The sequence below is a fragment of the Fundulus heteroclitus genome, unplaced genomic scaffold (genome assembly GCF_011125445.2).
Source record: "Fundulus heteroclitus isolate FHET01 unplaced genomic scaffold, MU-UCD_Fhet_4.1 scaffold_91, whole genome shotgun sequence".
In the NCBI taxonomy this organism is placed as follows: Eukaryota; Metazoa; Chordata; class Actinopteri; order Cyprinodontiformes; family Fundulidae; genus Fundulus; species Fundulus heteroclitus.
In genome coordinates, this window is record NW_023397373.1 from 848,230 (window position 1) to 961,592 (window position 113,363).

A 113,363-nucleotide genomic window follows, 5' to 3' on the forward strand; every position below is an offset into this window, starting at 1 on the left:
CTTTTATTTTGAAAAGACGACAGATCCATTGAAAAACAGCGGGTAACTTCCCGTTTCAGATTTATTATTTCTATTCAAATAGGGCTTGGTCGTCATGACGTATTACTTTGTGTGGCCGCCATATTGAAAGCCTCCGCGGCTCCGCCCCCGCTACTCAGACTACTGCCCTTGACTACCGCGTACTGTACTCCCTCTCTCAGCCGTGTTTTAATTTGATTAATTTTACCGTAACTTCATTTCAACCATGGTAAACCGTTGCTGTGTTGTGGGCTGTAACAGCGCAACACATGATCGCCATGGGAAAAACATAGAAAATGGGTTAACTTTCCACCGCTTTCCTGCCTGGAGGCGCAACCACGGGAGAGACAGCAAGCGCAATGGAGTCGTCGGCTCGCTTGGATCGCGGCTTTAAGACTACCGATCATAACTTTCCACAGTATCCCGATGTCAATGAGAGTGTGTTCCCTGCATTTTCATTCTTGTAAGTTAAAGATGCACGGTTTTATTTAATAGCCTACAGTTTCTTTCCTTCAGCCGCGACACCACATACATGCACATAAATAATAAAACGGCAGCGGGAAAAGGCTCAAATACGTGAGAAACCCGGAGGGTTTAGGGAGGGCTGGCAGTTAATGTTATTAACTAAACCTTTGAAACACATAGCAGCTAGTTAAAAGTACATTACATGCGTGAGTGGTTGTTAGCGCTAACGGTTAGCAGGTGCCAAAGCCCGTCTGAGCGCAGCTTACCTTTGTGTGAATTACTGTGTTCCCACTGTTTGCTGGCTTTATGATCTGCAGCTCCTGAACCCATCCATTCGTAAACTGCACATGAGACTCCAAGGACTTGTAGCTTTGGAACTGTTCTGAAGTATAGGCGCTCACATCGCAAACAAGGTAGCCGAAGACGTCTGATATGCAAAACAGTGGCAACAAGTGGTCGTCGGCGCTCCATAATAATGCTGATTTTGTCAACATACCGGTCCCTGATTTCTCTATTTAATGTGTCCCGGTAAATTTCAGATCCTTTTCGGGATTTTAACATATTTTTTATATCTATTCTTTCTCAACTCTACTTCTACGTCTCTTCGTTCAACAACGTTATGTCAGAGGTATTTTAATGTTGCGTTGCTGTCAATATGGCCGCCACGTCCCACAATGCAACGCGGATCCCGAGCCCTATTTAAGGTGTTGCGAATGAAAATGTGAATAATTATCTTATATTAACCTATTGAGTTGATGGATTGTTGTTCTGAGTGTTAGTTCTGAGTTTAAAAAGACAAATTAACGGATCATACCATTATAGTCTGTGAAGGGTTTCCCACGCTCTCCATCCTCTTTTTGTTCGCATTCCGTGGGAGAAGCTATGAAGTTTGGTTTTCTGTCTTCAATAAGTGGATTTGAAGCATAATAAGTGACAGTTTGATGATTGTTGTTGTAAAATAATCTGCTGTGGAGCATTTAAACGTTGTTAAACAGTGATAGAAGTGTGTTAGCAGTTGTTTAGCTGCTCTTATGCTAGGTGAAAGATTGCTAATGAGAAGGCTCTATCCATGTTTAGCTGGACTCTAATCTTTCTTTCTTTCTACGCTGTAAAACATTCAGTCCTGGTTCTACGGAGATCATTTTCTCCCTGAAATCATCTGCAAGTGTTCAGCAAATGTTGCCACAGTCAGCTTCACTTTCTCCCAGCTTGGAGTCCCAGAAAAGATTGATTTCATGTGTGATTTCTGGGAATCTTCTGCTGATGTTTTTGCTGAAAGCCAAAGTGGAAGAAGATCCCAGTCAGAGCTGCAGGTCCAGTAAATTCAGTAACATATAACATTGCTAAACAGCTTGCTAGTATTTTAGCCCCCCTGGTGGGGAACACACCACACCACATAGAAAACTCCAAGGACTTTGCTAACAAAGTCAAACATTTAAAGATGGCACCAGGGGAAAGTCTGGTGTCTTTTGATGTCACTTCACTTTTCACTTGCATACCTACATCAGAGGCAGTAGAAACAGTCAGGAAACGTCTTCAACAAGATAGTGACCTTAATAACAGAACTAATTTCACTCCGGACCAGATCTGTACCCTACTGGACCTTTGTCTTTCTACTACTTATTTCAAGTTCAGCGATCATTTTTACAGACAGAAGCATGGTTGTGCCATGGGATCTCCAGTGTCACCTATTGTAGCCAATCTTTACATGGAAGAAATGGAAAAGAGAGCTTTGGGAACCTTCAGAGGAACACCACCAAGCCACTGGTTTAGATATGTGGATGACACTTTTGTCAAAATCCAGCTAAAAGAAGTGGAAGCGTTCACAAGACACATCAACTCGGTGGACAACAACATCAAGTTTACTCGAGAGGATGCCAATGACAACAAGCTACCTTTTCTCGACTGGTGAATTTGGAAGGAGATGGAAACCTCAACGTTGAAGTGTATAGGAAACCCACCCACACAGACCAATATCTTCTTTTTGACTCACACCACCCACTGGAGCACAAACTTTCTGTCATCAGAACCTTACAACACTGGGCCGAGCATGTCCCGACTAAAACAGAAGGGAAGCACAAGGAACAGGAACATATCAAAGATGCCCTCCAAACCTGTGGGTACCCTAACTGGGCTTTTGTAAAATCAGCAAGAAAATCCAAAGACCCGCTGCAGAACATAATGGTGAGAAGAATAAACGCAAAAACATCGTCATCCCATATGTTGCTGGAGTCTCTGGAAAAACTCAAGAGGATTTTCTCCAAACATAAAATCCCAGTACATTTCAAACCAAACAGGACCCTCAGACAGAGGCTGGTGCATCCCAAGGACAAAACCCCCAAACCTAAGATGAGCGGAGTGGTGTCTGCAGTTCAGTCAGTGAGGAATGTTCTGATCTTTATATTGGAGAAACCAAACAACCTCTCCACAGACGCATGGCTCAACACAGGAGAGCTACCTCCTCAGGTCAAGACTCTGCTGTCCACCTACACCTAAAGGACAAAGGCCACTCTTTTGAGGACCAAAATGTTCACATTTTGGACAAAGAAGACAGATGGTTTGAAAGGGGTGTGAAGGAAGCCATCTACGTCAAGAGAGAAAGACCAACTTTAAACAGAGGAGGAGGCCTTAGGTTCCAACTCTCAAAAACTTACAACACAGCTATAGGATTAATTCCAGCCAATCGTCAACTTAACTCTCACCCTCATTCAGGTGATCAAAACATTGTTCCTTTAAGCCAAGCCAATAACGACTCTAACGACTCCTCGTTACAGAGGAGTGGACCAGTTTCGGTCCATTCTGCTGGCTTAATGGCTTTAACGACCGCCCATTACTAAGGGGTGGTCCTGTTTCGGTTGAATTTGCATGTTATCTAAGCCATTACAGGCCTTTGTTTGGTAATGGTATAAAGCTTGTTACTCATCATTACTCCAGACTTTTTGAATTGAGAAAGCTTCGGGGAGAGGGAGCGAAACGTCTTCAACTATGGAAAACAAGTCCAGTTGCTTTGTTTTTTACTTTTTTCTATTTTTTTTTGGAAGGTCCAGTAATGTTCTGCTCAGCAGACTGGTCAGCAGCTCAGCTCAGTCTGCTGAGGATCTGGAGATGTTGAGGCTCTCAGCAGCTTTAGGTGAGTCTGATTTCAGGAGATCTCCTCTCCAAAGTGTCTCCAAGTGTCCTGTCCTCCTGAGATGTTTCAGAGCAGCATCCTAACAGCACAGCTGAGGAAACGTGTTGCTTGGAGATGTTCAGCAAGGAAGCAGAGCCTGTGTGGAGGTGACTGCTGCTGCTGCTCTCACTTCTTCTTCTTGCATCCACCTTGATGCTGCCAAGCCTCCTGTGGAGCTTGTGGCCCAGAAAGCAAAGCAACATGTTGGTTTTGCTGAATCTCCTCTAGCTGCAGCAGTTTTCCACCTTAAAGCTGCTTCAAGATAAGATAAGAAAAGATAGTCTTTATTGATCTCACAATGGAGAAATTCACTCGTCACATCGGCTCATACAAGAAGGTGCAGAGTAGGGAATGTGCATTCAGTTATATACAGTGAATCTTCATATATACAATGGATCAAAAAGAATACCAAAAAAAAAAAAAAAAAAAAGGAAATAGGAATGTAAATGTCTCATTTACATTGTTAGTGGTCTATATATATATATATATATATATATATATATATATATATATATATATATATATATATATATATATATATATATATGTATAAATAAACATATCTATATACTTAAATATATACATATATCTATGCGCCTACATACATACGTACCTACGCGTATATACGTGCATATACATTGTATACTTTTGTACATACATACATACATACATACATGTGGGCTGACTTATGTTCAGGTGGTGATAGCAGCAGAAGTCACTACATCAGGATTATTGCACGGGTTGTAGGACAGCCCGTGCAATAATCCTGATGTAGTGACAGGGCAGATATGAGGGAAAGAGGAGCTGAAGAGTTCAGCAGATGTTAAAGCTTCATGTCTCCCAGCTCAGCTTTAGGCTGCTCTTCATGTGTCCCTGCAGGTGGCGCTGCTGCTCTCCCTCTGTGGGCCATGCAGCAGCGCCACCTGCTGTCCTCACCAACTAACTGCACCCAGCAATCCTTCCTGTCTGCATCTGCCTCTTCTGTTTGGCTTTAAAGCATCATGTGTGTTGCTGCTCTGCTGGAATCAGACAGGAATCATGGTGGAACGTTCACATCTCTGCAGGAAGCAACTAAAAGATCATCTGAACTGAACGCAGGCAGAAAAAGAAAAAGATGGAAAAGCTGCAAAGATTCAGCAACTTGGCCATCAGCATTTCCCTGCTGGGACCTAGCTGACCTTTGACCTCCCAGAGCCCAGCATGACTGTGACTATTTAAAGGAGCAAATCAATCATGTGTTGCTCAAATAGAAAAGTTCCAAAAGTTTGTGTGCTGCCAGCCTGACAAAAGTCTTCAATCCCTCCTGATTGTGTTTAGTCTGAGAGAGAGAGCCAAGGCTGAGGAGCACAGAGAGCGGTAGGCAGAAAGGAAAGCTGCAGGCTTCAGTCGGGGAGTGGCTCTTGAAGGCTACCTCTAGTCAGCCACATCTAGAAGAGAACATTTCTCTGTCTGCTTAGAGCACATTGAACATCTTCCACAGACTGCTTCTGTTCTCCCTGCAAAGATCCAAGAAATGCTGATTCATCAAGACCAGCCATCTCCTCCTCCTTCATTCACAATAGTCCTTGATTTCCATCAACATGTCCATAAAGTCACGTCTTCACCTTCAAATGTCTTTCATCCTCTGACCTGGGAGCAAGCAGAGCTAAGCTTCTGGTCTGAACATCAAGTGTTGGAGGACAGAAAGCTGCTAAAAGCAGCAAAGTTCCAGCAGAAAATAAAGCCCCCATAGTGAGAAAGTTTCCTTTAGAGCTGCTCTCCACAAGCTTGTGAAGCCAAAGTGTCTTCAGATATTTAGCAGGTAGAAGCTGCAGCCGTAGAACAGGATCCTAAAGAAGCACTCTGCAGATTTTCCTGCTTTCATTTCTAATCATCAGAGGATGGAACAAGTGGCTGCTTTGCCTCTTTTTTCCTGCCTTTTTCCCTCTGCAAGGTGTGCAGCTGCAAAGTTAGTGAGAAGTGCTTTTCTAACTATTGCAGAGTCTGTTTTCTCTTCTGCTGGGGAGTCCAGAGTGCAGCGTGTGAGCAGCAGAAGCTTCCCCTCGTCTCTCATGGTGGCGCATTAATGCACATGAGCAGCAAGAGTGGAAAAAAGTGGATGAAAACTCTTCTTTCTCCCAGACTGCCATCTAAGAAGTAGCTAAAAGTAGCTGAGCTCCTGCTTCTGCTTCTGCTTTGATTCTGATGGCTTGTGGAGCCCTTCAAAGCTAAACATGATATCTGGCTTTAAAGTTCATGGCTTGAGATGGAAAATTGTGGCTGTGCTGCTCTGCTGGCCACCCGGACTCCTGCTGCTGCTGCTCTTTTCTTCTGTTCACTTTCTTTGAGCCGTAGTGGAGCTGCTCTTCTGCACTCATTGTCTTTGTGTGTTTTTGCTCCACTACGGCTTTCTGGGAACAAAGACTGATTCTTCAAACTTCTGCATGCGGCTCCAACTTTTCCACATGCAGAAGGTGACTTTCTACTTCTTGCAGAGATCACTTCTGTCCCTTGGCCCTGCAGAGCTGCCTGAAGCGCTGGAAGGACAATCATCAGGACAGGTTGGACCAAGAACAGGTAGAAGGGGAGGAGTACGGCAGCCCAGAGGGACCCCCCCCCCCCGCCCAGCGTCTTGCTGTGCAGCACACGGTGATTGTTCTTACTGCTGCTCTGTTAACTGGATCATCCATGCATTTAAATTTTAGTTGTAGTTCTCTTAGCCTTGCGCTTGTGCTCAGTTACGCACTCTATTTGCACCATACACTGTTGCCATTTAAGACACTATTTTCTCTCTGTGAAGTATTTGATAGAGTGCAGCTCAGAGAATCTGGGTGCTGTTCATAGGGAAAACTAGAGACGTGGTTACACATGCAGTGTTATTGAGGAATACTAAAATAACTGCGCTCATTCTTAGTCTGTCATCATGGTCCCAAATGCAGCTGCAATGGCAGGACGCTATGTGGAGGAATGACGCTATGTGGAGGAATGCAGGCAGATGGAAAGAATAGCAATGAGCTTCTCTGTTCATGTGAATATCTTTAAAATAATAGAAGAAAAATGGAAGCAGGACCTGTGGCAGCCTGGACAGGTTATCGTTTCATTTTCTGAACACAGTCTCAGTCAGAAACGGCTCCACATGATCTCTGCAGAGACCCAGGAAACTGTCTAAATGGAGAACTTCTGCTGTTTGACCTTTTCCTTTATTAAAGACACTATTTGGAATTATAAAAATAAAAGAAAACGTCTGTTTTGTCAACAGAAGTTTAACACAAACTGTTCAACAACATTTCAACAAAGCAGAAGAAAAACTTATTTTATTTTTAATTTTCTGAGTTTAATCAGAAAATATTCCAGCTGCCAAATCCAATGAACAAAGGCAGTGAAAAGCCATTTTTCTCCTTATTCTAGCAGTTGGTGGATCAGTGACGGTCCTCATGTCAGACCAACAGCCTCCGTGGACTAAAGAGCTCCTCTGGTCTCCAAAGTCCAACCAGCGTCTTCATCAGCTCTTCATCCACAAACTGCTGCCTGACAGCCTGGAGCTGAACAAAGATCACCGCAGCTGCTGCTTTGACTCAGAAGGAAAGAAGGGGAAGATTCTGAGCAAATGTGGACTTGGCAATAGTTCACAGCTTCATAGTCACTTCCCACATCAGTTCATAGGCCACATAGTTGCATACTTGAAGAAATGGGACAGAGGCCTTGATGGTAGCAGCATGTTTGTGAGGATGATGAAGATGGAGAAGAAGATCTGCTGTCACATGCTGATGGCTCCAAACCAACTGAAGGGAGAAAATATTGTCATATTTCTGCTGTCATTGCTGTCATTAATCCTCATTGCCTCTAAATGATGTTTCTGATAGAGAACAAACTGATTTCTGCATTCAAAGATGTTGAGTGTTGGGATCCTAAGTTTCTTTGACATAATCTGGATTTTGTTCCAGTTCTAATAGCTTGACTGACGACCTCTGTTTTCTCCATTGATCAGGACTGTAGCAACTTCAAAGCTGAAAATTTACTCTGATCCAGAACCAGCAAAGCAAACGTGACGTAACTGGTGGATCTGGAGCTGCTGCTGCCATGAAATACCATTAATGTTGTTGAACTTGTGGAGAAAGGTGCGTTCATTAATCTGGGCAGAAGTCATTACCTGTGGTTAAAGATGGAAAACCCTCAGATGCTGTCCAGAAATGCTGAATTCTCTGTTATTTTCATATTTTCTCATGTATTTATCATTTTTTTCTTCCTGAAACAGGCTTGCAGATCCAGAATGTGTCATCAGTGAGCTGCTGAAAAGATGTCAGGACAAAAACATTCATCTGCATTTCATAGACGACGCTGCGTGGGAACTTTTCTCACAGATGCATGTGAGCATCTTCCTAAATGTCTGACTCAATATTTCTGTTCATATTAATAACTCACTGTATTGTGTTGGTTAGGAAACCAGAGAAGCTCTTCCTAAAGGTTTCTCCACGGCTGTAGCTGCATTTCATGTTTACGGACATAAACTGCTGGCTCAGCTTATTTTTTATTTGCTGGGACTAAAACTATTTTGCCAAATTGTAGCAGATGTTTCATCCGAGGTACATACCTGCACATGAAGAAATTATTCACTCCATTCTTTGTGCCACAGTTTCCAACAATGTACTCCGAGCTTTTCTCTTCATCCCAGGTCATGTAGAGAACACGAAAGCTGCCTGGATCTGGCCTAACAGTTTGGATCCATTTAAGGTTCTGCTAACGTGGCTCCATAGAAAGCTGAAGCTGCTCAGCAGCGCCACCTGCTGGTTTCCTATCCTGATGGAGACAGAAATAAGGCTGGAAACCAGAGGAAAACTCCAGAAAACAAATGTTTCAGAACAAATGAACAGAGAAATGTTCCTCTAAGGTTCCCACGTTTCCATCAGAGGAATGGTCTCTAAAGCTGCTCTGACTGAACCACACTGACAGTCCAGCTTTTCATTTCCAGTCAGGGATTTTTAGTGGGAATCAAGAGAGACACCACCTGCTGATCCTTGGTTCTAATTGATGTTTTAAAGCTAGAAACTGAACCAACGGATCCAGATAACGTGTTAAACTTCTGCTTTTAAACTCAGTTCTGACTAAATCTAGTAATCCCTGTTTGATGCATGAATCATTTAATAATTCCTCATTTTAACCCAACTTTAACTTTAAAATTCAACACATCTAAAAATGATTTTCTATCTTTCTACATGTCTGCTTGGATGCCAGATGTCGTCTTTCTCAGGTGCTAAAGTTATTTATGTAACAGGGAGACGATCTGAGGATCCAGGTTCTGTGGAGCAGCTTCTGGTTCTGGTCAGTCTGAAATGTCCAGGAAACGACAAAAAAAGGAAATGATTAATGTTTGAATTTCTGATGAAAAGAGAAAATCTCTTTTCCTTCTCCAACGTCCACAGTGGACTTGATGAGGAGCTGCAGGTGAAGGTTTTACCCCCACAGTCCCTAAACAGGATTAAAATCTATGTTCTGACCTCAGTAGAGCGGAGCTGCATGATGAGCCTCAGATCCAACAGAACCAGAACCGTTCTGCAGGAAGAACAGAGAAAATCCTCCAAACAAGATCTGAAAGTCTCTGAGCTGCTGCAGAAAGTGTTTCCATGATCACCAAAGGAGAAGCTGGAGCATATCAAACTTTATCTTTACTCACTTTTAGATTTTACCTTCAGAAAGGAGGAAATGAAAATATTTGATGTAAAATCCTGAAAAAAAGCTTCATGCTCTGATTGAAGAAATCATCATTTACTCACTGAGCTGTTTGCAGCAACAGATAAAAGGACCAGAGCTGCCCAAACATTTGCAGAAAACATCTAAAATATGCTGAAAAACCTGCAGAAACTGCATCACAATGAAGCAAACATGCAGCCTGAAAACTTTAGAGTTGAGCTTTATTTCACATTTCTGGGTTACAGGCTGAAAATGAAGCAGAGAGAAAAAAGATCAACTTTGCAGTTTCATCAGATTCAGATCAAAACTCCATGAAGCCACTAAATGCAGCTTAGTTTTCATTTGATCCTCATTGGTCCACAGACACAAACAATATCAGACACTAAATGACAGACATGATCAGATAAACAGGATCAACATATCTAAGGTCAGAGTTCATCATCAGGATCCAGTCAGAGTCTCTTTAAACTCAAACTGCTGCAGCTTCAACCTCTGGATCATCAGGACAGCTCAGCTTCTCTCCTCTACTAAGATCATCTCCTCCACTTCCTGCAGAGAGGAGAAGGAGCAACACAGGAGATCAGTGAGTGTTTCTGCTTCTGGAAGCTGAACATGAACATCTCATCTGTTCCTGAAACATCTGCTGACTGAGAAACATGGAGGCTGTCCCTGAACACATCTGGATGAAACTAGTGAGAGAAGGACACATGTCCAGATGTGCTGAGTGGACTTCAGCAGAGCTTCTGCTCTGTAGAAAGACCACATGGTGACTAAATGGAATGATGGGCTGTGAAATCAGTGATTTGCAGGCTGCAGTCAGACTGATCTCAGAGCTGTGACTAAGATGAAACTCATCAGCTGTTTGCTGTTGAAATGAGAGAACAAAGAGTCTGAGATCAGATCTGATGCTCCACAGATTGATGAATGAGGACCACTGTCTCTAGACATGGTGGAAGGCTGTCAGCTGGAATCCAACTGCATTTCCTGGAGACATGAACACAACAACAACAGTCATCTTCACATGGACACAAAGATAGGAACACAACAAGCTGCTGGCTCCTCTGATTGGCTCATTGTTGTCTTTCTGTCCAATCAGGAAGCCTGTCACCATTCTCCTCCCACTGAGAAGCTGCAGCTTTACTGGAAACACTGGACCTTTGCTTTGGTACCAACTGGGTTCAGAACAGTTCTGCTGACAGCAGCTGGACTCACTCCAACCATCTACTTACAGAGTTTTCAGTTTGTAGTCTGGACTCTCTACAAGATCCTGCAGCTGCTGAAAATCTGACTCCTTCAGGTTGTTAAACCTCAGGTCCAGTTCTGTCAGATGGGACGGGTTGGACTTCAGCGCCGATACCAGATGATCACAGCTGATCTTTGACAAACTGCAGCCTATCAATCTGAATAAAGAATTAAAGATGTGAGCTGAAGCCACCAGGATGCAGGTTCTAACAGTCCAACAGAACCAGTTAAAGAACTCTCATTAATATTAATGACAACAGGCTGCTGCTTCAATAAAGACCTGCTGACTTCAGCTCTTCAACAATCAACAATATAAGAACTTTCAATAGTTAAAACTTGTTTAGCAGTTTTTACAGTCCTGGCTCTCATTTAGAAACTTTGTGTGGACTCCGTACTAAAAGTGAACGCCAAGAAAAAGAAAATGGAGGACGGTAAAAATATTTAGATGAATGAAACCATGCTCAGGCACAGCAGCCATTTTCCTTTCTAGATCCCAGCTGTAGCGATACATTTGGAACCAGGTTCTGGCTCAGGTTCTGCCCTCTACACGCCCAGATTCAAGCAGAAACGCTCGATGCAAAGCACCTCATGAATGTTAATGTGTAGAAAATGTGTCAGCTGATAATTTTTTCATCATGGTGACGTGGCAGCCACGGAGAAAAAGCAAAGAAACGTTCGGAAAATTTCCCAGAGAGGCGTTTATTAAATGTGGAAATCAGAGGTAAAAGCTCAGATATTGTCCACATAAAAGAAGTTGTTAATAAGCTGTTAAAATAAGTTGTAAAAAAGTAAACAACGCTGTGCTCCGTGTTGAAATTCCCCTGTGGCTGTGGGTTCAGATCCACATTCAGAGGAGAGAGGTTTCCCTCCCATTATTAACCCCCCCCCCCCCAAAAAAAACAAAAAACAAAACAGGTGAGCACTGCCTGGGTGTGAGCAGAAAGCCTCCTTCTCTGCTCTCTGGGGGTTGGAGAGCTGCCTTTCAGCTCCTCACAGGAAGGTGGACCCACTTTCCCCTGTGGGGAACAGCACAATGCATGCTGGGAGTCAGAAGCAGGATATTGTCCAGTCCTCATTATTGGCCAGGAAATCTTTGATCCCTGAAAGCGTGTTTCCTCAATTCTCCATCTGCACGGTCCTCCAGCAGTGCCAATGCATCCAGCCAGCAGCATTACGCACGAGTGTGTTTGACTGTTTGCAGCAATTAAAGTGATTGCTGCTCACCTGGTCACAAAAATCTGTGCAACACGTCACCCTAGTGATGATTGGAGAGAGGAATGTGAAGGTAGAAAACCCAGAGAAGATGTTAGCAGACTTTGATTTAAGATTTAAGATGGCTTATGGGCATTTAGATTTATCTGAAATGTCCCAGATGGATTTAAGAGTCACCAGCAGCAGAATGAATAATACTGAGGTTTCAATGCTTCTGATCAAGATGATCTCTGATTAAAGTCTGATATGGAGTGAAAGTGAACGTCTGAGAGGAATCCTCGTGCAGGTTGGTTGAAATTCACCACTTCACCATCTGCGTCTCCAGTTTCCCCATCTTCAAAATGAGCGTACGCCTGGGTCGGAACTGGCATGAGGACCACACATTTTCCCCTCAAGTTAATTTTTAGAGATCCTAACTTCTGGTGGAAAGTGGCATACGCACATTTCAGCTCCATTTAGTGTCAGCAAGCTTTCTAAATGACAGCCCTGCTGACTTCAGCTCTTCACCTCTGTCAGCTCCACCAGCAGCTCCATCAATACAAACTCAGCTTCTGCAGCCAAATTATTATTCACATTTCACAGAAAACAAACAAGTCAGCAGCAACTGTGGAGCAAATATGAACAAATGGAGATTAATGCAGATAAATGAACTATTTTAATGATTCCACGGCCATAAAAACATGATGTGATGGAGAATATTTCATGTAAACTGACTTTAGGAGCTGAAGCTCCCAGAAGCAGAACCTGCTACTGTGACATGTTGTGTCTGAGTGTTTTAGTCAGTAAAATCCTTGCAGAGCTTCTAAAAGTGCTGAAGCATCAATCAGGGATTATAGATTTGTTCCTGTCAGACAGATTCCAGGAGCTGAAATTCACTTTTCTAAACTGGCTTGAATCCCCTCTGAGCCAATTCACATGAGGGGCATTTATACACGCTGGGGGTCGTAATGCTGTCCGCTTCTGACCTGAGATTAGGGCTCAGACTCAGTTACACAGAGAGACATTAAAAACTGGCTCCAAGTCCAGGAATGAACTCAGCAAAGATTTATTACAATAGAAGATCTGAACTTTGGTTTTCAGCTGAATTACATCCACTTATCCAATTATTTTAAAATCATCCTGTAGAAAATGGAGAAAAACTGACCTGATGAAAGTTTAAAGAGATTAAAAACTTTCAAATAAATGAAACATCAGGATTTTATTTCTTCTCTCTTCCTTTTTCTCAGTTCTGGATAAAAGCTGCAACTCTAAACTGAAATCCAGCTCATTGTTTCATGTTTTCTGCTGATTATTTAATAAATCCTGACAGGAAGTTAGAAAAGAAAGAAACTTTAAGTGGAGCAAAGCAGAGAAGAAGAAAGCAGACTTTACCATGAAGATTCTCAGTGTGGATCAGTAGAATATCAGCCAGATGTCTGCAGTTTAGTGTCAACACAACTTTCACATAACAGATATCAGAACTAAAACATGGAGTCTGACCTCAGTGTCTGTAGTTTGCAGGGGGGAGTCTGGAGGAAACCACAGAGCACCTTCACTCCACCATCTTTCAGGTTGTTGTTGGAGCTCAGGTCCAGTTCTGTCAGAGGGGACGGGTTGGACTTCAGCGCCGATACCAGATGATCACAGCTGATCTCTGACAAATTGCAGTCACTCAATCTGAATAAAGAATGAAAGATGTGAGCTGAAGCCACCAGGATGCAGGTTAAAACTGAAACATGAACAAATAAATGATCAAATGTAGAAAATGAATGTCACTCAATGTAAAAGTCCCAGAAACATGATGAACTGATGTCTGATATGTGATCCAGTAGAACTGATTTAAAGAGTTAAAGCCAGCAGAACCAGAACATGTTATCATGATGTGTGAAGGTCCAGATCAAGGTGTGGTTCTCAGCAGTGGCGGCTGGTGATGAAGATGTTCTGGGGTTAGGGTTGGGGGAGGGCACTAGAGCTTGGATATTACCAGCCAACAATAAACTCTACTTGAACATAAATCCATCCATGATCACTTGGTGCTGCTGGAAATTTAAGTCTGAAGGCTCTGGCGATCATTTAACAGAGTTTCAGCTCACATTGTTCTGGATTCATCTTCAAGCTAAAGCAGCAGCCTGCATGGAGGCTTTTCTCTAAGGAAACATGGCGTCTGTTTAAAGTTCTGCTCCTTCAGTCCCTGATCACCGAACATTGGTCCCATATTCTGCTGCTGGGCTCACATGTTCTCCATCATACTGGCTCAGTTGTTCTCAGTGGGTCTCTGTGTGTCTTGAGGCTCATTGGGAGAACTAAAACCTACCATGAGGAGACTTTCTCCACCTGCGGCCCTCAGCTGTGGATCAGCCTTCCTGAAGACCTGAGGGCAGCTCAGAGCTTTGCCTAAATAAGAATCATCTGCATTTTTCAGCACATCTTTTGAAACCAATGAAATGTGTCCTCTGCATTTAACCCGTCCCTCAGGGAGCAGTGGGCCGCCACTGGGTGGCGCCCCGGAGTATTCTGGCTCTAAGGGTCTTGCTCAGGGACCCAGGGAAGGAGCCTGTGGGATTTGAACCAGCAAACTTGCAGTGCAAACATGGACTACAGATGTTTGCATTGTATTAGGTTTAGCACTAAACACTGCACACTGGAATAATGAGGCACAGACTGAATCACCATTTGACACAAGTTATAAAGTGTTAACACCCCCCCCCCCTTATTTGGGAAAATAAAATAAATGTACTTTAGGACCTTTAAATAAAGACAACAAGCACTTCTCTGCATACAACAGCAAAATAAAAACCTTCAGGGTGTCAATCTGAGATCCCAGTTCAATAATATTTGCCTAAATGCTTATTAATTAAAGCTAAAGGCAGTAAAAGCAAAGCTAACCCTACGCTGCAGGCCTGTTTCTATGCTTGTGAACATGGAGACCAAACTCAGTGGTGGCTTCTCTCAAAGAGCAAATAATAAACTAAAAAGGAACCTTGGTCCAGATGAATAATAATGCTAACAGAAACGCTCTGCTCCCTTTAGTCCTCCTCTCCAGTGGAAAAAACTCGCCTCCCACAGTCACGGCTCCCACTCCAATACTAGGCCACCTGCGGGGTCCACATCCATTACAAACTCCTCGATCTTGTATCCAACATCCCCAGAGGTCCTCAGAGTGCATTCTGAGCAAATCTGTGGTTGTCCCGTTGTGTAACGATATTCTCCAAGCTTCTAGGTCCATGGAGGTCCCAAAATGGCGGAGTGAGAGGTGGTGCACAGCACTGCCACCCAATGCAAATGCATGGGCAGGGCACTTCCTCCTCATTGCACATGCAAGGGCAGGGCCTATTATTATTCACCTCTAAATGGACTCTTTAGGCGCCTGCCTTGCATGTGCAATGAGGAGCATGCAAATGCATGGAGGCACCTATTACTATGCACCTCTAAACGGACTGTTTATTATTATTAGACACCTGCCTTGCATGTGCAATGAGGAGGCAGTACTGTGCTTCGCACAGCACTGCCTCCCAATGCAAATGCATGGGCAGGGCCTATTACTATTCACCTCTAAACTGACTTCTTTATTATTAATATTCTTAATTTTTGCGTTAACGCGGCCCGAACCGTAGCGTGCACCCCAACAATATAGGTATCAAAACATGCAGTTCGGTCGGCAATAGTGTGCTTTTATTTTTATTGGGGTTTCGAGTTACCATGGCAACAAAATTAACGAAAAAAACCCCCACAGGAATGAATGGAGTCGGGTAGAAAAAAAGCCTGAAATTGACCATTTTCAACGCTGTACTGTGTCGTCATGCTTTCACCTACGAACACCGTTTAACTTCCAGTGTATAGGTATATCTGTGAACTACTCAGAAGTGAAAACGGGATGTGGATATCTTTTATCGTCTTTTCACAGTTACTCCTCAAAGCTCATGTCCAAAAATCAACGAAATCATCGTTTACAATGAAAGTCAATGACAGAATTCTCCAACCGCCAGAGTGGCCCACTCTAGCTTTTTTAAAGATTTCAAAACTCCGAACAACTTGAGCTAACTCGCTCAATTTTCACTGTACGTAGACAAATTATACATCAAAACGTAGGTATTTTTGTCAGGATTCGGGAACGCTTTGGAGCTGCATTTTCCCACATCAACCACTTATTTACATTGTCGCTGTGTCTACACCGATTTTTGTACAAACATAAAAATGAGCTTCATGGTCCTCAAAAGCCTGCTGATACTCATGGTGAAAGAATTATTTTGATATCTCTTATACTTTTTGAGCTACAGCGATTTGTTCGGGACCGTTTTTAGAGGATTTCTGAAATTACATAAAAATCTCCTTTATATCATAATTTTTTACGCCTTTATTAAACTTTTTCCAGCAAAAAACGATAGCTTGTCTTCTTCCCCTAGCCGTTACGAACTAAACGCAGAAAAAATTACATCTCTACCATTTACGGATCAGGAGGTAGGTAGCGTTGTTCGAGGCAAAGTTCTCCATTATAACCCAATAGGCAGACTCTGATGGTAAGTGTCTGCACTTCTGTAGACTGGCCCGCTGCAGCTGTGTCAGTGAGTTTCCATGATGACGGAACTCTGAGGGCCAGAGGAAGAGGCTCCATTGAGATAGAATGGCAACTTTCGACGCTCACTGCAGTTGCTCTGATTAATGTAGGAATCTAAAATTCGCACAGTCACTTCCTCTTGACATTTTAAAATTTTCAAGTGACTTTCAGCGATATGTCACTTTTCTGTCCCATTTTGGATTTCACATGCTCTCCTATTGGGCCTTTGCTTCCAACAGGACCTGGCATGATGACCAGACACGACCCAATTGGCCAATACAGCACCACCCACCTGTGGGAAATGGCGCTACTGACCATTTTGGTCAAATGTTGAGTTCTGGGCCCAGATGTGGTGAGGCTGAGTTGCTAAAGGAGGCCAATCTGACCCATGAACTTTGGTCACGTTTGGTGACATTAAGTATTGGCACCCCATTTTGAGGCACTTCCCAGTACAGGATTTGGACCAAACTGACAGAGTACAATCACCCGGTGATATTGAACACAATCATGCTAGCGGCTAACGGTTAGCATGTTGCTAACCGGAAGTAGCTCTAGGAAGCTTGTACAAACTTCTGCTTGACAGATTTGGTGAATTTTAGGATTTTCTCCCTTTTTAGGCACTTCTCATTACAGGATTTCAACCAAACTAACAGAGTAACATCACCCGGTGATACTGAACACAACCATGCTAGCGGCTAACGGTTAGCATTTTGCTAACCGGAAGTAGCTTTAGGAAGGTCCTATCAACTTCTGCTTAGCCAGGGTTCTTCTGCCTTTACAGACAGAGAGGGCCACAGCTGTCAGTGAGTCTCCATGACAACGCTGCTGCAAGAGGCTCCTAGGAGGTCCATTGACTTAACATGGCACCTTTCAATGGCCGCTGCGAGGGCTGTGAAGACCGTAGGAACCTGAAATTCGCAGTGTTACTTCCTGTTAGTATTTTTGACGGTACTTTACGCACCAAGAGGCAGGCGCCTTGCTAAATTGCTTCAGAAATTTTTCTAGTTAGGCGCCTGCCATAGCATTTGCATTGAGGAGGCAGTGCTGTGCTTCGCACAGCACTGCCTCCCATGCAAATGCATGGAGGCGCCTATTACTATTCACCTCTAAACGGCTTATTTATTAGTCAATATTTGGGTTTAAAGTGCAGTTAAAATCTCCCCCGATTACATAAAATCCTTTAAGAGTAGATATAGTAAGAAACAGGTCTTCAAAAAAATGTTGGCTTATTTTCATTTGGACCATATAAACTCACTAAATTTAAAGTAAATGATAAAATGTTACGCTGTACAATTACATACCTACCAGCTGAATCTTTTATTGTTCTTACAATTTGGAATGATATGCTTTTATGGATCAAAATAATTACACCTCTTGCATAATTATCATATGATGCATATATCACCTGGCCCGGCCATCTATTTCTAACAGATTTTATCTCACTGTTTGTTAAATGTGTTTCTTGAAGAAAGATTATCTTCAATTTAAGTTGCTTATTCCTGTTTATAACCTGTTTCAGTTTAGTTTGTTTCCGAAGACCTCTCACATTCCAACTTGTAATTTTTATGTAAGAAATGTGAGTATTAACTTGTCCCATCCGTTGTTGTTTTGTTTTTTAATGTTAATAACAAAACATGATGCTGAGTTAGCGGAAAATACACACAGATTTAAAAAAAGATTTATTTTAAATTATAAAATAAGAAACTAAATAAAAGAAAAAAAAACTGAAAGTGACACATAACCCTTTATCCCCCCCCCCCCCCCCAATCAGATTGATAAATTGGGGCTTTTGCTAATCCACTAATAAGAGGAGTAGCTGAACTATGAGACCCACTTCAAAAGCAACAGTGGTGCCCATGAACCATACACCATAGTAAAAACATTAATACAGCAAACTCATAAATAGCCATAAATTCCCTCTTCTGAGAGGCGTTTAACCGAAGATATTTTGTATTAACGTGACATACATAATCAGCAAATACAAAAGCATTTATTAAAAGAACATTTAGAACTAAACCGTATAAGAGAAGGAAAAAAAAAAAAAAAAAAAAGTCACTCCGTAGCTACCTATGACTTATACATACACCAAAAAATTAACTGGATACTGTGTCAGCTGAGATAGAGAAAAACAGATATCAGTTATAAGCAGCTGATTTTGTGGTTCATTAACTGAACCGCTCACCAGTACAGTCAGTTCTCTCCAGCGTATGTGCGGAGGAAATCCCCAGCTTCCTTCGGAGATGAAAACAGCTGTATCTTCCCCTTGTGGAGGATCCTCATTTTGCATGGATTGTATTGAAACCCGCGGAACATTCCCTTTTCAGAAAAAGCCTTCCCGATGTTATCGAACTCAGCTCGCTGTCGGATGGTTTCTGCTGAAAGATCTTGAGTGAAGAAAAGTTTATTCCCATCGTATTGAATATTGCGTTGTTTTGTAGAGCGGAAAACAAATTCCAGATGTTGGAAATTTAGGAAACGAATGAGGATGGCTCTGTGCTGGTTCGGCTTCGGAGGTGCCAGGGTACAGTGGGCCTTCTCAATGATGAAGGATCTATCGATCTCCAGCCAGTGCAGCAGCATCTCCCATATAAACTCCAGTAAAGGCCGCTGACCCTCAGCGCTCTCCTGGAGTCCAAAAAGGCGCAGATTCTTCCTTCGGCCTCGGTTCTTCAGGTCGTCGGTCTTCGTCTCCAAGTATGAAATTCGCTTCAGTGCTTTGGTGAGGCTAGCCGTACTAGCTTCTAAAAGTTCCTCCACTGACACGATTCTGTTTTCAGCTTCCTCCAGTCTAGTAGCATTAGCCGCAACATTTTGCTTCACCTCTGCTATGTTTTTTTCCAGAGAAGCAATGGACTTTGTCATTTCACCCATACGGTTATCTATGCTGTCCAGTTTATTTCCAAATCCACTGAACTCGGAATGTAACGACCGAAGCTCAGCTAGTACCGTACTAAGGTCACACATGCTATCAATGCTAGCGGCACCTTCTTTTTCTTGATCTGTTCCCGAAGTATCAGTTTTAGTTGTTTTTTGGGAACCGCGTTTTCATGTGAAAATATCACAATCCTTAAGAGTGGTCGATTTTGACATCTTCAGATCCAAATTACATTTCTAATCCTGGGTTTTATCGAAGTTTTGGTGCAGGTCACACGGAGCATCCACTTTAAGCTGCTATCTTGATTCGCGGCTCCACAGCGCCCCCACAGTGCATTACATTGATGAACAGTGGGCTCTGCACTCACATGCTCTAACGGTAATGAAAACAGAGGAGAGACATTATGCTGAAACGTGCGCGGGACACTTTATTGAAGTTGCACAGCAGTGGAATGTATCAGATAAAGTCACCACACTTAGCACAGATAGTGCACGAAACATGATAGCCGCTGCGAGACATGTGCCTTTTGATCATGTTCCCTGCTTTGCACACAGTTTCCAGCGTTCCGTCACAGTATCCCTGCATAACAGTGCGTTTGACAATGTCCTGGCCAAGTGCAGAAAAGTTGTTGACCACTTTAAACACAGTCCAGCGAGTGCTGCGGAATTGGAGCAACAACAAGTTGAACATGGACAGAAGAAGGAGTCGCTTACACAAGACGTTCCAACCAGATGGAATTCAACTCTGGACATGATAAAAAGCATCGGCAGAAACGAACAGCCACTGAGGGATGTCCTCACCACAAACACCAAGATTGTCATGCCAACTACAGCTGAAATGGACAAACTGCAGAGGTTGGAAACGCTACTGGAGCCTTGCAGGTATGTTTTACATCATATTTCTGACTATTCTGGCTGAGTGTAAGAGATAAATATGTGTGTGTAAAATGCAGCATGAATATGTAGGATATGTTTGGTGTAGAAGTGAATGCAATTTATTTGGACTGAAATGATGACCCTGCCTACGTGGCCAAGTTCAAGTCTACATTCAGAAAAGACTTGGAGACACGCAAGGAAAATGCCAACATTACATATCTGAAGATTGCTACTGCATTGGACCCTAGATTCAAGGACCTCAAGTGTATAGCCAGAGGAGAGAGGAGTGAGGTGTGGGCCTCAGTCACCAACTTAGTCAAGGAACAGAGGGTTATTGCAGAGAAACCTGTGGAAGAAAGAACATCAGAGCCACCAAAGACAAGGTTAACCCTATTGGCTGCTTCATCTGAATCTGATTCTGAACAGGAAGAAGACTCAATTGAGAACAGTGTGCGTCGATACAGAGCAGAGCCCACAATCAATCCAGAGTCTTGTCCATTAAAGTGGTGGTCCAAACATGCAGGCTCACACAGCAGGCTGGTCCCCTATGCACACCTGCAACCTCTGTACCCTGTGAAAGGTTATTTTCTCTTGCTGGTCATATTGTACAGAAAAAGAGAGCTTCTTTATCATCTGAAAATGTGAATAATCTTGTGTGCCTTAGTGCACTGGCTTAGTGTAGATGAGTAAGTCACGTTTTAGGAATCTACAAACTCCACTGAAAGTGTTTTCTGTTTCTTTTTTGATTGAGACTCTCCAAAGGAAATTCAATATATTTACAGATTATTTCCCTGCACAGTAAATCCCAGCAGTGAACTTTTTTTTGTGCTTCACCTCACTCTAACAGGGACATTTGGTACTAGACTGGTTATGCTGCTCCCTGATAAAAAAATGTTTCTGCTGTTACCTCAGAAATTGCCTGTTTTAATGTTATGATTGTGACTCAGGATTTTGTGGCCGTTTTTTATTTAACTGTTACTGTATAAACAAAATGCTGATGTTAAGTGTTTGCAGAACAAATGTTATGGCACTTCCTTTCATATGGCAGAACATTTAAAATACAATTGTGCTATACACTACTTTTGAATTCATTATTGTTTTTTTGCGTATAAAAATGTGATTAATCACAATTAAGCAGGGAAATCATGAGATTAATCGCCATTAAAACTTTTAATCTTTGTCTAGCCCTAGTGTCAGTGGCAGCTGGCCCATAGGGGGTGCTCGGGCGCTGCCCTCCCTAGATGTGGAGGGGAAAAGTCAAAATATATATAGATTTTAAAAGTATTATTAATGTCAGTTTTTACTTAATAGTACATGGCTACATGTAATAAGAATTATTAAAACACTTCTACGAATTGACTCTACCAATTGACTCTAATTTAACAGTGCATTTCCACCAACAGAACGTATTATTTCTCTTCTTCTACACTTGTGGGGCTGCCGCTGAAGGAGCCCCACAAGTGTAGCGAAATAACCAATCGTATACTGTTGCTAGGGAAGATTTATAAATATTTGGCCTATCAGCATCGCTAAAATTAATGGGTTTGGGGCTCCTGGCGTCGTAGCCCTAGCTGCACAGTGATAGGTGCACTTCACGCATGACGTCACGAGCTACATCCGCGCTACATCCGGGTAACGGTGGTCTGCAAAAACAGTACTGTTTTCGCTTACCAGCGTGACAAAACGGGTGAATTGGAGCGTACTTTTAGTTTATTTTTGGAATCTAAACAATGCCTACAACTTGTTGTGCTGCCAGTTGCACACAGAGGCATTCCAAATCATCGGATGTACGTTTCTTTCGTTTACCGAAGGACAAAGAAAGAAGAAAGAAATGGATAATTTCAATGAAAAGGATCAAATCGTCTGTGGGAGCCATCATACCACGACAGAATTTGCAGTCTACACTTCATCTCCGGTAAATACAACTTAATTTTGCACTAGTCGTTGTTCTACTTAAATCATTATATAAATAAAAAATTAGGATATATATTTAAGTCAAGACGTAAACGTTCGTTTCGTAATAATATACGTACATGTACAATGTATGTAAACCCTCTGGCATGAGTCTGTGAAAAGGATTAATAAGACAAAACCACCAAAATAATAATTTTAATGCATGTACTGGGTTAGGCAGGGAAATCTATTGGCCAGCCCCAGCAAGATTTTTTTTCACCAGCCGCCACTGCCTAGTGTATATGGATATAATAATAAAGCGATGAATAGTATATTTTTTGCTGACATCGGAAAGATGATAAAACTATGGAAAACAAAATATTCCACTGATCAGGTTGTTTTAGGTGGAGATTTCAACATAACTCCAAATGGATTGATTGATCGTCTCACCTCCCAGGGTCAGCACCATATGTACAATAATATTTTTGTAAACTTAACCTCTAATACAAATTTAACAGGCTGCTGGAAGATTAGAAATCCTGATACCAGACAATCCTCCTGGTTAAATCCTTCTGGAAATGGTCAGAGCTCTAGGCTAGATTACTGTTTAATCCCTCATAATATGTTAAATAATATTTCAAGATGTGAAATTTCAGCCGCTCCTCTAACAGATCATTGTTCAGTCACCTTGTTTCTCTCTCTAAATAAATCCAAACCACCTTCATTTTTATCTTGTAAGTTTAACAGTAATCTACTGAATAATAAAACGTTTTGTGCAGAAATCCTGAACCTTATTGAGGATATTTCAGTAATGGATCTGTCACCCTTATTTAAGTGGGAATGGTTTAAATTTAATGTCAGGACTACAGCAATACAGACTGAAAAAATTGCTTAAAAACTGAGGAGACAGAAACAATCCCAACTTATTGTCAATATTAACTCTATGTTTAAAATCAGTTTAATCGTCTGAATCGTCAACTTGATGTTTTCAAATCTCTACCGGATGTTTTTCTAGATAAAGCTGGGGGGGGGGGGGGGCTTTCATTCGCTCCAGGGCTCGGTGGATTGAAGACAGGGAAAAGAACTCTTCATATGTTTTCAGTCTTGAGAAGCAGAGACAGTCCAAAAAGAAGATTCAGAAACTAATTATTAATGGTAATGTCACTGAAGACCTTGATTTAATACATGCCACAGTTAAACATTTTTATAGCAATCTTTATTGTTCTAAGTATTCAGAATCCAACTGACAGTCTTTTTTCGATGAAATTCAGGATTCTGTTGAAAAATTAATCTTGATTTTAAAAATCTTATGGAAGATGACTTAAGAATCAAAGAGCTTGACGTAGCATTACAACAAATGGCAAAGGGTAAATCTCCAGGCCTAGACGGGTTAACTACGGATTTTTATACTTTCTTTTGGAAAGAGTTACAAAAACTATTATTTCAGGCCCTGCTGAAATGCATTTCAAGCAATAATCTCTGTCCCACCATGAAACAAGGTCTGATTAATCTGATCCCCACAGCCAACAAAGATCCTTTATCTTTATCAGCAGCAGGAGCTGCAGCAGCCGGAGAGACAGTAGCTGGGGTGGACAGGCTGGTGGGCGGAGGTCTGGGTGGAGGCGGTCTGCTTAATCCATTCTGTTTCCTCCATTAGACCGGTAATCCCCAGGTGGGACAACAGTGAGAGCTGGTCCTTGTACACGTCCCACAGGCTCTCCGCTGTATTCATCCACACCCAGGGCAGGTTAACAGTGGGTAACAAGTCCAATACTTTCCTCAGGTTGAGGAACATGGGTTCCTCCATGAAGCTCAGGAGAGACGTGGCTATGGGCTCCGGGCTCTGTGTGGGTGACGGGTTCATTCTGGCCGGTTCACACTGTCAGAAAACGTACTGCTGAACCTGAATTCAGCCACACACAGAGCCACTTTAAGAGTTTTTATTGAAGGGTTGAATCATGGAATGGAGAAGCGGAGGCTGTACCAGACTGCAGCAGGTGTGTGATGATGGCTGGAGCTGGACGGCAGAGCTGAGGCTTGGCAGACTTGGAGAGCAGGCAGGCTTGGCAGGTGCAGGGAGCAGGCAGCAGACGTGAGGAAGACAAGGAGCACACCAAGGTGAAGACTGAGAGGAACTCTGGCAGTTAGATTTGGAAAACTGACTGGCAGACGAGGTTTGAGTGAAGGCAAACCGACAGGGAAGAGCTGACTGAAGGGAGCTTATATAGAGAGCCTTGCAGGTGAAGTGAGTCCCGGGTGACTAGAGGCTGACAGGTGTAGGTGATCAGAGTGGAACTGGGCTGAGTGAATGGTGGAACTGTCCATGGTGATGCAGGGCAAAAACTGAACCCTGACAGTTCTTCTTAACACCATTAATGTTCTTCATAACTGTCCATACCTCAGATAACTTGGTTTTTCCTCCAATAGAATTACAATACTGCCTCCAACATGCCTTCTTAGCTGCTCTAACAGTCTTCCTAACTATATCTTGAGCTTTCTTATATTGAATTAATGCCTCAGAAGTATGGCATCTCCTTACCATTTTAAAAGCTTTATTTCATCCCCTTATAGCAATACTACATTGCTCATTCCACCATGGAATAGACTTTTTATTTCCTCTTCCCTGTTTTAGTAATCACAGTTTCAGCTGTATTAACAATAACAGACACAATCTTTGAGTTACATAACTCCACATCAGAAAACAAGTTTTCATCTAGTTTATCCCACTGGTTATTAACTAAATAGTGAAATAATTCCCAAGTAGCCCTACTTAGTCTCCATCTTGGAATCAGTACTTCCTCTTCTTTAACTACGTCAGAACCAACTTATATTATAACAGGAAAATGATCACTACCCATATGAGAATCACTCATCACCTCCAAGATGTAATTCCAGCTATTCCATGTGACACCAATGTTAAATCTAAAACACTTTCTGAATTCCTATTACAATCATATCTAGTAGGACATCCATCATTAACACAAACCAGTGAATGTAATTCTAGAAACTCTTCAATGACCAATCCATCTGCATCTGTATTTAGACTGCCCCATAAAATATGATGTGAACTGAAATCACCACACCATAAAGTCTTTCCTTCATGCTGTTAATTTACTTCATTAAGATCTTCAATGGTCAACTTCCTGCTAGAATTATATAGATTAATCACTGAAATCTGACCATTTCATGTCCAGATCTTAAGAACTATTGATTCATAATTCTGCCCTATTGATTCTACTTTATATCTTATACCATCTTTCACAAAAGTTACCCCCCCACCTTGTCTTTCCTTTCTATCATTCCTAGTTGTTGTATATCCAGGAATTATAAAATCTAATTGGGGCTTAAGCCAAGTTTCCTGAATTTAAATCAGATGAGGCTTAATTATCAGATCAGAAATGTATTTCTTAAACTCTAGACCATTAATAATGAGACTTCTTTCATTCCACTGGAATATAACTAACATGAAGAAGGGCCACCACTGCATGATTGAGGCAGAGAAGATTGCGTCTCATTCAGTTTTTCCTTAATTGATTTCCAGCTAGCATTCTTAAAATCAATATACTTTTAGGCTGCCTTCACAATAATTAGATTTTTTCCATTTTCCTTTTAGCAGTGTAACTTTTAACCTCCACTATGAATAAACCAAATGCTCTTTCTTCATGAGTAGAGTGTCATCTTTAATCTTGTTGCATTCCAGACAATCAGAACTTCCTTCTTCTACCCCTGTCACTTTATTTGGCTGCATCATTGGTGGAATAGGCACTTTTTTAGCTGCTTCTGCATTAGTGATCCCAGTTGTGATTTTAACTTTCTGTACTTCCACAGCTCTTTTACTAGCTACACATCCCCTGAAACCTGAACTATGTCCACCTCCACCATTACAACATTTCAAAGGAGCTCCTTCCTCACATTTCCCATACTCATCATCCCCAGCACATCTCCCACACTTCTCTTTCCCCTTGCATTCTGCCGTAAACATGTCCACATCTTTGACATTTAAAGCACCACAGTGGTGGAGGAATAAATGGTTTAACATCATAACTCATATATCCCACAAACACTTTGTCTGCTAGAGTTTTCTCTTCAAACTTTAGCATGATAGAAAAACTATCACTCTTTTCTCCATTTTGTTTATTTTCAACCAATTGACTTCAACTACTTTCCCTCCTGATAAATTAGAGTTAATGTCATCAACTGGCCCGTCTGGAGAAATACCTGAAATAAAACCGCACACATATTTCCTGTTATCTAACATTCTCCCCTCACATTCTCACCTAGGACTTTTTATATTCAGAGCCCTTTCTTTTTGTTTAACATCATTACAAATGATTAGCAAAGATCCATCCCTTAACACTTTAATATTTCTCACTTTTCCAACCAGTGAGTTGAATTCTTTAGTAAGTTTGATCAGATTCCACTTACCAAAGAACACACCCTCTTTGACCGTTTAAGACTATTTTAAACTCTGTCATCACAACTGTTTCTCCTTCAGCCTCAGAAACAGACCATTCTGTTTGTTGTCTTGATTTTTTGCCTTTGTGTTTAGCTTATTGAGTTTACCATACTCCTTCAATTGATCCCCGGTAAGATGGCGATGTGGGCACATGTATTATTCTGAGCTACGCAGCCCTCAAGCAGCTACTTAAACTGGCCTTTACACATCATTTCATCCACAAGGTAAACCCCAACATCCACGCTCTACATTAAGGGGAAAAATAAGAGTTCATAAAAGATGTCGGCTGTTAATAAGAACAATTTTTGTGGAGGAACTATGAACAAATGGAGATTAATGCAGATAAATGAACTATTTTAATGATTCCACAGCCATAAAAACATGATGTCATGGAGAATATTTCATGTAAACTGACTTTAGGAGCTGAAGCTCCCAGAAGCAGAACCTGCTACTGTGACATGTTGTGTCTGAGTGTTTTAGTCAGTAAAATCCTTGCAGAGCTTCTAAAAGTGCTAAAGCATCAATCAGGGATTATAGATTGGTTCTTGTTACACAGATCCCAGGAGCTGAAATTCACTTTTCTAAACTGGCTTGAATTCCCTCTGAGCCGCTTCACATGAGGGGCATTTCTACACACCGGGGGTCCCAATGCTGTCCGCTTCTGACCTGAGATCAGGGCTCAGACTCAGTTACACAGAGAGACAACATTAAAAACTGGCTCCAAGTCGAGGAACAAACTCAGCAAATATTTATTACAATAGAAGATCTGAACTTTGCTTTTCAGCTCAATTACATCCACTTATTCAATTATTTTAAAATCATCCTGTAGAAAATGGAGAAAAACTGACCTGATGAAGGTTTAAAGAGATTAAAAACCTTCACATAAATGAAACATCAGGATTTTATTTCTTCTCTCTTCCTCTTCCTCAGTTCTGGATAAAAGCTGCAACGCTAAACTGCAATTCAGCTCATTGTTTCATGTTTTCTGCTGATTATTGAATAAATTCTGACAGGAAGTTAGAAAAAGAAAGAAACTTTAACTGGAGCAGCAAAGAAGAAAGCAGACTTTACCATGAAGATCCTCAGTGTGGATCAGTAGAATATCAGCCAGATGTCTGCAGTTTAGTGTCAACATAACTTTCACATAACAGATATAAGAACTAAAACATGGAGTCTGACCTCAGTGTCTGTAGTTTGCAGAGGGGAGTCTGGAGGAAACCACAGAGCTTCTTCACTCCACAATCTTTGAGGTCTTTGTTGGAGCTCAGGTCCAGTAATGTCAGATGGCACGGGTTGGACTTCAGCGCCGATACCAGATGATCACAGCTGATCTCTGACAAATTGCAGTCACTCAATCTGAATAAAGAATGAAAGATGTGAGCTGAAGCCACCAGGATGCAGGTTAAAACTGAAACATGAACAAATAAATGATCAAAGTCCCAGAAACATGATGAACTGATGTCTGATATGTGATCCAGTAGAACTGATTTAAAGAGTTAAAGCCAGCAGAACCAGAACATGTTATCATGACGTGTGAAGCTCCAGATCAAGGTGTGGTTCTCAGCAGTGGCGGCTGGTGATGAAGATGTTCTGGGCATAGGGTTAGGGGGGCACTAGAGCTTGGAGATTAGCAGCCAACAATAAACTCTCCTTGAACATTAATCCATCCATGATCACTTGCTGCTGCTTGATATTTAAGTCTGATGGCTCTGGCGTCTGTTTAAAATGCTGCTGTCTTCTAGTCTGGCTCAGGGTTCTGCTAGAACAGTGGTTCTCAGAGCCAGAATGTTCTAAACATGGATCATTTAACAGAGTTTCAGCTCACATTGTTCTGGATTCATCTTCAAGCTAAAGCAGCAGCCTGCATGGAGGCTTTTCTCTAAGGAAACATGGCGTCTGGTTAAAGTTCTGCACCTTCAGTCCCTGATCATTGGTCCCATGTTCGGCTGCTGGGCTCACATGTTCTCCATCATCCTGGCTCAGTTGTTCTCAGTGGGTCTCTGTGTGTCTGGTGGCTCATTGTGAGAACTAAAACCTACCATGAGGAGACTTTCTCCACCTGCGGCCCTCAGCTGTGAATCAGCCTTCCTGAAGACCTAAGGGCAGCTCAGAGCTTTGGACTAAATAAGAATCATCTGCATTTTTCAGCACATCTTTGGAAACCAATGAAATGTGTCCTCTGCATTTAACCTGTCCCTCAGGGAGCAGTGGGCTGCCACTGGGTGGCACCCCGGAGCATTCTGGCTCTAAGGGTCTTGCTCAGGGACCCAGGGCAGGAGCCTGTGGGATTTGAACCAGCAAACTTGCAGTGCAAACGTGGACTACAGATGTATGCATGGTATTAGGTTTTAGCACTAAACACTGCACACTGGAATAATGAGGCACAGACTAAATCACCATTTGACACAAGTTATAAAGTGTTAACACCCCCCCCCCTTATTTGGGAAAATAAAAAAGGTGAATAAAATAAATGTACTTTAGGACCTTTAAATAAAGACAATAAGCACTTCTCTGCATACAACAGCAAAATAAAAACCCTCAGGGTGTCAATCTGAGATCCCAGTTCAATAATATTTGCTTAAATGCTTATTAATTAAAGCTAAAGGTGGTAAAAGCCAAGCTAACCCTACGCTGCAGGCCTGTTTCTATGCTTGTGAACATGGAGACCAAACTCAGTGGTGGCTTCACTCAAGGAGCAAATAATAAACTAAAAAGGAACCTTGGTCCAGATGAATAATAATGCTAACAGAAACGCTCTGCTCCTTTTAGTCCTCCTCTCCAGTGGAAAAAACTCGCCTCCCACAGTCACGGCTCCCACTCCAATACTAGGCCACCTGCGGGGTCCACACCCATCACAAACTCCTCGTCCTTGTCTCCAACGTCCCCAGAGGTCCTCAGAGTGCATTCTGGGTAAATCTGGGGTTGTCCGGTTGGGTAACGATACTCTCCAAGCTTTTCGGTCCACAGAGGTCCCAAAATGGTGGAGTGAGAGGTGGTGTTTTTGCAGGATCTAGCGTACAGTCATTGTTTAGCCAAGATTTAACCCTATTTTTGTGCTTTAGCCCCTGTTTTAAAGTGCCTTTGGGTTTTTTGTCCCTAGTTTAACAACCTTTCGAAACCATTTCAGCCTTCCAGTTCTTTTTTTCACCGTCTGTGAATTTGTATACGGAGGCAAGGAAGGAGGAAGGTTTCTCCTTGATGGATAATTAAATAGTGGACCCTGACTAAGTACACCGCTGTGTTCCTTTACTGCCACTGGTATGGCATACTATGTCTGCATTTGTTTAAAGGGTTATTGCACTATTCCTTTTAGTTGTTATTGGCAGTTATCTCATTCCTGCTCATCGTTCCTGAGCTTAGTTTTTGCACAACTACCGTTTATTTCATGTTGTCTTTTCATTCACTCAATGCTAGGGGTTTGAAAAATAATCTCAAAAGTAAGGCTACTTTTCCTTATTGCAAAGAGCAAAAGGCAAAACAATTCTGCAGGAAACTCATTCATCCAGTGAGGAGACTAAATTCTGGAAACTTCAATGGGGTGACCAAATTCATTTCAGTCATGATACTTTGCATTCTGCTGGGGTTATGATTATGTTTCATAAATTACCAGGTTCTTTGTTGGAGCATATCAGTGATACCAATGGCCACTGGGTAACTGTAATAGTGGAGATTGATGGCAATAAGCTCAGTCTGGTGTGTGTATATTAAGGCTGGGCAAGTTAACTCGTTATTATCACGTTAAGTCATCAATCAATTAACGCCGACATTTATTTTATCTCGTATTAACGCAGTTTTTATTATTTCTTTTATTAGTGTAAAAGTCTGTTGCCCCCAGGCATTTATTTGGTAAAACTAAAAGTCTGTTGCCGAAGGCTGCTGCGCTTAGGCCTACAGGAACCGGAAAAGAAAAAAAATTGGCGGATAAACAAACCAACAAGGTTAGTACAGCACTTTTACATGGCCATTTTCATTTTAAAGTTCTTTCAGACGGCGCAGTTGACAGAAGCAAAGTTTTTTGTAATCACTGCAAAGTTGAATTGTCTTATCACCGGAGTACTTGGAGTCTAAAATATCACCTAAATGCAAAACACACAGTTGACATTTAAGGAAACAGACAGTGGTGCCAGGCAGACTATATTAGATGCAGCGTGTGGGAGGAGTATAGATAAACAAAGGCAAGAGAAGCTAACAAATGCCATAGCAAAGTGGATAGCTACAGACTGCAGGCCGATTAGTGTTGTGGAGGACGTCGGTCTTCCAAACATTCTGAGAATTGCAACAAATGACGGCAGTTATGAGATTCCCTCAGGACGCACCATCACAACAAGAATACATGACTTGTATGATAAGGAGAGGAATGCAAAAGCGACAACTTTACAAGGTGCACCCGCTGTTGCTCTCACTGGGGACTACTGGAATTACAGTGCATTATATTCTTTTTTTTAATTTATTTTTATTAAATCTTATAACATAACAGATAGAGCAAGTGACAGTGATACACTTAACACAGATTCTCATTAAATAACTTGGTCCCCAGAGCAAACAAACACAAATAAACAATAATGAACAATGAGAGAAAAAAAAACAGCAATCTCTGCACAGTTCTCTTAATGTTCTTTGTAACGTTTCAGAAACTCAGTCAACGGTGACCATGTCTTTTCAAATTTCGCTCCTTCTCCTCTGACAATATAAGTGAGTCGCTCCAGAGCCATACACGATGCCATCTCCTTTACCCACATGTGCTTTGATGGTATATCCGTTTTTTTCCAGATTAGAGATATTAATCTCCTGGCCTGCAGGAGTCCAAAGTCAATCAATTTTAACTGTCTGGAATTAAAAGCACAGTTCTCTAAATAAAACAAAACACACATTTTGGCCTCAGCAGGTACATTCACTCCAACAATCTCTGACAAAGTTTGTGTAACCAAGTTCCAATCTTGTTGTAACTTTGGACACTCCCATACACAGTGAAAGAGAGTACCCCCTCCAACCAAACATTTACAGCAGATATCCGGGATGTTAGGTGCCCAGCGATTTAATTTGACTGGAGTTATGTAAGTTCTCATTAACCACTTGTACTGAAAGAGTTTCATGCTTGTATTGATTGACTGCTTTCGGGTCTTTACGCATGCAGTATCCCAGTCCGCTACTTGTATCTCTTCTCGAATGTCAGCTCTCCATGCATCCAATTTATCTGCAGTGGATTCCTCATCGTGCCTTAGTAAAGCTCTATAAAATAAAGAAATATGACCTCTCTTCTCTAAATTTCCTAGCATAATATTCTCTATGTATGGTATGGTATGGTATGGAAGCGGTGGTTTGGATTCAATCGTTTTATGTTTTGACATAGTAAAATGTTTAATTTGTAAATACTTATAAAAGTGTTTCTGTCACACTCCAGGCCTGGGTGCAGGGCCGGGTTTTCTCTCTCTCTCTCTTCTCTGCAGGGTGTGACGGGCAGGTGCTTCTCATCACAGCTAATTGGAGCCCTTCTTAAGGAGCAGAGGCCAGGAGGAGGGCGTCAGTTCTTTCTCGCTTCCAGCGTGGTACATGACCGAACTTACCCTGTTCCGAGTTCTCTGCAAACAAAACCTAATATTTGTGTCTCCGTTGTTTTTCCTTCAGAACCTTTCGCCTACGCCACAGAAACCTCAAGCCTGGAACCCTAGGGCAACTGAATGTTCCCTGATCGTCTGCCAGTGCAAGCCCTCCTCCTAGAGCTCACCTGCCTGTCCACCCTCAAGCCATCTGCACAAGTGAGCATCTCAGGATTTTCACCCAGGACATCACCTCTCCTGGTCCTTGGCAAGCCTCCGACTCAGTGAGTTTAGCAACCTCCACATCCTCAGCAGCCACAGGCTGTTTCTCACAGTTTTCTCTCACCTCTCCAAGCAGACCAGAAGACTGTCAAACCAGACACCACCAACACCTGAGACCCTGCACTCTAAACAATAACCAGATCAATAAACCAGATTCAACTAAACTGTTTGTCTCCGTGGTTGCCCTGATTCTGAGTCGTTCTATTCTAACATGACAGAAAGAACTGACCAGTCTGACTCAGGGGCGCAACTGCGGAGCGCAGTTTCCCATCAGGGGTTATTGCTAGGACAGCATGAGGCTCTATTACAAACCATGAGCCAACAGCAGACGCAGCTTGTTCAAGCCGTGAGCTCACTAACTCACGAGATTCAGGACCTAAGAGGACAGTTAAGCAGGAATCAACCTACCTCTTCTTCTCTCCCAGTTGTCCAACCTCCCGCTGATATCGCGCCGGCTCCGATCCCTGGTATCGGGGTGTCCGCTCCTACTCCAGAACTCTTCTTTGGTGAGCTGAATAAATCCAGGGGTTTCTTATTGCAGTGCTCCTTAGTTTTCTGTCGCTCCCCTCAGTCCTTTCCAGATGACGCTGGAAAGATTTCTTATATTGTCGGTCTCCTCAGAGATAGAGCCCTGAGTTGGGCGGAGTCATTTATCGACGAAACAAGCATTCTCAGTCTTAGTTATGCCGACTTCTTAGCACAGTTTAAAAGAACTTTCTCCTCCTCGTTAAGCGAGGAGGAAACTGCTAAGAGACTGTGGTCCCTGAAACAGGGAGGTCGCTCGGTAGCTGACTTCGCGGTCGAGTTTCGAACCCTGGCTACTCAGGCAGGTTGGGACGCCCTGGCTCTTAAAGCGGCATTCCTTAACGGACTCACCGAAAAATTAAAAGATGAACTAGCCACTCGAGACAAACCCCGAGACCTAGAGGAGCTTATCGCTCTAGCTATTCGGGTGGATGACCGGCTCCGTGAAAGAGCCCGTGAGAGACAGGGACAGGACCCTCCTCCGGCGCGACGCCTCACCCCTCCCGCCTTAGTCACGCATCCCAGTTTCCGTCCAGCCCTCTCAGAGAGCCAACCATTGGAAGAGCCCATGCAACTAGGTAGAGCTCACCTATCCCCGGAAGAGAGAGATAGGCGTATGAGGGCTAAACAGTGCCTCTACTGTGGCACCTCCGGGCATTTTCGTTTTGACTGCCCCATTCGCCCAAAAGATCCGGCCCGCCAGTAGTCCAGGGGATACTGGCGGGCGCATGTTCTGAGACCCCCGCTCCCCGATTACTTTTACAATCCGTTATCTGTCTTCAAGACTCTCAACATCCGGTCTCAGCTCTTATTGATTCAGGCTCTGAGCAAAGCCTTATTGATCCAGTCTTAGTTAATAGACTCCACATACCTGTTCGTTTGTTACCATCCCCAGTCTCAGTTGTTGCTTTGGATGGCAGTCCCCTAGCCACCATTACCCATCAGACACTTCCACTTAAATTTATCTCTTCCGGTAATCATCACCAGAACCTTTCTTTTTTTGTTTTTCCCACTAAACACTCTCCTGTTGTTTTGGGTTACTCATGGTTGGCGTCCCACAACCCTCACATTAATTGGAGGGAGTCACGAATAGAAACATGGAGCTCCAGTTGTCTGGCGTTGTGTCTCCAGTCAGCCCTTCCCCGTTGTTCGATTGGTCCTGTCTCCCTTGAGGTTCCTCCCGATCTGTCCTTAGTTCCACCCGAGTATCTTCATCTCAGACATGATTTTAGCAAAGACTTAGCTCTAAGCCTTCCACCTCATCGTCCCTATGACTGTTCCATAGATATCCTTCCAGGGGCCCCCCTGCCGTCAGCCCGTCTTTATAAACTGTCTCAGTCGGAACAGGGAGCCATGGAGAAATATATAGCTGAGTCATTGAAAGCGGGCATTATTCGCCCATCGTCCTCTCCGGTTGGGGCAGGTTTTTTCTTTGTTCAAAAAAAGGATAAAACACTTTGTCCTTGCATAGATTACAAAGGCCTTAATCAGATAACCATTAAAAACAAATACTCCTTACCCCTTCTGGCTTCAGCCTTTGAAACTGTACCATCTTCACCAAGTTGGACCTCCGCAACGCTTACCATTTGGTCCGTATAAGGGAGGGGGATGAATGGAAGACGGCTTTCAAGACACCGATCGGCCACTTCGAGTACCTGGTCATGCCTTTCGGTTTAACAAACGCCCCAGCCGTCTTCCAAGCCCTCATAAACGATGTACTCAGAGACTTCATTAATCATTTTGTGTTTGTTTATTTAGACAACATCCTCATTTTCTCCAAAGACCCCAAGCAACATCAGCAGCACGTACGCCAGGTCCTCCAGCGGCTCCTAGAGAACCATTTATTTGTTAAGGCAGAGAAATGTGAGTTCCACCGTGAGTCCATAAGTTTCCTTGGCTTCATCTTTGAGGGTGGACAGGTGAAGACCGATCCAGCCAAAGTCAAGGCTGTGGAGGACTGGCCCACACCCAAGACCCGAAGAGACCTCCAACGTTTCCTTGGTTTCGCCAATTTTTATAGAGTGTTTATCAAGGACTTTAGTGTCATTGCCTCACCCCTTTCGGCCCTCACTTCCACCAAGACAACCTTCACTTGGACCCCTGCAGCTGATCAGGCTTTTCGTTTCCTCAAGGAGAGGTTCACACAAGCCCCCATCCTGACATACCCAGATCCGTCAGCCCAGTTCACTATGGAGGTTGATGCTTCTGATACAGGAGTTGGGGCCATCCTCTCCCAGATGTCTGCCTCTGATGGCAAACTCCATCCCTGCGCTTTCTTTTCTAGGCGTTTCTCTCCAGCCGAGAGAAACTACGGCGTGGGAGATCGTGAGCTGCTGGCCATAAAACTGGCTCCAGAGGAGTGGCGCCACTGGCTGGAGGGGACGGAGTTGCCAATTATTATCTGGACAGATCATAAAAACCTTTCCTACATCCAGTCTGCTAAACGCCTTAACTCTCGTCAGAGCCGTTGGGCACTGTTTTTTTCACGTTTTAATTTTACCATTACCTACCGCCCAGGCTCAAAGAACGTTAAACCAGACGCACTGTCCCGACAGTTCCCGGCCACTCCTGACTCCACTGACCCAGAGACCATCATCCCAAAACCCTGCATCATCGGGGCTGTCACCTGGGAATTGGAGAGGCAGATTCAACGGGCGCTGGAGAACGAACCTGACCCTGGAGGCGGTCCTCCCCATCGACTCTATGTTCCATCAGCTGTCCGTTCCCAGGTAATTCGCTGGGGGCATTCCTCCAGGTTCTCTGGTCACCCTGGCTCCTCTCGCACAATCGCCCTCATTAGACGATATTTTTGGTGGCCATCCCTAAACAAGGACGTTTATGAGTTTGTTTCTGCATGTCCTGTTTGTGCCCGCAACAAAGGTTCCAGCAGACCGCCTACGGGCCTTCTGCAGCCTCTACCCACACCTAGCCGTCCCTGGTCACACATAGCCTTGGATTTTGTCACCGGTCTACCTCCATCCAATCACAAGACAGTCATCCTCACCATCATTGATAGGTTCTCTAAGGCATGCCATCTGATACCTCTGACCAAACTTCCATCTGCTCACCAGACCGCCAGACTGTTGTTCAACCATGTGTTCAGAATCCATGGCCTGCCAGTAGAAATTGTCTCCGACCGCGGCCCGCAATTTACTTCCCAAGTCTGGCGTAACTTCTGTCAATGCCTGGGGGCTAAGGTTTCTCTTACATCCGGATTCCATCCCCAGTCTAATGGCCAGTGCGAAAGGCTCAATCAGGAGTTGGAGAATACCCTCCGCTGTGTCTGCTCCCACAGCCCCACCTCCTGGAGCCAGCTCCTTGCATGGGTGGAGTATGCACATAACTCGCACATTTCTGCAGCTACTGGTTTGTCCCCTTTTGAGGCATCCCTGGGCTATCAGCCCTCACTCCTTCCCTGACTCTACCATTCCATCCGTCAGGTCGTACCTTTCAGCAGTGCTGAAAGTCTGGGATCGGACCAAGGCCGCCCTTGAGCGCACCTCCGTTCGCAACAAAAGGTTTGCGGACCGCAAACGACTCCCGGCACCCACCTACTCCCCGGGACAAGAAGTGTGGTTGTCTTCTAAAGACTTTCCACTAAAGGCAGTGTCCAAGAAACTGGGCCCTAGGTTTCTTGGTCCCTTTAAGATCCTTCGCATTGTCAGTCCTACAGCTGTTCGGCTCAAACTTCCTCCTCACCTTCGTGTACACCCCACATTTCATGTGTCTCAAATTAAACCCGTCACCTCTAGCCCGTTGTGCCCGCCTGCCAGACCCCCTCCACCCACCCGGATTGTGGATGGTCACCCCGCCTTCACGGTTCGTCGGATAGTGGCTTCCAGACGTCGTGGTTGTGGCTTCCAGTATCTGGTGGATTGGGCAGGGTACGGTCCTGAGGAACGATCCTGGGTGCCTCGGTCATTAATTTTAGATCCAGACCTCATCTCAGCCTTCGAGGCCTCCTCCACTGGACAGCCGCCAGGGGGCGTCCGTTAAAGGGGGGGTGCTGTCACACTCCAGGCCTGGGTGCAGGGCCGGGTTTTCTCTCTCTCTCTCTTCTCTGCAGGGTGTGACGGGCAGGTGCTTCTTATCACAGCTAATTGGAGCCCTTCTTAAGGAGCAGAGGCCAGGAGGAGGGCGTCAGTTCTTTCTCGCTTCCAGCGTGGTACATGACCGAACTTACCCTGTTTCGAGTTCTCTGCAAACAAAACCTAATATTTGTGTCTCCGTTGTTTTTCCTTCAGAACCTTTCGCCTACGCCACAGAAACCTCAAGCCTGGAACCCTAGGGCAACTGAATGTTCCCTGATCGTCTGCCAGTGCAAGCCCTCCTCCTAGAGCTCACCTGCCTGTCCACCCTCAAGCCATCTGCACAAGAGAGCATCTCAGGATTTTCACCCGGACCCAGGACATCACCCCTCCTGGTCCTTGGCAAGCCTCCGACTCAGTGAGTTTAGCAACCTCCACATCCTCAGCAGCCACAGGCTGTTTCTCACAGTTTTCTCTCACCTCTCCAAGCAGACCAGCAGACTGTCAAACCGGACACCACCAACACCTGAGACCCTGCACTCTAAACAATAACCAGATCAATAAACCAGATTCAACTAAACTGTTTGTCTTCGTGGTTGCCCTGATTCTGAGTCGTTCTATTCTAACATGACAGTTTCTTTGAAATGCTATATATTTAGCATAACTGCCCAAATGTAAGAAGCCTGTCCTCCATATAAAGATCTGACCGGTTTCTGTACGCCTTTATTTGCCCAGATTTTGAAACCTCCATCAGCTGCCCCTGTCTTAAAATATCTGTTCCCCCAGATGGGTGAGAAAGAGGAAATGGGAGGGGTATCTCCAATACATTGATGGGTTGTAATGCCAGTTCAAACGTGACGAGACTGCATTAATCCGGGACATGATGGACTGCGTTTCCCATGATGCAATGTGATCAAAATGGCCACCAACTCCCATCATGCAACGCGGCCCAAAATGGCCGCCGCCCTAACAACGGAGCAGAGAGATAACGTTGCTAGGCAAAGTTGATAAAACTTGTTCACGCATGAAAATCTGCCTTCTTTCTCTGGCACACCACCAACCTGAGAAGACACACAGCTGTACTCCGTGGATTAATTACCCACACGCCACGTGCTCGAGTTTCTCGCTGGACCGAGATTTTTCGAAGCAAGCTTATCCCTGCATTAATTATAGCAGGAGGTCGACTCTAAAAGGTACTTTTAATTCCCTCTAATCAAATACTGGAAGCCGCCTTATCTCCCAGTGATCGAAAGAGGACTACGCTTTTGCTGGGCCGAGCAAAGCGACTGTGAGCCCGGAGGAAGAAACGAAAGAGCCTCCTCGCCCGTCCCTGCTGCTGCCCACTCCGGTGCATTCAGGATGCCGCGTGATCCGGAGCGCTCACGGATCCAACCGGGACTTCACTCGGAATCACCTCAAAGTAACGGGGTTCTCCCTTTTTATTTCTTTTTCATCCACAAGGTGTTTAGAAGTGCCTGGGCAGATGTAGGAACTTTGTAGGTGTAGGTTAATGCTTTTGTTACTCCAAGACGGAGTTTGGGTTTATTTTGCTGAATATTTTCTTTGTATGTGCATGCATTTTATAATTGATTTTGCTGTGTTGATTTGTTGTTTATCAATAACCCCGCCATGGGTCACTGTTTCAGTTATTTTCCATCTTCTTCCATGCTTCCCCCCTCTCTTTTTGCTTCTCCTTATCAGAAAATTTAATCTTGTTGTCTGAGCCCAATTTGCGGTCTTTGCCTAAACTCCCAGTTAGCCGCGCCCTCTCGAAGCTCCTATCAGCATAAGCGTGGTTACGTCATTAGGACCTCCCCTCACGCATCACGTAAATTGGTAGACCATACGTCATCGTAGCAGCCATCTTGGGAGGGTGTCATACGACTGAACTGTAGGGAGCTTAGCTGAACTAGCTTTTGTAAGACATCAAGGCGTCCAGTGGGACTCTCAAAGCTGTTCTGTCTGTCAATGCTGATACGTCAAATGCCGGTGTTTTGAGGGCGGTGTTAAACAACTGTGAGTTGAGTTAAGATCTGCTAACCGCTCATTTTAATCCATTGTTTATTTTTGTTTTGTTCTTTTATTTCCACATATATGTTTTGCATGTTTAGTTTTTAGTAGTGAGTAAGAATTCCAAAGTTGTTGAATCAGAGAATTACTGTAACAGGGAATTGCTTTTGGTTCAATAAAACCAACAACTGCGGAATAGACATTGTTTTGTGTTCAATCCAATTCACAGTTGCATGGTTATTCAGAAATCAGAGCTAACCTCCTTTGGAGTTAACATCTGACATTAATACAGAGACAATATCATTGGATGGTGATAAGGAATAAGGATTTAAACTCTAATTGCAGTTACATTGGGGTTCTCACAGCCTGCCGGATAAACCTTGTTGGTTACAAGTCTGACCAGATCATTTATTCCAGTATAAATGAGTTCATAACAGCAAATTAACTAATGCATTAGTGGTATAAATACTTACAAGCTTAAACCTAACATCACCACCATTTGAACTATATTTTGTTATAGTGAAATTTTGAGTTGAATAATTTATTATTTAAATTATAATACCAAATTATAATTAATAATAATAATAAGCATATTCACACAGCTTCTGGCATAACAGGGTCCTATACCAAACATCAATTGTATTTCTCAGAAAGGGATTTTTTGTCATTTTTATCAGTTGCTTCGGTTTTGCGGAATACAAATACAGATTTAATCTAAGGTTTGTTATTAATTGTTCAATTTTTATCCATGCTTGGGGTGTTTCGGTTGAAAAGTAAAACATAGTTGAACGTAGCTGGGTGGATCAATAATACAATTTAAGATTAGGAAGTTGCAACCCCCCTCTCTCATATGGCAGGTACAACAAGCAAAGTCTTAATCTAGGTTTTTTATTATTCCAAATAAATCTACAGAAAATACCATTTGAACCATCAAAAGATTGTTTTGGAAGAGGCAGAGGAATTGTCTGAAAAAGATACAAAAACTTTGGTAAAATATTCATTTTAATCACATTTATTTGGCCAATCATTGATATGGGCATTATCATCCAGTTATTCAGTGACTCGTTTACTTCACTGACCAGAGGATCATAGTTTGCTGATACAATTGTTTTAATGTCTGAGGTGATCTTAACACCAAGGTATACAAATCCCTCTCTTGCATTGATAAAGGGGGTCTGTATAACCGGGTTCAGTCTTTCGTCCCTGTTCAAAAATAGAATAGAGGACTTTGAATCCTTTATTTTGTAGCCAGAAAACTCACCAAACAACTCTATTTGTTGCATTAAATTTGGGATGCTAGTGGACAAACTTGTCAAAAAAACTATCAGATCATCAGCATACAATGCCAATCTATGCTCCTAGTTTCCCAACTGAGCGGCAAATAGATCAGTTCGCATTCTTATCATCATTGCCAAGGGTTCTATAGCTAAGACAAATAACATTGGAGATAATGGACAACCCTGGCGAGTGGAACGTTCTAATATGAAAGGTTTGGAGGCTAAATTATTTGTCCAAACACTGGTTTAAGGAATTGTATACAAAAGTTTAACCCATTTGAGGAAATTGCAACCAAATCCATACCTTGGAAGAACGTTAAATAGATACGACCACTCAATTCTATCGAAAGGCTGACGGGCATCAAGTGATAATAAGACAGTATCTTTAGCGTCAAATTTCTCATGAATTATATTTAGGACTCTTCTTATATTGTGAAACCCTTGACGCTTTGGTATAAAGCCATTTTGATCGTTATCAGCTAAATACGAGACAAAGGGGTCCAGTCTGTTTGCTAGAACTTTGCTAAGTATTTTAGTGACCACCCCCATCAGACTGATTGGTCTAAATGAGGAGCACTCCTCAGGGGGTTTACCAGGCTTTAACATCAGTGTGATCATTGCATGTCTCAGAGTAGGTGGGAGAACTTCACTTCTAAATGCTTCTTCACACATACTGAAGAGCGGGGTTATACGTTTTTCTTTAAAAGTTTTGTAGAATTCAATAGGGAAACCGTCTGGCCCAGGAGCTTTACCACTGTTGATACTTTCTATGGCCTGTGAAATTTCCTCAATCATTAAATTTGCATCCAATTCCTTTTTTGTCTCTTCTGTAAGTGTCTGAAACTGAAGTTGATCTAAGAACATATCTTGGTCTTCCGAAGCGGGGCGGCACTCCGATTTATATAGATTTACATAAAATTGCCTAAAGCTATCGTTAATTTCAGCTGGATCTACTGTTATCCTACCAGAGGGGGTCTTTATACTATTAATTGCTCTTTCACTTTGTATTTTCTTAATTCTCCATGCCAATAATTTCCCAGCTTTCGCTCCTTGGTCATAATAAGATTGTTTTAACCACATTAAAGTTTTTGCTGCTGTTTCACAAGATAATTTATTATATTCAGTTCTCAAACGTAACTATTCACTCTGCTTTATTTGGTCATCATTGGTATTTAAGTCTAATTCCAAGACTTTTATTTGTTTATCCAACATTTCCATTCACTTCTTTTGTTGTTTGTTTTTCGTACTTATATAGCTAATAATTTCACCTCGAATATATGCTTTGAATCCTTCCCATCTCACTGAAGCGCTAGTGTGATACGTATTTAATTCAAAATAATTATCTATCTTCTCCCCTATCAATCTGACAAAGTTTTGATCTTGTAGCCATTTTGCTTAAAACTGCCAACGAGGTGTATTATGCACCAAGTTTTCTATGTGAATATTCAATCAGATAGGTGCATGATCACTGATCACTATGCTGTCATACTGACATTGTTTGATCATTGATAAAAGTTCTCTTGAAACAAGGAAATAGTCTATACGTGAGTGGGACTTATGTATACTCGAGTGACAAGAGAATTCTATTTTATCAGGATTTTGTTCTCTCCACACTTCCACCAAGTTTATATCCAATATATATTGACTTAATTTTCTAGTTTGATTTTTATAAGCATCTGGGCCAATTTATCAGTCAATATTTGGGTTTAAAGTGCAGCTAAAATCTCCCCCGATTACATAAAGTCCTTTAAGAGTAGATATAGTAAGAAACAGGTCTTCAAAAAAATGTTGGCTTATTTTCATTTGGACCATATAAACTCACTAAATTTAAAGTAAATGATAAAATGTTACGCTGTACAATTACATACCTACCAGCTGAATCTTTTATTGTTCTTACAATTTGGAATGATATGCTTTTATGGATCAAAATAATTACACCTCTTGCATAATTATCATATGATGCATATATCACCTGGCCCGGCCATCTATTTCTAACAGATTTTATCTCACTGTTTGTTAAATGTGTTTCTTGAAGAAAGATTATCTTCAATTTAAGTTGCTTAATCCTGTTTATAACCTGTTTCAGTTTAGTTTGTTTCCGAAGACCTCTCACATTCCAACTTGTAATTTTTATGTAAGAAATGTGAGTATTAACTTGTTCCATCCGTTGTTGTTGTTTTTTTTTTTTATGTTAATAACAAAACATGATGCTGAGTTAGCGGAAAATACACACAGATTTGAGTAAAATAAAATAAGTAACTAAATAAAAGAAAAAAAACCTGAAAGTGACACATAACTCTTAACCCCCCATCCCTACTCAGATTGATAAATTGGGGCTTTTGCTAATCCACTAATAAGAGGAGTAGCTGAACTATGAGACCCACTTCAAAAGCAACAGTGGTGCCCGTGAACCATACACCATAGTAAAAACATTAATACAGCTGTCGGATGGTTTCTGCTGAAAGATCTTGAGTGAAGAAAAGTTTATTCCCATCGTATTGAATATTGCGTTGTTTTGTAGAGCGGAAAACAAATTCCAGATGTTGGAAATTCAGGAAACGAATGAGGACGGCTCTGTGCTGGTTCGGCTTCGGAGGTGCCAGGGTACAGTGGGCCTTCTCAATGATGAAGGATCTATCGATCTCCAGCCAGTGCAGCAGCATCTCCCATATAAACTCCAGTAAAGGCCGCTGACCCTCAGCGCTCTCCTGGAGTCCAAAAAGGCGCAGATTCTTCCTTCGGCCTCGGTTCTTCAGGTCGTCGGTCTTCGTCTCCAAGTATGAAATTCGCTTCAGTGCTTTGGTGAGGCTAGCCGTACTAGCTTCTAAAAGTTCCTCCACTGACACGATTCTGTTTTCAGCTTCCTCCAGTCTAGTAGCATTAGCCGCAACATTTTGCTTCACCTCTGCTATGTTTTTTTCCAGAGAAGCAATGGACTTTGTCATTTCACCCATACGGTTATCTATGCTGTCCAGTTTATTTCCAAATCCACTGAACTCGGAATGTAACGACCGAAGCTCAGCTAGTACCGTACTAAGGTCACACATGCTATCAATGCTAGCGGCACCTTCTTTTTCTTGATCTGTTCCCGAAGTATCAGTTTTAGTTGTTTTTGGGAACCGCGTTTTCATGTGAAAATATCACAATCCTTAAGAGTGGTCGATTTTGACATCTTCAGATCCAAATTACATTTCTAATCCTGGGTTTTATCGAAGTTTTGGTGCAGGTCACACGGAGCATCCACTTTAAGCTGCTATCTTGATTCGCGGCTCCACAGCGCCCCCACAGTGCATTACATTGATGAACAGTGGGCTCTGCACTCACATGCTCTAACGGTAATGAAAACAGAGGAGAGACATTATGCTGAAACGTGCGCGGGACACTTTATTGAAGTTGCACAGCAGTGGAATGTATCAGATAAAGTCACCACACTTAGCACAGATAGTGCACGAAACATGATAGCCGCTGCGAGACATGTGCCTTTTGATCATGTTCCCTGCTTTGCACACAGTTTCCAGCGTTCCGTCACAGTATCCCTGCATAACAGTGCGTTTGACAATGTCCTGGCCAAGTGCAGAAAAGTTGTTGACCACTTTAAACACAGTCCAGCGAGTGCTGCGGAATTGGAGCAACAACAAGTTGAACATGGACAGAAGAAGGAGTCGCTTACACAAGACGTTCCAACCAGATGGAATTCAACTCTGGACATGATAAAAAGCATCGGCAGAAACGAACAGCCACTGAGGGATGTCCTCACCACAAACACCAAGATTGTCATGCCAACTACAGCTGAAATGGACAAACTGCAGAGGTTGGAAACGCTACTGGAGCCTTGCAGGTATGTTTTACATCATATTTCTGACTATTCTGGCTGAGTGTAAGAGATAAATATGTGTGTGTAAAATGCAGCATGAATATGTAGGATATGTTTGGTGTAGAAGTGAATGCAATTTATTTGGACTGAAATGATGACCCTGCCTACGTGGCCAAGTTCAAGTCTACATTCAGAAAAGACTTGGAGACACGCAAGGAAAATGCCAACATTACATATCTGAAGATTGCTACTGCATTGGACCCTAGATTCAAGGACCTCAAGTGTATAGCCAGAGGAGAGAGGAGTGAGGTGTGGGCCTCAGTCACCAACTTAGTCAAGGAACAGAGGGTTATTGCAGAGAAACCTGTGGAAGAAAGAACATCAGAGCCACCAAAGACAAGGTTAACCCTATTGGCTGCTTCATCTGAATCTGATTCTGAACAGGAAGAAGACTCAATTGAGAACAGTGTGCGTCGATACAGAGCAGAGCCCACAATCAATCCAGAGTCTTGTCCATTAAAGTGGTGGTCCAAACATGCAGGCTCACACAGCAGGCTGGTCCCCTATGCACACCTGCAACCTCTGTACCCTGTGAAAGGTTATTTTCTCTTGCTGGTCATATTGTACAGAAAAAGAGAGCTTCTTTATCATCTGAAAATGTGAATAATCTTGTGTGCCTTAGTGCACTGGCTTAGTGTAGATGAGTAAGTCACGTTTTAGGAATCTACAAACTCCACTGAAAGTGTTTTCTGTTTCTTTTTTGATTGAGACTCTCCAAAGGAAATTCAATATATTTACAGATTATTTCCCTGCACAGTAAATCCCAGCAGTGAACTTTTTTTTGTGCTTCACCTCACTCTAACAGGGACATTTGGTACTAGACTGGTTATGCTGCTCCCTGATAAAAAAATGTTTCTGCTGTTACCTCAGAAATTGCCTGTTTTAATGTTATGATTGTGACTCAGGATTTTGTGGCCGTTTTTTATTTAACTGTTACTGTATAAACAAAATGCTGATGTTAAGTGTTTGCAGAACAAATGTTATGGCACTTCCTTTCATATGGCAGAACATTTAAAATACAATTGTGCTATACACTACTTTTGAATTCATTATTGTTTTTTTGCGTATAAAAATGTGATTAATCACAATTAAGCAGGGAAATCATGAGATTAATCGCCATTAAAACTTTTAATCTTTGTCTAGCCCTAGTGTCAGTGGCAGCTGGCCCATAGGGGGTGCTCGGGCGCTGCCCTCCCTAGATGTGGAGGGGAAAAGTCAAAATATATATAGATTTTAAAAGTATTATTAATGTCAGTTTTTACTTAATAGTACATGGCTACATGTAATAAGAATTATTAAAACACTTCTACGAATTGACTCTACCAATTGACTCTAATTTAACAGTGCATTTCCACCAACAGAACGTATTATTTCTCTTCTTCTACACTTGTGGGGCTGCCGCTGAAGGAGCCCCACAAGTGTAGCGAAATAACCAATCGTATACTGTTGCTAGGGAAGATTTATAAATATTTGGCCTATCAGCATCGCCAAAATTAATGGGTTTGGGGCTCCTGGCGTCGTAGCCCTAGCTGCACAGTGATAGGTGCACTTCACGCATGACGTCACGAGCTACATCCGCGCTACATCCGGGTAACGGTGGTCTGCAAAAACAGTACTGTTTTCGCTTACCAGCGTGACAAAACGGGTGAATTGGAGCGTACTTTTAGTTTATTTTTGGAATCTAAACAATGCCTACAACTTGTTGTGCTGCCAGTTGCACACAGAGGCATTCCAAATCATCGGATGTACGTTTCTTTCGTTTACCGAAGGACAAAGAAAGAAGAAAGAAATGGATAATTTCAATGAAAAGGATCAAATCGTCTGTGGGTGCCATCATACCACGACAGAATTTGCAGTCTACACTTCATCTCCGGTAAATACAACTTAATTTTGCACTAGTTGTTGTTCTACTTAAATCATTATATAAATAAAAAATTAGGATATATATTTAAGTCAAGACGTAAACGTTCGTTTCGTAATAATATACGTACATGTACAATGTATGTAAACCCTCTGGCATGAGTCTGTGAAAAGGATTAATAAGACAAAACCACCAAAATAATAATTTTAATGCATGTACTGGGTTAGGCAGGGAAATCTATTGGCCAGCCCCAGCAAGATTTTTTTTCACCAGCCGCCACTGCCTAGTGTATATGGATATAATAATAAAGCGATGAATAGTATATTTTTTGCTGACATCGGAAAGATGATAAAACTATGGAAAACAAAATATTCCACTGATCAGGTTGTTTTAGGTGGAGATTTCAACATAACTCCAAATGGATTGATTGATCGTCTCACATCTGCCGTAAACATGTCCACATCTTTGACATTTAAAGCACCACAGTGGTGGAGGAATAAATGGTTTAACATCATAACTCATATATCCCACAAACACTTTGTCTGCTAGAGTTTTCTCTTCAAACTTTAGCATGATAGAAAAACTATCACTCCTTTCTCCATTTTGTTTATTTTCAACCATTTGACTTCAACTACTTTCCCTCCTGATAAATTAGATTTAATATCATCAACATCAGGAGAAATACCTAAAATAAAACTGCACACATATTTCCTGTTATCTAACAATCTCTCCCTCACATTCTCACCTAGGACTTTTTATATTCAGAGCCCTTTCTTTTTGTTTAACATCATTACAAATTATTAGCAAAGATCCATCCCTTAACACTTTAACATTTCTCACTTTTCCAACCAGTGAGTTGATTTATTTAGTAAGTTTTATCAGATTCCAGTTACCAAAGGACACACCCTCTGTCAAGTTCTTTTTTAATCTGTGCAGCTTCCCCACTTGAAAAGGGATGGATAAATTCATGCAGACTTTTATCATTTTACTCAAAGGACCACGCAGTTGTCCTTCTTTTATCCTCCATTTATTTGGTGAATGACAGGACATGTGCAAATTGGTCCAGAAGCATGTAAAAACCGGCTGCCTCTCTGCTCGTCTTACAGATTTGTCCTCCTCTGCACAAAGTGTCCAGGATCTCTGATCCCCCAAACTTCCGTCCTCTTTGTCTGGCTTGCTTTCTTCTCCGCCCTCTCTTCCTTGTTGTCCGTCCCTCTTTTAAGTCCGTGTGAAACACAGTGCATTTTTTTCCCCCTCATTTGACTTCACACCCTCTTTGACCGTTTAAGACTATTTTAAACGTTTTTTCTCCTTCAGCCTCAGAAACAGACCATTCTGTTTGTTGTCTTGATTTTCTGCCTTTGTGTTTAGCTTTTTGAGTTTACCATACTCCTTCATTTGATCCCCGGTAAGATGGCGATGTGGGCACATGTATTATTCTGAATAAAAGCTAGATAAAAGCTGCAACTCTAAACTGGAATTCAGCTCATTGGTGAACTTAAAAGGAGGCGAAGGCTCAGCCCTCTCAGGTGGCAAATCGCCCATCACCTGCTGACACTTCAGAGCCCGAGCTCTCCTGCAGACCATACAGCTGTCAATAATCTTTTGGGCTATCCTCCTTCCTTTTACAACCCAGGCTTTTTTCCTCATCCTTAGTAGGGTTCCACCAACTCCATCATGTGCAACATTATGAGCTTCTCTTTCCAACAGTGTTGACACCCAGGCATCATGGGGTATGATGGGAACTGCAGCTCTGTCCTCTCTAAAGATTTGTACTCTGCCGCCACAGACTAATAATCCAGACTCTTTCTCTTGATAAACCGCCAACCTATCTATGGTTGTGCTGGGAAGGTTGGCACTCATCTGAGCAGCAAGAAAAATGTCCCTGAGAGCATCTTCTCGTTCTCTCACAGAAATTACCCCTGTTGAGCAGACTGCCTCCCACTTTGGTTTAACTGCAGCTTGATTTTTTCTAATGAATCTCTTTGCCGCTCTCCAAACCCAGGCAACTGTCTTGACCAGTCGTGTTAAACTACTAAAGCGACAAACACCCACCAGGTTCTGTATGGACACAGATGGCCTTCTATTTATTTAATAGAAGGCCTCCGTTTGATTTTGAGGTAATTCTTGTTTGAGCTCTGATTCCTTTATCCCAGTCCTTGTGGTTACAGCAATGAATGCCTTCTTTTGCAACTTGGTGATGCTTCCTTTTGCATCGATAGCAAGTTGTTTAGATGATTTAATTGGCCACTTTTCAACTGGAGATTTTAGAAATGCTGGGCCTTGTTGCCACTTAGAGTCAATACCAAGATCTTGAGGGCTGGCTCCTCGGGTAATGATGTCAGCAATGTTTTGATTCCCAGGAATCCACCACCAATCTTGGATTCTTGTGTTGCTCTGGATCTCTCCAATCCTATTTGCAAAGAATGATTGAAAACCATAGCTTTCTCTTTGAATTGCTCCAAGAACTGTTTGGCTATCAATGAGGTGATACCACTTCTCAACTTTGATTTGGCTGTGCATTTCAAAGTACTTTTTCAATCGTGATGCGAACATAGCTCCACATATCTCTGCTTTAACAGCCTCACCTTTTTGTTCCAATGGAGTAAGCTTAGCTTTGGATTCCGCCAGTCTAATGATTGGATCTTGAGCTGAACCCCACCTCAGATACAACACGGCTCCATAAGAATATTCACTTCCATCTGAAAACGTAATTGCTAAAGGGTCACTGCTGTTATGCAAGGGAGTCAATGCTCTGCCAAACTGGATCTTACTAAGCTGAGTGTACTCTTCAAAGAGCTTGATTGCATCTTCTCTAAGGTCACTGGAGAGTGCTAAATCCCAGGTGTCTTTGACCTGGTTACTCACTTTCTTTGCCTCTTGGAAAGCTTTCCGCACTAGGATTGCCCCTTTCTGTTTTGCAGGAGTTACCAAACCAACTGGACCGTATAGACCAGACACCTGACTGAGGAGCTCCCGCCTTGTCAAAGGGTTTGGTGTTTGACTTCTGATTTGGTCCAACTGAAGGTCTTTCCCAAGTCGCATCTTCTTTTTCCTCTTTGAAAAATTTATGCTGACCATGACATGAAGTTTGTCCTCCTCCACAATGTACCCCAGGCCGAGTGCTTTATTGTCCTCATCCTGCATTTGGTTTGGTAGTACCATGGTCTTTACCTTCACTTCATCCTGCTTGTTGTTCCTCCCACTTTGCCCAGAAAACACCCATGGTTTGAGTTTGAAACCTCCAGCTTTGAGAATGCGCTCCACATTTTCTGTGATTTCCTTTAACCTGACTGGGTCATTGTGGGACGTTAGAATGTCATCAACGTAGCTGTTATTCTGAAGGACTTCCCTCTCTTCTTTAAGATGAATAAATGAGGGTAAACTTGCAGTTTCTCGCATCGCCACCTGTGCAATGCATCCTGCAGGTTTATCTCCAATGTTCACTCTTGTAACTGCATAATCTCCAAGTCTCTCATCCTCAGAATCACGCCAAATAAATCTGTGCAGGTGAACTTCTCTTTCTTCCAGCCAAACAGAGTTATACATTTTCTTTATATCTCCTAATGCAGCATAAGCTCCCTCTCGGAACCTTAATAGGACAGCACGGATCGGGTTTAGGACATCTGGGCCTTTCATCAGCAGGTCATTCATACTTACTCCTTTAAATTTCTGACTGCTGTTTCACACAAGTCTTACAGGAGTTGTCACCGAGTGCGGATTTGGAGCAATTAGATGGCTTACATACCACACTGGGCCGTTCCATTTGTTGATTGCTTCCTCAGACAATTTAATCGCAGCTCCATGCTGAAGCATGTCATGCACTTGTTCAGTATAAGCAGCTTTCCAGTCAGGTTCTTTAGCCAGTTGTTTCTCTGTTCTAAAGAATGTAGCTTCGACAGCATTTCTGTTGTCTGGCAGGGATGCTGGATCTTCTAACCATGGGTATCTAGCATGCCAGTGAGGTTCGTCTGTGTGGCTGTCTCCTCCACTGTAGGTGAGGCCTTCCTTCACTACCTCAAGCTCCCTTTCTTCAGCAAGCGTCATCGCCTTTCCTCCCGGCTGACAGTTGCCACACCGACAACCTCCACACTTGGGTTCACAAGCTGTGCCAATACTGTCCCATTTCCACCACTCCAAGAAATCTCGGCTTGTAGTTGCAGTCTTTGATGCCTTAACTTGGATGGAGACCTGATGATCTAATGGCGGATGCTGTGGGATTTCATGAATGACTTCTTCATATCTCACAGCAGCTGTCCTCATTGACCTTGCAAAATGTGTTTTGGTTGCATGAGCTCTCATGGCAAGTTCCTTAAACAGCTCGGGGTGAGTTCCTCCAACCACCTTTCCTAAGGGCCCATCCCACAGTACAAGGTTCCCCACAACTCTAATTCTTTGTGGTGCCAACTGACCTTCTCTGTGGCTTATAAGTAAGCTTATTTATCTGGGTCTTACAAGTTCATCCAGCGGTACATCTGGAAAAAATCTTTGAAGCTGCTTTGCCTTCACATGCTTATGAATGTCTGTAATGCTGTCAAGTCCATAACAAACAAGCTGGTAAGGTTTAAGGGTGCCTTTGGAGGTTTTCACACGAATCTTCAAGAGGTAACGTTTTGTCTCCACACAAACTTTCATCCCTCCAACTCCGTAGACAATGAGCGTGATCTCCTCACTTTTGAGATTCAATCTACTTGCAGCCTTGTGTGTTATGTAATTTGTGTCTGACGCTAAATCAATTAATGTGCCGATCTTTTGTCCAGCATTTGCAGTAACTTCAAGAAGCATCATCAACACTGGCAGTTCCTGCACTCCACTATCCATCAGGAGATTTAACTGATTCTGAGTTGTCTTAAAAACCCTAGAGGCAGTATTTGAAAATACATCTCTGCAATGTTTGGCCAACTCGGGAGACAATTTCTTAAGAAAATCTTCTTGATCCTCAGTATGCTTTCTGCTACTTTTGTCTTCTTCTGGCCCCATTCGGTTCCTCCTCTGGGCTGTGTTGCTTTTCTTAGCTTCAGCACTTGGGCATAAATAGTAGTGATGTGGATCGTCCCCACTCCTGCAGCTTTGATTCTTGCACAAAAACCCAGGTTTGCAGTATGATTTGTCCTCATGTATTTCCAAACACTTACTGCATGCTCCTACCTTCTTAACCGCAGCAATTTTCTCATTTAATGTTAATGTTCTGAACTGTTTGCAAAAGTAGAGTCTTTTCCTGTGTTTTCCATCGCCACAGACAACACAGCTTGCAAAGTCATCAACTGCTTTGACTGACTTGGTTCTGGCGTGTCTTTGCTCCATTCGGGTCTCTCTTCTATTTGAATCCCCCTCTCTTAGTTGCTCTAGTTGCTCATAAATATTTTCTTGATCTTTCAGAAATGCAAGGAGGTGATCAAACTGATTCTCTGGTACCACAGCATTCCTTTTATCAGCTGCATAAACAAACCACTCCTTCTTTAAAACTTCAGGAAGCTTCATTTCAATTGACTTTGTCACCAGAGGGTTTTTAATGGCGCCAGTATTTCCAAGGTCACTTAAATCCTTAAGAGCTTTTTCAACAGCTTGAATAAACTCCACGATTCTTCTTGGCTGGTGACCTCTAACTGCAGGAATCTTCTGTAGCTCTTCCACAATTTCAATTGCTATAGCTGTCTGATTTCCATAGCGGTTTTCAATGATTTGAAAAATATCTTCTGGAGTGCTATAGGAGATTAAGCGGAGGTCTCTTGTGATTTTCTCATCTAGACTGTCCAATAGTTGCGCTTTTTTCACCTCCTTTGAACCGGTTGGTTCTCCTTGTTTTTGAAGTGCTTCCCAGTCCCTTTTCCATCTATAAAAGTCACGTTTGTTTCCAAGAAACTTTGGTAGCGATGTTGGTTTTAGCTTGATGATTGGTAAGGAATAATTTCGGAACATTGCAATTTGCTCCTCTTTTCCTTCATCTTCTTTTAGCTTTGCATGAATGAACTCTGCTGTCCTGGAAACCAGCTTGGGGACCCTAAATTCCAATCCTCCCAGCCGATCTTGGATTTCATCCCGTCTGCCATGAGGGATCCATCTTTTCCAGTGAGAATGAGCTTCTTTTGCAACCTTTAAGAGTTCCTTCAGGTGGTTGAGTGTGAAGTCGTATGCCTCCTTTTCCACTCCTGGTCTGATAGTGGCGGCATGTTCACATTCTGATTCTGCTGCTTGAAGTGCAATTAACAGTTCACTCCTTCCAAAGGTTCTCCACAGGGTTTCCTGGATTAAGCATTTGACTTCTCTTACTTTTGCTTCACATTCCTTTGCAGTTTTTTCCAGATCAGATTTCTGCTGTTCAGTCACTGCGGCTTTGTCATCTTCACCCAATCTGGATTCCACCTCTGCGATGAGACTTGCTTCCAGATCATCATTTGCTGCCATTACTTTTCCAGCCTCTATGTTGAGCTTGTGGAAACTGTCCTTTAATTCCTCTTCAGTCATATCTTCATGCATCCGAGTTATGTTATTGATCAATCGAGTCAACGACCTCTTTGCTGTCGTTCTCTCCATCTTCAACAGACTTTCCATCAGCTGGTTCTGCCATCTTTTGAATCAGTCTCAGTTGTTCACAGATCAGGGAAACAAATGATGTCAGCAACTGTCTTCTCTTTAGCAAGATCCTTCAATTAGCTTATTGATTTTTTCTTCAGTAGTTTATGCCGGTTTTTACTGTCAAGTTCTTTTTTAATCTGTGCAGCTTCCCCACTTGAAAAGGGATGGATAAATTCATGCACACTTTTATCAACAGGGTTTTTACTCAAAGGACCACGCAGTTTTCCTTCTTTTATCCTCCATCTATTTGGTGAATGACAGGACATGTGCAAATTGGTCCAGAAGCAGGTAAAAACCGGCTGCCTCTCTGCTCGTCTTACAGATTTGTCCTCCTCTGCACAAAGTGTCAGGATCTCTGATCCCTTCTTCTTCTTCTTGATTTTTATTGGCGGTTGGCAAAAAATGTTTAGGTGAGCATTACCGCCACCAACTGGTATGGAGTGTGGACTGCATGACAAAAAATAAATTAAAAAAAATAAAAAAAAAATAAAAAAAACTATATCCTATTATACAACCTACTCTGTTTCAAAAACTCAAATATGACCTGGTATCCTCTGCTTCCTGATTCCTTTCGCAATAAATCAACAATATCAAGTTTCATTTTCATGTTACTAAGTTTCCTTGTCAACCTGTTTCTCTGAATCCAATATTTATTACAATTCAAAATTACATGTTCCACAGTCTCATCTTCCCCACAGTCACATTTCCCTGTCTGATGTTTCCCTATCAAAAATAATGATCTATTCAATCCAGTGTGTCCAATTCTAAGCCGTGAAATAATTATCTCTTCTCTCCTGTTCCTTTCTGTTATTCTCATTTGTCCAATTCTCTTTTGTATTTTATAAAGCCACCTTCCTTTCTTTTCTTCATCCCATAACTTTTGCCACCTATCTTTGGCTTTTTGTTTAATTATACCCTTTATTTTTGTTATACCAAAACTAACATTAATATCTACCCTTACCTTATTTGTACTCTCCTTAGCCATTCTGTCTGCCATTTAATTTCCTTTAATCTCATTATGTGCCGGAACCCAAACAAAATTTACTACTAACCCCATCATATTTATTCTGTAAAGCGTTTGTTGTATTCAATTAATATATCAGGTCTACTGTCTGACTGATTATTTTGCAAACTGATTAATGATGAACTTGAATCTGAGCAAATGATTGATTTTAATGGTCTTACCTCTTCCACCCATTGAACTGCTAAAAGCAAAGCTAGCATTTCTCCTGTATACACTGAAACTCCATCACTAATCCTTTTTCCTACCTTAATATGAAACTGTGGTATGATAAATGCTATCCCTACCCTATTAGCTGTGTTTTTTGATCTCTGATCCCCCAAACTTCCGTCCTCTTTGTCTGGCTTGCTTTCTTCTCCGCCCTCTCTTCCTTGTTGTCCGTCCCTCTTTTAAGTCCGTGTGAAACACAGTGCATTTTTTTCCCCCTCATTTGACTTCACACCCTCTTTGACCGTTTAAGACTATTTTAAACGTTTTTTCTCCTTCAGCCTCAGAAACAGACCATTCTGTTTGTTGTCTTGATTTTCTGCCTTTGTGTTTAGCTTTTTGAGTTTACCATACTCCTTCATTTGATCCCCGGTAAGATGGCGATGTGGGCACATGTATTATTCTGAATAAAAGCTAGATAAAAGCTGCAACTCTAAACTGGAATTCAGCTCATTGGTGAACTTAAAAGGAGGCGAAGGCTCAGCCCTCTCAGGTGGCAAATCGCCCATCACCTGCTGACACTTCAGAGCCCGAGCTCTCCTGCAGACCATACAGCTGTCAATAATCTTTTGGGCTATCCTCCTTCCTTTTACAACCCAGGCTTTTTTCCTCATCCTTAGTAGGGTTCCACCAACTCCATCATGTGCAACATTATGAGCTTCTCTTTCCAACAGTGTTGACACCCAGGCATCATGGGGTATGATGGGAACTGCAGCTCTGTCCTCTCTAAAGATTTGTACTCTGCCGCCACAGACTAATAATCCAGACTCTTTCTCTTGATAAACCGCCAACCTATCTATGGTTGTGCTGGGAAGGTTGGCACTCATCTGAGCAGCAAGAAAAATGTCCCTGAGAGCATCTTCTCGTTCTCTCACAGAAATTACCCCTGTTGAGCAGACTGCCTCCCACTTTGGTTTAACTGCAGCTTGATTTTTTCTAATGAATCTCTTTGCCGCTCTCCAAACCCAGGCAACTGTCTTGACCAGTCGTGTTAAACTACTAAAGCGACAAACACCCACCAGGTTCTGTATGGACACAGATGGCCTTCTATTTATTTAATAGAAGGCCTCCGTTTGATTTTGAGGTAATTCTTGTTTGAGCTCTGATTCCTTTATCCCAGTCCTTGTGGTTACAGCAATGAATGCCTTCTTTTGCAACTTGGTGATGCTTCCTTTTGCATCGATAGCAAGTTGTTTAGATGATTTAATTGGCCACTTTTCAACTGGAGATTTTAGAAATGCTGGGCCTTGTTGCCACTTAGAGTCAATACCAAGATCTTGAGGGCTGGCTCCTCGGGTAATGATGTCAGCAATGTTTTGATTCCCAGGAATCCACCACCAATCTTGGATTCTTGTGTTGCTCTGGATCTCTCCAATCCTATTTGCAAAGAATGATTGAAAACCATAGCTTTCTCTTTGAATTGCTCCAAGAACTGTTTGGCTATCAATGAGGTGATACCACTTCTCAACTTTGATTTGGCTGTGCATTTCAAAGTACTTTTTCAATCGTGATGCGAACATAGCTCCACATATCTCTGCTTTAACAGCCTCACCTTTTTGTTCCAATGGAGTAAGCTTAGCTTTGGATTCCGCCAGTCTAATGATTGGATCTTGAGCTGAACCCCACCTCAGATACAACACGGCTCCATAAGAATATTCACTTCCATCTGAAAACGTAATTGCTAAAGGGTCACTGCTGTTATGCAAGGGAGTCAATGCTCTGCCAAACTGGATCTTACTAAGCTGAGTGTACTCTTCAAAGAGCTTGATTGCATCTTCTCTAAGGTCACTGGAGAGTGCTAAATCCCAGGTGTCTTTGACCTGGTTACTCACTTTCTTTGCCTCTTGGAAAGCTTTCCGCACTAGGATTGCCCCTTTCTGTTTTGCAGGAGTTACCAAACCAACTGGACCGTATAGACCAGACACCTGACTGAGGAGCTCCCGCCTTGTCAAAGGGTTTGGTGTTTGACTTCTGATTTGGTCCAACTGAAGGTCTTTCCCAAGTCGCATCTTCTTTTTCCTCTTTGAAAAATTTATGCTGACCATGACATGAAGTTTGTCCTCCTCCACAATGTACCCCAGGCCGAGTGCTTTATTGTCCTCATCCTGCATTTGGTTTGGTAGTACCATGGTCTTTACCTTCACTTCATCCTGCTTGTTGTTCCTCCCACTTTGCCCAGAAAACACCCATGGTTTGAGTTTGAAACCTCCAGCTTTGAGAATGCGCTCCACATTTTCTGTGATTTCCTTTAACCTGACTGGGTCATTGTGGGACGTTAGAATGTCATCAACGTAGCTGTTATTCTGAAGGACTTCCCTCTCTTCTTTAAGATGAATAAATGAGGGTAAACTTGCAGTTTCTCGCATCGCCACCTGTGCAATGCATCCTGCAGGTTTATCTCCAATGTTCACTCTTGTAACTGCATAATCTCCAAGTCTCTCATCCTCAGAATCACGCCAAATAAATCTGTGCAGGTGAACTTCTCTTTCTTCCAGCCAAACAGAGTTATACATTTTCTTTATATCTCCTAATGCAGCATAAGCTCCCTCTCGGAACCTTAATAGGACAGCACGGATCGGGTTTAGGACATCTGGGCCTTTCATCAGCAGGTCATTCATACTTACTCCTTTAAATTTCTGACTGCTGTTTCACACAAGTCTTACAGGAGTTGTCACCGAGTGCGGATTTGGAGCAATTAGATGGCTTACATACCACACTGGGCCGTTCCATTTGTTGATTGCTTCCTCAGACAATTTAATCGCAGCTCCATGCTGAAGCATGTCATGCACTTGTTCAGTATAAGCAGCTTTCCAGTCAGGTTCTTTAGCCAGTTGTTTCTCTGTTCTAAAGAATGTAGCTTCGACAGCATTTCTGTTGTCTGGCAGGGATGCTGGATCTTCTAACCATGGGTATCTAGCATGCCAGTGAGGTTCGTCTGTGTGGCTGTCTCCTCCACTGTAGGTGAGGCCTTCCTTCACTACCTCAAGCTCCCTTTCTTCAGCAAGCGTCATCGCCTTTCCTCCCGGCTGACAGTTGCCACACCGACAACCTCCACACTTGGGTTCACAAGCTGTGCCAATACTGTCCCATTTCCACCACTCCAAGAAATCTCGGCTTGTAGTTGCAGTCTTTGATGCCTTAACTTGGATGGAGACCTGATGATCTAATGGCGGATGCTGTGGGATTTCATGAATGACTTCTTCATATCTCACAGCAGCTGTCCTCATTGACCTTGCAAAATGTGTTTTGGTTGCATGAGCTCTCATGGCAAGTTCCTTAAACAGCTCGGGGTGAGTTCCTCCAACCACCTTTCCTAAGGGCCCATCCCACAGTACAAGGTTCCCCACAACTCTAATTCTTTGTGGTGCCAACTGACCTTCTCTGTGGCTTATAAGTTAGCTTATTTATCTGGGTCTTACAAGTTCATCCAGCGGTACATCTGGAAAAAATCTTTGAAGCTGCTTTGCCTTCACATGCTTATGAATGTCTGTAATGCTGTCAAGTCCATAACAAACAAGCTGGTAAGGTTTAAGGGTGCCTTTGGAGGTTTTCACACGAATCTTCAAGAGGTAACGTTTTGTCTCCACACAAACTTTCATCCCTCCAACTCCGTAGACAATGAGCGTGATCTCCTCACTTTTGAGATTCAATCTACTTGCAGCCTTGTGTGTTATGTAATTTGTGTCTGACGCTAAATCAATTAATGTGCCGATCTTTTGTCCAGCATTTGCAGTAACTTCAAGAAGCATCATCAACACTGGCAGTTCCTGCACTCCACTATCCATCAGGAGATTTAACTGATTCTGAGTTGTCTTAAAAACCCTAGAGGCAGTATTTGAAAATACATCTCTGCAATGTTTGGCCAACTCGGGAGACAATTTCTTAAGAAAATCTTCTTGATCCTCAGTATGCTTTCTGCTACTTTTGTCTTCTTCTGGCCCCATTCGGTTCCTCCTCTGGGCTGTGTTGCTTTTCTTAGCTTCAGCACTTGGGCATAAATAGTAGTGATGTGGATCGTCCCCACTCCTGCAGCTTTGATTCTTGCACAAAAACCCAGGTTTGCAGTATGATTTGTCCTCATGTATTTCCAAACACTTACTGCATGCTCCTACCTTCTTAACCGCAGCAATTTTCTCATTTAATGTTAATGTTCTGAACTGTTTGCAAAAGTAGAGTCTTTTCCTGTGTTTTCCATCGCCACAGACAACACAGCTTGCAAAGTCATCAACTGCTTTGACTGACTTGGTTCTGGCGTGTCTTTGCTCCATTCGGGTCTCTCTTCTATTTGAATCCCCCTCTCTTAGTTGCTCTAGTTGCTCATAAATATTTTCTTGATCTTTCAGAAATGCAAGGAGGTGATCAAACTGATTCTCTGGTACCACAGCATTCCTTTTATCAGCTGCATAAACAAACCACTCCTTCTTTAAAACTTCAGGAAGCTTCATTTCAATTGACTTTGTCACCAGAGGGTTTTTAATGGCGCCAGTATTTCCAAGGTCACTTAAATCCTTAAGAGCTTTTTCAACAGCTTGAATAAACTCCACGATTCTTCTTGGCTGGTGACCTCTAACTGCAGGAATCTTCTGTAGCTCTTCCACAATTTCAATTGCTATAGCTGTCTGATTTCCATAGCGGTTTTCAATGATTTGAAAAATATCTTCTGGAGTGCTATAGGAGATTAAGCGGAGGTCTCTTGTGATTTTCTCATCTAGACTGTCCAATAGTTGCGCTTTTTTCACCTCCTTTGAACCGGTTGGTTCTCCTTGTTTTTGAAGTGCTTCCCAGTCCCTTTTCCATCTATAAAAGTCACGTTTGTTTCCAAGAAACTTTGGTAGCGATGTTGGTTTTAGCTTGATGATTGGTAAGGAATAATTTCGGAACATTGCAATTTGCTCCTCTTTTCCTTCATCTTCTTTTAGCTTTGCATGAATGAACTCTGCTGTCCTGGAAACCAGCTTGGGGACCCTAAATTCCAATCCTCCCAGCCGATCTTGGATTTCATCCCGTCTGCCATGAGGGATCCATCTTTTCCAGTGAGAATGAGCTTCTTTTGCAACCTTTAAGAGTTCCTTCAGGTGGTTGAGTGTGAAGTCGTATGCCTCCTTTTCCACTCCTGGTCTGATAGTGGCGGCATGTTCACATTCTGATTCTGCTGCTTGAAGTGCAATTAACAGTTCACTCCTTCCAAAGGTTCTCCACAGGGTTTCCTGGATTAAGCATTTGACTTCTCTTACTTTTGCTTCACATTCCTTTGCAGTTTTTTCCAGATCAGATTTCTGCTGTTCAGTCACTGCGGCTTTGTCATCTTCACCCAATCTGGATTCCACCTCTGCGATGAGACTTGCTTCCAGATCATCATTTGCTGCCATTACTTTTCCAGCCTCTATGTTGAGCTTGTGGAAACTGTCCTTTAATTCCTCTTCAGTCATATCTTCATGCATCCGAGTTATGTTATTGATCAATCGAGTCAACGACCTCTTTGCTGTCGTTCTCTCCATCTTCAACAGACTTTCCATCAGCTGGTTCTGCCATCTTTTGAATCAGTCTCAGTTGTTCACAGATCAGGGAAACAAATGATGTCAGCAACTGTCTTCTCTTTAGCAAGATCCTTCAATTAGCTTATTGATTTTTTCTTCAGTAGTTTATGCCGGTTTTTACTGTCAAGTTCTTTTTTAATCTGTGCAGCTTCCCCACTTGAAAAGGGATGGATAAATTCATGCACACTTTTATCAACAGGGTTTTTACTCAAAGGACCACGCAGTTTTCCTTCTTTTATCCTCCATCTATTTGGTGAATGACAGGACATGTGCAAATTGGTCCAGAAGCAGGTAAAAACCGGCTGCCTCTCTGCTCGTCTTACAGATTTGTCCTCCTCTGCACAAAGTGTCAGGATCTCTGATCCCTTCTTCTTCTTCTTGATTTTTATTGGCGGTTGGCAAAAAATGTTTAGGTGAGCATTACCGCCACCAACTGGTATGGAGTGTGGACTGCATGACAAAAAATAAATAAAAAAAAATAAAAAAAAAATAAAAAAAACTATATCCTATTATACAACCTACTCTGTTTCAAAAACTCAAATATGACCTGGTATCCTCTGCTTCCTGATTCCTTTCGCAATAAATCAACAATATCAAGTTTCATTTTCATGTTACTAAGTTTCCTTGTCAACCTGTTTCTCTGAATCCAATATTTATTACAATTCAAAATTACATGTTCCACAGTCTCATCTTCCCCACAGTCACATTTCCCTGTCTGATGTTTCCCTATCAAAAATAATGATCTATTCAATCCAGTGTGTCCAATTCTAAGCCGTGAAATAATTATCTCTTCTCTCCTGTTCCTTTCTGTTATTCTCATTTGTCCAATTCTCTTTTGTATTTTATAAAGCCACCTTCCTTTCTTTTCTTCATCCCATAACTTTTGCCACCTATCTTTGGCTTTTTGTTTAATTATACCCTTTATTTTTGTTATACCAAAACTAACATTAATATCTACCCTTACCTTATTTGTACTCTCCTTAGCCATTCTGTCTGCCATTTAATTTCCTTTAATCTCATTATGTGCCGGAACCCAAACAAAATTTACTACTAACCCCATCATATTTATTCTGTAAAGCGTTTGTTGTATTCAATTAATATATCAGGTCTACTGTCTGACTGATTATTTTGCAAACTGATTAATGATGAACTTGAATCTGAGCAAATGATTGATTTTAATGGTCTTACCTCTTCCACCCATTGAACTGCTAAAAGCAAAGCTAGCATTTCTCCTGTATACACTGAAACTCCATCACTAATCCTTTTTCCTACCTTAATATGAAACTGTGGTATGATAAATGCTATCCCTACCCTATTAGCTGTGTTTTTTGATCTCTGATCCCCCAAACTTCCGTCCTCTTTGTCTGGCTTGCTTTCTTCTCCGCCCTCTCTTCCTTGTTGTCCGTCCCTCTTTTAAGTCCGTGTGAAACACAGTGCATTTTTTTCCCCCTCATTTGACTTCACACCCTCTTTGACCGTTTAAGACTATTTTAAACGTTTTTTCTCCTTCAGCCTCAGAAACAGACCATTCTGTTTGTTGTCTTGATTTTCTGCCTTTGTGTTTAGCTTTTTGAGTTTACCATACTCCTTCATTTGATCCCCGGTAAGATGGCGATGTGGGCACATGTATTATTCTGAATAAAAGCTAGATAAAAGCTGCAACTCTAAACTGGAATTCAGCTCATTGGTGAACTTAAAAGGAGGCGAAGGCTCAGCCCTCTCAGGTGGCAAATCGCCCATCACCTGCTGACACTTCAGAGCCCGAGCTCTCCTGCAGACCATACAGCTGTCAATAATCTTTTGGGCTATCCTCCTTCCTTTTACAACCCAGGCTTTTTTCCTCATCCTTAGTAGGGTTCCACCAACTCCATCATGTGCAACATTATGAGCTTCTCTTTCCAACAGTGTTGACACCCAGGCATCATGGGGTATGATGGGAACTGCAGCTCTGTCCTCTCTAAAGATTTGTACTCTGCCGCCACAGACTAATAATCCAGACTCTTTCTCTTGATAAACCGCCAACCTATCTATGGTTGTGCTGGGAAGGTTGGCACTCATCTGAGCAGCAAGAAAAATGTCCCTGAGAGCATCTTCTCGTTCTCTCACAGAAATTACCCCTGTTGAGCAGACTGCCTCCCACTTTGGTTTAACTGCAGCTTGATTTTTTCTAATGAATCTCTTTGCCGCTCTCCAAACCCAGGCAACTGTCTTGACCAGTCGTGTTAAACTACTAAAGCGACAAACACCCACCAGGTTCTGTATGGACACAGATGGCCTTCTATTTATTTAATAGAAGGCCTCCGTTTGATTTTGAGGTAATTCTTGTTTGAGCTCTGATTCCCTTTATCCCAGTCCTTGTGGTTACAGCAATGAATGCCTTCTTTTGCAACTTGGTGATGCTTCCTTTTGCATCGATAGCAAGTTGTTTAGATGATTTAATTGGCCACTTTTCAACTGGAGATTTTAGAAATGCTGGGCCTTGTTGCCACTTAGAGTCAATACCAAGATCTTGAGGGCTGGCTCCTCGGGTAATGATGTCAGCAATGTTTTGATTCCCAGGAATCCACCACCAATCTTGGATTCTTGTGTTGCTCTGGATCTCTCCAATCCTATTTGCAAAGAATGATTGAAAACCATAGCTTTCTCTTTGAATTGCTCCAAGAACTGTTTGGCTATCAATGAGGTGATACCACTTCTCAACTTTGATTTGGCTGTGCATTTCAAAGTACTTTTTCAATCGTGATGCGAACATAGCTCCACATATCTCTGCTTTAACAGCCTCACCTTTTTGTTCCAATGGAGTAAGCTTAGCTTTGGATTCCGCCAGTCTAATGATTGGATCTTGAGCTGAACCCCACCTCAGATACAACACGGCTCCATAAGAATATTCACTTCCATCTGAAAACGTAATTGCTAAAGGGTCACTGCTGTTATGCAAGGGAGTCAATGCTCTGCCAAACTGGATCTTACTAAGCTGAGTGTACTCTTCAAAGAGCTTGATTGCATCTTCTCTAAGGTCACTGGAGAGTGCTAAATCCCAGGTGTCTTTGACCTGGTTACTCACTTTCTTTGCCTCTTGGAAAGCTTTCCGCACTAGGATTGCCCCTTTCTGTTTTGCAGGAGTTACCAAACCAACTGGACCGTATAGACCAGACACCTGACTGAGGAGCTCCCGCCTTGTCAAAGGGTTTGGTGTTTGACTTCTGATTTGGTCCAACTGAAGGTCTTTCCCAAGTCGCATCTTCTTTTTCCTCTTTGAAAAATTTATGCTGACCATGACATGAAGTTTGTCCTCCTCCACAATGTACCCCAGGCCGAGTGCTTTATTGTCCTCATCCTGCATTTGGTTTGGTAGTACCATGGTCTTTACCTTCACTTCATCCTGCTTGTTGTTCCTCCCACTTTGCCCAGAAAACACCCATGGTTTGAGTTTGAAACCTCCAGCTTTGAGAATGCGCTCCACATTTTCTGTGATTTCCTTTAACCTGACTGGGTCATTGTGGGACGTTAGAATGTCATCAACGTAGCTGTTATTCTGAAGGACTTCCCTCTCTTCTTTAAGATGAATAAATGAGGGTAAACTTGCAGTTTCTCGCATCGCCACCTGTGCAATGCATCCTGCAGGTTTATCTCCAATGTTCACTCTTGTAACTGCATAATCTCCAAGTCTCTCATCCTCAGAATCACGCCAAATAAATCTGTGCAGGTGAACTTCTCTTTCTTCCAGCCAAACAGAGTTATACATTTTCTTTATATCTCCTAATGCAGCATAAGCTCCCTCTCGGAACCTTAATAGGACAGCACGGATCGGGTTTAGGACATCTGGGCCTTTCATCAGCAGGTCATTCATACTTACTCCTTTAAATTTCTGACTGCTGTTTCACACAAGTCTTACAGGAGTTGTCACCGAGTGCGGATTTGGAGCAATTAGATGGCTTACATACCACACTGGGCCGTTCCATTTGTTGATTGCTTCCTCAGACAATTTAATCGCAGCTCCATGCTGAAGCATGTCATGCACTTGTTCAGTATAAGCAGCTTTCCAGTCAGGTTCTTTAGCCAGTTGTTTCTCTGTTCTAAAGAATGTAGCTTCGACAGCATTTCTGTTGTCTGGCAGGGATGCTGGATCTTCTAACCATGGGTATCTAGCATGCCAGTGAGGTTCGTCTGTGTGGCTGTCTCCTCCACTGTAGGTGAGGCCTTCCTTCACTACCTCAAGCTCCCTTTCTTCAGCAAGCGTCATCGCCTTTCCTCCCGGCTGACAGTTGCCACAACCGACAACCTCCACACTTGGGTTCACAAGCTGTGCCAATACTGTCCCATTTCCACCACTCCAAGAAATCTCGGCTTGTAGTTGCAGTCTTTGATGCCTTAACTTGGATGGAGACCTGATGATCTAATGGCGGATGCTGTGGGATTTCATGAATGACTTCTTCATATCTCACAGCAGCTGTCCTCATTGACCTTGCAAAATGTGTTTTGGTTGCATGAGCTCTCATGGCAAGTTCCTTAAACAGCTCGGGGTGAGTTCCTCCAACCACCTTTCCTAAGGGCCCATCCCACAGTACAAGGTTCCCCACAACTCTAATTCTTTGTGGTGCCAACTGACCTTCTCTGTGGCTTATAAGTAAGCTTATTTATCTGGGTCTTACAAGTTCATCCAGCGGTACATCTGGAAAAAATCTTTGAAGCTGCTTTGCCTTCACATGCTTATGAATGTCTGTAATGCTGTCAAGTCCATAACAAACAAGCTGGTAAGGTTTAAGGGTGCCTTTGGAGGTTTTCACACGAATCTTCAAGAGGTAACGTTTTGTCTCCACACAAACTTTCATCCCTCCAACTCCGTAGACAATGAGCGTGATCTCCTCACTTTTGAGATTCAATCTACTTGCAGCCTTGTGTGTTATGTAATTTGTGTCTGACGCTAAATCAATTAATGTGCCGATCTTTTGTCCAGCATTTGCAGTAACTTCAAGAAGCATCATCAACACTGGCAGTTCCTGCACTCCACTATCCATCAGGAGATTTAACTGATTCTGAGTTGTCTTAAAAACCCTAGAGGCAGTATTTGAAAATACATCTCTGCAATGTTTGGCCAACTCGGGAGACAATTTCTTAAGAAATCTTCTTGATCCTCAGTATGCTTTCTGCTACTTTTGTCTTCTTCTGGCCCCATTCGGTTCCTCCTCTGGGCTGTGTTGCTTTTCTTAGCTTCAGCACTTGGGCATAAATAGTAGTGATGTGGATCGTCCCCACTCCTGCAGCTTTGATTCTTGCACAAAAACCCAGGTTTGCAGTATGATTTGTCCTCATGTATTTCCAAACACTTACTGCATGCTCCTACCTTCTTAACCGCAGCAATTTTCTCATTTAATGTTAATGTTCTGAACTGTTTGCAAAAGTAGAGTCTTTTCCTGTGTTTTCCATCGCCACAGACAACACAGCTTGCAAAGTCATCAACTGCTTTGACTGACTTGGTTCTGGCGTGTCTTTGCTCCATTCGGGTCTCTCTTCTATTTGAATCCCCCTCTCTTAGTTGCTCTAGTTGCTCATAAATATTTTCTTGATCTTTCAGAAATGCAAGGAGGTGATCAAACTGATTCTCTGGTACCACAGCATTCCTTTTATCAGCTGCATAAACAAACCACTCCTTCTTTAAAACTTCAGGAAGCTTCATTTCAATTGACTTTGTCACCAGAGGGTTTTTAATGGCGCCAGTATTTCCAAGGTCACTTAAATCCTTAAGAGCTTTTTCAACAGCTTGAATAAACTCCACGATTCTTCTTGGCTGGTGACCTCTAACTGCAGGAATCTTCTGTAGCTCTTCCACAATTTCAATTGCTATAGCTGTCTGATTTCCATAGCGGTTTTCAATGATTTGAAAAATATCTTCTGGAGTGCTATAGGAGATTAAGCGGAGGTCTCTTGTGATTTTCTCATCTAGACTGTCCAATAGTTGCGCTTTTTTCACCTCCTTTGAACCGGTTGGTTCTCCTTGTTTTTGAAGTGCTTCCCAGTCCCTTTTCCATCTATAAAAGTCACGTTTGTTTCCAAGAAACTTTGGTAGCGATGTTGGTTTTAGCTTGATGATTGGTAAGGAATAATTTCGGAACATTGCAATTTGCTCCTCTTTTCCTTCATCTTCTTTTAGCTTTGCATGAATGAACTCTGCTGTCCTGGAAACCAGCTTGGGGACCCTAAATTCCAATCCTCCCAGCCGATCTTGGATTTCATCCCGTCTGCCATGAGGGATCCATCTTTTCCAGTGAGAATGAGCTTCTTTTGCAACCTTTAAGAGTTCCTTCAGGTGGTTGAGTGTGAAGTCGTATGCCTCCTTTTCCACTCCTGGTCTGATAGTGGCGGCATGTTCACATTCTGATTCTGCTGCTTGAAGTGCAATTAACAGTTCACTCCTTCCAAAGGTTCTCCACAGGGTTTCCTGGATTAAGCATTTGACTTCTCTTACTTTTGCTTCACATTCCTTTGCAGTTTTTTCCAGATCAGATTTCTGCTGTTCAGTCACTGCGGCTTTGTCATCTTCACCCAATCTGGATTCCACCTCTGCGATGAGACTTGCTTCCAGATCATCATTTGCTGCCATTACTTTTCCAGCCTCTATGTTGAGCTTGTGGAAACTGTCCTTTAATTCCTCTTCAGTCATATCTTCATGCATCCGAGTTATGTTATTGATCAATCGAGTCAACGACCTCTTTGCTGTCGTTCTCTCCATCTTCAACAGACTTTCCATCAGCTGGTTCTGCCATCTTTTGAATCAGTCTCAGTTGTTCACAGATCAGGGAAACAAATGATGTCAGCAACTGTCTTCTCTTTAGCAAGATCCTTCAATTAGCTTATTGATTTTTTCTTCAGTAGTTTATGCCGGTTTTTACTGTCAAGTTCTTTTTTAATCTGTGCAGCTTCCCCACTTGAAAAGGGATGGATAAATTCATGCACACTTTTATCAACAGGGTTTTTACTCAAAGGACCACGCAGTTTTCCTTCTTTTATCCTCCATCTATTTGGTGAATGACAGGACATGTGCAAATTGGTCCAGAAGCAGGTAAAAACCGGCTGCCTCTCTGCTCGTCTTACAGATTTGTCCTCCTCTGCACAAAGTGTCAGGATCTCTGATCCCTTCTTCTTCTTCTTGATTTTTATTGGCGGTTGGCAAAAAATGTTTAGGTGAGCATTACCGCCACCAACTGGTATGGAGTGTGGACTGCATGACAAAAAATAAATTAAAAAAAATAAAAAAAAAATAAAAAAAACTATATCCTATTATACAACCTACTCTGTTTCAAAAACTCAAATATGACCTGGTATCCTCTGCTTCCTGATTCCTTTCGCAATAAATCAACAATATCAAGTTTCATTTTCATGTTACTAAGTTTCCTTGTCAACCTGTTTCTCTGAATCCAATATTTATTACAATTCAAAATTACATGTTCCACAGTCTCATCTTCCCCACAGTCACATTTCCCTGTCTGATGTTTCCCTATCAAAAATAATGATCTATTCAATCCAGTGTGTCCAATTCTAAGCCGTGAAATAATTATCTCTTCTCTCCTGTTCCTTTCTGTTATTCTCATTTGTCCAATTCTCTTTTGTATTTTATAAAGCCACCTTCCTTTCTTTTCTTCATCCCATAACTTTTGCCACCTATCTTTGGCTTTTTGTTTAATTATACCCTTTATTTTTGTTATACCAAAACTAACATTAATATCTACCCTTACCTTATTTGTACTCTCCTTAGCCATTCTGTCTGCCATTTAATTTCCTTTAATCTCATTATGTGCCGGAACCCAAACAAAATTTACTACTAACCCCATCATATTTATTCTGTAAAGCGTTTGTTGTATTCAATTAATATATCAGGTCTACTGTCTGACTGATTATTTTGCAAACTGATTAATGATGAACTTGAATCTGAGCAAATGATTGATTTTAATGGTCTTACCTCTTCCACCCATTGAACTGCTAAAAGCAAAGCTAGCATTTCTCCTGTATACACTGAAACTCCATCACTAATCCTTTTTCCTACCTTAATATGAAACTGTGGTATGATAAATGCTATCCCTACCCTATTAGCTGTGTTTTTTGATCTCTGATCCCCCAAACTTCCGTCCTCTTTGTCTGGCTTGCTTTCTTCTCCGCCCTCTCTTCCTTGTTGTCCGTCCCTCTTTTAAGTCTGTGTGAAACACAGTGCATTTTTTTTTCCTCATTTGACTTTACACCCTCTTTGACCGTTTAAGACTATTTTAAACGTTTTTTCTCCTTCAGCCTCAGAAACAGACCATTCTGTTTGTTGTCTTGATTTTCTGCCTTTGTGTTTAGCTTTTTGAGTTTACCATACTCCTTCATTTGATCCCCGGTAAGATGGCGATGTGGGCACATGTATTATTCTGAATAAAAGCTAGATAAAAGCTGCAACTCTAAACTGGAATTCAGCTCATTGTTTTCTGCTGATTATTGAATAAATGCTGACAGGAAGTTAGAAAAAGAAAGAAACTTTAACTGGAGCAAGGCAGTGAAGAAGAATACAGACTTTACCATGAAGATCCTCAGTGTGGATCAGTAGAATATCAGCCAGATGTCTGCAGTTTAGTGTCAACACAAATTTCATATGACACATATCAGAACTAAAACATGGAGTCTGACCTCAGTGTCTGTAGTTTGCAGATGGGAGTCTGGAGGAAACCACAGAGCTCCTTCACTACACCATCTTTCAGGTTGTTTCCACTCAGGTTCAGTTCTGTCAGATGGGATGGGTTGGACTTCAGAGCAGAGAACAGAGACGCCCAACTGATCTCTGACAAACTGCAGCTCCACAATCTGAATAAAGAATGAAAGATGTGAGCTGAAGCCACCAGGATGCAGGTTAAAACTGAAACATGAACAAATAAATGATAAAATGTAGAATTGAAATGAATGTCCCTGAATGTAAAAGTTCCAGAAACATGATGAACTGATGTCTGATATGTGATCCAGTAGAACTGATTTAAAGAGTTAAAGCCAGCAGAACCAGAACATGTTAACATGACGTGTGAAGCTCCAGATCAAGGTGTGGTTCTCAGCAGTGGCGGCTGGTGATGAAGATGTTCTGGGCTTAGGGTTGGGGGGGGCACTAGAGCTTGGAGATTAGCAGCCAACAATAAACTCTCCTTGAACATAAATCCATCCATGATCACTTGCTGCTGCTTGATATTTAAGTCTGATGGCTCTGGCGTCTGTTTAAAATGCTGCTGTCTTCTAGTCTGGCTCAGGGTTCTGCTAGAACAGTGGTTCTCAGAGCCAGAATGTTCTAAACATGGATCATTTAACAGAGTTTCAGCTCACATTGTTCTGGATTCATCTTCAAGCTAAAGCAGCAGCCTGCATGGATGCTTTTCTCTAAGGAAACATGGCGTCTGGTTAAAGTTCTGCTCCTTCAGTCCCTGATCAATGAACATTGGTCCCATGTTCTGCTGCTGGGCTCACATGTTCTCCATCATCCTGGCTCAGTTGTTCTCAGTGGGTCTCTGTGTGTCTGGTGGCTCATTGTGAGAACTAAAACCTACCATGAGGAGACTTTCTCCACCTGCAGCCCTCAGCTGTGGATCAGCCATCCTGAAGACCTGAGGGCAGCTCAGAGCTTTGGACTAAATAAGAATCATCTGCATTTTTCAGCACATCTTTGGAAACCAATAAAATGTGTCCTCTGCATTTAACCCGTCCCTCAGGGAGCAGTGGGCTGCCACTGGGTGGCGCCCCGAAGCATTCTGGCTCTAAGGGTTTACTCAGGGATCCAGGGCAGGAGCCTGTGGGATTTGAACCAGCAAACTTGCAGTGTAAACGTGGACTACTGATCTATGCGTGGTATTAGGTTTTAGCACTAAACACTGAACACTGGAATAATGAGGCACAGACTAAATCACCAGGTCTAAACATTTCACAGGTCAATGTAACTGATGTCCCCTTCTCCGTTACCTTTGAATGTATCATTTCCAGTGACTCATTTAGCCAAAGGGACATCGTAAGAAAACGCACCTTTAAGGACAATGCCACAGAAAATTTTATTCAAGCTTACTCTGCTACTTCAACCATGGGCTGCAACTCAGTAGATGAGCTAGTAGATAACTTTCATTCTAAAGTCTCAGACATCATTGACTGCATTGCTCCAGTTAAAGTGAAAGTTGTTTCCGGGAAGAAAAAAAAATCTCCTTGGAGAAATGCTCCAGCAGCTAGAAGTGAAAAAAGGGAATGCCGGAAAGCTGAACGCAGGTGGAGAAAGAACAGACTCCAGGTTCACTATGACATCTATAAAGAGAGACTTTACAGATATAACTTACAACTGAAAAATGCAAGAGAATCTTTCTTCTCAGAGATCATCAAGAAAAACATTAATAATGCTCGTGTCTTATTTTCCACAGTCGACAGGTTAACAAATCCTCCTGTGTCCGTGGCTTCAGAACTCCACTCCACCAGGGCCTGCAATGAATTTGCTAACTTCTTTACTGAAAAAATCCTAAAAATTAGAGGATCAGTTTGTACATCCACACCAGCTCCAGAACCAAAGCCGTATTCAGCTGGAACTTATCCTGACAAAATGTCCCAATTCAGCCAAATAAACCACAAAAGCTTAGAGCAGATCATTCAGCAGCTAAGTTCCTCTTCATGCTGCCTTGATGTTCTACCCACAGTTTTCCTTAAGAAAGTTTTACCTGTCATAGCGTCTGAGTTGACTCAGATAATAAACACGTCCCTTCTGTCAGGTGTTTTCCCCCAGTCCCTAAAAACAGCAATTATCAAACCACTGCTGAAAAAGAACAATTTAGACAAACTACTACTCCAGAACTACAGGCCCATCTCAAACCTCCCCTTTATCAGTAAGATTATTGAAAAAGCTGTATTTCAACAATTAAACACCTTCTTAACAACGACCAGCCGCTTTGACATTTTCCAGTCTGGCTTCCGTGCTCACCACAGTACAGAGACCGCCCTTATCAAGGTTTTTAATGACATCCATATAAATACAGACTGTGGAAGAACCACCTTGCTGGTTCTATTGGACCTCAGTGCAGCATTTGATACTGTCGATCACTCCATTCTGTTAAAGTGCCTGGAGAACTGGGTTGGTCTCTCTGGTACAGCTCTCAACTGGTTTAAATCCTACTTAAAGGACAGGGAATTTTTTGTATCAGTAGGTAACTTTACATCAGAGATGACAAAAATCACATGTGGGGTTCCCCAAGGGTCCATCCTGGGTCCCCTCTTTTTCAATATCTACATGCTCCCTCTTGCTCAGATGATAAAAAACAACAACATCAGCTACCATAACTATGCAGACGACACACAGCTCTACATCACCATGTCACCAGGTGACTATGAACCAGTTCAGGCACTGAATAAATGCCTAGAAGAAATCAATGCGTGGATGTGCCAAAATTTTCTTCAGTTGAATAAAAACAAAACAGAAGTAATAACATTTGGACCAATAGAAGAGAGATCAAAAGTTAGCACACAGCTCCAGCTGCTTCAGCTAAAAACCACCAATCAGGCCCGAAATCTGGGAGTAGTGATGGACTCAGACCTGAACCTCCAAAAGCACCTAAAGACAGTTACAAGGTCGGCTTTCTATCACCTGAAGAACATTTCTAGGATTAAAGGACTGATGTCTCAGCAGGATCTGGAAAAACGAATCCATGCGTTTATTTTTAGTCGAATAGATTACTGCAACGGTGTTTTCACAGGTCTGCCTAAAAAGTGGGTCAGACAGCTGCAGCTGATCCAGAACGCTGCTGCCCGCATCCTCACCAAGACTAAGAAAGTAGAGCACATAACTCCAGTTCTAAAGTCCTTACACTGGCTCCCTGTATCTCAGAGAATAGACTTTAAAATACTTCTGTTAGTCTATAAATCCCTGAATGGCTTAGCACCTAAATACATCACAGACTTGTTATCGGTGTATCAACCATCCAGACCACTAAGGTCTTCTGGCTCCAGCCTACTCTGCATACCTAGAACCAGAACTAAACAAGGAGAAGCAGCATTTAGTTCCTATGCTCCACTTATCTGGAACAAACTTCCAGAAAATTGTAAAGGTGCGGAAAGCCTGAGTTCCTTTAAATCAAGATTAAAAACACATTTGTTTAGGATTGCCTTCAACTGTTCTAGTTAACTGAATCACCACTTCTTTGTTCTAATTTCTATCTACATTTTATTCCTACTTACTTTTATTCTGTTTTAATTTGCTATATTTTAATCATGTAAAGCACTTTGCATTGTCCCTGTACTGAATTGTGCTATATAAATAAATTTGCCTTGCCTTGCCTTGCCTTTTATCGGTTATTAATCGGGCTGTTTTATTTTTTCATTTATTTTTTTATTTATGTATTTTTTCTTCCCAGTCTCCTGTCTAGCAATGTGGCAATAGGAATTGATGTCTCAATGCCAGATAGAGCTCGACAGATTTTGCTTTTACAAGTGGAGCGAACAGCTTTCGCCATAGTGCTCCACTTGATTTATGCTTGTAAATAGCTTTATTGTGATTCCTGCGAGGAGAATTTCAAATTATATGGACATTACAATGGGGGAGTAAAGGAAGAACAAGAAGTGAAAGAGAAAGAAAAGAAAAAAAAGAGTAGAGGTGAAAGAAAGAGGAGATAAAAGGGAGAGAATGATAAAACCTTCTCCGTCTGCTCCGTCACCTGGAAAGAGAGATGCAAAAAGAACAGCACAACCAACAGACATAAAGCAACAGATACAATCGAATAACACCTAGATGCCATTGCTAAATCATATATATTATTATGTAAGCTGACATGTGTAATGTGATACTTGAAAAAATGAAAGTGAAAGAACATAAATAAATAAATTATAAGATTACTGTATATAAGTGAACACTTAATACCTGGGACCCAGCACCTGTGGGAGATGTGAGAGTGCACTAGTTTAGGTGAATATTATCCAGAAGTAAATAGCTTGATAGTGTTTGTGGAGAACCAAAGGCCCGCCTTCCCCGAGCACAGAGGCAGGAGTCAGAGGACCCAAAGGGGTCCCTAAAGCAGGTCGCCCAGGAGGGGCCGACACAGGATATCTGCAATCCCCCCCCCCAAGGAAGGAGCAGAGACGACCCCGAGGAAATCCCCCAGCCACCGCAATGCCGACACCCTCAAGAGCCGCGGGGACGAGCCCGTGGGCTCCGCCGGCAGCTAGCCCGGCTGAAGTGGTCCCGGCCATGGGCCCTGGGGGCCAGAGGCCCCAGGGGCGCCCCGCCCCCGCGATGGGGGCCCTGACCGCCCCCCGGGGGGCCAGGCCCCGCGAAGAGGCCACCGGGAGTGGGCCGGCGCACGCCCGGGAACCCGCCCCAAACCCAAAGCCAACCAATGCGCCAGAGGGCCAAGGCGCCTGCCAATGTAGCGGAGGAGGGCAGGACATGGGGGGATGGGATCCGCACCTAGCGGAGACTTGACATGTTCTTGGGAGAGGGAGCGGACCACACCCATACCTGGGAAAAAAAAAAAAAAAAAAAGGAAAACTCATTCACACCATCCCTCCCTTGTGCCACACTCACCACACACAGATAAAAAAAAAAAAAAAAAGACGCTGTACACACATTCCCACATAACACTTGCATCCAACACTGACCAGAGGTGGGGGGTCACCCCAAATCGACTATATGACTGCTTGTGCCCGACCCCCGGGCCCCGGCCCCGGACCAGACGCCCCCCGGACCGGGCGGGCCAACACGACCCGTATGAGCCACCCAGCCAGAGCCCCCCTCACCCCCTAAATACCTAATAAACCCCCTCCCTCCCCCACCTTACCCTTGCCATCCCTGCCCCCCGCCCCTCCTGGGGGGAGCGGAGGCGTCAGCCCCAGACCTGGCAAGCTGCTGACTACCCATTGCAGCCCCCCGCCAAGACCCCGGACACAGTGGCCCGCACCTCCTCCAGGCCCCAGACTCCTTGCCGCCATCGGAGAACGGGGGTGTGCAGAAGACCCTGATCCTCCCTACGCCTGCTCAGATGTTGTGTTGTTGCATGTTGTTCTCAAGTGCGTTTAAAAACTGGGAGCGCCGAAGGGGATGCACGGCACAGCCCACCCCCCTTCCGGAAGTAAGCTGTTGCCAGCGCACCCCCTACGGGCGACTGCCCAGAACCCTCAATGTCTAAGTGGGAGAGGGGGTCAAGGGAGCCGTCCGAGGTGAGGCTCACACAACATAAGCCCCCCCCAGACGTCTTGCCCCCACCCCCTCCCTACCATGGCCTACATGAGTGTGAATTGTGAAAATGTTTGAAGTGAAAGTGTCTAAGATGCATGATAAAATTGGGGAGAGGGGCGTCACCAGAAAGTGGCAACCTCCAGTAACGCCCTCTCCCCCAGGACCTACATGTGTGGCGGCGAGATGGAGCAGGCAGAGGGAGGAGTCCGGGGATGGGGAGCAAATGACTGGGAAGCTATCCCAGGGAGCCAGCTCCCCAACTTACTCCAATAGGCACCCCTGCTCCCCGAAAGCCCCACCCAGAGAAGGGGGCCTCGCCAGCGGCACCACCATAGCCCGGGGGCCAGGGAGAGGCCGCAGGGCCTGCCAGCCAACCACCCACCAGGACCAACACCTCAACCCCCCCCAGCCCACCCACCAAGCCTACTGGCTTTACCCCCCCCCCAAAAAAACTAAATAAATAAATAAATAAAATAATAATATTAATAAATAAATACATAAATAAATAAATAAATAAGAGAATGGCTGCACAGTGGCGCAGTGGGTAGCACTGTTGCCTTGCAGCAAGAAGGTCCTGGGTTCAAGTACACCCCTGGGTCTTTCTGCATGGAGTTTGCATGTTCTCCCTGTGCATGCGTGGGTTCTCTCCGGGCACTCCGGCTTACTCCCACAGTCCAAAAACATGACTGTTAGGTTAATTGGCTTCTCCAAATTGTCCTTAGGTGTGAGTGTGTGCGTAAATGGTTGTTTGTCTCTCTGTGTTGCCCTGCGACAGGCTGGCGACCTGTCCAGGGTGTACCCGCCTCTCGCCCGGTGAACGCTGGAGATAGGCACCAGCAACCCCCGCGACCCCATGAGGGATTAAGCGGTTTGGAAAATGGATGGATGGATAAATAAGAGGGGGGGACCCTGGCCAGCCGGCCCGCATGAGCCATCCCAAACCCCACCCCCCAAGCGAAACCCGCACTGGAAGACGACACTAACGTTCAAACAACTCACCATACATTCGACAGTAGACATCCAGGCTGGGTAGGTCCCTACTCTCCCTCCTTCCCCCTCCCCCCACTAGCAGAGTGCCTATCCAATGAAGGAGAAGAGCATCTGCCTGGAGATGTTATTGACCATGCCCCCCTACCAGCTCAACAGGCCCCGAGGCCCCCCAGTGCACCCAAGGCCCCGTGCATGGGCGGACACCCGGGCGCGCGCTGGCCCACACCAAAAGCGGCACACCCCCCGCCCGAGGGCGGCGCGCCCCAGGGACCCCAGACCCCCAGACCCACCCCGGCTCCACCCAGCGACAGCACAGCTACCAGGTCAGTAACCCACGTCCGTCAACACGCAGCTCCCCAAGAGCGCCGCAAGCGGCTGCTGTAGGCCACCCGTAGGCTCAAGCTCCTTCCAGATGGGGGCAACAGACCCCGGAGCCGGATCCACCAGGCTCCAAGTGCCCCCAGGGCCCCAGGAACCCCTCCATCGGGCTGTTTTAAACAGTCTGCAGTCTGTCTGAAAATAGTTTTTATGGACTGTAACAGACTAAAGACCATTTTTAGCCTTTTAATAAATGTTTTTAGTCTTTGTGGCACTGTTTTTACAACTTCTTTATTTATTGGAGGAGTGTGCCAAAATAAAAGTAATAAGCCAAAGGCCAGACTTTTAAACTTTTTAATCAGTGAGGCAAAGATGGCCATTTATTTGTCCCGTAGAGACAGACTGCAGGGGGGACCTCACCTTGATGCTGTGGCTCTGTGGAAGTGCAACGTTAAAGCCAGGATTAGGCTGGAGTTTCACTTCCACAGAGCCACGCAGAACATGGAGGATTTTATGCAGCTGTGGGGTTTTAACAAGATTTTAAGTGTCTGAAAAAGGAGAACTTCAGTTTAACAAGTTCCTTATTTAAGTATTTTATGTAAATGACACTTGTTTTTAACTAAATTATTTAATTTAATTTAATTGAAGTTTGAACTTTTTGTTAAAAGTCAAAAGTCGTCTTCTTTTGTTTTTGTTTTTTATTGGCAGATGGCAACCAACTTAAGGTGTATTGGGGACATAAAAGCTTCAAAGCCAAATGTGGAGCTTTTATGTACCCAATCCATCCAAAGGTGTTACAATCAGATTTATGATGTTCCCAACAGTCCTGCAGCACAGTTAGAAATCTGACCACTTATGCCAAGTTTTTCTAATTTAATCAATAATCCCTCTTTCCATAACATCTCATACACCTTTTCTATGTCAAAGAACACAGCTATCACTATTTCTTTATTTCTTTGAGCTTTCCTTACTTCTGACTCCAGGCACAGAACCACATCCATCGTATTTCTCCCTTTATCAAAACCACTTTGAAAAGGACAGTATAAATGTTTACTTTTTAGAAAAGATGATATTCTGTTACAATTCTTTCCATAGTTTTCCCTAATTGAGATGTAAGAGCTATAGGCCTATAGTCTGAAGGCTCTGCTGCATTTTTACCTGCTTCAACACAGGAATTATAACTGGCTGTTTCCATGCTGCAGGAATAATCCCCGTCTCCCACATCAGATTAAACAGTTTTAAAATGACAGAGATGTAAAGTTTAAATGTTTAAGCATTATATAACACACTCCATCTTTTCCTGGTGTCTTCCTAACTAGAAGAACCACAGCGGACACTGAGCGTTCTTTGGTGTGGAGAACAGGTCCACTGCTGGCCTGCAGAACCTGCTCCAGATCTGAGAGATCAGGTGGTGATGGAGGGTCCAGTCTCCCTCTGGACATGATGTGCGCTCCTCTGTTCAGGACAGCGGGGATGTAAACTGCTCTGATGGAGAGCAGATTGGTGCGTTTCCAGCACAGCAGCCGTCTGGCCACCTTCAGCAGCTGAGCTGAGCCACGCCCCCTTTATGCTGCTGCTGTGAGCCTGTTGTTGGTGTGGATCAGAAGCTGCTGGTCCCGCAGCAGAGGAGCAAAATGCTGAGTCAGCTTCAGCACCTTTATGTGGAGGGACATGTTGTCTGGCCACTTCTCTGCCACTACCTGGGACAGACACCTTCCTCCCAGCCTGACAGCGTCTGTGAACACCGGGACGTGTGACGTAGGTCTGCTGAGGGGAACTCCCTCTGACACAGTGGGGGGGTTTCCCCAGTGGGCCAGGTGGGCTCCCACTGACGGAGGGACTGCAGTCATCCTCTGCCTCTTCTGGCCACAGGGTCTCTGCGCAGGCGGGTGAAGCATCTCTGCAGGCAGGCGCCTCCTATGAAGCAGAGCCAGCGGAAGCAGCAGGTGGGCCGCTGACGTCATCCCCAGCAGCCGCATGACGGACAGAGCTGTCACTCTGTGGAGGTGTGACCTGGCGGAGCAGCGCTGACAGCGTCTGCTCTGGGCTCTCGTGGTGGCCCAGTTTAGCTCCAGCCCAGAGAAACTAGCAGCTGGGACGGAGAACAGAACCTTTTAGCACTTTATGGAGAACCCAGTTCTGTCAGCTGTGGAGCCAGAGCTCTGGTCTGCACCGTCGCTTCCTCTCTGGACCGAGCCAGCAAGAGCAGGTGGTCCACATAAAAGAGGATTCTCATCCCTATAGATCGCAGCGGCATCTGGAGAACGTGCGTGGAACCAGAGAGGAACCCAACAGCAGGTTGTAGTGACAGGGAATCTCCTGGAAGGAGAAGCGCAGATACTTCCTGTGTTTGGGGATGATGGAACATGGAAGTAGTCCTTCAGATCTATGGAGGAGAACCAGTGGTTCTGGTGAACGTTCTCCAGCAGCTGTCTGATTGTCAGCATGGGGAACCGTCTCTCTGTGATCAGAACCAGTAAATAAAGGGAATAGAACCCCGTGGAGAACCCTGGAAATGACGTCTTTATCCAGGAGTTCCTGCAGTTCTGACAGGAGAACAGCGCTCTGCTCTGGAGACGCTAGAACTGTCTCCATGACTCCTCTGAACCGTGGAGGAGAGAGGAGGTGCAGCGCTCTGCTCCAGAGAGGCAAGAACCGTCTCCATGACTCCTCTAAACTGTGGAGGAGAGAGGAGGTGCAGCGCTCTGCTCCGGAGACGCTAGAACCGTCTCCATGACTCCTCTGAACCATGGAGGAGAGAGGAGGTGCAGCATGGAGCCTCTGCTGATCAGTCTGTGAGGAGGAGAGAGGGAGGAGAGGAGGAGGAGAGACAGGGGAGAAGATAAGGAGGAGAGGAGGAGGAGAGCATGAAGAGAAGATAAGTAGGAGAGGAGGAGGAGAGCATGAAGAGAAGAGAAGGAGGAGAGAGGAGGTGCAGCGTGGAGCCTCTGCTGATCAGTCTGTGAGGAGGAGAGGAGAAGAGGAGGAGAGGAAGAGGAGAGATGGGGAGAGAGGGAGGAGAGGAGGAGGAGATGAGAAGGAGGAGAGAAGGAGGCGAGAGGGAGGAGAGAAGGATGAGAGGAGGAGGAGAAGAGGAGGAGAAGAAGAGGAGAGATGGGGAGAGAGGGAGGAGAGGAGGAGGAGAGAAGGAGGCGAGAGGGAGGAGAGAAGGAGGAGACGAGGAGAAAAGGAGGAGAGAGGGAGGAGAGGCGGAGGAGGAGAGGCGGAGGAGGAGAGAGGGAGGAGAGAGGGAGAAGAGGAGGAGAGGAGAGAAGGAGGCTGAAGTAGGAGGAGGCTGAAGGAGGAGGAGGCTGAAGGAGGAGGAAGCTGATGGAGGAGCAGAGGGAGGAGGAGGCTGAAGGAGGAGGAGGCTGATGGAGGAGCAGAGGGAGGAGGAGGCTGAAGGAGGAGGAGGCTGATGGAGGAGGAAGCTGATGGAGGAGGAGGCAGATGGAGGAGGAAGCTGATGGAGGAGGAAGCTGATGGAGGAGGGGGCTGATGGAGGAGGCTGATAGAGAGGAGGCTGAAGGAGGAGCAGAGGGAGGAGGAGGCTGAGGGGGGAGGCTGAAAGAGGAGCAGAGGGAGGAGGAGGAGGCTGATGGAGGAGGCTGATGGAGGAGGCTGATGGAGGAGGCTGATGGAGGAGGAAGCTGATGGAGGAGGAGGCTGATGGAGGAGGCTGATAGAGGAGGCTGATGGAGGAGGCTGATGGAAGAGGAGGCTGAAGGAGAAGCAGAGGGAGGAGGAGGCTGATGGAGGAGGAGGCTGAGGGGGGAGGCTGAAAGAGGAGCAGAGGGAGGAGGAGGAGGCTGATGGAGGAGGAGGCTGATGGAGGAGGCTGGTAGAGGAGGCTGATGGAGGAGGAGGCTGAAGGAGGAGCAGAGGGAGGAGGAGGCTGATGGAGGAGGAGGCTGAGGGGGGAGGCTGAAAGAGGAGCAGAGCGAGGAGCAGGAGGCTGATGGAGGAGGAGGCTGACGGAGGAGGCTGATGGAGGAGGAGGCTGATGGAGGAGGCTGATGGAGGAGGCTGATGGAGGAGGAGGAGGCTGATGGAGGAGCAGAGGGAGGAGGAGGCTGATGGAGGAGGAGGCTGAGGGGGGAGGCTGAAAGAGGAGCAGAGGGAGGAGGAGGAGGCTGATGGAGGAGGAGGCTGATGGAGGAGGAGGCTGATGGAGGAGGAAGCTGATGGAGGAGGAGGCTGAAGGAGGAGGAGGCTGATGGAGGAGGAGGCTGATGGAGGAGCAGAGGGAGGAGGCGGCTGATGGAGGAGGCGGCTGATGGAGGAGGCGGCTGATGGAGGAGCAGAGGGAGTAGGAGGCTGATTTAGGAGCAGAGGGAGTCTCCAGGAGCCGTGGAGCGCCTGAACTCCTGACCTCCTGGCCACGGTGGTCCAAGCAGCCGGCAGACCAGCGAGGGACGTCGGCCCGGAGCGAGGCCTCACCAGGTCCTGAAGCGTCTCTGACTCCTCGGTGTTCTTTTTCTTTCTTTTTCACATCCTGGGAGGAGGAGGATGGAGGAGAACAGCTGGAGCCAGATGTTCCTCTGGATCATGGTCTGCCAGGTAGAAATGGTCAGACTAATAGAAATGATGATTCTTCAGTTTTTCTTTGGTTTCCTTCTTGGTGCTCAAACTTGTTGGCTTGTTGCTGAACGGTACCGCTGAGTCCAGCAGCTTCAGGACAAAGCTGAGCTGCTGGAACCTGCTGGTGCCGTCCATCCAACCATTTTCCAACAGGCTTATCCCTGTTGGGGTCCTGAGCGCTGCTGGTGTCTATCTGCAGCTGTCAGTGGCTGAGAGGCGGGCTTCACCTGGACAGGAAAGCAGCCTATCACAGGACAACACAGAGACAGACAGGACAACCAACCATTCACACACACACACTCACACCTAAGGAGAATTTAGAGAGGCCAGTTAAGCTAACAGTCATGTTTTAGGACTGTGGGAGGAAGCCGGAGTACCCAGAGAGAACCCACGCATGCACAGGGAGAACACACAACCTGCTGGTGCTGTCGCTTTGATTTAGTTTACATTTTCTCTCTTTGTTCTTCTCAGACATTCATTTTTTAGATAATGCTATTTTATTATTTTTATTTTACTGTTTATGTGTATGAATGTGATCCTGGCACTACTCTGGAGGAACAAAAATTAATGTTTCATGTAAAGATGTGACAAAGAAATGAAAAGTAAAGCTAAATGATCTGATCTTGTTATCTAAATCTTTCCCAAATCAAATTAAAACATCTCCAGCAATAATTCACATCATTTGACTTATTTTCCTAATTTTTGTTCTTCAGTCCAAAGCATTTTAAGTGCTAAATGTTCAACACTGAAAATATCAAAGAAGAAAATAAATAATTGACAAGGCAAAATATTTGGACAGCAGGTTGTCTGTTAAGAAAAAATGTCAGAACAAAGTTATTTTTTAAAATAAGTTTTAAAGTGAAGATAAAACCTACGTCAGCGTCTTTACTTTACTGAATGGAGTCTCCAGGATCTCACAGAGACGCTTCATGTCAGAGTCTCCAACGGTTCCTACTCCATCATCATAGATCCGATCTATTTCCAGGTCAGTCAGGGAGAGGTTGGACTTCAGAGCTGAGGCCACAACTTCACATTCAGTCAGTGAGAGACTACAGCCCACTAGTCTGTGGTGAGAGAAAGAATCAGATCAGTTGTAGTTAAATCAGACTAATAAACACTGATAAACAGACTAAAAGATGATGACTAAACAGTGATGTCATCATCAGATGAACATCTGCTCTTCACATCAATGTCCTGTTTGACCCACATAGAGAATCTCTTCAGTCTCTTTAGGTCTTGGTTCTACTGCAGAGCTGCTGTGTCTCTGCTTTGGTTAAAAGTTTCATTTAACCACAAAGATGAAGAAAGATCATCTAGAGTAAAACAGCAGAACTGACTAAATCTATCTGGATGTCCATGGTAGCATTTGGCCATCTCCTCTATGTAAATGATCACCAGATTATATCTAGACATATGTGAGTCTAGTGATAATACACTATAGTTGTTTTGGCTTCATCTCACTTCCAAATCATCACTAACTATACATACAAGTGACGCCTCTTCCTTTTACTGGAAGTGACCAAACTGGGTAAAATGACTGGTAGTGTATCATAAAGAAAACAGGAGGCTCCAGTTTTCATTTAGTAAAGAGAGTCATGACTTAATGTACCAGATAACGGCGTTACGTTACTGTTACGTCCACTTTAACCAAATCTTGTCGTTCCATTGACAATTCCTGTATCTCTCCACCTTCCAGCTTCAGAGCCTTTGCACCATCAAGGACAGCCCTCTCCATAATCTCCTTCACTTTCCACATCCATAACATCATCATCATCATTAACTTTCATATTTACAGCATCAACTTCTTCCGTCACACTTTTGCCAAACTGGTCCACAGTCCACTCATCTTTCCACTTTACAATTTCAAAACCCTCCATAAACTGCAGCTAATTCAAAAGACAGCAGCTTCATCATTACATCATCTTCTTCACACCTGTACATTAACTTCACTGTCACATTCAATATAAATCAATCCTATATACTCTGTGTCCCCAACTCTTGCTCATTGACTGCTGGAGATGGGCAACTGCCCCTCCACGACCTTCTTTGTTACAGAAAAGCGCAGGTGGAATAATATATATTTTTTTTACTTTTTCCCTATCAGACCCAGTCAAATCGGGACATCGTTTCACATTCCGACCCTCCTTCTTCTTCTTAAAAAAATAAAGCACGTCATGCTAAATTATCCGAGCTACAGCGTTACTCTTTCAGTTTAGACACGCTTACCGAGGGAAGTTGTTGTCAGCTGTTCTATCCGCTGAACTTTCTGACCTGCTGGTTTGCATAAATCCAAAGAAAACCTTTGACCACCACTACGTTCATTCATGCATCTGAGGTCAGTTTGAGATGTTCTTCCAAAAGTTAAAATGATTGAACACCTTCTTCTTCTTTCCTTTTATTGGCGGATCGCAAACAACTTATAGGTGCATACCGCCACCTACTGTACATAAGTGTGTAGCTCTATGGTTCCACCTACTATATTCTATTTTTTTAATTTTGTGGTATGTAAAAATAAAAACAATGCTTTATTAATTACCATATTTTCCTCCCTATCTCCATCTCGCCCTGATATTCCTTTAATACTCCATTCTCTCCTATTTTCCATAATTACTTTCCTCATCCTCTCTCTTTCCGTTGCATATTTAATGCATTTCATCAGAACATTATTTCTCTTCCCTAGTATATACAAAAACTCATTCAGATATGTGTGTCCAGTTCTTAATCTAGTAAAAATGATCTTTTCCCTTCTGCTTCTTTCTCTATAATTTTTAATTATTACAGATTTTTGAATCCTATATAATCTTCTTCCTTTCTCATCTTCATCCCATATTTTTTGCCACATTTCTGTTTCTTTCTTTTTAATTATTGATTTCCCTTCCCCTTTCCCAAATGTAATCTCAACTACATTCTGCTTTCCTAAAGTCTTTTTAGCTAGCTTGTCTGCTTTTTCATTTCCTTTCACCCCTTCATGTGCCGGCACCCAACAGAACTGAACATCTATTCCACACCTATATAACCTAAATAAACTCTGATGAATTTCTAACACAAGGTCTTTCCTATTATTTTCTCCTGAGTGAATACTTTCTATTGCAGCTTTTGAATCTGTACAAATTACCACCCTATCCGGTCTAACCTCCTCCACCCACTGTAAACTAAGAATAATTGCAACCATTTCTGCTGTGTATATCAATAACAGGTCTGTTAATCTTTTACATATACATTTATTAAACTCCGGAATGAATATCCCTACTCCCACATTTCCCTTTGAAGTTTTTGAACCATTTGTGTATATTTTTAAATAACTATAATACCATTGTCTAATATATAAGCTAGTTTTAACCCCGACTTCATTATGTTTCCATTCTCTTTTCATTTAATGTATTTTAAGGTCAACTTTGGTTTCTGGAAACAACCAGGGTGGCACAGCACTAATTGGGTTATTTTTTGAAAATGTCTTATCATCTAACTCATATATCTTTGTCCATTTATTCACAGTCCAGACAAAACCCTTTCTTGTAAATTTGGAATATTCCCAACAGTTCTTTATTATGCTTGTTGCTGGGATTTCTTCACAACTACTTTTAATTCTGATCCAGTACAAAAGGGAAATTCTGACCCGTCTCATTTCTAAAGGAGTTTCTCCAGCCTCTACTAAAAGAGCATTTATGGGGGTAGTCTTAGTTACTCCAGTAGCTATTCGTAATGCCCTATGTTGTAATTTGTCTACTATTTGTAATGATAATTTTGCTGCTGCTCCATATACCATACATCCATAATGATTGAACACCGATAAACCTCAGACTGGTAGATTTCCGCTTTGCAAAGACCTGCCCTACTCTCCTTCTGATTGGCTAATGTCCTGGCTCTGCCAGATGTCATTGGTTGAGCGCAGCTTCTGTTTAAAATCTTGAATAAAAAGTCCACAAGGAACATTTTGCGCTCATTTTCCTAATGACAAAAGTCCCTCACAGTGACGGAGAACTTTAAACCCCTGATAGTATTACTTATTCAGATCAGAAGGGGGGGAATAGTGGGGGTTCTAGACCAAATTTAGCAGGGGGGGGGGGGGGGGGGGGGGGGGGGGGCCAGAGTTTTTTCACAGGGGCACAGAACAAAAGTTTTTTTGGGGGGGGGACTTAACAGGTCAACATTTCATCGTTTAATATATTAAGTAAGCCAAAGAGCCAATCGTGGCTCTGGAACTGCAGGTTGCAGACCCCTGATCTTTTCTCAATACAGCAGGAGCTTAACGTGAAACAGCTTAATTTTTAAATATATATATTTTTTATTTATTCTTTTATTATTTTGTTATTTTATTATTGGGTAAAAACATAAAACGAAAAAAAATACAACTGATCCAAATGACCAGTCATAGTATCTTTTTCAGCATTTATCATCATAAGAAATTTAATATCATGTCTTTTGTACAGGGACCAGGAACAGTTCTACAGGGGCAAAGGCCCTGTTGGCCCCTGTCTAGAACTGCCCCTGGGGAGGAATGTATCCACCCCCAGGGATAAAACATGAATGACCAGAGGGGGGACATCACAAACAGAGGGGGGGGCTTACTCCAAGGGTTGAAGATGTCAGTGACAGTCGTAGACACTGGGAGACAAACATAGTTGTGGACTGTTTCAGAGAACAATGAAAGCTAACCTACTACTTAGAGGTTAGGAACTGAACAGCAAGACAAACCAAGGCTGTTCAACCATGCCACTCATCTAGGCTGTTTTTCACACAGTGTTTCTGATCTTCTCTGATTTATTTAGTTTTTACAAAGAAGTCATTTACGGCCCAGATTACCATCACCAGCAGACCAGAAGTGGCCTACAGACCATCAGTTCAATAGCCCTAACCTAAAGAGTGATTTTCTAAAAAGGTGAATTATGGGTAACAGCCCAATGAGTGAAGAGCTGTTTAAAGTTTAAAATGTGTCTCTGGATGATTGAATCTTTCTAAAAGATCAAAATCTGTAAATACCAAAAGCTGCAGCAGAGCTGACCTGAATGAGCGGAAGATTTAGAAATCTGAATGGTTGAAATAGTCCAAAGTATGAAAGAAGTAGTTAAAGGTCCAAAAACGTCCAGAACCGACTGAATAATGAAGAATAAACCGGACGACAATAATTCTGAGTCAGCATCAGTCAACGAAGACATCTGGACTCACCGAGCCTTTCTGCAGTTCCTCACAGCTGGAACCAGTCTCAGTCGTCCTGCGTCTGATGTGTTGTACTTCTCCAGGTCCAACTCATCCAGAACCTCCTCTGACATCTGCAGCATGTAGGCCAGAGCTGAGCACTGGATCTCTGAGAGCTTCTCTGGTCTGTTCTCTGATTTCAGGAACTGTTGGATCTCCTGATAAACTGAGAGGTCCTTCATCTCCATCAGACAGTGGAAGATGTTGATGCTTCTGTCAGGAGAGATTCTACCAGTGATATAATCAGTGTTCATCTCCTTCAGGTTGTTGATGACTCTCTGGATGGTTTCTGGACTGTTCTCTGTCTGACCCAGCAGGCCTCCTAAGAGTCTCTGGTTGGACTCCACAGAGAGGCCATGAAGGAAGCGAGCAAACAGGTCCTGGTGGCCATTTTCACTTCTGAGGGATTTATCCATGATTCTCTTCAGGAAGTCATCCAGAGATGTTTCTCTGTATCCTTGTCCCACGAAGTTCTTCACCACCTGTGTGTTCCTGCTGGTGAAGCAGTGGAACATGTAGACTGCAGCCAGAAACTCCTGAATGCTCAGATGAACAAAGCAGTAGACTGCTTTCTGGAAGATCACACTCTCTCTCTTGAAGATCTCTGTACAAACTCCTGAGTACACTGAGGCCTCTGTGACATCCAGGCCACACTGCTGCAGGTCTTCTTGGTAGAACATGATGTTTCCTTTCTCCAGATTTTCTAACGCCAGCCTCCCCAGCTTCAGGAGAACTTCCCTGTCAGCTTTCATCAGCTTCTTCTGACTCCTCCCATGTCCTCCATAGTACTTGTTCTTCTTCCTCCTGGTTTGGAGCAGCAGGAAGTGAGAGTACATGTCAGTCATGGTCTTGGGCAGCTCTCCTCTCTGCTCTGTGGTCAACATGTTCTCCAGAACCGTAGCAGTGATCCAGCAGAACACTGGGATTCCACACATGATGTGGAGGCTCCTGGAGGTCTTGATGTGGGAGATGATTCTGCTGGACAGCTCTTCATCACTGAACCTCCTCCTGAAGTACTCCTCCTTCTGGGCGTCGCTGAAGCCTCGTACCTCTGTTACCCTGGCAACACATGAAGGAGGGATCTGATTGGCCGCTGCAGGTCTGGAGGTGATCCAGACCAGAGCCGAGGGAAGCAGGTTCCCCTTGATGAGGTTTGTCAGCAGAACGTCGACTGATGACTTCTGTGTGACGTCAGAAACCAGCCGACTGTGGTTGAAGTCCAGAGAAAGTCTGCTTTCATCCAGGCCATCAAAGATGAAGAGAAGTTTGTGGCGAGCCAGCTGCTCTGCTGGGAGCTTCTGGAGGGTTGGATGGAAAACATGGAGCAGCGTGAGAAGACTGTGCTGCTCACCTCTGATCAGGTTCAGCTCCCTGAACGACAACAGAACCACCACACGGACATCTTGGTTCTCCAAGCCCTCGGCCCAGTCCAAAGTGAACTTCTGCACTGAGAAGGTTTTTCCAACACCAGCGAAGCCGTTGGTCAGAACCACTCTGATGGCTCCATGTTGGTCAGGTGAGGCTTTAAAGATGTCGTGGCACCTGATTGGAGAGTCATGGAGGTTCTGGATCCTGGAAGCTCTCTCCAGCTGCTTCACCTCATGTTGTGTATTAACTTCTTCACTCTGTCCCTCTGTGATGTAGAGATCAGTGTAGATCCTGTTGAGGAGGGTTCTACTTCCTGGTTCATCACTTCCTTCAGTCACACATTCACATCTCCTCCTCAGACTGATCTTATGTTCCTCTAGAACCTCCTGCAGACCAACATCTGCTGGAACAGAGAAGAGACAACTAAAGGAAAAACCTGATATAGTGATGAAGTTGGAGCAGAAACATCTGGAACATCAGGAGGTGTCATCATTAGAAGGTGTCTTAGTTAACATAATGTGATGCTAACCAATGGGATCCATCCTTAGAAGAAGAACCTTGTTAGATGGTCACACAGCAGAGTTCTGCCTCTGCTTTGTGGCCAGTATCTGTTCACTGTCAGGATCTGATTTACAAAGCAGATCAGATGAAGAAATGCTGACAGAAACATGCAGCAGCTTTCAGCAACATGAACTCTTTAGCATCAGGTCACCATTGTCCTCGTTTCTCTGCTTCTATCTGACCTTCTCCGACAAACACAGCAGCTACAGAAGAGGCAGAGAGACAGAAAATGGTTCCTGGCAGCATTTCCAGCCTTAATGAAGGAAATCTGGAGGAAATGCTCTAATCTGCCAGAGAAACAGCTCCTTGGATCAGGTAGTGTTCACATTTCAGATGCTTTTCTCCCTCACTGACAGGATTGGATGTTTTAGAGAATAATTACAGATTAGAAATGACATGGGACTGATTTGGTCCTTTAGAAGTAAATAGCAGATAGAAATATTCCATGTTTCTACAAATATATCTGCTGTAATCTGGGATCTATTGTCAGAGGAAACAAAGGTTTCTGTCTCTCAGACTTTCCTTCCCTCTTTCTGTAAAGCAGCAGTGCAGCAGGTTGTTTTCTCCACCTTTTTATTTTCATCAAAATGAGCTGCAGCTTTAAGGGGAAGTCCGGTCAACAAGGAAAAATCAGGGTATCATTAGCTATAACTAAAACTAATACGTTTGTGGTTATTCAATGAACTTATCATTAATCAATAAGAAAATAAAAACATAAATTGTCGTCTGAATCACTGTGTATGGGGGCTGACATTGCTGCCCATATTTGGAAAGTAAGGGGTGTTTGACATCACATCCTGTGACGTGGAAAAGCGGAAGCGGCGACAGCATTTCTCCGCTCTTTCCATGCAAAGTCAATAGGAGCTGTTCTACACAGCTGCAATCATCAACAATTTTTTTGGATTTCCAGAGGACTTCACCGCTGACATTCCCAAGGGCTATTGCTGAAGCAACAATGCCCACGTACATGGCCATTGGATGTTTCAACACAACTGGTAAAAATGGAAAAAACATTGCTTATTTCAACTTCCCAAATCATGAGCCACCGGGCTCGGCGCTGGATTGCCAACTTGAAGAGAGCGGATTTGCCATCTAAGTTCTGGCCAGAGAGAAAACACGTCATATGCAGCGACCATTTTGAAGAAGAATGTTGTGAACATGACATGAGAGCGAGGATTTTCGGTAAGTTATTTTTTATTTTAGAATTTTTAATTTAGAATTTGCGGGGATGGTCACCGACCAGAGGGGCGGAGGGATACCACATGTGATGTGGTATCCCACCGCCCCAGCATGTGCTGGAACGCTTTTATATTTTAATATTTATACAATAATGACCACCTGCCCTATTTACTAGAGGGCAAATATATAACTTAAGTCACTTCAGCACGATCTCTCCTCCGCTGTGTGTGTGTGGTTGTGTGCGCTCCGCTGCAGCGCCAGCAAAGCCGTGCTGCAGCGGAGCGCGCACACACACACACACACACACGTATACATATATACTGTAGGACCCGACTGAGTTTGCACTGGAAATAGGTACGCTGGATTCCGTCAAAAGTCCGGTTTCTGTCAAGAAACTGTTCTAAAAAAATCCATATCGCTATCAGATGATGATAGCTCCACGGAACTCCTATCAATGTTACTAAGTACTTCATCACTCTCTGCTTCGTACAGAGCACCAGTGGTCGCCATCTTGGAAAATAGTGTGCCGTGACAAACAGAGCGTTGAAACTTGCTCAACTGCGGGTCCGCCGAGTGACGTCAAAAAAGGGGAGGTGACAGTACTATTCTTGACCAAGATGGATTCCTCCTAATAAACATGATTAAATAACAATTATTCATAATTAAAAAAACTTATAATTTTTTGCACAGTATGTAGTAGTTTTATATTTAAAGTACTTTCAGCAGTTTGAATTCTGATTTTGACCGGACTTCTCCTTTAAGGAGATGTTCAGTTTTAATGCATTTAGCACAAAGGGCTGAAAACAGAACCACTTCAAAGCAAACCCAATAGGTTGTTGGGTTGAATGCAGACGTTACATTTACAGCAGCTGGAAATCCAGAGATTCAGGGCAAATAATCGATCCCAGAAAGACTTTAAACACTTAGATTCCCAAATGCCAACTAAAGACGAGGAATTAGTCCAACAGAGACGGTAGAAGGAAGTTCTGATTGGAGATGTTCAGTCTCACCTGGAGCACAGCTGCTCTGATTGGCCGCCAGCAGTCCAGGTCCTCTTCTGGGTCTTTTCCCACACTGGGGGCAGGAGGAGGGTCCTGATGGAGCAGACTGGACCCAGTATGACGTGATGCACTGTCTGCAGAACCAGTGTCCACAGCTGGTAGAGACCGGGTCCATCAGGACCTTCTGACACAAAGCACAGCAGGACCTCTGCTCCTCCCCACCAACGCTGCTCCTCTTCCTCCCTCTGTGAAGACATTTCTTCATCACTGAAACATTCACTACCAACAGGGTGGAGCTCCTCCTGAAACTGGAGATGTTCATGGAGGTCCACCACAAACAGCGGACCAGAAGCTGGGTCAGAACAGAACCTCCGCTTTGCTTTCTCTTCATGGAAGCACGATGAGTTCACTCAGATGTTTTCTAAATTCTTCATCACTTAATTGTTTCTTGAAGAAGCACAATCTGTACTTTATCTCTCTTTAAACAGTTTAGTATGGCTTTCCTCTTTATCACATTATTAATGTTCCAAGTACAGAACCTAAAGGTGCCAGAAATCACCGTATAAACCATTTCATCTAGTTGATATTGCTGCATATGTAGTTTTTCCAAAGAATTTCATTTTAATAAATAACATAATTTTGTAGTTTTATCAGGCCAAACGTCCCTCCTCAGTAAAAGGGTTGTTATGGTAACGATATGCAAATCTACCAGGTTGACTTCACTCTGATTGGCTACAACAATGTCATGATATGAGTTTTGTTATGGTTTATGTTTATTTGATTATTAGTTCTCTCTCCTGTCTTAGTATTAGCTCTGGTTTTTATTATTTGCTTGTGTTCTGTGTAGTCTTAGTTTGGTTATCTAGCTTAGGTTTTGTCTTTATGGTTATTTTGGTTCTGGATTAGTCTAGTTTGAGTTTCTGTTTTGGTTTAGTGATTCTCTTCATTTAACCGATTCAGTCATAGGTTTAGTTTCTGTTTTAGGTTAGGGTTGTCTTGATTTATCCTGAAACTGTTTTAGTTGATCTGTTTTCCACCTGCCAGTCATTCAGTTCACATCCTAGTAAACATCCTGTCTGTTTGCCTGTCTCTCCCCTTCACCAGTCACCATCCAATCAGCTTCAGTTTACTTCCCTCCTGAACAGCTCCACCCCTTCTGGTGATTAGTTTCACTCCGCTCACCTGCTCACTCCTCTACTTATACCTGCCTCTGCCAGATCGTTGTCTTTTAAGCCTATTGGTGAGTCTAGTCCAGCATTCCCTGATCGCTGTATCTATGTTGACCTGACCCATTTTGCCTTTTTGACTTCTGAGCCAGCCTGATACCTGATGCTGTTTTTCCTGCCTGACCTGACCGCCTGCCTGTCTTTCTGGACCTGTTTCTGTCTCTTGGAGTATCTTATTCTGCCTGCCTGTTGCCTGACTGGATCGATCTTTGTATTTTGAAAATAGCCTGTCCCCTGTTTTGATTATTAAGTTTCCTGTTTGTCTTCTCTGGACTATTTTTGCTTTTTGGACACAGTCCTCCTGTTTTTTGCTTGATGCCAATTTTGTTTCTACCTGATTGTTTTCTGTTTAATAAATCCCTTTAAAATATCATTATTTTTGTCCGTCCTGAATACTGGGTCTACCTGTCCCTGTTTCATGACACAACCACATTTAAAAAACTGGTGCCCCCCCCCCCCCCCACCACCCAACATAAGCACCACTTCCCCTCCATCCACACCTCCCGTCTCAGAGCAACACTCCATTATAAATCCATTATGGTTTCATGGCTGGTTGAAGTGTTTGTGTTGCAGCTTTTCAGACATTTTAAAGCCTTAAACTGGCTTTGGACCAAAGGCTTTAAACTGGCGGCGCCATTCAACAGTGAAACCAAATACAAAGCCACACAGACCGCGGTAAGGTGGGGGGTCGGGGGGTCACTACGGTGCACCGTGACACCGGATTATGCAGCTGGGACCCAGTAATTCACCTCAGTACTGAGACAGAGAAGAAGAACTCACTACCAGCATTCCTGAAACACAGTTAGGTTATGTAGCTGTCTGCTGGCTCTCCACCATGGTTATACTGACAGTGGTGGTCGTCAATCAGCAGATTTCATACCTACAAACACGCCTTTCTGACCTTTACCACCATTTAGAAATTAAATAAACTGGTCGCCACCCTCTGTGTTGGTACAGACGTTTGTTAATCAGTTTATTTGAAAACCATGACTTGAATCCCCCTCACAGTAAACTATCTTCAGTAAAGTCCCCATAAACTCTGGTGTGTTTGCTTGATGGTTCGCTCTGATTGGAGAATATGAATTACATAGAAAGATAAACTGTTTTCTGATCTGAGCGTTTTTTAGCAAAGCAGCAAAGCTGACCAGCTCTGGCAGTGTGCTTTGGTATCCACTGTGACTTTAACACGGCCTCATCAGTGCCCAACAGACCATATTATACCCTAAAACCTCAGAAAAGTTAAATCTACTGTCATGGCCCCTCTAACACTCATCTGTCACTGGGTAGAGCTGCTGCTGTATCAAACGACTGTCTGGGTCTGTTATTCATCACAGAAACTGGCTGGACAGATCTGGTTCCAGTACTCCACTGTGATACCTCAAAGCTATGTTAGCCATATCAGAATCAGACATAATTTAATAATCCCAGAGGGAAATATCTTTTAATGCTGCTATGGCAAAGCACCGACTTCTTGAATGTGATGCCAATCAGTCTTAACAACTGTGCATTGATTTAAGCATTTCTATTACCCATTTAATCCCTTTTTGACTTGTTTTATTTTCATTTACTTCCGTTGTATGTTCTTTTGAGTAGCGAGTAGTGTTTCCTAGTCTTTTATTAAGTAGAATAATTTATTTAACAGGGAATTATTAGAATAATAAATAACTTGTGAAATTGTGGTTGTTTATGGTTATTTTGGTCCAGATGATGAATGGTTTCTAAGACCAAAAAGAAGGACCTCCATTTTTATTGGTTTGTGGTAAAAAAGTATGGATTAAAACTCCAATTGCAATTATAATTTGATTTATCAACGTTTGCTGGATAAATCTAATCATTTAAACTGGTCAGATCAAATTTTTTTCCAGCATGTAGAAGGGACCATAAGGGGATCAAACCCCTTATGGTCCCAATAATGCATGCCCATATATGGCGCTACAGTATAGCTCAGATGGAAAGTGCAGGCTTTGCATGCAAGAGATCGTGGGATCGATTTCCGGCGTGGGAGACTAAGAGTTTGGTATTATAATCCCCACAGTGTGTATATTAAAACATGTGTGCTGATCCCATGAAGTATTTTTTTGGACCACCCGCCATTTTGAGTTACCATGGCAACATTATAAACGACGTATTTTCTCCCTATTTGAGGCTCATCCCAGTACAGGATTTGGACCAAACTAACAGAGTACACTCACCCAGTGATCCCAAACACAACCATGTTAGCGGGTAACAGTTAGCATGTTGCTAACTGGAAGTAGCTCTAGGAAGCTTGTACAAACTTCTGCTTGACAGATTTGGTGAATTTCAGGATTTTCCCCCTTTTTAGGCACTTCTCAGTACAGAATTTCAACCAAACTAACAGAGTAACATCACCCGGTGATACTGAACACAACCATGCTAGCGGCTAACCGTTAGCATGTTGCTAACCAGAAGTAGCTTTAGGAAGGTCCTATAAACTTCTGCTTAGCCAGGGTTCTTCTGCCTTTACAGACAGAGGGCTGCAGCTGTCAGTGAGTCTCCATTACAACGCTGCTAGCAAGAGGCTCCTAGGAGGTCCATTGACTTAACATGGCACCTTTCAACGGCCGCTGCGAGGGCTGTGAAGACCGTAGGAACCTGAAATTCTCAGTGTTTCTTCCTGTTAGTATATTTGATGGTACGGTACGCACCAAAGAGGCAGGCGCCTTGCTAAATTTCTTCAGAAATTTTTCTAGTTATCAGGCGCCCGCCTATGCATTGAAAATGCATGGCGGAGGCCTAATGCTATGCACCTAATAACGGTTTCTTTATTATTTTATTACATATTATTCTTCCGTCACCGTTAATACAGGCCGAACCGTAGGGTCTACCCCCACTTACTATATATCGAAACGTTCGTCTCGACGACGCGATGAGGGCTATTTAGGCCCGAGCAGCTAAGCGCTGCGAAGGCCTATTGTAACTGCAGATTGTATTATTATTATTATTATTATTATTATTATTATTATTATTATTTATTAGGCCCGAGCAGCTAAGCGCTGCGAAGGCCTATTGTAACTGCAGATTTTATTATTATTATTTATTATTAGGCCCGAGCAGCTAAGCGCTGCGAAGGCCTATTGTAACTGCAGATTTTGTTATTACTATTATTATTATTAGGCCCAAGCAGCTAAGAGCTGCGAAGGCCTATTGTAACTGCAGATTTTATTATTATTAGGCCCGAGCAGCTAAGCACTGTGAAGGCCTATTGTAACTGCAGATTTTATTATTATTATTATTATTAGGCCCGAGCAGCTAAGCGCTGCGAAGGCCTATTGTAACTGCAGATTTTATTAATATTATTAGGCCCGAGCAGCTAAGCGCTGCGAAGGCCTATTGTAACTGCAGATTTTATTATTATTATTATTATTAATATTATTATTAGGCCCGAGCAGCTAAGCGCTGCGAAGGCCTATTGTAACTGCAGATTTTATTAGGCCCGAGCAGCTAAGCGCTGCGAAGGCCTATTGTAACTTCCGGATTTTATTATTATTATTATTATTAGGCCCGAGCAGCTAAGCGCTGCGAAGGCCTATTGTAACTGCAGATTTTATTATTATTAGGCCCGAGCAGCTAAGCGCTGCGAAGGCCTATTGTAACTGCAGATTTTATTATTAGGCCCGAGCAGCTAAGCGCTGCGAAGGCCTATTGTAACTGCAGATTTTATTATTATTATTAGGCCCGAGCAGCTAAGCGCTGCGAAGGCCTATTGTAACTGCAGATTTTATTATTATTATTATTATTAGGCCCGAGCAGCGAAGCGCTGCGAAGGCCTATTGTAACTGCAGATTTTTTTATTATTATTATTATTATTATTAGGCCCGAGCAGCTAAGCGCTGCGAAGGCCTATTGTAACTGCAGATTTTATTCTTTTCCAATATTGTTAAATCTACTATTGATTCAGGTAAGATCCATGGTGGTGTTATTGACAATGGTACTGTTGGACTAATATTTCAATGATTTAATCCTAATTATCTTGCTTTCTGAATAATTGTCCAACCAAATGACTTATTATGAACCTTCTTTTTCACTGCAGGAATGTAAAAGTCAATTAATTTTCATCAAAGATGTCATTTTGTCATAAAAACGGGTATTATTTTTGACCACAAGATGGCAGCATAATACTTTGAACCTCTGATTTACCCATGTCTATTCTTAATCACTCTTACTTTTATTTATCGACTCTTTAGCTTTCTTATCAGCCATTTAATTACCTTTCACTCCTATATGTGCAGGAACCCAAAGAAACACAGCTGATAACCCCATCATCTGAATATGATATAATATTTGTTGAATTACTAATAAGATATCTGGACGGCTTTCTGAATGATTTCTTTTTAAACTGATCAATGATGAACTTGAATCTGAACATATGACAGCTCTTAATGGTCTCACCTCCTCAATCCATTCTACAGCACCTAATAATGCAATCATTTAGTAAATTAGCCCAATAGTTTAGAGATAACTGAATTCTTCTCAATGTCGGGAAGTCTGAACAACAACTCTTAATGCATCACGTGACTTTTTGGCACAAATTTACCGCAGCGTGGGTGGGATTGTTTCTTAGTCGAGCAGAGGCTGTTTTGTGTGTGCAGAGACCATTTTGTACTGGAGGAAAACTTATAAATGATATTTTGAGTGCAAGGTTGGCGGACAGTTTGCAAAACAATTTCTTTTGTGTGAAACACATCTTTTTGTGTGCAAAACAAGTTTTATTTGTGTGCAACACCTTTTCTGTTTACAACCTTTTGGCAGGAAACTATCTCCATAACTCTTGCTGCAGCATTTTGGATCAGCTGAAGACTTTGAACTGCATTTCAACCAGTAAAGTAATGTTTAAACCAGGGGTGTCAAACGTACGGCCCGCCAAACGATTTGGTCCGGCCCGGTGGCCAAATGCAATATCATTATTCAACGGCTGTATCTCCTTGCTGCATCAACCGATCTGCACCTGATTTCACTGCCGAACGGGTTCGTGTGAATTGCCCGGTGGACGTGTGCGTAAAATGCGTGACATTTTCTGCGGTGGCTGGCGGCAGGCGGTGCGCGTACCCCAGCGGTGCTTGGCTGCGAGGGCCGCTCATCGCCGCTTGCGGCTTTAATTATTATTATTATTATTAGGCCCGAGCAGCTAAGCGCTGCGAAGGCCTATTGTAACTGCAGATTTTATTATTATTATTATTATTATTAGGCCCGAGCAGCTAAGCGCTGCGAAGGCCTATTGTAACTGCAGATTTTATTATTATTATTATTATTATTATTAGGCCCGAGCAGCTAAGCGCTGCGAAGGCCTATTGTAACTGCAGATTTTATTATTATTATTATTATTATTATTATTATTATTATTATTATTATTATTATTATTAGGCCCGAGCAGCGAAGCGCTGCGAAGGCCTATTGTTTCTGTGTTGTTTCTTATTATTTTTATTCTGCCCCCCTAAAGAGGGGCCTTTTTGGGGGCTTTATCATACTCAAAAACTCACCAAACTTTGCAGGTGCATGGTGACTGTTTAAAAATTTTGTATTTTAAGGTCGTCACAAAAATTAAAAGAAAAATGCCTCAACGGCGCCACCTAGCAATTTTCAAAGGACCCTTTGCTATTCACTTACTTCATCGTAGAGACATGAAATTTGGTACAGTGGTAGAGCTCACCAAGACGCTCAGAATTTACAATTAATGTCATAGTGCAAAAATCACAGGAGGTCGGCCATTTTAGATTGAAGGTCTGATTTTGACCTCAATTTTGACAGTTACAGCATTGGTATTTGATCGAACTCCTCCTAGAGATTTTGAGTGAGCGGCTTGAAACTCGGTCAGTCTGATCATAAGGCATGGCCAATTAAAAGTTATCAAAACGGTGAGTTTTTGAGCATTTTGAAGGGGCGTTGGCAGGGGTCAAAGTTCACCTATTCGCCACAAAAAATAAAAGTGTTATATCTCCCACACAGAAACACACAGAGTCACCAAACTTTCCATGATTGATCATCATCAGGTCTTCTAAAATTTCCAATGATCAAATGATGACATAATTTAGGCCACGCCCCCTGACAACAGAAAGTGTCATGGTTTGCTGTAAACGGTCGCTATGTTACCCCTCTGAGCTAATCAACATGAAACTGTGTCCATAGACAGAAGACATGTAGGTGTATTGTGCATTCCAGCCCCAAGTGGATTCGATGGAGCAGGAGAGCGTTGCGGCGTGGTGAAGTCACCTCAAACGCCGCTGCCATACGTTTGGCTCTGAATTCCACATTTTTGGGCCGAGCTGCTTAAAACTCACTTGGATGCATCCTTATCCACCCCTTAACAGGAATCCATAACAAACTTTGGTGGGCGTGACCTAATGCCTCAACGGCGCCACCTAGCAATTTTCAAAGGACCCTTTGCTATTCACTTACTTCATCGTAAAGACATGAAATTTGGTATAGTTGTAGAACTCACCACGACGCTCAGAATTTACAATTAATGTCATAGTGCAAGTATCACAGGAAGTTGGCCATTTTAGATTGAAGGTCGTATTTTGACCCCATTTTTGAAGTTTACAGCATTGGTATTTGATCCAACTCCTCCTAGGGATTTCGAGCGAGCGGCTTGAAACTCGGTCAGTCTGATCATAAGGCATGCCCAATTAAAAGTTATCAAAACGGTGAGTTTTTGAGCATTTTGAAGGGGCGTTAGCAGGGGTCAAAGTTCACCTACTCGCCACAAAAAATAAAACTGTTATATCTCCTACACAGACACACACAGAGGCACCAAACTTTCTGTGATTGATCATCATCGGGTCTCCTACAATATCCAATGGTCAAATGATGACATTGCTTAGGCCACGCCCCCTGACAACAGGAAGTGTCATGTTTTGTTGTAAGCGGTCGCTATGTTACCCCTCTGAGCTAATCAACATGAAACTGTGTCAAGAGACAGAAAACATATTGGTGTGTTGTGGATTCCAGCCCCAAGTGGATTCCATGGAGCAGGGCGGCGTGGTGGCGTGGGGAAGTCACATCAAACCATATATTTTTAATCTTTTGACAGCATTATTTGCTCAAACCTGTCCACCAGGTGGCAGCAAGAGACCACAAATAAACCACAAACCAAGTTGTCTTGTTCAGTAAGGCAAGGCAAGGCAAATTTATTTATATAGCACAATTCAGTACAAAGACAATGCAAAGTGCTTTACATGATTAAAATATAGCAAAATAAAACAGAATAAAAGCAAGTAGGAATAAAATGTAGAAACAAAAAAGAACAAAAAAGTGGTGATTCAGTTAACTAGAACAGTTGAAGGCAATCCTAAACAAATGTGTTTTTAATCTTGATTTAAAGGAACTCAGGCTTTCCGCACCTTTACAATTTTCTGGAAGTTTGTTCCAGATCAGTGGAGCATAGGAACTAAATGCTGCTTCTCCTTGTTTAGTTCTGGTTCTAGGTATGCAGAGTAGGCTAGAGCCAGAAGACCTTAATGGTCTGGATGGTTGATACACGGATAACAAGTCTGATGTATTTAGGTGCTAAGCCATTCAGGGATTTATAGACGAACAGAAGTTTTTAAAGTCTATTCTCTGATATACAGGGAGCCATGGAAGGACTTTAGAACTGGGGTGATGTGCTCTACTTTCTTAGTCTTAGTGAGGACATGGGCAACAGCGTTCTGGATCAGCTGCAGCTGTCTGATCCACTTTTTAGGCAGACCTGTAAAAACACCGTTGCAGTAATCAATTCTACAAATTATAAATGCATGGATTAGTTTTTCCAGATCCTGCTGAGACATTAGTCCTTTAATCCTGGAAATGTTTTTTCAGGTGATAGAAAGCTGACCTTGTAACTGTCTTTAGATGCTTTTGGAGGTTCAGGTCTGAGACCATTACTACTCCCAGATTTCGGGCCTCATCAGTGGTTCCTAGCTGAAGCGACCGAAGCTGTGTGCTAACCTTTGATCTCTCCTCTATTGGTCCAAAAATTATTACTTCTGTTTTGTTTTTATTCAACTGAAGAAAATTTTGGCACATCCACGTATTGATTTCTTCTAGGCATTTACTCAGTGCTTGAACTGGTTCATAGTCACCTGGTGACATGGTGATGTAGAGCCGTGTGTCGTCTGCATAGTTATGGTAGTTGATGTTGTTATTTCTTATGATCTGAGCTAGAGGAGCATGTAGATATTTAATAGGAGGGGACCCAGGATGGACCCTTGGGGAACCCCACATGTGGTTTTTGTAATCTTCGATGTAAAGTTACCTACTGATACAAAAAAGTCCCTGTCCTTTAAGTAGGATTTAAACCAGTGGAGAGATGTACCACAGAGGCCGACCCAGTTCTCCAGGCGCTCTAACAGAATGCAGTGATCAACAGTATCAAATGCTGCACTGATGTCCAACAGAACCAGCACGGTGGTTCTGAGGTCCAATAGAACCAGCACGGTGGTTCTTCCACAGTCTGTATTTATATGGATGTCATTAAACACCTTGATAAGGGCGGTCTCTGTACTGTGGTGAGCACGGAAGCCAGACTGGAAAACGTCAAAGCGGCTGGTCGTTGTTAAGAAGGTGTTTAATTGTTGAAACACAGCTTTTTCAATAATCTTACTGATAAAGGGGAGGTTTGAGACGGGCCTGTAGTTCTGGAGTAGTAGTTTGTCTAAATTGTTCTTTTTTAACAGTGGTTTGATAATTGCTGTTTTCAGGGACTGGGGGGAAAACACCTGACAGAAGGGACGTGTTTATTATCTGAGTCAAATCAGACGCTATGACAGGCAAAACTTTAAGGAAAACTGTGGGTCGAACATCAAGACAGCATGAGGAGGAACTTAGCTGCTGAATGATCTCCTCTAAGCTTTTGGAGTTTATTTGACTGAATTGGGACATTTTGTCAGGATAAGTTCCAGCTGAATACGGCTTTGGTTCTAGAGTTGGTGTGGATGCACAAACTGATCTTCTAATTATCAGTTTATTTATTTTTTTAGACTAGTTCCATATGAGAGGTTGCAAGAAAACTTGTAACTTTACTGAATTTGCAGCTTAAGAAGATTGGGTTTGACAGACAACACCAAACTGTCCCCTCAATCCAGTGCACACAATACCACAACAGACCTCATCACGCTCTACAGTACATCAAGAAAACTAAATCAACTAAAACAAGTTCACGAGTGCACATGAAATGAAGTTAATCCATATTTGTGTGTCAGGGTGTCTAAGCACTCTCCAGAATTTGACATCTCAGCAGAACCTGTAATAATTATAGAAAGTAACGTTATAGTTGTTCTGCCTTTTGTTAAGACAGCAAGGAATTCATGTCGTGAATACATTACATAAATAAGATATAAATTAATTATTACTCAGAGGAAATCCATGCTAAAAACAGTTAGAAACGTTTTGGGTTCATATTTAATCAGAGTGAGGACATCACAACTTTGTTAGATCTCTATGTGAATTACGTGAGATAGTGAGTGCTCTCACCTTAAATAAAAGATCTTTGACGTATTTTGCTCTGGTAAAAGCTGCTTTTTCAGCGATGAAGCTAGGGAAACTGCTAATATTGAAGTTGAATTTGTTCTACACGCTTCTGCTTTGGAAAATATTCGTCTTTTTACAAAAAGAATGTTTAAAGCCAGATTTGGGAACAAAGGTTATTCAGACAACGCAAGAAAAGGAAGCTTTGTGTGGGGAACTTTTGTCCTAGCTGTCTAGCTGCATATGGCCCCAGGACAGAACAATAGTTTTCTTGAAGTATAATTTTGGAGAAGTAGAAACAAGTATTAATTTCAAAAGGTAGGTAAAAAGGAAAAAAGTTTTTACAAAATCTTAAAATGTTGGATAGTCGTTATTTCCATCTTGCTGTGAAAATTGGTGAAATATTATAATTTTTGATGCTTAGATATAAAATTGCAAGGCAATTTCTAAAATTGCCTTTTGTTGAAAATGTTTTTTGGCATGCCATACTTTACATTTATAGGTAGCCTAGATGTGCATAATAAAAGAGTGGAACTAAAAGCTGGTCTAAAATTTTTATGGAGCTTTAACCTGCTAAGAGTAATAACAGATGATTATATCTTTAAAATGAGATAACTGTCTCATAAAATGTGATAGTTTACTTGGTCTAAAGAGATGATCCAATTCAATGTTATTTATATAGCGCCAATTCATGAAATATATCATCTCAAGGCACTTTACAAAGTCAAAATCAATCAGATTATACAGATTGGGTCAGATTATACACATTGGTCAAAAAAATTCCTATATAAGGGAACCAGTTCATTGCATCAAAGTCTTGACAAGTAGCATTCTCTCTTGAAGAAGCGTAGAGCCACAGGGAGAGTCGTCTGCATTGTCCATGGCTTTGCAGCAATCCTACCTACTGAGCAAGCATGAAGCAACAGCGGGGAAAAAACTCCCCATTAACGGGAAGGAAAAACCTCCAGCAGAACCGGGCTCAGTATGAACGGTCATCTGCCTCGACAGACTGGGGGTTACAGAAGACAGAGCAGAGACACAACAAGAGAGACAAAAAAGCACAGAAGTTCTACATTAGATGGTAGTAGCGGGTCTTCCCTGGATGATGCCACAGCTAACAGAACGCCAGACCAGGTGTACCTACTATGACGAAGAAAAAAAAAATCAAAAAGTTAAAAGCTGAAATGACAACAGTCATTCAAAATTGAAGAACAATAGATCCTGATGTCCTGCAGTAGCCTAAACGTATAGCAGCATAACTATAGAGGTAGCTCAGGGTAACATGAGCCACTCTAACTATAAGCTTTTTAAAAAAGGAAAGTCCAAAGAGCCAGCTTCTAGTGGAGAAGTTCAAGTATCTTGGGGTCTTGTTCATGAATGAGGGAAAGATGGAGCGGGAGATCGACAGGCGGATTGGTGCTACGTCTGCTGTGAAGCGGGCGCTGTACCGGTCCATTGTGGTGAAGAGAGAGCTGAGCCAAAAGGCGAAGCTCTCGATTAACCGGTCGATCTACGTTCCTACCCTCATCTATGGTCACGAGCTTTGGGTCGTGACCGAAAGAACGAGATCCCGGATACAACATCCCGAAATGAGTTTTTTCCATAGTGTGTGTGAGCTCTCCCTTAGAGATAAGGTGAGGAGCTCAGTCATCTGGGGAGGACTCAGAGTAGAGCCACTGCTTCTTCATGTCGAGAGGAGCCAGTTGATGGTGGCTTGTGCATCTGGTTAGGATGCCTCCTGGATGCCTCCCTGGTGAGGTGTTCTGGGCACGTCCGACCGGGAGGAGGCCCAGGACACGCTGGAGGGACTCTGTCTCTCGGCTGGCCTGCGAACGCCTTGGGATTCCTCCTGAGAAGCTGATCCAAGTGGCTGGGGAGAGGGACGTCTGGGCTTCCTTTATAAAGCTGCTACCCCCGCGATATTGCTAAAGTGTTCCTTTAGCAATAGTCCAATTGCTAAAGTGTTTTACATTACTTTTGGGTGTGTATCCACAAATTTAGATGTTAAACTTTTATAAAAGCTGTCTTAATGCAAGAAACAAAACCCTTAAACACATGAAATAGCAAGTAACTTTAAAAAACTAAAATGGTTTTGTTAACTTTTCACATTAAGCTGGATTAACAGCTAGTAAGATACCTTTGATTAAATTGGTATACTAATGTTTAAACCAGGGGTGTCAAAGCTACGGCGGAACGAATTCGGCCCGCCGAACGATTTAGTCCGGTCCGGTGGCCGAATGCATTTTCATTATTCAACGGCTGTATCTCCTCGCTGCATCGAGCGATATGCACCAGATTTTTTTGTGAGTCGTGGGGGGAGCGCTGTCCGAACACTTCGTGTGAATCGCCCAGTGGACGGGCGGGCAAAATGCGTGACAGCATCTGCAGTGGCGGGCGGTCGGCGGTGCGCAAATCCCAGCAGTGGCCAATAGGCCAGAGCGGCGCTTTGCTGCGAGGGCCGATCATTACCGCTTGCGGTTTTAATTAGGCCCGAGCAGCTAAGCGCTGCGAAGGCCTATTGTAACTGCAGATTTTATTATTATTATTATTATTATTATTATTATTATTATTTATTCTTGGGGACTTTTGAAACGGCTTTTTGGAGGCCTAACATGCATGAAAACTCACCAAACTTTGCCCAAAATTGTCCCCCGTGAGAAATCGCATGATTTTAGTGTAATTGAAAGCGGGCGTGGCAAACCCGCTCAACAGCGCCAACTAGAGTGAGTTGGGCCAAACCGTAACACGTAGAAAGCTGAAATTTTTTACCTAGGTAGCTTTCTTAAAGTTATGAAAAAAAGTCTATTGTGGGTATGCTCTAAAACCCACAGGAAGCCTGCCATTTTGGGTCAAAGGGTAAAATATTGACGGTTTTTGCCTCAAACTTTAACGAACTAGTCCTAGGCATTTTAAGCTATCACTTTCAAATTTTGCCTGAGCTGTCACATTGCAAAAATCAGGTTTGTGGAAAACCATTAAAAACGCATTAAATCAGTAAGCCCCAAGCCATGCTTTGTCTGAGAATTATGAAACTTGGTAAGCAGATGTAACTTCTCAGTCCCTACAAAAAAGTCTCTTGGACCAATTGTGTAAACCCTAAAGAAAGCCAATTCATTTTCATCAAAGATGTCATTTTGTCATAAAAACGGGTATTATTTTTGACCACAAGATGGCAGCATAATACTTTGAACCTCTGATTTACCCATGTCTATTCTTAATCACTCTTACTTTTATTTATCGACTCTTTAGCTTTCTTATCAGCCATTTAATTACCTTTCATTCCTATATGTGCAGGAACCCAAAGAAACACAGCTGATAACCCCATCATCTGAATATGATATAATATTTGTTGAATTACTAATAAGATATCTGGACGGCTTTCTGAATGATTTCTTTTTTAAACTGATCAATGATGAACTTGAATCTGAACATATGACAGCTCTTAATGGTCTCACTTCCTCAATCCATTCTACAGCACCTAATAATGCAATCATTTTCTGCCGTGTAAACAGATATTCCTTCATTTAATTTCTTCCCTATATGCAGTTTAAACTCTGGAATTATTACACCTACTCCAGTTTGTCCTAATTGATTTTTTTGATTCATCCGTATACATTTTTACATAATTATAAAACTGTTCTATATATTCCTCCACTATTAAAGAATTACATATATACATTTTATCTCTATTTTTCTTTTCCAATATTGTTAAATCTACTATTGATTCAGGTAAGATCCATGGTGGTGTTATTGATAATGGTACTGTTGGACTAATATTTCAATGATTTAATCCTAATTCTCTTGCTTTCTGAATAATTGTCCAACCAAATGACTTATTATGAACCTTCTTTTTCACTGCAGGAATGTAAAAGTCAATTAATTTTCATCAAAGATGTCATTTTGTCATAAAAACGGGTATTATTTTTGACCACAAGATGGCAGCATAATACTTTGAACCTCTGATTTACCCATGTCTATTCTTAATCACTCTTACTTTTATTTATCGACTCTTTAGCTTTCTTATCAGCCATTTAATTACCTTTCACTCCTATATGTGCAGGAACCCAAAGAAACACAGCTGATAACCCCATCATCTGAATATGATATAATATTTGTTGAATTACTAATAAGATATCTGGACGGCTTTCTGAATGATTTCTTTTTTAAACTGATCAATGATGAACTTGAATCTGAACATATGACAGCTCTTAATGGTCTCACCTCCTCAATCCATTCTACAGCACCTAATAAGGCAATCATTTAGTAAATTAGCCCAATAGTTTAGAGATAACTGAATTCTTCTCAATGTCGGGAAGTCTGAACAACAACTCTTAATGCATCACGTGACTTTTGGCACAAATTTACCGCAGCGTGGGTGGGATTGTTTCTTAGTCGAGCAGAGGCTGTTTTTGTGTGTGCAGAGACCATTTTGTACTGGAGGAAAACTTATAATGATATTTTGAGTGCAAGGTTGGCGGACAGTTTGCAAAACAATTTCTTTTGTGTGAAACACATCTTTTGTGTGCAAAACAAGTTTTATTTGTGTGCAACACCTTTTCTGTTTACAACCTTTTGGCAGGAAACTATCTCCATAACTCTTGCTGCAGCATTTTGGATCAGCTGAAGACTTTGAACTGCATTTCAACCAGTAAAGTAATGTTTAAACCAGGGGTGTCAAACGTACGGCCCGCCAAACGATTTGGTCCGGCCCGGTGGCCAAATGCAATATCATTATTCAACGGGCTGTATCTCCTTGCTGCATCAACCGATCTGCACCTGATTTCACTGCCGAACGGGTTCGTGGTGAATTGCCCGGTGGACGTGCGGTAAAATGCGTGACATTTTCTGCGGTGGCTGGCGGCAGGCGGTGCGCGTACCCAGCGGTGCTTGGCTGCGAGGGCCGCTCATCGCCGCTTGCGGCTTTAATTATTATTATTATTTATTCTTGGGACTTTTGAAACGGCTTTTTGGAGGCCTAAACATGCATGAAAACTCACCAAACTTTGCCCAAAATTGTCCCCGTGAGCAAATCGCATGATTTTAGTGTAATTGAAAGGGGCGTGGCAAAACCCGCTCAACAGCGCCAACTTAGAGTGAGTTGGGCCCAAACCGTAACACGTAGAAAGCTGAAATTTTTTACCTAGGTAGCTTTCTTAAAGTTATGAAAAAAAGTCTATTGTGGGTATGCTCTAAAACCCACAGGAAGCCTGCCATTTTGGGTCAAAGGGTAAAATATTGACGGTTTTTTGCCTCAAAACTTTAACAAACTAGTCCTAGGCATTTTAAGCTATCACTTTCAAATTTTTTCAGCGTGGAGATGAGACCTTGAGGGTTAAAAGTTATCAAAGGTTTTATGAAATATGCATATTTGCCTGAGCTGTCACATTGCAAAAATCAGGTTTGTGGAAAACCATTAAAAACGCATTAAATCAGTAAGCCCCAAGCCATGCTTTGTCTGAGAATTATGAAAACTTGGTAAGCAGATGTAACTTCTCAGTCCCTACAAAAAAGTCTCTTGGACCAATTGTGTAAACCCTAAAGAAAGTCAATTAATTTTCATCAAAGATGTCATTTTGTCATAAAAACGGGTAATATTTTTGACCACAAGATGGCAGCATAATACTTTGAACCTCTGAATTACCCATGTCTATTCTTAATCACTCTTACTTTTATTTATCGACTCTTTAGCTTTCTTATCAGCCATTTAATTACCTTTCACTCCTATATGTGCAGGAACCCAAAGAAACACAGCTGATAACCCCATCATCTGAATATGATATAATATTTGTTGAATTACTAATAAGATATCTGGACGGCTTTCTGAATGATTTCTTTTTAAACTGATCAATGATGAACTTGAATCTGAACATATGACAGCTCTTAATGGTCTCACTTCCTCAATCCATTCTACAGCAACTAATAATGCAATCATTTCTGCCGTATATAAACAGATATTCCTTCATTTAATTTCTTCCCTATGTGCAGTTTAAACTCTGGAATTATTACACCTACTCCAGTTTTTCCTAATTGATTTTTTTGATTCATCCGTATACTTTTTACATAATTATAAAACTGTTCTATATATTCCTCCACTATTAAAGAATTACATATATCATTTTATCTCTATTTTTCTTTTCCAATATTGTTAAATCTACTATTGTTTCAGGTAAAATCCCATGGTGGTGTTATTGATAATGGTACTGTTGGACTAATATTTCAATGATTTAATCCTAATTCTGTTGCTTTCTGAATAATTGTCCAACCAAATGACTTATTATGAACCTTCTTTTTCACTGCAAGAATGTAAAGTTACCTTTGTAGGATGGGACTTGATCGTTGTCCCTTGCAAAATTAACCCAGTAATTTAATGACAGTTGTATTCTTCTTCTCAGTCCCGTAACGCATTTCACCCACTTTCCACCCTGTAAAGCTGATGTTTGAAGTTGTCCTTATTGCTCCTGTTATTTAAGCGCAATGCTGATATTGTATGATATTCCAATTTTTAACTACTGTCTCCGATGCTGATCCATACACTATACTTCCATAATCAATTGTAGATCTAATTAGATTTATATAAACTAATCTTATAGCTTTCCTATCTGATCATTCATACCCAATTAAACATCTCAAATAATATTAAGTATCTTTTTACATTTTTCAAATAAACCTTAATCTATGTGCACTTCTCCCAGGATAGTTTTTCATCAAACCCTACTCCTAAGAATTTCATTGCTTTACTCTCTCTAGATCTTTGTTCTGCCCCGAATATGTTTAATATTGTTTAAAAAGACATTTAAAAACTACTTTGAAAATGTTAATCATATCACGTTCTCTATTTTATATGTATTTGCGTGTGCTTTTATGTTGAAAATCTTCCAAACCGGAAGTAGGAAGTAAAGAACGCAAACAAGAGGAAGAGAAGCGTGTGTGCATCGTCTCAGGGCAGCAACAATGCAGTTAATCTCTCCGAAAGCAATGGTGTAAGTGTTGCTCATGTTTACAGATATTCGATTAAGATATGGTAATATCTTTTATGGTTATTTTGTGTATAAAAGCAACGGTAAAATGTCGTGTCTGTGTGTTTACTTGCTAATTTGCCGCTTTTTCTAGCCAGCTGTGAAAATACCCTTTGAGTTAATATTAAGCAGCTGATACTTTGATACGTTAATACTGATATTTACATGGCTGTTTATTAAGCCATTTTTTTGTATCTTTCTTTTTCTAGTTTACACCGGATCAAAGCAGTCAGAAATGCTGACTAAATGTGTAAGAAGATAATAAAGGAGCAAGCCGCTCACCTTCCTGGCTCTTGAATAAGGAGTTTGGCTGGCTGTTATCTGTGTTCACGCAAAGAGCAAAAAACACATAGAGAGAACAGTACAATCTTGATTATATAACTTCAGTTTGTACTTCTTGATTTCTTTTCTGAGTAAAAGCAATACTTTTGTTTTATCTACCGAAAATTTAAAACTCCATTTGGAAGACCATTGTTTCAATCTTATTGAATGCTTTTTGGACTTTCCCTACAATAATTTAATCATTCCTTCTACGTTTCCAAATAGCTCCGTCATCGGCAAACAATGAACAACCCCAATTCATTTTCTATTTCTTTAAGTGCATAATTTTATCATAACTAAAATAATAAAGGACTGATAATACTGCCTTGTGTGGTTCTTTTTAATTTTCTCCCTGAAAGACTCTTACCAACTCTTACCTGTATTATCCATTCTGGCCTCTGGAAATAAAGTTAAAAATCCTTGGTGTTGTCTTCGACCAAGACATGTCATTTAAATCCCATATTAAACAGGTTTCCAGAGTTTCCTTTTTTCACCCTCAGGAATATGGCCAAAATTAGAAACATTCTGTCCAGGGGTGATGCTGAAAAACTATTCCATGCATTTGTTACTTCAAGGCTGGACTATTGTATTCTTTACTATCAGGAAGTCCACAAAATGCAGTTTGAAGTCTTCAGCTGATCCAAAATGCTGCAGCAAGAGTTCTGATGAAAATCAACAAGAGGGATCATATTTCTCCAATTTAGCTTCCCTTCATTGGCTTCCTGTTAAATCAAGAATAGAATTAAAATTCGTCCTTCTAACGTATAAAGCCCTTAATAATCAAGCTCCATCATATATCAGAGCTCTGATTACCCCGTATGTTCCTAACAGAGCACTTCGCTCTCAGATTGCAGGTCTGCTGGTGGTTCCTAGAGTCTCTAAAAGTAGAATGGGAGGCAGATCCTTTAGCTATCAGGCTCCTCTCCTGTGGAACCAACTCCCAGTTTTGGTCCGTGAAGCAGACACCCTGTCTACTTTTAAGACTAATCTTAAAACCTTCCTTTTTGACAAAGCTTATAACTGAGTGGCTCATGTTACTCTGAGCTACCTTTATAGTTTACTGCTATAGGCTTAGGCTACTGGAGGACGTCAGGATCTAATTTTCTCACTCTATAGAGTTCTACTGTTCTTCAATTATGCATTACGTGTTGTCATTTGCTTTTAACTTTCTGTTCTCTCTCTTTTATCTTCATAGTAGGTACACCTGGTCTGGCGTTCTGTTAACTGGGACATCATCCAAAGAAGACGGCTCACCCGCTATTACCATCTAATGTAGAACAGATTACTGGATCAATGTGTGCTTCTGTGCTTTTTTTAACTCTCTTGTTGTGTCTCTGCTCTGTCTTCTGTAACCCCCAGTCGGTTGAGGCAGATGACCGTTCATACTGAGCCTGGTTCTGCTGGAGGTTTTCCTTCCCGTTAATGGGGAGTTTTTCTTCCCACTGTTGCTTCATGCTTGCTCAGTATGAGGGATTGCAGCAAAGCCATGTACAATGCAGACGACTCTCCCTGTGGCTCTACGCTTCTTCAAGAGAGGTGCTACTTTGTCAAGACTTGTGATGCAATGAACTTGTTCCCTATATAGGAACATTTTTGACCAATCTGTATAATCTGACCCAATATGTATCAACCGGTTTTCTCTATTAGGAACATTTTTGATCAATCTGTATAATATGATTGAACGTAACTTTGTAAAGTGCCTTGAGATGACATGTTTCATGAATTGGCGCTATATAAAAAATTGAATTGAATTGAATTATTGCATTGACCTAATAAAAACATGAATAATGTATTTTTATTAGGTCAAACATATATATATATATATATATATATATATATATATAGTGCATGTCATGCCAAGAGGCAACTCATGTGTTTTATATAAAGACAAATTAATTCAATCCAATTTTATTTATATAGTTCCAACATGTCATCTCTTTACAAACCCCAGCGGTCCGGCCCGGTGGCCAAATGCATTATCATTATTCAACGGCTGTATCTCCTCGCTGCATCGACCAATCTGCACCAGATTTTTTGTGAGTCGTGGGGGGGAGCGCTGCCGAAAGGGTTCGTGTGAATCGCCCGGTGGACGGGCGGGGAAAATGCGTGACAGCTTCTGCGGTGGCTGCGGCAGGCGGTGGCGTACCCCAGCGGTGCTTGGCTGCGAGGGCCGCTCATCGCCGCTTGCGGCTTAATTAGGCCCGAGCAGCTAAGCGTGCGAAGGCTATTGCTGCAGAGGCCCGCTCATGCGAAGGCCTATTGTAACTGCAGATTTATTATTATTATTATTATTATTATTATTATTATTATTATTCTTGGGACTTTTGAAACGGCTTTTTGGAGGCCTAAACATGCATGAAAACTCACCAAACTTTGCCCAAAATTGTCCCCCCGTGAGAAATCGCATGATTTTAGTGTAATTGAAAGCGGGCGTGGCAAACCCGCTCAACAGCGCCAACTAGAGTGAGTTGGGCCAAACCGTAACACGTAGAAAGCTGAAATGAAATTTTTTACCTAGGTAGCTTTCTTAAAGTTATGAAAAAAAGTCTATTGTGGGTATGCTCTAAAACCCACAGGAAGCCTGCCATTTTGGGTCAAAGGGTAAAATATTGACGGTTTTTGCCTCAAACTTTAACGAACTAGTCCTAGGCATTTTAAGCTATCACTTTCAAATTTTTTCAGCGTGGAGATGAGACCTTGAGGGTTAAAAGTTATCAAAGGTTTTATGAAATATGCATATTTGCCTGAGCTGTCACATTGCAAAAATCAGGTTTGTGGAAAACCATTAAAAACGCATTAATCAGTAAGCCCCAAGCCATGCTTTGTCTGAGAATTATGAAACTTGGTAAGCAGATGTAACTTCTCAGTCCCTACAAAAAAGTCTCTTGGACCAATTGTGTAAACCCTAAAGAAAGTCAATTCATTTTCATCAAGATGTCATTTTGTCATAAAAACGGGTATTATTTTTGACCACAAGATGGCAGCATAATACTTTGAACCTCTGATTTACCCATGTCTATTCTTAATCACTCTTACTTTTATTTATCGACTCTTTAGCTTTCTTATCAGCCATTTAATTACCTTTCATTCCTATATGTGCAGGAACCCAAAGAAACACAGCTGATAACCCCATCATCTGAATATGATATAATATTTGTTGAATTACTAATAAGATATCTGGACGGCTTTCTGAATGATTTCTTTTTAAACTGATCAATGATGAACTTGAATCTGAACATATGACAGCTCTTAATGGTCTCACTTCCTCAATCCATTCTACAGCACCTAATAATGCAATCATTTCTGCCGTGTAAACAGATATTCCTTCATTTAATTTCTTCCCTATATGCAGTTTAAGTTTAAACTCTGGATTATTACACCTACTCCAGTTGTCCTAATTGATTTTTTTGATTCATCCGTATACATTTTTACATAATTATAAAACTGTTCTATATATTCCTCCACTATTAAAGAATTACATATATACATTTTATCTCTATTTTTCTTTTCCAATATTGTTAAATCTACTATTGATTCAGGTAAGATCCATGGTGGTGTTATTGATAATGGTACTGTTGGACTAATATTTCAATGATTTAATCCTAATTCTCTTGCTTTCTGAATAATTGTCCAACCAAATGACTTATTATGAACCTTCTTTTTCACTGCAGGAATGTAAAAGTCAATTAATTTTCATCAAAGATGTCATTTTGTCATAAAAACGGGTATTATTTTTGACCACAAGATGGCAGCATAATACTTTGAACCTCTGATTTACCCATGTCTATTTTATCACTCTTACTTTTATTTATCGACTCTTTAGCTTTCTTATCAGCCATTTAATTACCTTTCACTCCTATTGTGCAGGAACCCAAAGAAACACAGCTGATAACCCCATCATCTGATATGATATAATATTTGTTGAATTACTAATAAGATATCTGGACGGCTTTCTGAATGATTTCTTTTTAAACTGATCAATGATGAACTTGAATCTGAACATATGACAGCTCTTAATGGTCTCACCTCCTCAATCCATTCTACAGCACCTAATAATGCAATCATTTAGTAAATTAGCCCAATAGTTTAGAGATAACTGAATTCTTCTCAATGTCGGGAAGTCTGAACAACAACTCTTAATGCATCACGTGACTTTTGGCACAATTTACCGCAGCGTGGGTGGGATTGTTTCTTAGTCGAGCAGAGGCTGTTTTGTGTGTGCAGAGGACCATTTTGTACTGGAGGAAAACTTATAAATGATATTTTGAGTGCAAGGTTGGCGGACAGTTTGCAAAACAATTTCTTTTGTGTGAAACACATCTTTTTGTGTGCAAAACAAGTTTTATTTGTGTGCAACACCTTTTCTGTTTACAACCTTTTGGCAGGAAACTATCTCCATAACTCTTGCTGCAGCATTTTGGATCAGCTGAAGACTTTGAACTGCATTTCAACCAGTAAAGTAATGTTTAAACCAGGGGTGTCAAACGTACGGCCCGCCAAACGATTTGGTCCGGCCCGGTGGCCAAATGCAATATCATTATTCAACGGCTGTATCTCCTTGCTGCATCAAACGATCTGCACCTGATTTCACTGCCGAACGGGTTCGTGTGAATTGCCCGGTGGACGTGCGCGTAAAATGCGTGACTTTCTGCGGTGGTGGTGGCGGCAGGCGGTGCGCGTACCAGCGGTGCTTGGCTGCGAGGGCCGCTCATCGCCGCTTGCGGCTTAATTATTATTATATTATTATTATTTATTCTTGGGACTTTTGAAACGGCTTTTTGGAGGCCTAAACATGCATGAAAACTCACCAAACTTTGCCCAAAATTGTCCCCCGTGAGAAATCGCATGATTTTAGTGTAATTGAAAGCGGGCGTGGCAAACCCGCTCAACAGCGCCACTAGAGTGAGTTGGGCCAAACCGTAACACGTTAGAAAGCTGAAATTTTTTACCTAGGTAGCTTTCTTAAAGTTATGAAAAAAAGTCTATTGTGGGTATGCTCTAAAACCCACAGGAAGCCTGCCATTTTGGGTCAAAGGGTAAAATATTGACGGTTTTGCCTCAAACTTTAACGAACTAGTCCTAGGCATTTTAAGCTATCACTTTCAAATTTTTTCAGCGTGGAGATGAGACCTTGAGGGTTAAAAGTTATCAAAGGTTTATGAAATATGCATATTTGCCTGAGCTGTCACATTGCAAAAATCAGTTTGTGGAAAACCATTAAAAACGCATTAAATCAGTAAGCCCCAAGCCATGCTTGTCTGAGAATTATGAACTTGGTAAGCAGATGTAACTTCTCAGTCCCTACAAAAAAGTCTCTTGGACCAATTGTGTAAACCCTAAAGAAAGCAATTCATTTTCATCAAAGATGTCATTTTGTCATAAAAAAACGGGTATTATTTTTGACCACAAGATGGCAGCATAATACTTTGAACCTCTGATTTACCCATGTCTATTCTTAATCACTCTTACTTTTATTTATCGACTCTTTAGCTTTCTTATCAGCCATTAATTACCTTTCATTCCTATATGTGCAGGAACCCAAAGAAACACAGCTGATAACCCCATCATCTGAATATGATATAATATTTGTTGAATTACTAATAAGATATCTGGACGGCTTTCTGAATGATTTCTTTTTAAACTGATCAATGATGAACTTGAATCTGAACATATGACAGCTCTAATGGTCTCACTCCTCAATCCATCTACAGCACCTAATAATGCAATCATTTCTGCCGTGTAAACAGATATTCCTTCATTTAATTTCTTCCCTATATGCAGTTTAAACTCTGGAATTATTACACCTACTCCAGTTGTCCTAATTGATTTTTGTGATTCATCCGTATACATTTTTACATATTATAAAACTGTTCTATATATTCCTCCACTATTAAAGAAATTACATATATACATTTTATCTCTATTTTCTTTTCCAATATTGTTAAATCTACTATTGATTCAGGTAAGATCCATGGTGGTGTTATTGATAATGGTACTGTTGGACTAATATTTCAATGATTAATCCTAATTCTCTTGCTTTCTGAATAATTGTCCAACCAAATGACTTATTATGAACCTTTTTTTCACTGCAGGAATGTAAAAGTCAATAATTTTCATCAAAGATGTCATTTTGTCATAAAAAAGGGTATTATTTTTGACCACAAGATGGCAGCATAATACTTTGAACCTCTGATTTACCCATGTCTATTCTTAATCACTCTTACTTTTATTTATCGACTCTTTAGCTTTCTTATCAGCCATTTAATTACCTTTCACTCCTATATGTGCAGGAACCCAAAGAAAACACAGCTGATAACCCCAATCATTCTGAATATGATAATATTTGTTGAATTACTAATAAGATATCTGGACGGCTTTCTGATAGATTTCTTTTTAAAAACTGATCAATGATGATAACTGAATCTGAACATATGACAGCTCGTAATGGTATCACCTCTCCAAATCCATTCTACAGCACCTAATAATGCAATCATTTAGTAAATAGCCAATAGTTTAGAGATAACTGAATTCTTCTCAAATGTCGGGAAGTCTGAACAACAAACTCTTAATGCTCACGTGACTTTTGGCACAAATTTACGCAGCGGTGGGTGATGATTGGTTCTAGTCGAAGCCAGAGGCTGTTTTGTGTGTGCAGAGGACATTTTGTACTGGAGGAAAACTTATAAATGATATTTTGAGTTGCAAGGTTGGCGGACAGTTTGCAAAAACAATTCTTTTGTGTGAAACACATCTTTTTGTGTGCAAAACACGTTTTAGTTGTGTGCAACACCTTTTCTGTT

At 42.4% G+C, this 113,363-nt stretch overlaps 1 protein-coding gene and 1 long non-coding RNA gene across 2 annotated transcripts; both read right to left on the bottom strand.

Moving 5' to 3' along the window:
* Positions 1-6,928: 6,928 nt before the first annotated feature.
* On the bottom strand, positions 6,929-7,891 carry LOC118562420. The gene is made up of 2 exons (XR_004930611.1): positions 7,782-7,891; positions 6,929-7,413 (listed from the first exon to the last, which is right to left on the bottom strand). It is a non-coding gene; the product is annotated as an uncharacterized LOC118562420 (long non-coding RNA).
* A 1,854-nt stretch (positions 7,892-9,745) lies between these two features.
* LOC118562424 (NACHT, LRR and PYD domains-containing protein 12-like) lies at positions 9,746-88,803 on the bottom strand. The gene is made up of 8 exons (XM_036134797.1): positions 88,548-88,803; positions 84,400-86,197; positions 80,109-80,297; positions 67,800-67,973; positions 27,586-27,762; positions 13,253-13,429; positions 10,549-10,719; positions 9,746-9,868 (listed from the first exon to the last, which is right to left on the bottom strand). The coding sequence occupies exons 1-8, from the start codon at positions 88,801-88,803 to the stop codon at positions 9,853-9,855; spliced, it is 2,958 nt and encodes a 985-aa protein (XP_035990690.1). The 3' UTR covers positions 9,746-9,852.
* Between the last annotated feature and the right edge of the window lie 24,560 nt (positions 88,804-113,363).

Bases quoted from the DNA above. Each gene is read 5' to 3' on its own strand.
- LOC118562424 (XM_036134797.1), bottom strand. From the start codon at position 88,803: ATGAAGAAATGTCTTCACAGAGGGAGGAAGAGGAGCAGCGTTGGTGGG. The intron at 67,974-80,108 runs GTAGGTTTTATC...TTCTTTATTCAG, and splicing joins AGTAAAGTAAAGACGCTGAC to ATTGTGGAGCTGCAGTTTGT. The intron at 13,430-27,585 runs GTCAGACTCCAT...TTCTTTATTCAG, and splicing joins TGCAAACTACAGACACTGAG to ATTGAGTGACTGCAATTTGT.